Source organism: Beta vulgaris, chromosome 9, assembly GCF_026745355.1.
Source record: "Beta vulgaris subsp. vulgaris cultivar EL10 chromosome 9, EL10.2, whole genome shotgun sequence".
In the NCBI taxonomy this organism is placed as follows: Eukaryota; Viridiplantae; Streptophyta; class Magnoliopsida; order Caryophyllales; family Amaranthaceae; genus Beta; species Beta vulgaris.
Genome location: NC_079210.1, coordinates 21,826,270 through 21,965,461, shown reverse-complemented (window position 1 = coordinate 21,965,461; position 139,192 = coordinate 21,826,270). Strand labels below are relative to the sequence as shown.

Here is a 139,192-nt window from a genome sequence, read left to right as displayed (position 1 = left end):
CCAGTATCATGAGGTGAAAGCAAATGTGGTGGCTGATGCCTTAAGTAGAAAATAGAGTCATAGCTTGAGTACTTTGATAGTCCCTGAGGAGTTGTGTCGAGATATGCAAAGGTTGAGCCTAGAAATTTTAAATCTGGGGAAAGTGAGGCTAGACTTAGTACTCTTTCTTTGGGTGTGTCAGTTTTCGATGAGATTATTGAGGGTCAAGTTGGTGATGAGCACCTAGACAAGATCAAGGAGAAAATGAAGCAAGGAAAGGAAGTGACTTTAAGATTCATGATGTTGGGAGTCTAAGGTTTAAAGGGAGGTGGTGTGTACCACAGAAGTGCAATGACCTTAAGAGACGCCTTATGGATGAGGGGTATAATACTCCATATTCTGTGCACCCTGGGGGTGACAAATTGTATAAAGACCTTAAGGTTATCTATTGGTGGCCAAACATGAAGCGAGAGGTAGCTGAGTATGTATCTAAGTGTTTAACCTGTCAGAAGGTGAAGATAGACCATAAGAGACCCATGGAAAAGGTTTCATCGTTAAAGGTTCCTGGATGGAAGTGGGATTCTATTTCTATGGACTTTGTGATTGCCTTACCTAAGACAATAAGTGGAAATGACACCATTTGGGTTATTGTGATTAGATTGACTGAATTCGCCGTGTTTATACCTATTAAGGAGACATGGAAAAAGAAGCAACTCGCTAAGACTTATATTAAGCATGTGGTGAGACTTCATGGTGTTCCAAAGGACATTATATCTGACAGTGACTCTAGATTTCTATCGAAATTTTGGAAAAAGGTCCAATTGAATCTTGGGACAACATTGAAAATGAGTACAGCCTTTCACCCTGCAACTGATGGTCAGACTGAGAGGACTAATCAGACTGTGGAGGACATGTTGAGAGCATGTGCAAGTGATTTTCAAAGTAGTTGGGAGGACCAATTAGATTTGATTGAGTTTTCTTACAACAATAGTTATCATGCGAGCATAAAGATTGCACCTTTTGATGAGCGTCATGTCCTAGAGCTTGAATTAGTTCAGATCGACAGTAGCCTCACATACGAGGAAAGGCCTGTCAAGATTCTCGACAGGAAAGTGCGTAGTACACACAATAAAGATGTCCACATCGTGAAAGTTCTTTGGTCTAACCACGAGTCTGAAGAGGCGACGTGGGAAGCCGAAGATGATACGAGAAAGAAGTTTCCAGACCTATTCCTTGAGGTGAGTTACGAGGGCGTAACTCGTTTTCTTTAAGGGGGGTAGAATGCGATAAATTTCGCGCTTTTGTCTATTTTTATGAAATTTTCATTCATTTGTATGCCTATGTCGGGCAATTTGCACATGTTAGTGCAAAAGAAGTAGATTCTCCGCATAAGAAAAAGTTTTCATAAGTAACACAAGTGTTTTAAAACTGGGAAAAGTGCACAAGAGGCACTACCTTTCTTCAAAACTTTCGAAATGACGAGTTCAACTTTTGAAAGTATGGGGGTTTTGTGTCAAGTTTCGGGAAGAAACTTCTTTTAACGGGGGTAGACTGTAATCCCTCACAATTTTAAAGGATTTTATAAATATATTAAGTATTTATATATTTATATTTAGACTCAAATGAGTTTGGAAAATGATTTGACTATTTAAAAAGGGTTGATTATTTTAAAATTCAAATGAAATTATTTTTTATGGCTTAATAAAATTGAAAATATTTTAATTACTCAAGTTTTAATAAAGTTTTAAATATTAAAGTATATTGAAAAAGAAGTTTAATGGAATCGAAAATCCTAAAAGGATAAAAAGGAAAAGAGTCATGTTGATGATTAAGTCCTAAGTTGTTCATCTTATTAGTCATCAAATCTCATTAAACCTTATCTCTTTTCCTAAGCCCAAAAAGGGAAGCCTTTATATAAATATCCTAAAATCACGTCATTCACTTTCCCTCATTCCTTCGACTTTTCTCTCTCCTCTTCGTGCGTCGTTTCTTTCGGCCTTCTCTCTCAAATATCGTTTCTTCTTCTTCTTCAAGTAACGTTTCTTGTTCAACAAGAAACGTCATAAACCTTCTCAAAAACCAAAGCTTGCTGCCGCCGAGTTGCTGCTGCTGCTGTTGCTGGCCAGCGCTCCTTTCCTCCTTTGTTGTGGTTGTTTTCTTTTCCTTCCTAAGATTCCATTAAAAGACTAGGTTTTTATGTTATTTTATTATTATTAATCATGGTTACTAGTAAAATTACTGTTTTTTTTATATGTATATTTTCGGTTATCATAGTAATGTATTATAAGAAAATTCAGATTTATTATATTGAGTTTATTTTAGTTTGAATCATGAAAATAAGAGTTTTTAGGGTTTTTATTTGCTAGAAACTAAAGAAATATATTATGATAATAATTTGTTTAGTACGTAATTTTAAATACGTTGTATATTTTTAAGGAGGTTATTAGATTTTAAAATGTGTAATTCAGAAAAGAATTATTGTGGAGTTTTTAAGGATTTTTAATTGCTAGAATAGTAGTACTATACTAGGAATTAAAAATAACTTAAGTTTGACACTTGAAAACGATTTTAAAACGTGTTTTTAATGGGTTTTAATTATTTAAAGCTGCTGTAATTTTTTGGTTCAAGTTTTAATTTTAGTTACTTTATTTTCTGGCGGAGAATACGTTGTAGGAGACTTTTAACGATTTAAAAGTGGCCTAGAAGCTAGTATATACGAGGTACGTACATTATTTACGTGCTATGTGGCTTAGTAACATGTTTAAGGAAGGTTTAAATTTTTAGTATCATGTATAGGAACCCGATTTGTTCGTATATGTGATTTCTGGAATTATTTTACATGTTTTATGCCTGTGTGCAACATGTGACATAAGAATTGTTTATGAATATTGAATTATATGTTTGTATGGAATATTTGATGCAAGCATGTCAAGTTAGTTTATTTATTAATTCATATAAGAATTAGTATATGTTAAAGTGAATCATGTAATGCATGTATTCTTGAGAAGTATCATTTTATTATCTTATGAGGGCCGTGAACCTTATTTAGTAAGTTTACAAGTTATACTTATATAAAGGTAAAATTATTGTTGGCTAGGTCCAACAAGTATAGAAAGTTAAGAGTAAAAAGGAACTAAAGTAGTCTTAAATTATGAGTTGTGATCACGTGTTAAATCCAAAGATAAAATAAGTTCAGTTGCGAATGTGTGCTTATTTATGTATGTGTCGCTTATATGTGCGTGTCAATATAAGTAATAACATGTAAATAACGTAAAGTGTAACGAGAATAAGTAATAGACTTTAGACTGGTGCACGTCTAGAGTTGGACATTAAGGGTTGGAGTACCTGGTGGTAGCCCATGGCTTTTCTAGGAATGGATTGATCACCATCCCTCTTTTATTTCAAAGGTTCCTCGATATCGCAGGTCACTCTGAAATGCGGAGTCACGCCCGCATTTCACATTAGTAGTTAAGTCAACTCATCCAATAACTATTCCATTTAAGTATTAAAAGATGTTTGAGTTTAGTTCAGTAAAAGTTGCCTGCAGTTTGTTATATTTTTATTTATTGGTTATTCCTATACGTTATTGTTTAGTATTGTAACAGGCCGGTTTTTAAAAGTATTTATTAAATGTTAATGACAATTATTAACTTAATTACGCTTTGAATATTTTTAATTTATTTGGGCTAAGAATATGAATATTTTATTTTTTCGTGTTTGTAATATGTTTATTTATTTAATTTTATGAAGTTATTATTATTATTAAATTTAGTTTGGGTCTTATGTGCGACTAAATTGAGTGGTATTTGTCCAAACAAGAAAACAAAGATGGTTCGCGGTTTCCTTCTCGAACCATCCAACCCCTTTTGATATATTGTCGGCTTAATGAAACGCAAAACGAACCCCAATCAATTCCCTCTCTTCCCTTGTCTTCTAGAGTTTCAAAATCCCAAAACCCAAAAACCCCAACTCCTTTCCCTGATCTCGGTATTTCCTCGCCAAACCCCAATCCCTATGAAAAAAATCCCGAAACTCCAAACCTTCAGCCTGTTATTTTTCTCTCTCCTCTGTTCGCTTGGCTTTTCGCTGGAGCCCCTGCCTCGCCGGACCCGCGCTCTCTTTTCCCCTCCGTGTTTTCTCTTTACTCCATTGAAGCTCTATTTCTCCTCGTCGCGCGTTTGTTGTTCGCGGTTGTGCTGTCGCTCATAGCTGCTATTGGGCGGTGCTTCGCCACCACCGCACGTCGTTGTGCTGCTGGTGGTTGTGGTCGTGGTTGCCGCTGTAGCTCCGCCTGCCTTGCGCCGCCTCATCGCATCTACTGCTGCTCGTCGGTGCTCTGCCGTCGTGCCCTGAAGCCTCGAAACCCCTCCCCCTTGACTCCTCTGTCCCCTGTTCTTCGCTGCTCTTATGAGCAGAGGTACTAACCCTTTGATCCTTCCGTTTAATCTTGATTTCTTTCCTGGGAATCGTGAATGATTGTTGATAATTTGATGATTAATTGTGGTTGTTGATTATGTGGTGTTGATGGGGCTGAATTATTGTTTTTGGTGAATTTGTATATTGAATTGGATTGTGTTTATATTGATTGATTTTATAAATAGAGTATCATTATATTGTTGTAAATTGGTAGTGGGAAATGCATATTGGATATGGACCCATACTTGGTTGATAAATTACATTGATGATAATGTTAGTTTTGCGGAAGATTAGTAAATATAAGTTCTTGAACTAGTTTAATAAGACATGTTAGTTTAGCATGATTAATGGAAGTCATACTTTAGCTATGTTGGGTAGTAAGGAAATCTAATTGAATTATGTTTTCGATTAGAGGTTGTCATTTGAATAAGTAGAAGAGTTCATACTAAGAGAAACCAGAAATGATTTATGATATTACTTGATATCATTGAAGTGAAACCATGACCGAGTTATGGACTTGAAGAGTTATTCAAAAAGCGGTGATTATTCTTAGAAGTTTATTGGTATAGAATTGATTATGTTAGTTTTATTGTCTCCTAATCAAAGAGTTGTAATTTGACTCGTGAAGCATTTATATTTACGAAACTTGATTGAGTTAGTTTTATATAATTGAACTAGATGAGAAATACTTGGTTCTAATGATAATAGAAAGTTGTTAATCCTTAAATAATATTAATGTTATTAATTAGAATAGTACGTTGTTCGAGTTGTTCATTGTTAATTATGATATAGAAGTCTTGGTTTTGGCTTAAATGTTCTTTATTAGCGTTTGAAGGCGACTTGAGTAACAGATTGATATAGTAATGAAATTATGTTATTGATTTTGTTTATGCGATACATGAAAGTTGTTTCTACGTTGTTGATGGAAGTTCACTGAATTGTGGAAGGTGGCATACCTAATATATAATTAGAATTCTAATTGTACGTTATCATTTTGTTAAAGTATATACTATATTAGTAAGTTGATTGATGTGATAAGTGTGTGATAGTGTTCTACTTATAGCTATATGTTCTAGAATTGGTTGGGTGTAATTCTATAAATAAAAGATTAGTTATATGAAAATCTGACTAGAGTTATCAATGATACTATGGGGAAGAATAGTTTGAGTAGACTGTTTAAATGAGTCAACCTAATTGATAACGTCACATGAAGTCAAAGAAAGGATTAACTAATTACTATAATAATATGAAGAGTATGAAAGTTAGATTACTTAACTATGGAGTAGATCGGTGAAGATGTGTTTGATAAAGTATTTTAGTTGGATAGCTATAAATAGAATAATATAATAAAGTGATGTTAATTGATTAGAATTCGGAGGACTAAGTTGGTTTATATGATTACTTAAGTAAGTGCAAGTTTGTGCATTACTTTAAAGTAGTTTGAGTTACACAATGAAATGACTTCTAATTAGAAGGGAGGTTGACTCGTTATACTAAGTAAGAATATGATCCACTAATGGTTGTTATTGGAATCGAACTTACGAGAAAACATGACCCATAATTGATTAGGTCTAATCGACCTTTGTTTCATGAATCTCGAGTTGTAGAATCTACGCTAACTCTCCTTAGTTAATTCTAAGAGAGAGACTTATTGTAATTGTTGATGGTGTTTGATAACGGTTATTATCATTATTGAGATGAGTCTACATAGATATTGGTGAAGTGAAAAAGAATATGAACTATCTATATGCAAAAGTATGTGATGTGTGGAATTGGGTTAGTAACTCTCGCTAGTTAATTCTAGCTGAGAGACCTATTGTCACTATGGTTGGTATTTTACAGAATATGATTGGTTACTTGTGTGGTAAGTATGTTTTACAATTGTAATTGAGTTGAATCAAAATGCATAACTATATTAGCCTCGAGATACTTAAGCGATTATAACTCTCTAAGAAGAAGCCTTGCTTGTTGTTCAATGATTGTCAAGGGTTACTATAACTATGGAATAGTTCTAAGAATGACGATTGGGTTATGAACAATAATCGAAAGGAATATGAAAGGGAAAGTAGCCTCATCTGAGTCGACGGATGAGGTGACATGAACAGTGCCCCATGGACTGTGAACCTTGGGGGCCCCCACAGGGAAACCTGCCCATTGCTCTGTGGGGCGATAATTGGGCGTTATATCAGGTAATGTGAAACCTGTGGATGGCTGATGAATCAGCGGAAAAATGTACTCCGGACTTATCGCGGTTATTGGCCAAAAGTAAAGCGAATGGTTGGGTGACGACACCCACTGTCGGAGTGTAAGCTTTGTCTCCTCCGCCGCCTTCTCTTTCCACCTGTTTGAAAAGAATGTCATCGCAAAGTATGAAAGTTATATCAATGGATTCTCGATAAGGAATCGTATCGTGGTAAGTTGTTTTGATATTGAATTCCCGATAAGGAATCATATCAGGTAAGTAATGAATGTTTATTCAGTATATGAATATGAATATTGATAATGGTTTCCTGATAAGGAGGCATATCTTGGTAAGTGATACTAATGTTGGATTCCCGATAAGGAAACGTATCTTGTTATGTGGATTCCCGATAAGGAATTGTTATAGTGAAAGTTATAATATTTATTGCCCGACAAGAGGTTGTTTATAGAATATAAGAAAGTGATTGATAGAATATAAAAGCATAAGTGTGAGTTTCCATTAAGAAATCGACTAAAGGAAATGAAGATATTGTTGATATCAAAGTTGATGACCTCAAATTCTTACTATGAAATCGTGGTAAGTTGAAAGGTTGATTAAATGAGAATATAGAAACATGCCATTGTTGGGGGTCAACTTATGGTAGTTGTTACTATGTGATTAGTGATGTATTATGAAACGAGGAATGGGATAGACATATAATATGTATGTTCAACAAGAATATTGATGTTAAGCATGCTATGATTGGTATGATTGTTGAATTTATGTTAATTGCGTGAGAGTTGTTTTCAAGTAAAAGCCACCAAAGCATGTGTTAAGCTTATTTATGGGTTAGTACTCAGCTTTGCTGATGTGTACGTTGTTTTGTCATTTCTGTGGCCTGTCACTTGGTGGGTGGCAGTATCTTATATGTTTCAGGTTGAAGACGTGAGTTATTCTTTTGCAAGCTGAAGGGGATACGAGATGGTGCAGTATTATAGTTGTTATTGAAGTGAGGACGCTCCACTTGTAATAGTTAATTGTTTATCTTCTATAATCTATTTCTTCATTTAAGAATCGGTAGTTAGTGCTCAAGATTCTTTGTTGATTGTTGCTCCGCGAAAGCGTTGAGGTTGATGAGCTTTGGGATTCAGAAATAATTTATAAATTGAATTTGCAAACAAGTTTAAATCATTTCTCGCTTTAGCGTTGACCTATTTTCAAAGGAAACTCTTCCGGATTTTCTGTAGAAATTTATGAGAATAGAGTTTGAGAATCAGAGCATTATCGTAATAGTTAATCAATTTGAATAGAATTTGGGAAAATGAGTTCCACACTCTCCGATGTAGTTCGGTGAGTGTGATGGTAATAGTTCGGGTTATCTCGACCAGAGTCTCTTTCGCTGTGCTTAATCCTTTGTAAGCTGGTCGAGAGAATTCGGGTTGTTACATGTATCATGCTTAGAAATATTTATATTTGATATGTAGTACTCAACGTTGCTGATTACGTGCTTTATTTGTGTGTGTGATCATGGCTTTGCCTATTGATCATGTGATGATTCTTCTGGTGAGCAGAATCGATATTGCATTGACATTACAGGTTCGCAGATGTGCATCGCATTGGAATCTGGAGTGGAGAGACTGTATTTCTAGCATAGTTTAGTTTATGCTTTCGCAGGAACATTTTATTTTAGATGGTTGGTTATTTAAGTTGGTTGTTTAGATTCTCGACATTGTCTTTTATTTAGCGAGTTTTAATAAAGTTGATTTTAGTAAATTGTTTTCCGCTGCAAAATTTGAATAAGCCGATACATTAGCACACGGGCGATAATGCCTGGGTAATTCTCTAAGTTTATATTATAAAGTTATTTCTGAAAAGAGAGAATTATTGGGGTGTTAAAGACCAAGATTAATATTTTCACCCGTCGCCGATGCCGCCTTACACCCGTCGTCGTCGCCGTCGCTACCTTTCACCCGTCGTCGCCGCCTTTCACCCTTCGTGGATAGTCGAGGCTCGTCGTGGATGCTCGCTCCCCCCTGCCCATCGCCGCCTTTCATATCTTCACCGACGTCTAATGTGCGAAACTAGCCAGATCTGATTTTCGTCAATCACCGACTCATCATCTTCGTCACTTCCCTCGCATGGTGAAATTGCGTCAAAGTGATTTTCGATTTTTAGTTTTTTTTTTCTTAGATCTGGTTCTTCGATCTTAGTTTTTTTTTTTCTTAAATCTGATTTTTGTCATCTTTGTGTTTGTTTGTAAGTACCATGACATATTTTCTGAATTTTTTTCTTCTGATTTTAGATTCTTTAATTTTTGTTTTTCTGTTCACCGACATTAAGTTTCATTATTGTTATAATTTTTTAGATTTAGTTCAGCAATTGCAGGTACTGTTATAATTTGTTATAATATAGTTCCTCACCGACGACATTATAAATCTTTGTTTCTCTTAATTTGTCATTTTAGGTACTGTTATAATTTGTTTCTTTGTTTCTTAATGTCGTCGGTTAAACCTAATTGTGAATGAATGTGGTGTTATTTTCTCCTAAAACATTTGTTGCTCGTTTGTCATGTGAATTTGATGGATAGTGGATGGGTTATCTACGCGGTTTTAAATTTTCAAATTAAATGTCAAATTTTTTTTTGGTTTGCCTATACCATGACATATTGCTACGGTTTTGTGCAACAACCGTAGCAATATGTCTTTTTATTATTATTAAGTATAGCATATTGTTGCGGTTTTCACTAGAAACCGTAGCAATATGCTTTATGAATCAGATATAACATAAATATATTGTTGTGGTTTTGTCTAGAAACCGCAGCAATATGTTCAGATATTGTTGCGGTTTAAAACCGCAACAATATATTAATTACCTATTGTTACCCCCTTAATTGTTGCGCGACCAAAACCGCCGCAATAGGCCACTTAAAGACCGCAACAATAAGCATTTATTCTACTAGTGTTGGTCTCCTAAATCTTGGTACCATGTTAGTAGCATTGCTTTTAGAGCTTTTAGACTAGTGTGTTGCATGATTCTTCCTTCTCTTCTTTTTGCTCCCTTTTACTTTCATCTCTCTCATTCTTGGTTTACTTGAGGATAAGTAAAATGCTAAGCTTGGGGGAGTTTGATAAGTGCGCTTCTAACGCACTTTATTGGCTCCTTTTAGCTTGGTTTAATCCTCTTTCTCCTCTTTCTTCCCTTTTTCTTTTTTATTTCCTTCTCTATTTCATTCACTTGATCATTGTTCATCATAGTCACATTTTGCTAGATTTTGGGTCAAGTTTAACTGAATTTCTAGTATATTTGCTTTCAAAGTGTTTTCCCGTGCTTTGATTGCAGGTGTGACCTTTTACGAGGTCGAGAGTCGGGAGATACAATATAAGGCGGGAGTTTGAGAAGCTTGCATGCGTGAAGATAGAATAAATGAAGTTCTGAGCATAGACTTTTGTGCGGCCGCACAACTCTATAAGGGCTCACACCTGCCAATATGGTGCACCTGCACCATCCTATAATTTGTGAAGTTCAAGATTCGAGACTTTGGTACGCCCCCACCTCTCACAACGGTGCGCTCGCACCTCTCAGCGCCTGATGCTACTCTAAGATCAGAAGAAATAGTGTGATCACACCTGTTATTTTGGTGCGCCCACACCATTAATTCCGTCAAGAAAATTTTGTAAAGCTGCATGCTTATTAAACAATAGAAATGATTATTGTTCAACTTATGCTTTTATCCTATGGACTAGAGAGTGATTTTAGGGTTTATAGTTTGTCTTACATTCTGGATGGATAAATCGAAGTTTGTTGATTTATACAGATTGAAGGTGTCTTTTATCGATTAAATTGCAAAGTTTAAATTTTTGTTCTTCCTTTTCATTGTTATTCTTTTTTCTTCCATATTATTAGATCTCTTATATTGTAGTTCCATAATTGCTTATTGGTATTAGTTTAATCATCCCTTAATTATGTTTTACCTTAGATTAGTTATAAATTTTAGCTTTTTATTTTTAGATTCCATGATTAGTGAGTAGTCTCCTACCTAGGGTTAGGGTGAAAGTATGAATTAAGGTTTTCATGTATTGTTAATGTGATTGTGATGATCTCAAGACAGTTATGCATTGATCTTGGTGTTTTGAGGCATTAGGATAGATATTGATCACATTTATGCTTTGGTATTTCGATTTCAAATGTTCTTGATCGAATTTTGAACTCTTTTATTATCCCCATGAATTGACTTAATTTCTAGGCCCAGATATTGGGTAGAAAGTAAGGGGATCCTTGTATTAGGGGTTTTTAGTACTTATGGGATCCCTTATTCGATTAACTAAAGATCATTTGAGAAAGGACCATTTTAGGTAACAAAACCTTGCATAATTTGTCGTCGTTGAATCACAATTGCATTAATGATCATTGTCCATTCTCATTCATCCTAGTAGCCTTAACTCTAGTGTCTTCCTTATTGATATATTCACCTCGTATTATTTGCTAGCTAGTTTTCAAATAATCAATAGTTTTAGTTGTTACAAAAATCATTCAAAACCCCGAAAAATCTGTCAATTAGGTAATTTAGACTTGTTAAACTTGGATTAATCCCAATTTCCATTTGAATGGACCCTTGACTTGCCTTTACTACGTTCTTAGTAATTGCTTGTTAAGTGTTACAAATACTGTTTGAAAAGCAATTTTTGAAGCCTTATCGACACATTAAAAACCTCTTATCGAATATACTTATATTACATGCCATAAATCTATCAGATTTATGAATGACTGACAAATTATAAGGATTACTAGCATTGTTTTCCTATACCAACCAAATCCCACCAGTCATAGCAAAAGATGGAAGGAAATCAAAATGATGAAACCACAATGCCTAAAACTCCCCTCAATGGGAAGTGATTGCACCTTAGTTTCAGACAACATCATTATATGAATTTATTATGATTGCAAAAATCTTTGACCTCCTCCATAGCAAGATGCTTTCTACGCCCCTCTTATATTCCAAAAATTATTATTCATAATATATATGCAGAAGGAAAGCAAGACCGAGCTAAGTCTTTCCCCTCGACATACCTGAATTCGAGGGATAAGAAACCCTCCCATCTTTTGAATAATTCTTTCTTAATAGGAAGCAAATTAATAACAAACATTACAATGAGGAATTGAACCAAGAATATACGGAGCTTACTAAACACCATACTGCTCACGTAATATATAGAGTCCTCAAGAGATTGAACATCCTTTACCTTGTTGTGACATACCAAAAGGCAGATATAATAATATGATGATGTCCAATATTCAGCAGAGATCTATAAGAATTCATTAAGCATATTCTTTATAGAAATCTCACACAGATTGTAATTAACGCCTTTTATAGGCAGAAGATGAACAACACAACCTTGTCCATTCCAATAGCTTATGTGGCCTAAAATGGAGTAAATTAAGAAATTATGGGAAGCCACTTTTAGCATTTTGATTAAAAAAATTTTCAATTGGCCAATAGCTTCTGTAGCCTAAATGAAAGTTTTTATTAACAAGAAGATAGTTGTAAAACAACCAGCAACATCCAATCCAATAACTTCTGTTGTCTAGCTTGGATTTTGCCACTTTCGGAAAAAAGCGGATAACCACTCCAAAATATGAGTTCTGAAGCTTAACATGATTATAATTGATAAATAAGAAAAACATAAAATTTTCCCAAACACTTAGTCGATTCCAAAGAAGAGAACTCACAAAGAAAATATGTAGCAACAGTAATCAATTTTTATAACATTTTAAAGGAAACAAAATTCCTTTCTATCTTCCAAGAAAATTATATCATGTAACAGAAAAAGAGAACAACATACAAAAATGGACAAAACCCATACAAATTTACTATCAAAGAAAATGCGGTTGAAACACAATCTGACTAAGAGAAGTATTGCAGTAACGCCAAGTGATATTACCTTCTTACATTTAGAGCACAATCCTTATGGAGGTGATCATAAAAACATCTACAACTTGATTTTAATAGCAGCGATATCACAACTGCTATAATATTGCCTTTAAAGGGGAGCGACAAGCCACATGATGAAGATACATTGCCAGACAACCAAAGCCTGCTCGCATTATTCTTCCTCAAGAGTAGTCAAATAAAATAACAACACTATGATAAGGCGTCGAAACACCTTATTTGCATAGGTAGAGAAATCAAAATTCTCCAAACATACATATCAAAACATGAAATAAAGCTTGAATTTGCCTTATATAATACTGAGATAAGGATCTCTAATGGGGCACCGTCACCCTTTAAACATGACATTGGAAACAACTAGTAGCACAATAGGAGTATCAACCTTTATTTTTATACAAATGCACATAATAGGAGTTTTCAGTAGAAGATACTTTCTTAAGCAGATATAACTCAGAAAATTCAACATCCTCAACGGAATAATAAATACTATATGGAAAGCCTGCTTTAGGCACAATAAAGCTAAAAATGGCAATTCCTAACCAAACAACTAAACTTTCCATCAATTAGAATTTACTTGCTATTTGAAAGAAAAAAAAATAAAAAATTTCTCTCTCTGGGGACGCCTAGGGTTTGAGTCCTAGACTTGGGGGTTAAGTGTAAAGGGATAACGGGAACGTTGGGAATGGTAATGGGTGAATGAATGTTACTCCCTCTGTTTCAAATTATAAGGCATTTTAGCTAAAACAATTTGTTTCAAAATATAAGGCATTCTACAATACCAATGTAAGATTAAATGCAACTTTATATAATAAAAATAAGCTTATAGGTTATTTTGTATTATCAATACATTATTTAATGTTAATTCTTATTACCTATGTAAATCTAACTAAAATTAACTAAATTCTTAATCTATGTGCAAAAACCTTAAACGACTTATATTTTGAAACGGAGGGAGTATTCCTTAGCTGGACTCTACTCTCGATCTACGACCCAGCATCTTCCGCCGATTATGAGCCTGTTCAGCTAACCTTAGAGGTGTCTAGTCACCCGGAACAATATCAGTCTCGTTTTCTGGAGTTCGGTCCCCTATCTAGGGCTCTTGTTGATGGTTATGGCCGACAAACTGGTCTTGAGGTGTGGGAAGTTCAAAATAACAACGGAAGAGGAGGAAATCATTGATGTTGATACCTCGTTTCATACAGTAGCACATTCTGACCTTGAACTTTCTGTGTTGGGGCGAATCATGATCGAAAGACATTTCAATTTTGAAGCATTTAAAAGGACAATGAATATAATATGGAGCATATCAAAGGCTGCACTTTTTTTGACCCATTGAGAATTGTTTGTTCGTTGTACAATTTGCGAATCATAGGGATCGTACTAGGGTGTTGGATGGTCGCCCTTGGACCTTCGGTCAACACTTAATATTGATGAATGAAATAGATGGTTGTACGTAACCGTCAGCCATTACCCTAACTCAATCTCCCTTTTGGGTGCGTTTCTATAAACTCCCCTTGGATAATAGGAATGAGAACTATATCCATAGCATTGGAGGTACTGTAGGAAAGGTGCTGGAGGTGAACATTGTAGACATATAATTGTATTTCCTCATTTAAGGATCCGATGAAGAAACATACCGTGGTCTTAATTGGTTCGACACAAGGGGAGAGGTGTTTGAAAATCCATTTAAAACTATTCCGAAAAGTGTTAAAGTCCTATTTAAAAAGCCCAATTAATTATTCATGATAATTAATTATATTTTGAGCCGAATACTTTGAAAATCCCAATTAATTGTTTAATAATAAATAATTGATTTTTTTAATAAATAAAATATTTTCAAGCGCAGGACCTTGCGTCAAGCGCAGCTCTGTCCACCTATGCCAGGTGTACTAATATGCACCGGACACGTGGATTTCTATCTCATTCAAAGTCCTGCGTCTAGCGCAGCTTTCTGCGTGCATGCAAGACATGGAGTTTCTTTCTTATTTTTTTTCAAAACGCGTGCCATGTGTACGCTTTTTACTGGACATGTCACGTCATCCTCTTGACACGTCATCCTGTGCCAGATGCAGCTGGCGTGTGAGGCGCAATGTCGTTTTCCCTATAAATAGGCCTAATTTTCGTACATATTTCATACCAGATTTTTAACATAACACTCGACGAATACTTTATGAATACCTCTCTACGAACTACAAAACCTCGCTATAAAACTCATACTTTCAAGTCCAATCACATTCAATCTACATACTCTGATATATTCATATTTTTAGGCTTCACGATTGCTTGTCCGAAGGTTGTCATTCTCGCAGACCAAAGCCATAATATAATCATGAGGGTCCTTAAATAAATTAGTATTATTATAATGAAGTTATTAATAGTTTTCTTTCCAGATGCAGATCTTTAATATAAATCGTTCTACTGTATATTCTACACTTTTTTCTTCTTTTTAAATCTTTTCACACATTATTATGTTTACCTGATTATTTTATGTATATTATATGATTTTTCTGCTTTATTACTTTTTTCACCCATATGTTATTTTTTGTTAATCAATACCTAAAGAACTGTTTTAACATTATCAGATTGGTTTGGACAACTTGTTAGGTTCCTTGTAATATTGACCTCATAATAACATATCACTAAAATTAGTCTTTTATGTGTTACTGAACCAATCTAGACTAAATATTTTTAGGGTGTTTAAAATATTATATGATTATTCTTTGGCATGAAATCTGTAATGAATCGATATTTAGTAGAGGCCAGCAATGGGTAATGTGGTTCATTATGACCATATTTGTACCCTCACCCCTGAACTCAATCTTTGGTTCACTTTGACCAACTATGGAGTCATAACGGGGAAATCTACATTGGATAAGTCTCTAATTTGTCCTTACAGTTTTCCATATCCAATTAGGTTTATTATTCTTCCTAAGAAGAATTGTTGGCGACTTCTTTCAAAATAATTTTCAATAAAACTATTACACCGGGCTAGTCAAATCTGATACGCGCTCACACCGCCTAGGCAAAATAAAAACACGCCTATAAACATACGAGTGTTTCTTGGGACAAATCGACTCGGGTTAAGGTGTTGCTTGACATCACTAAGCCTTTGCGTAGAATTATCAAAATTCGCAACTCGAAAAAAAATATTGTGATTATGGAGGTGAAGTATGAACGGCTTATGTGTGATCTTTTCGTGCATATTGAACATGATTGTTGTATAGTTTCTAAGGATGATCGTGTAGTGGAGAAGTAGTGTGGAGCTTGGCTCCATGCCTCACCAGGTCGTGGCAGAATATTAATGGAGGAGTTAGTGAAGAGGTTTTTAAAGTGTTCAAGAGCTTTGGTCTTCAATGAAATTGATGAGGAGGAAGTTAGTAAAGTTGTGGAGAAGATAAGTAAGGAAGAGGTTGTAGAGGAGGGTGAGAAGGGTTTTGGTGAGAAGGAGTCAACACACTGTGGCTGCTCTTTGTCCCCAATCACTAGTGCTTCTACTTCCCCAATATGTACTCACAATCCTCTTTCTTTTATTATTGGGTGTGGCAGATCTTCCACTATTGGCAAAAAATTAGAAAACACAAAAAAGAGGTTGATAGGGGAAAAAGGGTGTTGTTAATATTGAAAATGTGACTCCTGGGATTACTAAAAGTGACAAAAGAAAGATGGGGGAAGACATGTGAATTGATGATGAAAAAGATGGGGGTCACAATGTCAATAAAAAAAAAAGTTATTTTCTTGTGCTGATGAGGTTGTGATGAGGAACAATAATTTGTTACTAATAAAGGTTAATAGAGTTAAGGCGGGAGATCCTTTTGATCTTCAAGTAGAGGAGGTTAGCTTAACCCAACCTCACGAACAACAATGAAACTTTTGAGCTGGAACTAAAATGGGATTGGCAATCCATTGTCAGTTAAAGTTCTCCAAGATTGGTGTTAGATAGATAGGCCATAGTTAGTTTTTGTTATGGACACTAATATTGATGCACATAGACTCGAGTTGATTAGAAATAGGTGTGGTTTTACTGATGGTGTGTGTTTTAGTAGTAATGAAAGATCGGGGGAATGTGTTTGTGGTGGCGTGAGGCTGGGGTCAATGTTTGCTCTTTTTCCAACCATCATATGGAGGTGGATGTTTGTGATGCTGACAATAATCCTGTGTGGAAAGTAGTGGGGTGTATGGTTGGCCTAAAGCAACTAATAAGAGGTTGACGTGGGAGTCGATGCGAAATACTAGAAATAGTTGTGTGTTACCTATGCTTATGTTTGGTGATTTTAATGAGATATTGGGGATGCATGAGAAGGATGGTGGAGCTACTCGTGGGGAGAGTTAGATTGATGCTTTTCGAGAGGCTATAGAGGACTGTGAATGTCAAAATTTGGAGTATAGAGGTAATATTTTTACTTGGCAGTGTGGAAATTCTCTTGATACTATTTTTCGAGAGATGTTGGACAGGTGCATAGCTGATAATAATTGGTGCAATATGTTCCCTTATGTAGAGGTGATTCACTTTCCTATTTGTCATTCGGATAATGGGGTTATGTTATTGAAATATGGTGAAAGGTCGGACAAAAGACATCAGGGAAGGTTGTTCAGGTTCGAAGCCATTTGGTTATTTAGTGATAATTGCAACAAGGTTGAATCAGATGCTTGGTTAGTAGGGGTGGTGTCCCTATTCACTCACGCATTGAGCACGTGGCACAATCTCTTTCTTCATGAGCTTCAAAGACATTTGGGGATGTTCGGAAGAGAAATAGAAATGCTAAACGACAACTGAAAGAAGCGTAAGGGAGGCAACTGGATGCCCATTTATTGTAATGTAGTTGTCATGAGATTAGTGAGGAATGATGTGATTTGTGCAAACTTCGGGAGAGCTAATGGCATGCGCGAGCGAGGGCAAACAAGCTTCAAGATGGTGATAAAACACGAGTTATTTTCACCATAAAGCGACTCAGCGAAAAAAAAAAATTCATCAAGGGGTTATATGATGAGAAAGCAGTTTGGCATGAGGAGAAAAAAGATATGGATGCAATGATTACAAATTATTTTTTGAAATTATTGGCTACTGAGCACCCGTGTGGAATAGAGGAGGCACTAGAGGGGATTGAAGAGTTGGTTTCTGAGGAGATGAATGCTACACTTGATTTAGAGTCAACGGGAGAAGAAACTCGAGAAGCTTTATTTTAGATGCATCCTATTACGCACCTGGACCTGACGGAATGTATATCTATTTTTTTAGAAGTTTTGGGGTACAGTTGGGAGTGATGTAATCTAGTTCATTCGAGTTTGGTGGCATGATGAGATTGACTTATCTGAGGTAAATAGCACATGTATTGTTTTGATTTCGAAAAATAATGATCCTAAGAGAATGACGGAGTCTCGACCTATAAGTTTGTGCAATGTCTTGTCCAAAACCATTTCTAAAACTCTTGCAAACAAATTGAATCCTACATTGGGCTGCATTATTTTCGAAAATCAGAGTGCTTTTGTGCCTAAGCGTCTCATTATAGATAATGCGTTGATAGTTTTCGAGATTTTTCATACTATGAAAGAAGGGGTTAGGGGAAAGATGGCACTGTGGTGTTAAAGTTGGATGTGAGTAAGGTGTATCATAGGGTGGAATGGAGTTTCTTAGAAAGAGTAGTCATAATTGGATACAACGTATTACGCATTGTATTTCGAGTGTGATGTTCTCTTTCAAGTATAACGATTGCATTTCAAATTCTCTATCTCCATCTCGGGGCCTCTGACAAGGGGACCCGATAGCGCCATATTTGTTTCTCATTTGTGCAGATGCTTTCTCTCGATTAATTTTGAAAGCAGCAAGTGAGAATACAATCCATGAGGCGCATGTCTGTAGGGGAGCTCTAAGAGTTTCTTTTCTTTTATCTGTTGACGACCACATGTTATTTGCTAGAGCTAATCTACAGGAATGCTCGAAAGTGGTTGATATAATCAGAACGTATGAAATAGCATCTAGTTAGAAGTTAATCTATGTAAGACACAAGTAGCTTTTAGCAAATGTGTGGATTCAGCAAGGAGGAAAGAAATTATGGAGACTTTGAGAACTAGGGAAGTTGAGAAACATGAGAAGCATCTAGGTTTGACTACTATCATCGGGAGATCCAAGAAGATGGTGTTCACGTATCGGAAAATGATTATGGAAGAAAATGCAATGTTGGAAGGAGAAGCTCCTATCTCGCCTTGGTAAGGAAATTCTTATCAAGGCTTTGCATAGGAAATTTCCACTTATATGGTGAGTATGTTTAAAATTCCATATGGGCTCATCAATGAAATTCACTCTGTTTTAGCAAAGTTTTGGTGGGGGTCTACTGCTTGTTCACGGAAAACTCACTAATACGATTGGGAGACTCTATGTCTTCCAAAAGCAATGGGTGGAATGGGCTTTCGGGATTTACAATGTTTCAAACAAGCCTTGTTAGCTAAATAAGGGTGGCGCCTAAACATGGATAATTCTACTCGATTATATGGGGTGTTAAAAGCTCGTTATTTGGCGTTTCTTGAGGCTTTGCATGGTTTTGACCCGAGCTATAGCTGGAGGAGTATTTAGGAGGATAAGTATTTGCTAATGGAGGGATTAAAAAGGTGTGTGGAAAATTGAACATCAATTAGAGTAAAGGAAGATGCTTAGCTTTCGGCGGAGGATGCTCATCCCGTACCTTCTCCTATCCCAAACAGTAATATTGATCTTCGAGTTGATGAGCTATTCGATGTTGAGAGGGGGTGTTGGAATGTGGATGTTGTGAATGAGACTATTGGAGTGGAGGAACGACAAATGGTTCTTGATATCCCCTTACCTTATAGTTGGCGTTGTGATTCAAAATACTGGTGTAATCCCCCGTAAATCTATAAACTTTATAAATGTATATTTATATATAATTTAGTATGTTTTAATATTTAAACGGTCTATTTCTTGAAAGGTTGACTATTTGAAAGCAAAGGAATTATTTTAATGATTTTAAATAATCAAATATTTTATTTAGTCATGCTTTGAAAAATTATTTTCTAACTAAACTAGTGGAGTTGAAGTAAAAGAATTTTAATATTGGGTTAGAGGAGCCCAAAACCTTATAGCTTTTCCTGTGATCTTCATTAAACTAATCCATCAAAGGCCAATTCAATTTTGGACCCCTAATAGGGAAACCTATAAATACCCTTTATTGCACAATTTAGTACGTTCTTAGTGATTGCTTGTTATGTTTTATCAATATTAATACTGTTTGGAAAGTGATTTTTGGTGTCTTAATGACACTAAAAATGTGCATGTATGATTGCAAAAGTTGAAGAAAATTGCGAAAAATAAAAGGCAAACACTAGTGGAAAAGTCCGAAGGGGATACAGTCAAATGTGAGCTTTCAGATTCGGTTTTGGTCCGCAACAGGTGGGCTCGCAGCAGGTGTGTAAATGAATTTGATGTGGTCGAAAACTGCATCATAAATGGATAATCTGATGCGGTTTTAAGGGAAAACCGCATCAGATTAGACTATAATCTGATGCGGTTTCCCCAAAAACCGCATCGGATTAGTCTTGGCGCCAAGGTTTTGGACCTCTAGGCGTACAATCTGATGCGGTTTTCTCCAGAACCGCATAAGGTTTTTAATATATAAATAATATATATATATACATATATATATATATACATATACATATATATATATATATATAATAATATATAATATATATATACATATATATATACATATACATATATATATATATACATATATATATATATATACATATATATATATGTTATATTTATATAAAGCATGTATCTAAACCTGCCTTAATTAAAAAACATCTCACGCACGCGTCGTATAAAGTACTCAAAATGGTATTATTATATACTTCCTCCGTTTCTAAATAAGTGCAACACTTCTTATTTTCACATTTGCCAATACATTATTTTAACCATTAATATCTTCAATTATCAGTAAGTAAAAATTATAAAAAGTTGATATTAAAAAAATTCACATTCAGACGAATCTAACAAGATCCCACATGACTATGTTTTTCCTAAAATGTAAATCACCAAAGCTAATTAAAGTTTAAACTGTGAATAGTAAACACTATGTTGCACTTATTTAGAAACGGAAGAAGTATAATATAATATTCATATTGTACTACAAATGAAGTTATAAATAAGTACTAAAATAAAAAATAAACATATCAAGTTAGTGTAGCTAGTAACATAATCCTAACAAAAAAGCACAAAGCCGCGACATCATCCTCATATGCAAATGTCGGTAAGGTAGCGTGCTAGCAAATCCCGAACCTCACTTATCTCGGAGGTGTGAAAGAATCCTTCCTTGGCTTGCCCTTGATGAACACCTTATAAAAACATTAATAACGAAACACACATATATAAGAAGTTAATAATGAGATTAAGTGCGGGAGGTTAAATAAATTAAAGTTGAGATAAGAAGTCAAATATCGGCCCCAAATGACCTTCATTTACCTAAATTGGGTTTCAAAGCATGATAAATGGTTTTTTTTGACTCTAATGGTTATATATGTAGCTATTAGTACTATATATGTCTTAACATGTGGCTAAATATGAGAATTTAAGGAAAATGAACATGAAAGTCTAAAATCGGCCCTAAATGACCTTCATTTACCCAAATTGGGTTTCAAAGCATGAGAAATGGTTTTTCTTGACTCTAATGGTTATATATGTAGCTATAAGTACTATATATGTCTTAACATGTGGCTAAATGTGAGAATTTAAGGAAAATGAACATGAAAGTCTAAAATCGACCCTAAATGACCTTCATTTACCCAAATTGGGTTTCAAAGCATGAGAAATGGTTTTCCTTGACTCTAATGGGGTGTGTGCAGTGGGGGGGGGGCCTTCTTTGTCTTCTTTCACCAATCAGAACCCAAATTGGGTTTTTCTTGTTGGGGACTGCATGATTCAATTACCCTAATTGATGCATAATTCTTCGAATAGACTGCATGAATGATTCAACCTCAGATACAACACCTTCCTCTTCAGATGAGAAAAGATCCATCGGTTTTCTGATAGTAGTAAATGCCACACTAGTAGAATCATCATTTGGTCCCCGATGTTGCTTCGGGGGCCGATTCATCCTACTTTTCCACTCACTAGAGTTCGAAGAGCCCCAGCCACGACCTCCTTCAGGGCGTTTTTTCTTCCAACCTGACCCGCGTGGTTGTCCCCATGGTGACTGTGACACTCTCATTTCCAGCATTAGCCTTTGGAGAGTCCCATCAGAACCCAAATTGGGTTTTTCTTATTGGGGACAGCCAAAACATAAGCAAGAAAGCGCTGGTGACTGGAATATGGACAATGCCTCTGAAGGTGACGTCGACAGTTGTGATTCAAAAAGATCAGAGGGAAAATCTCAAGCTTCCTGGGGACAGCCAATTGACTCAACCTTGAAGAAATCTGCACATAGTGCTGATGATCATGGGGGTCCTGACAAGTCAAATCAGCGAGGGGAAATCTAATGTTTCGGAATCCCAACTGCCGATTTTCCCTTTAGAGGCCTTGTCCATATTCCAGTCACCAGCGCTTTCTTGCTTATGCTTTGGCTGTCCCCAACAAGAAAAACCCAATTTGGGTTCTGATTGGGACTCTCCAAAGGCTAATGCTGGAAATGAGAGTGAGTCACAGTCACCATGGGGACAGCCAGGTGGGTCAGGCTGGAAGAAAAAACGCACTGAAGGAGGTTGTGGCTGGGGCTCTTCGAACTCTGGTGAGTGGAAAAGTAGGATGAATCGACCCCCGAAGCAACATGGAGGACCAAATGATGATTCTACTAGTGTGGCATTTACTGCTACCAGAAAACGGATGGATCTTTTCTCATCTGAAGAGCAAGGTGTTTAATCTGAGGTTGAATTTTTCATGCAGTCTATTCGAAAAATTATCCATCAATCAGGGTGTTGTATAATATGAGCACTATAAGAGGGGGGGTGAATTATAGTGAGAGAATAAGCTATACTTTTGGTGGAATTAAAAGTAAACTTGGGAAGCAACAATGGGAACACGAGAGATTTAGCGAGGAAAAACTTCCTAGGCCTAGTAGGAAGAAACAACCTCGACCATAAGGGATTTTAAACAACTTTCCACTATAATAGGCCAAAACAACTCTGATTACAACCTATTTCTTTTCTCTCGATTCTCAACTTTAGTCACTCAACTCTAGTTCCCACAACTGACGTTTCTCTCAAACTTCACTCGAAGTTCCTTTCTCTTTCTCTTTCTCTTTCTCTTGCTTCACTCAAAGCTTCTCACACTTACAAGAGTTCACTCAAACCCTTTTTCTAAAAATACACTTTGAAAACAATGGAAGAGTAATAAACTCGATTAATGTAAGTATGAATTCTCTTAAGGAAAAGGCACTGACACTTTTAGATAACTTAAGACAAATTACTAAGTCAGACACACTTTGGTTCAAATGAATTAGGCGCCTATTTATAGACAATTAAGACAAGACATGTTCTCCACTAATTAAACCATTATCACATGATCTCCATGATTTTAATTAATTAATTAAATAAATTAAATATTCCATGTCAAGTAAAACATCCCACTAATCAACTACTTCACTTCATAAGGAAGCAGTAACATATTACGTGGTTTTACAAAACTTGGAGAATAATTAAACTCATTTAATTAATTAAATACTTGGAGGATAATTAACTAAGCCACTAAATCCACTAACTACAAAAACGTGTAGCAGTATCTTTAGGCGTGTAATCAGTTTTAGGAAATAAATAAATTAATTTACTTTAGCTATTTTTAGGAAAAATATTTTTTAAAATATCTTTTATAAACAAAAAACATTTTATATATTTAAAAACCGAAACATTTTAAAAACCGGAAATATATATTTTGAAAACAAAATCTTTTAAATAAAATATAAAAGATAAAAGATAAAAAAGATAAGATTTGAAAATCGTTAATTAAAATCAGAAAATCTTTTTAAAATCTTTTCCTAACAAACTTAAACTAAATTCCTAAATATAGTGGATCTTAGTAAAACAACCCTAAAAACTCTAACAACATATTGGGCGCATATTTATTAGGCGCACAAATTAGAGACTCTTAGGAGTTCCTAAATCAGTTTTAAGTCTTGTTCCCTAACCTTGTTCCTATAGTGCCAGGTCTGTTCCTTTCATGGGAACAGAACCAAGTTCCTTTGAGAATTCACCACGAACTTAATTAAGCTTTTACTCAACCTTAACATGAAGATTAATAAATACCCTAATGTATTCTAATCTTCATTCCATGCTTGATTCTTCATCCTCGAACATCTTTACTTCGATCTTGATTAATTCTCCGTTTAATCTTCAATCAAGTATTCTCTTAGCTCGAGCATGAATTACCTTGCAACAACATAAATAAAATATACTATGTCTTTTGTGGTTAGGTCATCTTCAAAACTCAAGGGTCAACAATTTCCCCCTTTTTGAAGATGACAACAAAAGGCTATATAAAATTAATACACATAAGTCATATAAAACAATTTTAACAAAGTATGTAACCAAGTTAAATTAATATTATAGACTCTTAGACTCTTTATTTTATTTTGTAAAGAAGAAATTGAGAACATAATCATGAAAAAAAAAATTTACTCTGATTGCCTTTCTCTTTCCCCCTTTGGCATCTTCAAAAACATTAGTCCACGATTTCAAAAAGATGAATTTATCTACTAAACACATCACACCACCAAACTTGTGAGAAATAATTTGGTTAGTATAAGCAAATAAAGCATTCAACTCTCAAAAACCGCAATCCAAGAATATTAGCCATTCATTTAGACGCACACATGCAAAAAGATTAAACTAGAATTATCAAATTAACAAGTTCCATTGTAGCATGATTAAAGGAGAAAGATAGAAAAGACAAATATTAAAAAGTTCATGTTCCCACACACAAAAAAACTAAACTAGAAGAGGTTTATGGTTTAGGAGAGGGAGGTTGCTCGATTTCTTCCACCACATCATTAAGCTTAGCCATCACCTCCTTATGATTTTCGGCCAAAGTATGATCATTTTTTAGCGCACCATCTTCCAACTTCAATAGCCGAGAGTTCATCACTTGGATGGAGAAGGAAAGTTCACTAAGTCGTTCCATGATCACTAGTTGTCCTTCCAAAGCTTGTCAACTTTGTGCATTACCCCTTTCACTAACTCATTCAAATCTTGGCTTCCGTAGCAAACTCCATCATAGCTCTTCTGAATGACCCATACCCAAAGAGAACAAATAATCCAATCTTCTAGCATGAGCTAGGTATATGTAGAACCAATGGTAGGATTTTGAGAAGACGAGGGAGCATTCTGAGAAGGATTTGGTGCGGCTGTTTGTTCCTTAGGTTTGGGAACAGCAGGTTGTTCCTCTGGAATGGGAACAACATCTGTTTCCTTATCTTTGGGAACATAACATGAAGGCTTTGAGGTAGAGGGAGGGATAGGATCATTTTGTGGAGCAATGGTAGAAGGTGAAACAGATTTTGATGGAGATGGAGGAAAAGGAGGATTGGTTTCCATAGGAACAGGAGTCAATTCCCTAGAAGGAGGAAGGTTAGACTCATAGTATTCCTTAGCAATCACCCTAACTTCATCTTCCTCAAGAGTTTCATCTGTGTCAAGCAAAGGAAAATTTGCACTTTCATGTTTTGAACCCTTTGACTAGTTCTAGTGCTTTTTGTAACCGGTTTCACCACCTCTTCAACCACCTTCTTCCCTTTCTTCTTAGCTTCTTCTTTTTATTTTTCGATTTTCTTTTCTTTTTCTTTTTTCAATTTTTCTGTTTTCTTTTCTTCAATTTCTTTTTCTTCTTCTTCTTCCACATCATCATATACTTCATCATCCTCATCATCATCAAGGTTAGCCCTTCCCTTGATTACTTCCCATTCACAACACAAACATTCAAATTATTCAAGGCACGCACATTCAACATATTTCCCGTAGATACACCAATGGTTTGAGTTCCCGAAATTTTCACATTGAATTTAAGCAGGATTTCGGTTATTAGAGCCCCATAACCAACAACAAAACCATTTTCAATACAATGACTCATGTGTTAAGTAATTGAAGAGGGAAAGTTTATGTGTTTATGAGAGGCTAAACAATGAATATAAATCAAGTCCAACATGCTAACTTGAGCACGTTTAGAAAGACGAGGCAATAAGGCTTTCTTTAGGATGTGAAATCGAATTTTCTGGTAGGGAGAAAGAAGATTATGATCAAGAAATGTTTTTCCCTTTTGACCACCATATTTAACAATCAATTGATCAAAAGAGATATCCGAAAATGGATAGGATCCACGTTGCTTTTTAAAATAAACATCAGTTTCTCTCACAAGAACACCAAGCAATTTACCCAAAGTTTTAGCATTAAAATCAATTTGTGTTCCCTTACCAAAGTAGAACATGTCCCTTCTTCATTAATGGAAAAGTTTTCACAAAATTCGTCCATGAGTTTAGGAATTAAACTATTTCCATAACAATTCACAAAAAGATGCTCCCAACCTTGAAACTTGATCATATTGAGCAATTGACGAAAATTTACTCTTTTACACCAAGAAATATCAATGAAAAGACCATGAACATACCTAGATGGCGTGGAATTTTTTTGAGCAATTCTTGTTGTTCCTCTCTCAGGAACATCCAATTCCCCCTCCCTTGTTGGATGTTGATCTTCCACTTCCATTTCCACGGTCTCCTCAATTGTTTTATTTTTCTTAGGATTCTTGTTGATGAATTTGGAGAGATATCCATGGGAGTAGGTGATTCAATGTTAATGGAGGAAGGAGAGGGTTTTTCGGATTTGTGGGAGGAGATAGAGTGAGAAGAATTTTTGGTATTCATGTTTTGTGGAGGGGTTTTCGGGTTTTATGAGAAGTAAAACAAAGTAGTTAATTTTTTGGTTTAAGGAAAGCTAGGAAATAAAAGAAAATAAATTAAGAAACCGTGTTTAGTACACGTTTTTAGAAAAGAAAAAAATATTTTAGCTAATTAATAATCTTCTAACTAACTTGAGAAAATCAAATGTTTAGGAGAAAAAATCTAAACAGAATATTTTTGGATTTTCGAATTTTGAAAGAAAAAAAATCTAAACTTAACACGCTGGGAACAACGTTTGGGAACAATGAATGAAAACAAGGAAATTTTGCTACTTTGGAACACCATTAATTCTTTTAATCCTTTGTCACCACTTAAGCCATAGAATTGTCTATGAACAATAAGGGGAATATTATTGGACATTGGTGAGCAGTTTTCAGACATTTTTATTTATCACATGAAATAATCATATAAGGATTGTGATGTATTTAAGCAAATAAAAACATCGAATATGCACATCCAAACATAATGCCAAAGAATTAACACAAAGGGGAATATTGTAGCAATCATTTCAACTTGATTAAGCCAAGTTCAAGTCTCAATTTCTCAAACCTATCTCTATTTAAGGGCTTTGTCAAAAGTCTGCAATTTGACGTTCAGTCCAAAAATTCCATTTTAATAAGACCCTTTTCAACATTATCTTTCAGAAAGTGATGCCTAATATGGATGTGTTTGACTCTTGAATGATGCACGGGATCTTTAGAAATACTAATAGCACTAGTATTATCACAATAGATGGGAACACATTCAAAGTAATTCCATAGTCACGTAGTTGTTGTTTTATCCATAGCATTTGGGAACAACATGCTGCTGCTGCAACATATTCAGCCTCAGCTGTAGATAAAGCAACTGTGTTTTGCTTCTTGGTGCTCCAAGAAATCAATATCTAAGGACTGAACCATACCTGATGTACTCTTCCTATTGACCAGATCTCTCATAGTCAGCATCCGCAAATCCTTTAATTCAAAGGTATCACTTCTCGAATAGAATAGGCTTAAATCATTTGTTCCCTTGAGATATCTTAGGATTCTCTTCACATATGTGAGATGAAATTCCTTTGGATTGGCTTGAAACCTTGCACATAACCTTACACTGAAAGCAATATCAGGACGATTTGCAGTTAGATATATATGAGCCAATCATACCTCGATACTTTGGGTCCACACTGTTCCTATAGAATCTTCATCCAATCTGGTTGAATTCCCATAGGTGTATGATTACTTTGGATGCTTCCAAACCATACTTTTTCAATAGTTCCTTTATGTACTTTTGTTGATGATGTAGATTCCTTCTTCTGTTTGCTTGATTTGCAACCCCAAGAAGAAGTTAGCTCACCCATCATACTCATTTCAAATTCTTTACTCATGAGATTAGCAAAGTCCTTGCACAAAGATTCATTAGTGGCACCAAATATAATATCATCAACATATATTTGAACAACTAATAAATGTTTTCCTTTTGATTTTAAAAACAAGGTTCGATCCAATTTTCCTCTTTTAAACTCATTTTCAAGAAGGAACTTAGAAAGTCTTTCATACCATGCTCTTGGAGCTTGCTTTAACCCATAAAGAGCTTTGTCAAGCTTAAAGACATGATTAGGAAATTCTTTACTTTCAAAACCTGGAGGTTGTTCTACAAATACCTCCTCATTAAGATAACCATTTAGAAAAGCACATTTTACATCCATTTGATACAATTTAAAACCCATGAAGGCAGCAAATGCTATGAAAATTCTAATTGCTTCCAATCTTGCAACTGGAGCAAAAGTTTCTTCATAATCAATGCCTTCCTGTTGATTGTATCCTTTCACAACTAACCTGGCCTTGTTTCTTATATGTTCCGAACTCATCTAATTTGTTTCGAAACACCCACTTTAAACCAATAACCTTGTTATGTTTAGGTTAGGTTCAAGGTGCCAAACTTTGTTTCTTTCAAATTGATGAAGTTCATCCTGCATAGCTAATCCAATCAGCATCAGTGAGAGCTTCTTCATGATTCCAGGTTCCAACATAGAAAGAAAAGCATGAAAAGCACAAAATTTTTCAATTGAGATCTCGTTTGAGTTCCCTTTTTATGTCACTGATTATGAGTTCCACAGGATGGGAACGATGAGTTTTCCAAGGCTTTGGTTGGAAATCCTGGATGGAAACTTGGTTTCCTTGATCATCTTCATTTCCCTGTACTTGGGAACCAGGTTCAACAATGTGGATTCATTCACTGTGTATCATCACTAGTTCTTCTTCTTCCTCATTGGGAACAGGAACAGGATGTTGTTCCCTTGGCTTTGTTCCCATGACTTCGTCTTCCAAAGTCTCATCAATAAGACTTGATCTTTTGCAATCCTATTTCGAAGTCATCTTCAACCTGTGTGCTTGCATCAAATTTATCTGTTTCATCAAAAATAACATGCACACTTTCTTCTACACACATAGACCTTTTATTATAACTCTATAAGCTTTACTAGAAGATATCCTAAGAATACAGCTTCTTCACTTCTAGCATCAAATTTTCCAATATTTTGTTTCCCATTATTATGAACAAAACATTTACATCCAAATGTTCTGAAATATGTAATATTGGGCTTTTTACCAAAATACAGCTCATAGGTTTTATTTAATAAAGGTCTTACCATGGCGATTTATAATATGACAAGCAGTATTCACAGCTTCTGCCCAAAAGTTTTAGGAAGACCACTAGCTATCAACATAGTCCTAGCCATTTCTTCTAGTGTTCTATTCTTCCTTTCAACAACACCATTTTGTTGAGGTGTTCTAGGGGCGAGAAATTGTGATCTAACCATTGTCTCTGCTAAAGTCATCGAACTTAAATTTTCAAATTTTCCATGGTCGGATCTAAGGTGTAGATTTATGACCACTCAAATTTTGAACTTTCTTTGCAAAGACAAGGAACTCATCATAAGTCTCGTCCTTGCTAGAAAGAAAAATAACCCAAGTAAATCTAGAGAAGTCATCTACAATTACCAAAACATATTTCTTTCCACTCCTACTTTGTATCCTCATAGGTCCACATAAATCCATATGAATTAACTCTAAAGGTCTTGTGGTACTTACCACATTCTTGGACTTGAAAGAGGACCTAACATGCTTACCTTTTACGCATGCATCACAAACATGATCTAAATGAAACTTAGATGAGGGTAAACCTAAAACTAGTTCTTTAGAACGAGTTTGTCAAGCAAGGAAAAGCTAGCATGACCTAGACGCTTGTGCCATAAAATGAATCATCATCAATAACACTAAGGCAGTGAATTGTTTTTGGGAACAAGGTTGAGATCCACAACATATGTGTTCCCTTTCCTTGTTCCTTCCAAAATGATATCCTTTGTGCTATTGTTGACAATTAAACATTTTTCACTATTAAACTTCACACAGTTCCCTTATCACAGAATTGGGAAATACTTAACAAGTTATGCTTTAATCCATCAACTAGGAAAACATTATCTATGGAATGTGACGATGACTTACCAACTTTGCCCATGGCAACTATGTTACCTTTCTTGTTGTCACCAAAAGTCACACTTCCACCATTATAGGCTGAGAGTGAGAGAAATCTTGATTTATCTCCAGTCATATGCTTAGAACAACCACTGTCTAGGTACCATGTGTTGTTCCCCCTCACTCCAACCTGCAAGAAAACTAATTGTTAGAGTTAGGAACCCAATCTTTCTTGGGTTCCTTTCCTTCAGGAACAATAGATTTCTTTTTCCAAATTACTCTACTTGTTTCCAAGTTCTCATTAATGCGACCAAGTCTTTTAGGACAAGAGTTCCTAAAATGACCAGTGTTCCCACAAAACATACAAACTTTATCACTTGGTAAATCAACTCTCTTTTTAGGTTTTTCAAATTTCTTTTTGTGATTAAAACCAAGACCTTCGTTCGTTTTGTTTGAGGGTTCTTAATCCAGTTTGGAATAGGTAGCATTTTTTTTCATTTCTCATTTGGTGCAGTTCCCCTACAAGTTCATTATTTTCAATTTCCAAAAATGAAACATGATTTTTCAATTCGTTTATTTCAGATTTGAAACTTTGCAAGGGAACTGACTTAATGTCAAATGAACTTACTTCAGGAACAAACTCTTTTATTGTGATAACTCAAGGCTTAACAAGTAGTTCTCATTTTTAAGATTTTCGAAATCCTCTTTTAATTTAAGATTTTTGTCAAACAATCGAAAAATCTTTTCTCAATATCAATTCGAACACTTTTAAGCCAAGAGGTATGTTCCTTTGCAACTTAAAGCATGTTGACATTGTTTTAGTTTAATGTCCATCTTTGCAATCATTTACAGCGTCAACAATAAACTCAAATAATTTTCTTTACTTAAAGAATTAAGACGAGTTTTGATGGTGTCTAGACTTGCCTCAAGAGATTCAATCTCTTCATCAGATTCGGAATTGTCAAGAGCCATAAGACAGAAGTTTGCAGTCTCCTCATTTGGTTGAGGATCATCTTCTTCTTCGAGTCAGAGTCTCCCCATGCAGCAACCATAGCTTTCTTCATGTCAGATCGAGTATAGGATTTTGTATTCCTTGTTCCTATCTCTGCTTTGTTCCCTTCCTTTGCCTTTTTCTTGTTCCCATTGGGGACAATCCTTGATGAAGTGCTCAGAACTGCCACACTTATGACAAACAAGTTTGTTAGAATATTTCTTATTCTTACCTTTGTAATCTCCATTCTTCATGTTCCTAAACATTCTTTTGAATTTTCGGACCATGAGAGCGGATTCTTCTTCATCGTTTCTGAGTCTTCACTTTCATCAGCTTTTAAGGCAATCGATTTTGCTTGGACATGTCTCCATTCTCATTGTCCAATTGCAACTCATGAGTCATAGGGAACCAGCAAGTTGTTCCAATTGAACTTAGTAAAGTCCTTAGTTTCCTGTAAGGCAGTTACCTTAGCCATCCACGATCCCTAGGAAGGCTCCTTAGGACCTTTCGTACCTGTTCCTCAGATGTAATCACTTTCCAAGAGATGTTAGCTCATTAATAATATTAGTAAAGCGTGTAAACATGTCTTGGATAGACTCTTTTGATTTCATTTGAAAAAGTTCATATTGGTTCATCAAAAGATCTATTTTTGATCTCTTAACTTCACTCGTACCTTCATGAGTGACTTCAAGAAGATCCCAAATTTGTTTTGCGGTTTTCATCCCATGACACGATTGTGTTCATGAGGTCCAAGACCACAATGAAGCAGTTTTATAGCAAGAGCATTAATTTCCATCTTTTCGAAATCAGCTTTATCAAAATCAGATATAGATTTAGGAATTACCTCATTCTTGTCATTAGTGGTAGTGACTTCAAAATCACCTACCTCTATGACTCTCCATACCTGGTAATTGTCGGCTTTGATAAAGATCTCCATTCTGTTCTTCCAGTAAGTGTAAAATTACCATTGAACATTGGTGGCCTCTGCGTAGAGTACCCTTCTTCCAGTTTCTCTCTAGTATTCATATTTTTCAAGATCTTGAACTCAACAGGGTTTCCTGAATATTAGAGTTCCCGCTCTGATACCAATTGTTGTATAATATGAGCACTATAAGAGGGGGGTGAATTATAGTGAGAGAATAAGCTAACTTTTTGCGGAATTAAAAGTAAACTTGGGAACAAACAATGGGAACACGAGAGATTTTACGAGGAAAAACTTCCTAGGCCTAGTAGGAAGAAACAACCTCGACCACAAGGGATTTTAAACAACTTTCCACTATAATAGGCCAAAACAACTCTGATTACAACCTATTACTTTTCTCTCGATTCTCAACTTAAGTCACTCAACTCAAGTTCCCAAGCACTGACGTTTTCTCTCAAACTTCACTCGAAGTTTCCTTTCTCTTTCTCTCTCTTTCTCTTGCTTCACTCAAAGCTTTCTCACACTTACAAGAGTTCACTCAAACCCTTTTCTCAAAAATACACTTTGTAAAACAATGGAAGAGTAATAAACTCGATTAATGTAAGTATGAATTCTCTTAAGGAAAGGCACTGACACTTTAGATAACTTAAGACAAATTAACTAAGTCAGACACAATTTGTTCAAATGAATTAGGCGCCTATTTATAGACAATTAAGACAAGACATGTTCTCCACTAATTAACCATTATCACATGTCTCCATGATTTTAATTAATTAATTAAATTAAATTAATATTCCATGTCAGTAAACATCCACTAATCCACTACTTCACTTCATAGAAGCAGTAACAATATACGTGGTTTTCAAATTGGAGAATAATTAACTATTTAATTAATTAAATACTTGGAGGATAATTAACTAAGCCACTAAATCCACTAACTACAAAAACGTGTAGCAGTAATCTTTAGGCGTGTAATTAGTTTTAGGAATAAAATAAATAATTACTTTAGCTAGTTTTGGAAAATATTTTTTAAAATCTTTTATAAAACAAAAACATTTTATATTTAAAAACCGAAACATTTAAAAACCGAAAAATAATTTTTGAAAACAAATCTTTTAAATAAAATATAAAAGATAAAAATAAAAAGATAAGATTTGAAAATCAGTTAATTAAAATCAGAAAATCTTTTTAAAATCTTTTCCTAACAAACTTAAACTAATTCCTAAAATATGGATCTTAGTCAAAACACCCTAAAAACTCTAACAACTATATTGGGCACATATTATTAGGCGCACAAATTAGAACTTAGAGTTCCTAAATAGTTTTAAGTCTTGTTCCCTAACCTTGTTCCTATATGTCAGCAGGTCTGTTCCTTTCATGGGAACGAACCAAGTTCCTTTGAGAATTCACCACGAACTTAATTAAGCTTTTACTCAACCTTAACAGAAGATAATAAATACCCTAATGTATTCTAATCTTCATTCCATGCTTGATTCTTCACTCGAACATCTTTACTTCGATCTTGATTAATTCTCCGCTTTAATCTTCAATCAAGTATTCTCTTAGATCGAGCATGAATTACCTTGCAACAACATAAATAAAATATACTATGTCTTTTGTGGTTAGGTCATCTTCAAAACTTAAGGGTCAACACAGGGTAGTTCAATCATGCAGTCCCCAACTAGAAAGGGTTCTGATTCGTGAAAGAAGATAAAGAAACCCTCCCCCCCCCCACTGCCCTCCCCCTGCACCCCTGCACTACACCCCCCCCCCACTACACTGCCCCCTGCACACCCCTGCCCCCTGCACACCCCGCCCCCTGCATTGCCCCTGCCCCTACCCCTGCACTGCACACCCCCTGCCCCCTGCACTGCACACCCCCTACCCCTACACCCCCTACACTATCCCTGCCCCCTTGCACCCCTCACTGCAAACCCCCTGCCCTCCCTACACTGCCTCCGCCCCTACCCTTGCACTGCCTGATGCAGGAGCATCTAGCTTGAACCAAGGTCTTCTTATTCAAAATGATCACAAGGAGAAGATGGTGAAGGAAGTACAATTCATAAGCTTAACTAGCTCGATTTTCCCTAAAACTCTTCTTAAGCATCTTAATTAGGTTAATCTCTAATCTCCTTTTAAGCAAGATTAATTAGTACTAATGATACCTTAATCATCATTAAGTATTGATAATCAAGTTTAGTAGGTGATTAACTAGCCTAATTAGGTGTATTAGTTAAGCTAATCATGTTTAAAGCTAAGCTAGCTTAATCTTCTTGTATCCGATTTTGTTAAGACTTAAGGGGGTGTATTTTCTGAAATTCCAAGCCACCTCAAGCTTATTGATGATCTCATGGATGATTAGAAGAGCCATGTGAACTTCACATGGGCTAAGAAGCAACAACAAATGAAAGAAGAGAGCTTCATGGCAAGGAAAGCAAACTGCCAGCCTTCCAACGTCCCAGCAGCAGCCTTCCCTTTGAAGCTTTTGGGCAATTATCATTTCTTCTGCAAATGCTTTAAGCTTTTGAGGATATTTTGTTTAGGAAATGTGTTTTAATATCCCATTGGTTGTTTTTCTAAATATCAACTTCCAATAGGGTAGCTTAGCTATTTTGTAGGAGGTGTGCTGTAACAGTTGTAATATTTGTTTCTCTTAGTTTATTGTCCTAGTTGGCATAGAAAATAGCGTCCAAATGAGCTGATTTTTGGACATGTTGTAGTCATATATGTTAAATTTGTAATCCTTTTGGAATTAGACCATTCCAGTTGAAATTAAAACTTTTATGACAAATATACTAAGTTGTGTGCATAGTGTATCTTTAGGTCAGTTTTGACCAATTCTCAAACCTTTGCTATTTTGGTCATCTAAACGTTGATTTGGTGATTGAAACTCAATGTAGACTCAAACTAGAAGCTCATTGTTATAGTTTAGTCTTGATTGGTGGTACTTTGGCTTGTGGAAAGAGGTGGTTGTTCGAGTTAATCGAACCGGTTTGATACATTGTTCTTATCTTTGTTCTTTCTTAATTCGAATGCTCTTGTGTACTAAATCTTTATGCATCATTTGGTATCAGAGCCTAAGGTTGATTAAGAGCATTCAATTCATCCCATAAACCTCCTAAAAACACTCCTTAAACCCAAACACAATCCCCCCTAAAACCGAACCTATTCTAAGCCCAAACACACTTCTTTTCTTTCTTCCTAGCTTTAATTCATTGTGGTTGTATTAATCATGAGTGGAGGTGAAGAAAATCAGTTTAGGAGAGGTATGAACATGAATGAAGCAAGGTTGGTTGGGGTAGAAAATCAAATAGCTACCTTATCAGAACAAATGGCTAACATGATGACAGTTCTGAGAGATGTGGGGTTAAGAGGACAAATGAGGAGAGAAATGTGGAGGATGAAGGTGTGGCTTATGATAGTAGTGAGGAAGTTGTCTCTGAGACTTCCAAGACTAGGAGAAGGCCACGAAAAGTTGATGATTTTAGGGACATTAAGTTAGAAATTCCTGAGTTTGATGGAAACCTCAATCCAGATGTTTATTTGGAGTGGGTTTCAAGGTGTGATAGAATTTTTGAACTTAAGGAGTATGATGATGCTAAAGCTTTCAAGGTTGTTGTAGCTAAGCTAAAGGGGTATGCATCCCCTTGGTGGGAGAATGTTGTATTAGCTAGAACTGGGAAGCATAAGCCTATAATCAAGAGTTGGATAAAACTTAAGAAGAAGATGAAAGAGAAGTTTTTACCTTCCACTTATACTCTTGATTTGTATAACCAACTTTCTGATTTAGCTCAAGATCATAAAGGGGTTGAATATTATATTCATGAGTTTGAGAAATTGATGATCAAACTAGATGTTCAAGAGAGGGAGGAGCAAACTATGTCACGTTTCTTAGGAGGATTAGATAAAGACATTCGAATGAAGGTGGAATTGCAACCTTATTCTACCTTAGATGAACTCTTCAAGCTTGCCTTAAAAGTGGAGAAACATCTAAAGGAAAAGAAGAAGAAGACATTTGTGAGAGGAACTTCCTATACTAAGGGAGGTTCGAATGTGAAGCAACCATATACATCTCCTTACACTCCAAAAGGGGATAGTTCAAAGGTGTTAGATAAAGGGAAGAAAGTGGTTGAAACATCCTCAAAGAAATCTGATGTGAAGTGTTTTAAGTGTCATGGTTATGGTCATTATCAAGCTCAATGCCCAAACAAAAGGGTAATGACTCTACTTGACATTAAAAACATTGAAGAATCACTTGAACATGAAGGAGACAATGAAGATGAACTTGAAGAGGAGGCCGAAAATGAAGAAGAGTTAGAGGTTGGAGAAGTGACTCAAGGTGAACATTTAAGCCTTGTTTTAAGAAGAATTCTTCATACTAAAGAAGCTGAATTGATTCCATCACAAAGGGATCAAATTTTTCAAACAAAGTGCTTGATTGGAGGGAAGATATGCTCGATGATCATTGATGGAGGGAGCTGCACCAATGTCGCCTCATCTTCTATGGTGAACAAGCTCAATCATCCTACTTTCCAACATCCAAAACCTTATAAGCTTCATTGGCTTAATGATGGGAATTGTGAAGAGGTAACAAAGCAAGCTTTAATTAGCTTTTCTTTTGGTGATTCTTATAAGGATGAAGTTCTTTGTGATGTTTTACCTATGGATGCATGTCATGTACTATTAGGGAGACCTTGGCAATCTGATAAAGAAACTATGCATAATGGTAGGACTAATATTTACACTTTCATGCATAATAAGAAGAAAATTGTGCTTAGTCCTAGTAAGCCATGGCCGAATGTTTCTAAACCAAAAACAAAACCACCTAAAACACAAACAAAAAAAACCTTAATTCTTGTCAAAACCTCAATTAGATAAAGCTGTAGAGAAGGGGAAGGTTATGTATTTGTTGTTGTTATTGGATGAAAATGATGAAATCTTTAATGAAGTGCACGAAATGGTTAAGCCATTAGTGATGGAGTTTGGTGATGTATTTCCTAATGACCTTCCTTCTGGTTTACCCCCTAGTAGAGGAATTGAACACCAAATTGACTTGATTCCTGGAGCAACATTACCTAACAAGCCAGCTTATAGATGTAATCCTGAAGAAGCTAATGAGTTGCAAAAATAAGTTAGTGAATTGTTAGCTAAAGGATTCGTGCAAGAGAGTCTTAGTCCATGTGTTGTGCCTGTTATTTTGGTTCCAAAGAAGGATGGTTCAATGAGAATGTGTGTAGATTGCAGCGCCATTAACAACATTACAGTTAAGTATAGGTATCCAATACCTAGACTTGATGATTTTCTTAATGAATTACATATGGTTCCACTATATTTTCGAAGATAGACTTGAGAAGTGGTTATCATCAGATTAGAATCAAGGAGGGTGATGAATGGAAAACAGCTTTTAAAACTAAGAGTGGTTTGTATGAGTGGCGTGTGATGCCATTTGGTTTGACAAATGCTCCTAGTACTTTCATGAGACTTATGCACGAGGTACTCAGGCCCTTTATTGGTATCTTTGTTGTTGTTTATTTTGATGATGTTCTTGTGTATAGTCAAAGTGAACAGGAACATTTAGTGCATCTTAAGAAGGTTTTCCTTAAACTAAGGGAAAAGAAGCTTTATGCAAAGATGGAGAAGTGTGAGTTCTTCACTTCAAGCGTGACTTTTCTTGGATTCATAGTGTCATCAAATGGCATTTCTATGGATGAATCTAAAGTGGAAGCAATCAAGTCTTGGCCAGTTCCTAAAACTATCACTGAGGTTCGAAGTTTCCATGGTTTAGCTTCTTTTTACAAGAGATTTATCAAGAACTTTAGCACCATATTGGCGCCATTGACTGAATGCATCAAGAAAGGGTCCTTTATTTGGACTCCAGCAGCACAAGAAGCATTTGGGCAGTTGAAGAATATGCTTAGTAAGGCTCATGTTCTAGCCTTACCTGATTTCAAGAAAGTGTTTGAAGTTGAGTGTGATGCTAGTGGCGTGGGCATTGGAGCTGTTTTGCAACAAAGAGGGCGTCCCATAGCTTATTTCAGTGAGAAGCTCAATCAATCTAGGCTCAACTACAACACTTATGATAAGGAGTTTTATGCTATAGTTCGTGCTTTGACTCATTGGACTCATTATCTCAGACCAGCTCAATTTGTGCTTCACTCAGATCATCAAGCCTTGAAGTACATCAATGGACAACATAAGCTCAGTCCAAGACATGCAAAATGGGTGGAATTCCTTCAGTCCTTTGATTTTGTTTCAAAATATAAGACTGGAGTTTCTAACATTGTTGCAGATGCTTTATCAAGCAGGCATTCTATGCTTTCTCTAATGGAGGCTCGTGTACTTGGCTTTAGTCATCTTAAGGAGTTGTATTATGAAGATCCAGATTTCTCTCTATTGTTAGAAGCATGTAAAGATGGATCTCATGGAGCTTATACATTGCAAGATGGCTTTCTTTTTCGAAACAACAAGCTTTGCATCCCTAAATGTTCATTAAGGGACTTGCTTATCAAGAAGGTTCATGGAGGAGGACTAGCAGGACACTTTGTCATTAACAAAACTGTTGATGTATTGCAGGAACACTTCTATTGGCCGAAACTTGCAGGAGATGTTCACTCAGTTCTAGCTCGATGTTCTATATGTCAAAAGGCTAAAAGTTCTTTTCATCAAGGACTTTACACGCCCCTTCCTGTTCCAGTTCAACCATGGGAAGATGTGAGCATGGATTTCATAGTTGCTCTACCTAGAACTCAAAGGCAAAAAGATGCAATTATGGTGGTGGTAGATAGATTCTCTAAAATGGCTCATTTTATTCCTTGTAACAAAACTGATGATGCTATTCATGTTGCTGATTTGTTCTTTAAAGAAATAATTAGACTTCATGGAGTGCCAAAGTCTATTGTTTCTGATAAAGATGTAAAGTTTCTTAGCTATTTTTGGAAGACATTGTGGAAGCTATTAGGTACTAAGTTGCTGTTTAGTACTACTGCTCATCCTCAAACTGATGGCCAAACTGAGGTGACCAACAGGACCTTAACTATGCTGCTAAGGACATTGGTGAACAAGTCTCAAAGAGATTGGGATCTAAAGCTAGCTCATGCTGAGTTTGCTTACAATAGATCACCAACTTATGCTACTAAAGACTCACCATTCGAGGTAAATTATGTGATTAATCCTTTAAGTCCTATTGATTTACTTCCTTTTCCTATTGATGTACATGGTAGCAAGGAAGCTGAAGTAAAGGCAAAAGAAATGAAGCAACTTCATCAATAAATTCGAACCAGAATTGAGAAGGTGAATGAAGCATACAAAGTTCGAGCAAACAAGCATAGAAGAGAAGTTGTTTACAAGCCTGGTGATCTAGTGTGGTTACATCTAAGGAGGGAAAGATTTCCTACAAGGAGGAAGAACAAGCTAATGCCACGAAGTGATGGACCTTTCAAAGTGCTATAAAAGATCAACAACAATGCATACAAGATAGAATTGCCAGATGAAATGGGGAACATATCTGCAACATTCAATGTTGGTGATTTAGCTCCCTATATTGCAGATGAATCTGAGTTACAAGAAGACCTTTTCGAACCTGAGGAGAATGATGCAGGAGCATCTAGCTTGAACCAAGGTCTTCTTATTCAACATGATCACAAGGAGAAGATGGTAAAGGAAGTACAATTCATAAGCTTAACTAGCTCGGTTTTCCCTAAAACTCTTCTTAAGCATCTTAGTTAGGTTAATCTTTTGCTAATCTCCTTTTAAGCAAGATTAATTAGTACTAATGATACCTTAATCATCATTAAGTATTGATAATCAAGTTTAGTAGGTGATTAACTAGCCTGATTAGGTGTATTAGTTAAGCTAATCATGTTTAAAGCTAAGCTAGCTTAATCTTCTTGTAATCCGATTTTGTTAAGACTTAAGGGGGTGTATTTTCTGAAATTCCAAGCCACCTCAAGCTTATTGATGATCTCATGGATGATTAGAAGAGCCATGTGAACTTCACATGGGCTAAGAAGCAACAACAAATGAAAGAAGAGAGCTTCATGGCAAGGAAAGCAAACTGCCAGCCTTCCAGCGTCCCAGCAGCCTTCCCTTTGAAGCTTTTGGGCAATGATCATTTCTTCTGCAAATTATTTAAGCTTTTGAGGATATTTTGTTTAGGAAATGTGTTTTAATATCCCATTGGTTGTTTTTCTGAATATCAACTTCCAATAGGGTAGCTTAGCTATTTTGTAGGAGGTGTGCTGTAACAGTTGTAATATTTGTTTCTCTTAGTTTATTGTCCTAGTTGGCATAGAACATGGCGTCCAAATGAGCTGATTTTTGGACATGTTGTAATCATATATGTTAACTTTGTAATCCTTTTGGAATTAGACCCTTCCAGTTGAAATTGAAACGTTTATGACAAATATACTAAGTTGTGTGCATAGTGTATCTTTGGGTCAGTTTTGACCAATTCTCAAACCTTTGCTATTTTGATCATCTAAATGTTGATTTGGTGATTGAAACTCAAAGAAGACTCAAACTAGAAGCTCATTGTTATAGTTTAGTCTTGATTGGTGGTACTTTGGCTTGTGGAAAGAGGTGGTTGTTCGAGTTAATCGAACCGGTTTGATACATTGTTCTTATCTTTGTTGTTTCTTAATTCGAATGCTCTTGTGTACTAAAGCTTTATGCATCACTGCCCCCTGCACTGCCCTCCCCCACTTCCCCTTGCACACCCCCTGCACACCCACTACCCCCTGCACACCCACTGCGCCCTGCACAACCCCTGCACACCCACGGCCCCCTACACGCCCCCTGCACACCCACTGCCCCCTGCACACACCTCAGCACACCCTGCACTGCCCTCCCTGCACACCCCTGTACACCCCCTGCACTACCCTCCCCCACTGTCCCCCTACACACCCCCTTGCACAGTCCCCCACCCCCGCTCAAAACTACAAATAGGCCATAACGAGTTTCATGTACCCAAATCAATTTCTTACATATATAGTGATCCTAATAAGAACTAAGAATGCCATTACAGGCAGCTAAAAGGATAAAATAAAGAATTGGAAGATGAAAAGCCGAAATCGGCCCAAAATTACATCCACTTACCCAAAGTGGGTTTCAATACATGTGAAGCTAGTTTAGTTGATTGCAATACATAAAGTGATCCTAATAAGAACTAAACATGCCATTACATGCGGCTAAAAGTGAGAAAATAAATAATTGGAACATGAAAAGCAGAAATCGACCCAAAATGACATCCACTTACCCAAAATGGGTTTCAACACATGTGAAGCTAGTTTAGTTGATTACAATACATATATAGATACTAATAAGAACTAAACATGACATTACATGAAACTAAAAATGAGAAATTAAAGCGAGTTACCTTCAAAAGCCAAAATCCGGAATTTGAAATTGAGAAGTCGAGCCTTTTGCCAACTTCCTATGAAGTTTCAACCATTATCCCTTCCCCATTATCCGCACACATGTAATTTGTTGCTAACTCCACATCAGTGATATTGGCGTCTGGAATGGTGAAAGGCGAGTTGTCTCCCAAAGCGTCATACTCCTCCTCATCCTCAACACCACCAACTCCAAGTATACTTCTTTTTCCCGGGACAACAATTGACCACTTCTTATCAGAAGGCTCAGTGACATAGAATACTTGCTTAACTTGTAATGCAAGCACGAATGGCTCTTCACTTTCTCGTAACCGACCCACGTCTACAAGAGTAAATCCACAAGGGTCATATGTTCTTATGTAGCACCGGTTATAATCAACCCACTTGCATCGGAATAAGCAGACCGTGAAATTAGAGTAGTCAAGCTCCCAAATACCTTGAACCCGCCCATAATATATCAATGTAGCATCAATAGGAGACTTGTCTTTGGCACTTGCATATTGTGTAGATGATGCCTCTACTGAAACGCCACTATTATGCAAATATCTCAATTTTTCATCTTGGCGATCTGTCCAAAACGTATATCCATTAATATCATAACCCTCATAGGAGTGCACAGCTTCTCGAGGACCAAATGCTAGCCACTTAAGCGTTTCTGAAACACTGGAATATACTTTACGCATTAACTGGTTATGAAACCAATCAATAAACGTCTTATTATGCAATTGCATCAATGCTCTTGCCCCTTTTTCTGGATTCTGATCACGCAACTCCTCCATATGTTCATCCAAGTAGGGATGAACCTGTACCATATGCTGCAATACAAATAAGTGTTCTTGTATCCAAATTTCAACAGGAGGTACAATCATTTTGGAGCCAAGTGTACCTTTACCCTCGAGTCTGCCCTCGTGTCGAGATGTACGAAGTCCAATAGGATCAACATTACTTAAGAACTCGGCCACAAAATTACCGACCTCTTCACTCACAATCCCCTGAATAATACTTCCTTCTGGTTGCGCTGGATTCCTTACTTATCTTTCAAAGAGCTCATATGTCTCTCAAATGGATAACACCACCTCAAAAACACCGACCACATAGCTTAATCTCTCGAACTAGATGTACAACCAAATGGACCATAATGTCGAAGAAAGGAGGTGGGAAATACATCTCAAACTTGCACAAAGTCTCAATCATGCCAGCCTGGAGAGCATCAAGCTTCAACGGTTGTAACGTTTTGCTACATATAGTATTGAAAAAAGAACACAACTATGTTATGGTATGTCTCACATGTTTCGTCAATATCCCTCGAATTGCAATCGGTAAGAATACTTGCATCATTACATGACAATCGTGAGACTTCATACTCGATAGCTTCAACTCACCTCTAAGGTAAAAAAAAATCTTTTCATGTTCGATGAGTACCCTGATGGAGCCTTAATGTTGTACAGAGTCTCGCAAAAAAGCCGTTTCTCAGCTCTAGATAGAGTGTAGCAAGCCGGAGGCAAATAGTTCCTATCACCAGCCGACCCTTTTTGAATTTCCTCCTTTTTCCCTTTCCTTTTCCTTTGCCAGACACTTTCTCTTTTTTCTTTCTTTTCTTAGTGTCCCTCTTTTGAGCCCATAGCTCTGGTCGAAGCCCTCACTTTCCAGGTACAGTCGCACTCCTTTGCTATCCTTTGTCTTATGTGGAATATTCATAAGTGTTCCCAGAATTGCGTCACATACATTCTTCTCTATGTACATGACGTCGAGACAATGTCTAACCTCTAGATCCTTCCAATATGGAAGTTTCCACATAATAGACTCCTTTTTCCAAAGTCCCTTACCACCATCACCCGCTCCTTTGCCGAATATCGTTTCAATACCCTTGACCTGATCAAAAACCTCAACACCAGTCAGTGGCCTACGAGCAACCCCTTCCTCAACTGTTATCGAATGCCTTCTTCTTATTACGATAAGGATGGTCGCGTCAAAGGAACCTTCGGGTCCGCATATAAACTTCTTTGTGACAAGTGGAAATGTATTTAGATTATGTGTCGTCGATGCAAATCGGGCATGCTTTCTTCCCTTTGTTCTTGTACCCGGATAAGTTCCCATAAGCAGGAAAGTCATTAAGAGTGTATAAAAGTATGGCACGCAATGTGAAAACCTCATCAGCATGTGCATCATACACAGAAACTCCTTCATCCCACATTTTTGTGGTTTGAGGTAGACATTTATGTCGTTTCCAGGCTGTTTCGGCCCTGAAATAAGAATTGACAACATGATGTACTTGCGTTTCATGCACAACCAAGGAGGCAAGTTGTATATAACTAGAAGAACCGACCATGTATCCTCTGGTACTCCAAACCGAAGGGACACATCAGTTTCTTTACATAGTAGTTCGACTTGGGTAGTTCATGGTCGTCCGGCAACATATCACCAAAGGCTTGCAACAAGGAAGTGAAAGCTGAGTCACTTATACCGGCTTTCGTCTTGATGTTAAAGAGTGTTATCACGGCCCTCAGCTTGGTGTACCTCGTACAACCGGGATACAATGGTTTTCGAGATGCCTCGTCCATGCACTCAAAGATACGAGGTCGTTTCCCAGCATGATAATCGAGCCCCTCCATCATCTCCTCGATATGGTCCCCATCATCATCCTCAATATTCTCATATTCGTCCTCGAGGTTCTTGTCATTCTCAATGACAGCAAATTCACCTCTTTCATGCACATCGTTAACAACGACATTCCCACCACCATATATACCCTCCTCACCATGCCAAAGCCATACATAGTAGTCTTGCCTAAACCCACGACGAAAGATATGCTTCCTCAGCGACCCAATGTTACTAACCATCCCCCACATTGCCACAATCAACACAAGGACAATAAAACCCCTCAGTTCCCGTTGCAGCCTGATGACTTAATGCAGCATCACAAAATTCAAATACCCCATCCACGAATTCACTCGTGTCACGACTACCATACATCCATGTATGACTTATTTCAATCACACCTCTAATTACACACAAGCAACAAGTACCTCATGTCAATAACGAACTTAACTACATGATTATAGTTTAGATATGAACAATATACATTCAATGAAATTAGGCATGCTTTCCAAGGTTCCTTATCACTCCAACCTAACCCATCCTTAGATGTTTAATCTCACTAGTGAATGTATGTATTCTTTTCAATTCTACGGATAAATCCAGCAGCATTTCCCTACAGTTCTCCAAGTACACAATGTAGATATATAGTTACTTATATCTACATATGTATCCAGAGAACAAACGTAGGGAAACGACGAGCCAATATTTTCCTCTATAGAATCGAAATAAAGACATACATTCACCACCTAAGTGAGATTAAACATCTAAGAACAGTCCCAAATCGGGGACTATTCAAGACTTACTCCTAATGAGTAAGTCTCGAACGGGTATCTAGGCATATAATATGATGATGCATATATACATAGGTTTTTGAACAACAAAGCATTTTACATCTAATCTTAATTCAACGATACATATATACATATTTGCACATATAAACCAATTTACACATATAAACCAATTTACTAAGATGAAATTAAAGAAAGTTAAGTGTGAGAGATAACATACCAATATCAAGGTTGTAAATAGGGAAATGGAACTCAACACTCCGTCACTAGCTAGCTTCAATAATCAACAATAAAGTTTAAAGTTCAAATTAGTATAAATTACTAAACTAAACTAAACTAAACTAAACTAAACAAACTAAACTAAACTAAACTAAACTAAACTAAACTAAACTAACTAAAGGGCACTACAAAAATAACAATCATACTCATCCTACCACAAAGACCTAGTTTTTTAACCTCTAAATAAAACTAACTACTCCAATTAAAATTAAATTAGCTCAAATGAACAAAATTTCAACCCTTAAACTATTATACAACCTAATTTCACTAACAATTATTCATAAAATTACAATGAATTATAAATTTATGAGATTACAATAAAAGTTATGAAATTTTAGTTACCTAGCTAGGAAAACGTGGTAATGTAGTTGTTTAGGAAGGGGAGGTGGAGGAACAAAGCTAGGGAGCAGCAATGGTGGCGCCAAACTAGGGCAGAAGTGGTGGCGCGAAACTAGGGCAGTGGTGGCGCGAAGCTAGGGCGAAACTAGCCCAGGTTGTGGTGGCGAATGCACTCCTGAGATGTGGAGCTGGGGGGTTGGTGGTGGTGCGCAAAACTGAGATGTGGAGCTGGGACACTCGATGGCGAATGCAAGTTGTTCGAGACTTGAGTTTTTATGAGGGGAGAAATTTGTGTTTAGACTAAGGGCGGGTTTTTTGAGTGAAATGAATATAGCGCTTGATTTTCGGATGCGGTCCCCTGAACCACATCAGGTTCTTAAAAAACCCGCATCCGATATTTAATCTGATGCAGTTTTTTTTTGGACCGCATCCGCTTTTCTTTGCCAAGTTTCCCTCGCAATTTTTTTGTTCACATTCGGATGCGGTTTTAGAAAAACTGCATCTAGTACAAAGTGACATATACGGTTTTTTCCACTAGTGAAAGAAATGAAAGAAAGCTCTTATTGTTTCATTGGGATTTCTATTGAAAAGAAAAGAAAGATCGAGCAAATTGATGAGAAAATTGAAAATTTTCAAACAATGAAAATTTAAAGTGAAAATCAAGGTTATATGTGAGATTTTGATTTGAGATTGGTGTTAGGAGTAGCTTAGGGGAGTTTTTACCCCTAGTTTGTACTCCGCTTTACCCTTTTGGAACCACATTCCTAAATTATCATCCACACCTTTAACCTAGCCCCGTTACAACCCTAATAATGTCCCTTTTAACTTCTAGATTGGACATGGTCGATTTAATAGTGGCAGGTGAGATTTTGTGCAAGTCATGATGAGGGTCATCAAAATGTGGTAGAGGCGAGCTATTATGGTTGACCATCCCTAGGTAGGAGTCAAACACGGGACTTGGAAGTGGAGAGGAGTGAGAAATCACTCTTAAAAAGCCTATTTGTCAAGGAGATTCGGTTGATCGGGGGATTGGATCTCTTAAGTCAGTCTTGTGCTTCCTAATCATCTTCCCTCTTGTGTCTGGTTGGTCTCCTAAATCTTGTTATGAACTCATTTAGCTTCACTAGTAGAATAAATGCTATTTGTTGTGGTTAAAAAGTACCATATTGCTGCGGTTTTGGGCGCGCAGCAATGAAGGGGGCAGCAATAGATATTAATTATATTGTTGCGGTTTTAAACCGCAGAAATATCTCAACATATTGCTGCGATTTATAGCACAAATCCGTAGCAATATTATCATTTTATATCAGAAAAAATCCAGTATATAGCTGCGGTTTCTGGCCAAAACCGCAGCAATATGACCTGGTACAGAAATTATTATTATTTTTTTTTTTTCATTTGCCAATTAAAGTTGAAATATTAAAACCAAACAGTTAACATATTCACTATCCATTAAATTTGTAGACAAATTGAAGATAAAATGTTTATTAATATATAAAGATGAAAAATCTAATTACATCAATATTACAAAAGAATAAAATCTAAAATAGAAAAGCAAAATTAAAAAAACAATTCCCAGTAAATGACTAATAAGAACAGATAATACTAAAAAATAAAAAACTAAAAATAAAAAAGAGATCTAACTACAAACCAAACTTAAGAAACGAAAAAACAATGAAAATAAAAAAGAAAAAAAACAGAAAATTCTAAAACAAAAAAACGACGTTGACAGAAAACTAAAGTGAACAGATCTTGAAACAAAAGTGAAACTACAAACCAAACTTAATAAACGAAAAAACAATGAAAATAAAAACAAAAAAAAAATCTAAAACAAAAAACGACGTTGACAGAAGACTAAAGTGAATAGATCTTGAAACTAAAGTGAACGATGACTAAAGACGCGAAGAAGACGACCGCGAACGAGGACCGACGACCACGAACGACGACAGACGACCGACGGTTGGTGAATGACGCCGAAGACGACGTTGGTGAGAGAATGAAAGGTGGAGACGACAACGTTGTGAGAGCTTGGGTGGTGAACGATGACGACGTCGGTGGAAGGTGCACGACGACGATGTCGGTGGAAGGTGGACGACGACGTCGGTGGGAGGTGGACGACGACGACGTTGGTGTCGAACGAAGAGGGAAGATGTGAGAGGTGAGAGGATGAGAGGAGAGAGGAGATGTTTGAAAAATGGCTGAGGGTTTGTTAGCAGCGTGAGAGTATTATATATGTGAGGTTTCCACGCCTAATATCACGGCTAAGTATATAGCAGCCTAATATTGATGCAGTTTCCACGTAGGACCGCAGCAATATATTAAAAAAAAATTAATATATTGATGCGGTCCTACGTGGAAACCGCAGCCATATTAGCTGTTCAAGTCCCCACTTTATTTTAAAAAGTATTCGTTAGACAACATTGCTGCGGTTTTGGGCGGGTACCGCAGCAATATCGTCAATTTCTATTTTTTATTTTTTTTTTACGTATTATATTGCTGCGTACAGGTAAAACCGCATCAATATCACCGCAGCAAATAGTATTTATTCTACTAGTGCTTGCATGTCATGTTTGTAGCTTTTCACAAAGAGCATTTAGGGTAGTGTATTTCATTGTTTTTTCTTTTTCATCTTTTTCTCCTCTTATCTTTCTTCTTTTTCATTCTTGATTTACTTGAGGACAAGTAAAATGCTAACCTTGGGGGAGTTTGATAAGTGCGTTTTCAACACATTTTAAGGACTTCTTTTTGCTTATTTTGAGCCTCTTTCTCCCCTTTCTTCCATCTTTCTTCTCCATTTTCCCTTCTATTTCCTTCACTTGATCATTCTTGATCACACTGATATTTTGCTAGATTTTCAGTCATTTTTTACTGAATTACTAGTATATTTGCTTTCACCCTATTTTATATTCTTAATATAGGTGGAACTACCTAAGAAGGATATGAGTTATAGAGTTTGCAAAATGAAGCAATGCAAATAGAGCACGCGTTGAGAAATGGTGTGCTTGCACCATGCCCCATGTCTGCTCGAACAAAGGAGCACATAGAGCCTTAAAATCTTGTATGGGAAACTTCAAATGAACACCACTTTTAAACCACAAATCACATGAAGGTAATTCTAGTTGGAGGTAAAAGATCATTTCGATATCTTTCCAACGACTGGTGATAAGATTGATTTGGATATAAAATAAAGAAGTTATGCTCGTTTTAAGTTGAACTGCCCAACCAGATTAGAAGGTTCTGGTGCGCCCGCACCTTGTTTTAGTGTGCCCGCACCATTTGAACCCGTAAAAGAAAAAAAACTCGAGGCTGATTAAAAACAACAGTTTTGTTTTAGTTGAAGACTTATGCTTTATTCTAGACTTTAAAGATTATTTACTAGTGTTTATACTAGAGAGATAAACACTTTAGTTTTATCGAGATTTGTGATTAATTCATCATAGTTTGTGATTCTGATAACATTCAAGTTACTTTTCATTCAATTTAATTTGAAGTTTCAGCTTTTACTTCATTCTTTTCGTGGTTTTTCTTGTTCTTCCGTAATATTAGTTCTTCATTCTTATAGTCTCATAATTGTTGTTTCTATTAATTTAATTATCTCTTAATCATGTTTAGCCTTAGATAAGTCATAGATTTTATGTTTAATTGCTTAGAAACATGATTACTGAGTAGTTTCTTTCTAGGGTTAGGGTGAAAGTACGAACTAGGATTTTAAATGTTTTGTTGATGTGATTGTGATGTTTTCAAGAAGTTTATGCATTGATCTTGGTGTTTTGAGACCTTAAGATAGATATTGATCACATTTATACTTTGCTATTTTGAATTCAAATTTTCTTAGTTCAAAATTTGAACTCCTTTATCTTCCCCAAAAATCAACGTAATTTTTAGGCCAATATATTGGGTAGAAATTAAGGGGATCCTTTATTAGGGGTTTTACGAATTTATCGAATTTCTTAACGAATTGACTAAAGATCATTCGAGAGAGGATTTAATTGATTGATAAAGTAATTCTTCTTAAGGACCATTCGAGAGAGGGCTCGAGTATTTTAGAGGGAAACTAAACCTTGCATAATAATCTCCGTTACTTCACAATCGTATTAACATTCATTGTCCATTCTTATTCATACTAGTAACCTTAACACTAGTGCCTTCCTATTTGATATTTTAACTCGCTTTATTTGATAGTTCTTTGATATTAGCTAGTGGTTGTTACCAAATCATTTCAAACCCCCGAAATACCCTTTAATTAGGTAGTCTAGACTTGATAGACTTTAATTAGTCCATTTATCCCTGTGGATCGACCCGTGACTTGCCTTTACTATATTCTTAGTAACTGCTTGTTAGGTTTTACAAATATTGTTGGGAAAGTGATTTTTGATGTCTTAATGACACACTAAAAATGTGCATGTATGATTGCAAAAGTTGAAGAAAATTGTGGAAAAGAAAGCCAAAAGCAATGAAAGAAAGAAAGCTCTTATTGTTTCATTCGGATTTCTATTGACAAGAAGAGAAAGAAAGAGTAAATGATGAGAAAATTGAAAAAGTTCAAAAAGTAAAAAATTAAAAGTGAAAATCAAGGTTAAGTGTGAGATTTTGATTTGAGATTGGTGTTAGGACTAGCTTGAGGGACATTTTACCCTTAGTTTGTACTCTTCTTTACCCTTTTTGCACCACATTAATAAATTATCATTCACACCTTTAACCTACCCCCGTTACAACCTTAATAAAGTCCCTTCTGACTTCTAGATTGGACTTGGTCGATTTAGTAGTGGCGGGTGAGATTTTGTGCAAGTCATGATGTGGGTCATCAAAATATGGTAGAGGCTAGCTATTATGGTTGAGCATCCCTAGGGAGGAGTCAAACTCGGGACTTGGAAGTGGAGAGGATTGAGAAATCACTCTTAGAAAGCCTATTTTTCAAGGAGATTCGGTTGATCGGGGGATTGGATCTCTTAAGTCGGTCTTCTGCTTCCTAGTCATCTTCCCTCTTGTGTTTGGTTGGTCTCCTAAATCTTGTTATGAACTCATTTAGCTTGCAAGTCATGTTTGTAGCTTTTCACATAGAGCGGTTAGGCTAGTGTATTGCATGGTTTTTCCTTTTTAATCTTTTTCTCCTCTTCTCTTTCTTCTTTCTCATTCTTGATTTACTTGAGGACAAGTAAAATACTAAGTTCGGGGAGATTGATAAGTGTGTTTTTAACGCACTTTATGGACTTCTTTTAACTTATTTTGACCCTCTTTCTCCTCTTTCTCCCCTTTCTTCCATCTTTCTTCTCCATTTTCCCTTCTATTTCATTCACTTGATCATTCTTGATCATAGTGATATTTTGCTAGATTTTCAATCATTTTTGACCGATTTCTAGTACATTTGCTTTCACCATGTTTTATATTCTTAATATAGGTGGAACTACCTAAGATTGATATGAGTTATAGAGTTTGCAAAATGGAGCAATGAAAATAGACCATGCGTTGAGAAATGGTGTGCTTGCACCATGCCCATGTCCGCTCGCACAAAGGAACACATAGTTCCTTAAAATCTTATATGGAGAACTTTAAATAAACACAACTTTCAAACCACAAATCGGATGAACGGAATTCTAGTTGGAGGCGAAAGCTCGTTTCGATATCTTTCCAACGGCTGGACATAAGCTACATTTGGATTCGAAGAAGTTAAGCTCATTTTAAGTTGAACAGTCCGACCAGATCAGAAGGTTATGGTGCACCCGCACCTGGTTTGGATGTCCCCGCACCATTTGAATCCACAAAAGAAAAAAAAAATCGAGGCTACTTAAAAACGACAGTTTTGTTTTAGTTGAAGACTTATGCTTTATTCTAGAGTTTAGAGAGTATTTACTAGGGTTTATACTAGGGAGATAAACACTTTAGATTTATCGAGATTTGAGATTAATTAATCATAGTTTGTGATTCCGATAACATTCGAGGTACTTTTCATTCAATTGAATTTGAAGTTTCAGTTTTATTTCATTATTTTCGTTGTTGTTCTTATTTTTCCTTATTATTAGTTCTTCATTCTTATAGAATCATAATTCTTATTTCTAGTAATTTAATTATCTCTTAATCATGTTTAGCCTTAGATTATTCATAGATTTTATTTTTAATTGCTTAGAATCCATGATTAGTGAGTAGTTTCTTATCTAGGGTTACGGTGAAAGTATTGACAAGAGTTTTAAATTTTTTGTTTATGTGATTTTGATGTTTTAAAGAAGTTTATGCATTGATCTTGGTGTTTTAAGACCTTAGGATAGATATTGATCACATTTATACTTTGGTATTTTTAATTCAAATGTTCTTAAATCGAATTTTGAACTCTTTTATCATCCCAAAGAATCAAATTAATTTCTAGGCCAAGATATTGGGTACAAATTAAGGGGATCCTTTATTAGGGGTTTTTCGAATTTATAGAATCTCTTAATCAATTGATTAAAGACCATTCGGGAGAGGATTTAATTGATTGATTAAGTGATTATTCTTGAGGACCATTCGAGTGAGGACTCGAGTATTTTAGAGGAAAACTAAACCTTGCATAATCATCTCCGTTACTTCACAATCGCAAACATTCATTGTCCATTCTTATTCATACTAGTAACCTAAACTCTAGGCCTTCCTATTTGATATTTTAACTCGCTTTATTTGATAGTTCTTTGATATTAGCTAGTGGTTGTTACCAAATCATTTTAAACCCCCAGATACCCTTCAATTAGGTAGTCTAGACTTGATAGACTTTAATTAGTCCTTTTTCCCCTGTGGATCAATCCTTGACTTGCCTTTACTACGTTCTCAGTAATTGCTTGTTAGGTTTTATAAATATTGTTTGGAAAGTGATTTTTGGTGTCTTAACGACACACTAAAAATGTGCATGTATGATTGCAAATTTTGAAGAAAATTGCGAAAAAGAAAGGCAAAAGAAATGAAAGAAAGAAAGCTCTTATTGTTTCATTTGGATTTCTATTGAAAAGAAAAAAAAAAGAGGAGCAAATTGATGAGAAAATTGAAATAAAAAAGTGAAAAATTCAAAGTGAAAATCAAGGTGATGTGTGAGATTTTGATTTGAGATTGGTGTTAGGACTAGCTTGGGAGACTTTTTACCCTTAGTTTGCACTCCGCTTTACCCTTTTTGCACCACATTAATAAATTTTCATCCACACCTTTAACCTACCCTCGTTACAACCTTAATAAAGTCCATTTTGACTTCTAGATTGGACTTGGTCGATTTAGTAGTGGCGGGTGAGATTTTGTGCAAGTCATTATGAGGGTCATCAAAATATGGTAGAGGCGAGCTATTATGGGTAAGCATGCCTAGGGAGGAGTCAAACTCGGGACTTGGAAGTGGAGAGGATTGAGTGTAACACCCCGTATTTTATACTCGTTTGTATTAATTTATTTGCTGGAGATAATTTCAGATTTCTTTTATAAAAAAAAAATATTTTTTTTGACTAAATTTGACTTTACCTTTGAAGTGGTTAAAAAAAAAAACTGATTCCTAGATTTCCTAGGTTAAAACCTAGCTAACCTTATTTAAAAATAGAGTAAGAGAAGAAAACAAAAAAAAAAAAAAAGAGGAAAAAGGGTTGGGTGTTTCCCGTAGCCTTCCCTTACATTCATTCATTCTTCTACATTTTTTTTCTTCCTTCTTCCATTGTTTTTTTTTCTTCTTCAATACTCCATCAAAGCTACTACTTTTCTCTATCAATCATCATCAAACTTCAACTCTTGTTCGTCGGCTTCAATATCTCTTGGTTTTGTGGGTGTTTTGAAGAAGAAAATTTTTGGGTTATTGGACTTGCTGTTTTCGGATCAAGAGGTCGAGATTGTTGGGTCCCTTATAGTGTAATTTCACTTTTATTACTTCCCTTAATCAAGTAAGTTATAATCTTAAGTTTTATTTCGTATTTGGTGATTGATTTTCAGAATTTGGGGATTTGTTAAATTAGGGTTCTTAAATAAATTGAATTGGGGGAAATTTATGGTGTGGGAAATTTATATGAGAGATTCATGTTTGATGGTTAATTTGATTAAGTTATCATGATTTGGGGGTTTACTTTGCTAGTTGTTAGTTTCGAAATTTATTATGAAATTCTTATTATGTTGGTTTGGTGTGTATTAGTGTTGTAGTTGTGAGTAGCTATATATGGTCTTTTAACAAACAATTGGAAGTTCATTAAAATTTGCTGTTGTGAGCTATTTTAGTCTTCGGACTCTCACTGTTGATGGGTTGAATTTGTAAAAGGGTGTATGTTGTGGATTCATCACAAAACAGAGTAGTTTTTGTAACTTGATTCAATAATAGTGTGTAAATCATGGCGTGATAGTGTGCACTGTGTACTGTGCAAATCATGGCATGATTCATTGAGTTTGACTTACTTTTCATATAATTGAGCTTAATTATTGTTTTAAATTTTACTAACAATTATGCATACACATGTACAATGTGTTATTAGTTGAGGCATAATTACTAAAATTCTTGTTGATTACTAGTCTTTATTGCTGTAACTAGTTTGTCATTTATTTATTTACTTTGTCTAAGTTGCTCTTTTATAGTGTTGTGGTGTGCCATGGTTGTGCTAAAGTATCAGTGAGATAGTGTTGTGTTGTTATACTAGTTTGGGATTATGTCATTTATAGGTGAGTTAAGTGGAGTATAGTCAAGAGACTTATACTATATTATTATATTGTAGATTGCGGGTTCGTAGAGGAACCTTTTTGACTTGAGATTGAGATACATTGACTGTGTTTGCTACTAATGTAAGATTTCTTACTGTGCTTGTACAGATGAGTTGAGAAACTGTTTTATAATGTTTGGAAATTTATTTTTACAATGAGATTGTTTTATGAAGTTTATACGTTGAGATTTAAATGGTTTTCGATATTTATATTGAAAGAGTTTATGAGATTATTCCTGAGATTTATATTAAAAGGAGGAAGTTCCTCAATGTTACCAAGTTGAGATTTTGAAAGGAGGAAGTTCCTCACCCTTACGAGGGTTTATAGAGTTTTATTGTGGGGTTGCCGGTAAGCGGTTTTCTCCGAGTTTGGAAGTATGTTGAGTTAACAGTGTCTCAACAATCTATTTTAGTAGTTGGGAGTATGTTGATCAATACTCTTGCCACTTGTCTTCCTTCTTGGTACATTATCAAGTTAGGGGTATGCATACTAGGGACTTTGGTGTTTACCTTGTCTAGTGAGCCTAGTTAGCTCATTGGATTTTTATTACTTCCTACTTACAGATTACGAAAGGTTATATTTGAAAGTTTTACAGAATAGTTCAGAAAGAAAGAAAGATCGTATTTGAGGTTATTAGAAAGTTAATTTTATATATATGATCTGTACACCTTGTAAATGAATTTGTAAGATATTCCTATATATCTTACTTGCACATTGAATAGTTTTGTTTTATTTCAGTATTAAATCTTGCTCAGCCTTTGGCTGATATTACAGTGTTTAATGTGCAGGGACTTGGAGATAGTTAGCTCCAGTTGGGTTAAAGAGTGCGTTGGATCCCTTTTGATTTAATAGGACTTTAAAAAGACTTCCGCTGTTATTTATTTATTTATAAGATTTATGTTCTGGTTTGTAATAATTAATTTTACATTCTATTTAGTTGGTCTGTAATAATTAGTTAAAACTTATTGGTTATTGTTTTAGTTAGAACCATTAGCCTTGCAGTTATTATTAATAATTATCGCGGCGTAGCACCTTTGGATTTCCGAATTTATTATATTAAGTTGATTTTAGAAGTATTGGAAATTCAGGGTTGTTACATTGAGAAATCACTCTTAAAAAGCCTATTTTTCAAGGAGATTCGGTTGATCGGGGGATTGGATCTCTTAAGTCACTCTTGTGCTTCCTTGTCATCTTCCCTCTTGTGTTTGGTTGGTCTCCTAAATCTTGTTATGAACTCATTTAGCTTGCATGTCATGTTTGTAGCTTTTCACATAGAGCAGTTAGGCAAGTGTATTTCATGGTTTTTCCTTTTTCATCTTTTTCTCCTTTTCTCTTTTCTTCTTTCTAATTCTTGATTTACATGAGGACAAGTAAAATGCTAAGCTTGGGGGGGTTTGATAAGTGCGTTTTTAACGCACTTTATGGACTTCTTTTAGCTTATATTGACCCTCTTTCTCTCCTTTCTTCCATTTTTCTTCTCCATTTCCCCTTATATTTCATTCACTTGATTTTTCTTGATCATAGTGATATTTTGCTAGATTTTCAGTCATTTTTGACCGAATTTCTAGTACATTTGCTTTCACCCTGTTTTATATTCTTAATATAGGTGGAACTACCTAAGATGGATATGAGTTATAGAGTTTGCAAAATAAAGCAATGAAAATAGAGCACGCGTTCAGAAATGGTGTGCTTGCACCATGCCCCATGTCCGCTCGCACAAAGAAGCACATAGTGCCTTAAAATCTTGTATGGAGAACTTGAAGAACACCACTTTTAAACCACAAATCAGATAAAGGTAATTCTAGTTAGAGGTAAAAGCTCGTTTCGATATCTTTCCAACGACTGGTGATAAGCATGATTTGGATATAAAATGAAGAAGTTATGCTCGTTTTAAGTTGAACTATTCAACCAGATCAGAAGGTTCTGGTGCGCCCGCACCTTGTTGTAGTGTTCCCGCACCATTCGAATTCGCAAAAGAAAAAAAAAACTCGAGGCTGCTTAAAAACGACAGTTTTGTTTTAGTTGAAGACTTATGCTTTATTCTAGAGTTTACAAAGTACTAACTAGGGTTTATACTAGAGAGATAAACACTTTAGTTTTATCGAGATTTGAGATTAATTAATCATAGTTTGTGATTCCGATAACATTCAAGGTACTTTTCATTCAATTTAATTCGAAGTTTCAGTTTTTATTTCATTCTTTTCGTTGTTGTTCTTGTTCTTCCTTATTATTAGTTCTTCATTCTTATAGCCTCATAATTCTTATTTCTAGTAATTTAAGTATCTCTTAATCATATTTAGCCTTGGAATAGTCTTAGAATTTATGTTTAATTGCCTAGAATCCATGATTAGTGAGTAGTTTCTTATCTAGGGTTAGGGTGAAAGTATAGACTAGAGTTTTAAATGTTTTGTTTATGTAATTGTGATGTTTTAAAGAAGTTTATGCATTGATCTTGGTGTTTTGAGACCTTAGGATAGATATTGATCATATTTATACTTTGGCATTTTTAATTCAAATGTTCTTAAATCGAATTTTGAACTCTTTTATCATCCTAAAGAATCAAATTAATTTTTAGGCCAAGATATTGGGTACAAATTAAGGGGATCCTTTATTCGGGGTTTTTTGAATTTATAGAATCTCTTAATCAATTGACTAAAGACCATTCGAGAGAGGATTTAATTGATTGATTAAGTGATTATTCTTGAGGACCATTCGAGTGAGGACTCGGGTATTTTAGAGGAAAACTAAACCTTGCATACTGATTATCTCCGTTACTTCACAATCGCATTAACATTCATTGTCCATTCTTATTCATACTAGTAACCTTAACTCTAGTGCCTTCCTATTTGATATTTTAACGTGCTTTATTTGATAGTTCTTTGATATTAGCTAGTGGTTGTTACCAAGTCATTTTAAACCCCCAAATACCCTTCAATAAGGTAGTCTAGACTTGATAGACTTTAATTAGTCCCTTTTCCCCTGTGGATCTACCCTTGACTTGCCTTTACTACGTTCTTAGTAATTGCTTGTTAGATTTTATAAATATTGTTTGGAAAGTGATTTTTGGTGTCTTAACGACACACTAAAAACCTCTTATCATGTATATGTGTTGATCATGGTTATGCCTGTATTGATCCGGTGATGACCCATTTGGTGACCATTCTCTATGGATCAATAGTGCATCGTCCATTACAAGTTTGAAGATGATCCATCATGGGTTCGGGATTGGAGAGTTTGTGTTCACTATATACTTTATTTGACTTTCTAATTTTAATCTTTGACTTTGACTTTTGAGGTTTACTTTGACTTTCGTTGGTTTGACTTTTATAGCTGACTTTTTGGTTGACTATGTTTTATTTCTGAAGTTTATTTATTATGTATTTGCTTTAAAATTCTAAATAAGCTGATACATTATCACATGGGGGCGATAATACTTTGGTAATTCTCTAAGTTTATATTGAAAAGGCATTTTGGAAAATAGAGAATTGTCGAAGTGTTAAAAAGTGGTATCTTGGAGCTTTAGGTTTTTATTGGCATTTCGGGCCGAATTTAAATTTTTAGGCGCCTAGATTGATAGTGACTTGGAATGAATTCATAGAAATCGAACTCCTACTTATTCGTTTTCTTCAAATCACTTTTCGAAATATTTTTTTTTACTTCCTCCCTTTTTTTTTTATTGCAACAGTTTCCTAAAAGAGATATAATTAATTACTGCAACACTTTCTACTTTTGCTTTTCCTTTCTCTCTATCTCTCTGCAATCACATGGGGTCCTCTCATTTTTTTTTTCCTCTCTACCTCTCTCCTACCCGAATTTTGCATTGAAGTTGATGAAAAAAAAGTGTTACAAGTAAAATAAAAACAGAAGAAGTATTATAGATTTTGAACACTTATGTTTTTTGAATCATTTCCGAAATTTTTTTTTAGTTCGAAAATTCGAACTTGTTCAAAAAAAAAATTTATTTTCGTTATTTATATAAATTTGAAATATATTAATTACTTATTTAATTATTTATTTTAATACTTCTAGTTTATTTGGATTACTTTATTAATTTGTGAGAGATGGTTATTATATTGAAGGGCATATAGGATAAAAATATTATATGTCTGCATTAAGTAGTTAGTTCAGTATGATTACATTTTATTCCCTGCTAATTGTTTATGTTATTTACGTGCTTTATACGATTGTTATTCTTACTTATTGCTTATTGATGGGATTATACATTAAGTGAGAGTACCAACTGCCTATAGGAGTTATATTTATCTGTTATAGGATCTAGATATGTCTAGTAGTAGGATATTTTGGGTGGGGAGCTATGCCAACCTAATCGTATTGAGCAATGATGAGATGGATGGGGGATTTGATTCTAATGATGAGAGTTTTACTAGTATTGAGCTAGAGATGCGTAGGATGTTGAAGGTCGGCAGTCCAGACAGTGATGATGATATCATACAGGAGATTGATCGTGCTGGCAGTCAGACTCGGAGAGATATCTATGATGTTGTGATGAGGAGTGCGTTTGGGGAGCTGAGGTACCCTGTGCCAGATGAGTATGATGAAGATGATGTGTTTGATAATGTATCTCCCTAGATTATGTGCCTATTATTTATTCTTTCAGAATATATGTTGGATAATTAGTCCAACAATGGTTTAAATGTATTCTTAGTGCCTTTATTTTGTTTAGGAAAAGTACAGTATTATGGCCGGAAAAAGATTGCTACTAGCATCTTTTGAGGAATAAAAAGGAAATATTTAGTTATCCAAGTGAGCAAGAATTTATTTTGGCATGTGATTGGGAGCGAGTATATTGATTTATTTGTTATAATTGAATTTTTAATTGATCCTCACATGTGTTTATTCTTGATGAGAATTTTTCATGAATGATCATATGATTGATAATGAGTTACTATGTGGTAATATTATAACTTCGTGACAAATTCTATGTTGATGCATTCTGGTATGGTGAAATCAAATGTTGCCTTCATAGAGAATTACATGTAAGTTGTGTATCGAAATCTAAAGCAGAGTTATGTTAATTTTAGCTCGCGCAGTAGAATGGCTAACAACGGTAACGATTTAGCTTCTACTATTATCATATTCGCAGAGAAACTAACTCAAAAAAGAGATAAGCATCCCGATTATGCTTTGGACATGCTTAAAATACTAGCCAAAGTTAAGCCACCATACTTTAAGGGGTAAGCTGATCCTACCTTCTTAGATAGTTGGATAGGGAGTTTGAGAAGATTTTTAGGGTTGTGAATTGTCCTAAGGGTATGAAAGTTAGTCAAGTTGTATTGTATCTAAAAGATGAGGCTGGCTTATGGTGGAGAGAAAATGGGGATAGATTGGGTGTTGTTGAGGGATTTAATTAGGATTCCTTTATTACTACTTTAAGAGGGAAGTTTTACCATGAAGGCCCATAATTCATAAACCTTAGGATAGGGAGCATGACCATCTCTGAGTACTATAGTAAGTTCATAGCATTGTCGAGGTTTGCACCTGAGGTTGTTGCCATTGAGGACTTAAAGGCTCAAAGATTTGAGCAAGGTTTGACTGAGAAAATACATCTGGGGTTAGGTGGTGCAACTTTTTCATCTCTAGACATTGTGTACGGAAGAGCCGCCCATATTTATGGTCTTCAGTCGAGGCGTGACAAGAAGAATGTTGTAGTGGTTGAGGAGAGAAAGGATTTCAATGCTGGAGCGAGGAAATCAGGGGAATTACAATAAGAATAGGAATGGAATGGGAATTTCGAAGGGAGAAATGGTCATGTCTATAATAATAAGGGCCAATCCGAGAGGGTTTACCATTATAAGAAGTGCAGTAGGAACCATCCTCGTAGAGATTGTAAAGGAGACCTAGTAGCTTGTAACTACTGCCAGAAGAAGGGCTACAAGGAGTATGAGTGCTTCACCAAGCAAAAGAAAGAGCAAAATGGTGATGGGAATGGTAACTAGGTGAGGTATGGGTTCAACCAGTCAGGAAATCAAGGTTTGAAACATGTAGGGTCACGGAACAACCAAGGGATCTACAGTAAGCCTGCTAGTGAGAACAACAATCAGAGTATGGCTCCGAGTAAATTGTTTGTGATGAGTAGCAATGAAGCTGACGATTTGCCGATGTAGCCAGTCCTTTTTCTATTAACTTCGTTCTCGTTAAAGCGTTATTTGATTATGGGGCGACTTATTCATTTGTTTCGTCGTCTGTCATTAAGAGTTTGCGGTTGGTAGATTTTGATGTGATTGATTTGCCTATTAGTATACCTACTGGAGAAATCATAATGTCTACCAAGTAGTTTAAAGATTTGCCTTTGAAGACATGAGATTGTGTATTTCCTTCTAATTCGATAGAATTCAATTTGGGAGAACTAGATGTTATTTTTGGGATGAATTGGTTAGGTTGCTACAAGGCCAAAATAGACTGTGAAGCTCAAAAGGTAGTGTCGGGAAGCCCTTTGGGGAAGTTAACTTCATATCAACATTTTGGGAAGCGTAAGAACTTTGGGGTTTTATTTTTTGCAATGCAAGTGAAGAAGGGGTGTGAGCTATTTTTAATGTAGTGTGCAAGATGTGAGTAAAGAGGTCGGATTGAAGATCGAGGATGTTCCAATCGTGAATGAGTTTGTGGATGTGTTTCTGAGTGAGATTTCACGTATGCCACCTGCAAGAACTGTTGAGTTCGCCATGGACTTAGTTCCTGGAACTGCACCTATTTCTAAGGCACCTTATAGAATGGCACCTCTTGAGATGAGTGAGTTGAAGATGAAGTTGCAAGAGTTGCTAAATAAGGGTTATATTAGGCCTAGTGCGTCACCTTTAGGAGCTCCTGTGTTTTTTGTGAAGAAGAAAGATAGGAGTATGAGATTGTGAATCAACTATAAGGAGTTGAACAATGTAACCATCAAGAACAAGTATCCTTTGCCTAGGATAGAGGACCTGTTCGACCAATTGAATGGAGCAAGCATGTTCCCGAAGATTGATTTGCGTTCGGGGTATCACCAGTTGAGAGTAGCTGATAGGATATAACTAAGACTGTGTTTAGGACGCGTTATGGTCATTACAAGTTTATTGTGATGCCGTTTGGATTGACCAATGCTCTTGCCATATTTATGGATTTGATGAATAGGATATTCCATGAGTTCTTAGATAAGTTCGTTGTGGTATTCATTGATGATATTCAGATTTATTCAAAGAGTGAAGAAGAGCATGATGAGCATTTTAAGGATAATATTGGAGATGCTTATGAAGAATCAGTTATATGACAAGTTCTCTAATTTTGAGTTTTGTTTAAAGAAAGTAGCCTTTTGTGTCATTATGTGTCAAAAGAATGAGTCTTTGTAGATCTTGTTAAGATTCAACCTGTTAGTGAGTGGCCTACTCCAAAGAATATGTCAAATATCAGGATTTTTCTGGGTTTAGCTGGCTATTATATTAGATTTCTGAGAGAAATGACCAATTTGATGAAGAAAGAGTCAAAATTCGAGTGGAGTGAGAAGTGCGAGGAAGCTTTCCATATTTTGAAGGAGCGTTTGAGCTCTGGACCCGTTTTGACCCTGCCTTATGGAAATGAGGGATTTGAGGTGTATAGTGATGCTTCAAAGAATGGTTTAGTATATGTTCTGCAGCCGAACGGGAAGGTGATTGTGTCTGCATCATGTCAGTTGAAACCATATGAGGCTAATTACCCTACCCATGATTTAGAGTTAGCTGCAATCGTGTTTGCCTTGAAATTTTGGAGACATTACCTTTATGGGACAACCTGTAAGATCTTTACCATAAGCTCTTGAACTACATTTTCACCCAGAAAAGACCTCAGTATGAGACAGAGGAGATAGTTAGAGTTGATAAAGGATTATAACCTAGACATCCAGTATCATGAAGAGAAGGTGAATGTAGTTGTCGATGCTTTGAGTAGGAAGTCGAGCCGTAGCATGAATGCCTTGGTAGTTCCTGAGGAATTGTGTCGAGATATGAAAAGGCTAAGCCTAGAAATTTTAAATCCTGGGGAGATCGAGGTAGTGATATCTCGTTGAGGTTGTCAGTTTTCAACGAGATCAAAGAGGGTCAAGTTGGAGACGAGCACTTACATAAGAGTAAAGGAGAAGATGAAGCAAGGTAAGGAAGTCGATTTTAAGATTCATGATGATGTAAGTTTGAGGTTCAAAGGAAGGTGGTATGTACAACCAAAATGTAATGAGCTTAAGAGATGATTTATGGATGAGGGGCATAATAGTTCATATTCTGTGTACCCTGGGGGTGACAAGCTGTATACGGATCTTAAGGAGATATATTGGTGGCCAAATATGAAGAATGAGATAGCTAAATTCACGTCCAAGTGTCTAATCTGTTAGAAAGTGAAGATAGATCATAAGAGACCAATGGGGAAGGTTCAATCCTTAGAGGTTCTTGGATGGAAGCGAAATTCTATCTCAATGGATTTTGTGACTGATTTGCCGAAGACGAAAAACGGCAATGATACTATTGGGTTATTGTGGACCGTCTAACGAAGTTTGTCGTCTTCTTCCCAATTAAACAGACATGGAAGAAGAATCAACTTGCGAAGACGTATAATATTAAGCATGTAGTGAGATGACATGGCGTCCCAACAGATATTATTTCAGATCGTGATTCGAGATTCCTCTCGAAATCATAGAAAAAGGTCTAGTTGAATTTTGGGAGGACATTGAAAAGGAGCACTGCATTTCACCTTGCAACCAATGGTTAGACTGGGAGGACTCGCCAGACTATGGAAGATATGTTGAGAGCGTGCGCCATTAACTTCCAAGATAGTTGGGAAGAGCAATTAGACTTGACTGAATTTTCATGCAACACTAGTTATCATGCAAGCATCAAGATGACTCCTTTTGAGGCATTGTATGGAAGGAAGTGTAGAAGTCTCATTTGCTGGAATAATTTTAGTGAGAATATAGTATTGTGGATATAATTTATTGAGGAGACCGTTAAGAATGTGAAGTTGATTCAGGCTACAATTCAAGCTGCCCAAGATAGATAGAAGAGTTATGTGGACTTAAATCGCAGAGAAGATAAATTCGTAATGGGTGATAAAGTGTTTTTGAAAGTATCACCAACTAAGGGAGTAATGAGATTTGGGAAAAAGGGAAAATTGAGTGCTAAGTATGTTGGCACGTATGAGATTATGCAAAGAATTGGGAAGGTAGCTTATAAGTTGGATTTGCCAATGGAATTTGATAAAATGCACGACGAGTTTCATATTTCCCAACTCAAGAGATATATCCCTGATGAGAGTCATGTTTTGGAGCCTGAAAGAATCCAAATTGATAGTAGCCTCACATATGAGGAAAGGCCTGTGAGAATTCTTGATAAAAAGGTGTGTAGTACACGCAATAAGGATGTGAATATCGTGAAAGTGTTTCGGACTAACCACGAGTCTGAAGAAGCAACGTGGGAAGCCGAACACGAAATGAATAAGAAGTATCCTGAGTTATTTCTTGAGGTGAGTTATGAGGGCGTAACTCGTTCTCTTTAAGGGGGGAGGGGTAGAGTGCGATAGAATTTCGCGCTTTTTACCTTATTTTATGGTATTTTTATGCATGTTTTGGCGAGTGCACATGTTGGTGCAAAATTAATAGATTCTCAGTGTATAAAATGTGTTCATGAGTAACACAAGTGGTTTAAAGTTGGTAAAAGTGTACACATGTGTGACACAAGTATTTCTCAAATGGAAGTTACGTCAAAAACTTTTGAGAAGTGTGAGTTTTCATGCCAAGTTTCGGGATGAAACTTCTTTTAAGAGGTGTAGACTACAATCCCCAGTAAATTTATCAATTTTATAAATGTATTTTAATGTATATTTATATACAATTTAGTATGTTTTAATAATTAAACAATTTATTTCTTGAAAGGTTGACTATTTGAAAGTGAAAGGAATTATTTTAATGAATTTAAATAATAAAATATTTTATTTAGTCATGCTTTGAAAAATTACTTTATAGCTAAGCTAACAGAGTTTAAGTAAAAGAATTTTAATATTGGGTTAGAGGAGCCCAAACCTTATAGTTTTTCCTATGAACATCTTCATTAAACTAACCCATCATAGCCCGATTCATTGTTGGACCCCTAATGGGGGAACTTATAAATACCCTTTACTACATAATTCCCCACACATTACCACATTTTATTTTCTCTCTCTTCCTCCCCTTAATTTTTTCGGCCCCCTCCTTTTCTTTTCCTCTGTTTCTTTTCTTCTCCTCGCCTTCCTCCACCAATTTCTCTCGGTCCTCTCAGTTAACCGGCCGCCGCTATAGCCACCACTAGGCCGCTGTCAGCCACGCAGCCCAGCACTTTTCCTCCTTGCTCGGTTGTCGTGTTTCTCCCTCCTTCGTTGCTTGATTATTTTTCTTACTCCTCAAGTTTCATTTAATGCAAAGTTTATATTTTTACGGATGATATATATATATATATATATATATATATATATATATATATATATATATATATATATATATATATATATATATGCTTAAACTATAGTTTGGTAATTTAATTATGAATCTAAGATAATTAAATTTTAGATTTACTTATTATGTTTGAATTGGAATTTTAATTATCAAAGCATTGATTTTTAGGATTTTATGAGTTGGAAGATCATAGTGGAATATTATAGTTTATGAAATTGAGTATTCTTATAATTCTAAATATGTTTAAAAAGGGTTTTAGTATATTATATGTGCTGGAAATTTAAAAAGGATGTTGATGATGGAGTTTTTATGATTTAAATATGAGTTTTTAAGGGTTTTTAACAACTAGTGTAGTAGTACTATACTAGGAGGTTTTAATAATTAAGTTTTAATGATGGAAAAGGTTTTTAAACACTTTTAAGAAGGATTTAAAATATTTTATTATTGCTGGACATTTATAAAGTATTGATTGTGGATTATATTGGTTATTTTAGGTGGAGTATTCTCTTTAGGCGACTTTTAATATTGTGAAAGTGGCCTCTCGATTTGTCTACATAAGGTACGTACATACCTATGTATTGATTGGATTAGTACCATGTTCTAAGGATGAGAAATTATGTAGTATCATGTATATCGAAATATTTTTAGTTAATATGTGATTTCTATTAAATTGGATTTGCATGTTTTATGTCGTTGTGTTAACCATGTTGGTTATGATATTAATATTATTTTTGTATGGAATATTGATGCAAGCATATGGGATTTAGGAACTCTATTTTATTAATTTACATAAGGGATTAATATTTTAATTCCTAGTTTATTAAGAGTTTCATCTGCATTAGGACTTTAATTGCTTTAGGATTGTGTTTTATTCAGACTGGGCGTGTGGAAAGATGATAGAATTATTTGTTATTTTATGATCATCTTCTTTACCGTCTTAGTTCTAGTTGGTTTCTTGTTTGGCTTGTACTATTTATATTATTGTTGGCCATTAAAAGTCAGTTGAGTTTTGAGTTTTATTCCTTAGTGAATTATTGTTTTTGGAGAGAATCCAAACCGTTTCAAGAGTGAATCCACAACCCTATTTGAATCTTTGATGTGGATTCATCAGAGTTCATCATATCCTTGCTTATTTTCGGATTTTATTGCTGGTCATCATCAAAGAATTTGATCGCTCTTATTCACTTATACTCCCTCCATTTCCTAAAGATCTTCCCACTTACTGTTCCTACAGATACCAAGGAAAATCAAGTTGTGTGGGACATGGTGTGAGTAAAGTAGGAGAGAGAAAGGGGTTAGGATAAATAAACAAATAAAAAGGGGTTAAAGTAGGAGAGAGAAAGGGAGTAAAATTGAATTAATAATGTAATGGTGGACCATATGATAGTGACATGAGAGGGTAAATAGGGAAATTTGTTTTGCCAAATAAGGAATAAAGCAAAAGAGGGAAGATCTTTTGGAAACACCCTTAAACGGAAAGAGGGAAGATCTTTAGGAAACGGAGGGAGTATTCAAGATTGCACCTTTTAATTCAAGAAACTTATATAAAAACCTAAACTACATCCAAAGAGCCTTAAAAATGTGCATCTTGTTTCAAGATGATGTTATTATATTATTATTTATTCCTGCTTAATATTTATTAGTATCATTTAGAGTTGTTTATTTATTTATTATGTAGTATTGAGTTGTTGATTACATGCTTTGTGTGTATGTATTGATCATGGTTATGCCTTATTGATTCTGTGATGACCCATTTGGTGAGTAGTCCCTAGAGATCCATAATGCATCGTCCACTACAGGTTTGAAGACATGAATCAGGAAGGAGAGGCTTGTGTTGACTATATATTTATTTGACTTTATACTTTTCATCTTTGACTTTGACTTTGACTTTGATTTTTGAGATTGACTTTGACTTTTGTTGGTTTGACTTTTACCGTTTACTTATTGGTTGACTAAGTTTTATTTCTAAATTTTATTTATTATGTTTTCCACTGCAAAATTCTGAATAAGCCGATACGTTATCACACGAGTTGTAACACCCCCAAAATCCACACGCGTTTACCACTGCTACGTCCGCGATGGGCGTGCGCGTCGACCCGGGGGCTTACCCGCGATGGAACGCAAGGCATAATAAGAGTTAACGATAACTTAAAACATTATCTTGAAACTAAAATGTAGCGGAATTAAAATATAAATACAACTCGGGAATCATCAATGACCCTTTCCTTCAAACCAAAACCATTTATATAAGTCTTAGAAAAACCAATAATACTTATTTCAAAATGTTTTAATGTAAATACCAAAGCCTAGTCCCGTATGCTCGAATTATGCAGCAGCACCAGCACACCTAGTCTGCTCCCCATTGTAGCATCGATGGTTCATCGCAGTTCATCAAACACATAATAACACACAATCAGCTATGCTGAGTACGTAATGAATCATTGAATATATATAAGCATAAATGATGCACACATGAACAATCTTAAGCATGATGCTACACTATGTTACATCCTTTAACCTATAATCTTTAATCTTTATTTGGCATCGAACGGGCACCGTCATCTTACTAGAATCATACGGGCTATGAATCCTTAATAGACACTAGGTCTATTAGATGAAATGCAAATACGGTTTTGTTCCGTCTCCACACCCACACCTTAGTATGCATACCCCAAGATCGAACGGAACCTTCCGCCTACTTGAGTGTCAAAATATAAGGACACTACTGTCGTCACAGTAGGCCTGCGTAGGAGCGTAGGACGAGTCCCACACTCCCCCATTGTTCATCACTTGTAGGGAGTCCAGCTACAAGATATTGCCATAATTCATTTTAATATTAACCATTCATTTCATAACCACATATAGTCATTTACCTGTTCTCTTGATTACAATGCTCAAATCGTATCTCTTGTAACTGATGCAGGAGCATCTAGCTTAAACAATCAAGGTCTTCTTCTACATGATCAAAAGGAGAACATGGTAAAGGAGGTGCAATTTCTTAGCCTAACTAGCTCGGTTTATCCTAAAACCTTACTTAAGCAACTTGATTAGGCTAATCCTATGTTAATCTCTACTTAAACAAGATTAACTAATACTAATGACACCTTAATCATCATTATGTATTGGTAATTAAGTTTAGTAAGTGATTAGTAGCCTAATTACATACTTAAGTTATGTTAATCATGCTTTAAGAGCTAAGCTAGTTTAAGGTTAGTTAGTTCGGTTCTTTAAGCTTTCTTTAGGACTTGTTTTTGCTGCAATTTGGTGCCACCACCTACTGAATTGAAGACTTAGGGAAGAGGAGAAGCCCACATGAAGTTCACATGGGCAAAAGAAAGCATAGCAAATGAGCATAGGAGACTTCATGGCAAGGGAACCAAGCTGCCCAGTTCACACGTCCAGCCTTCCTTCACTTTGAAGCTTTTGGGCAACCATCATTTGAGCTGCAAATTGGACAAGCTTTTGAGGAGTAATAGTTTAATATGTTTACTTTAGTATTCCATTGGTAGTTCGTCTGTTTTGTAACTTCCAATAGGGAATTAAGCTAGTTTTTAGAAAGTGTGCTGAACAGTTTGTAATTTTTGTCTTCATGTATTTTATAGCTTAGTTGGCGTAGCTCTTGTGGTCCAAATCAGCTGATTTTTGGACACAAGGTAGATATATATGTTAGCTTTGTACTCCTTTTGGAATTAAGTCATTTGAATGAAAATTGAAGCTTTTATGCTTGAAACACTAAGCTGTGTGCTTATTGTATTTCCGGTCAGTTTAGACCATTCTCAAATCTTTGCTTAATTCTATCACTTAATCGTTGAATTAGTGATTGAAACTCAAAGTAGATGCAAGTTAGAAGCTTATTGTTATAACTTGATCTTAGATTGGTGGTATTTGGGTAGTGAAAGTGGTGGTTGTTCAACTTGTTTGAACCGGTTTGATACAAACTTTTATGTTCTCTTTCTTTGTTCTTGTTTCTTGCTTTGAATGCTCTTGTTATCTTAATCAATATGTATCATTTGGTATCAGAGCTGTAGGTTGATTAAGAGCATTCTAATTCATCCCTTAAACACATTAAACACACATACAAAACCCAAACACATTCCCCCCCTAAAACCGGACCTAATTCTAAGCCAAACACACTTCTTTTCTTTCTTTCTAGCCTATTCTTGTTGAGATTGAATCTAACATGAGTGGAGGTGAAGAAAATCAGTTTAAAAGAGGTATGAACTTGAGTGAAGCAAGGTTGGTAGGAGTGGAGAATCAAATAGCCACTTTAAGTGAACAAATGGCTAATTTGATGACTGTTGTTAGAGAAGGGTATAGAGGCCTTTAAGGAGGAAAATGTGGAGGATGAAGGTGTAGCTTATGATAGTAGTGAGGAGGTTCTTCTGAATCTTCAAGAACTAGGAGAAAACCACAAAAGAAAGATGATTTTAGAGACATTAAGTTAGAAGTTCCAGAGTTTGATGGAAACCTTAATCCAGATGTTTTTGGAGTGGGTTTCAAGGGTGAAAGGATCTTTGAACTTAAGGAGTATGATGATGTAAAATCTTTCAAAGTTGCTGTAGCTAAGCTAAAGGGTATGCATCTCTTTGGTGGGAGAATGTTATTTTAGCTAGGAGTAGAAAACAAATAGCCTAAATTAAGAGTTGTTAAAACTTAAGAAAAAATGAAGAGAAGTTTTTACCTTCCACTTATACACTTGATTTATATAACCAACTTTCTGATTTGTCTCAGGATCAAAGGAGTTGAACATTACATCCATGAATTTGAAAAATTAATGATGAAATTAGATGTTCAAGAGAGAGAAGAGCAAACAATGTCTAGATTTCTAGGAGGCTTAGAAAAAGACATTAAGAGAAAGGTGGAGTTACATCCTTATTCTACCTTAGATGAACTCTTTAAGTTAGCTCTTAAAGTTGAAAAACACATTAAGGAGAAGAAGAAGAAACCTTTTGTAAAGGGAACTACCTATCCTCAGGGAGTTTCTAATGTTAACACACCATACACATCTCCTTACACTCCTAAAATGATGGTTCGAAAGAGTTGATAAAGGGAAGAAAGTAGTGGATGAAACCTCAAAAAAATCAGATGTAAAATGCTTTAAGTGTCATGGTTATGGTCATTATCAAGCTCAATGTCCTAATAAAAGAGTAATGACTTTAATTGACATTAAAAACATTGAAGAATCACTTGAACAGGAGGAAAACCAAGAAGAGGAACTTGAAAAGGAGGCCGAATGTGAAGATGCTTTGGAGGTTGGAGAGGTGACTCAAGGTGATCATTTAAGCCTTGTTTTAAGAAGAGTTCTTCATGCCAAAGAAGCTGAATTGGTTCCTTCTCAAAGGGATCAAATCTTTCAAACAAAATGCTTGAGGAGGGAAGATGTTCGATGATCATTGATGGAGGAGCTGCACCAATGTTGCTTCATCTTCTATGGTGGACAAGCTCAATCATGCTACTTTCTCACATCCAAACCATATAAGCTTCATTGGCTTAATGATGGTAATTGTGTGGAGGTAACAAAACAAGCTTTAATTAGCTTTTCTTTTGGAGATTCTTATAAAGATGAAGTTTTATGTGATGTATTACCTATGGATGCATGTCATGTACTCTTAGGTAGACCTTGGCAATCTGATAAAGAAGCCTTACATAATGGTAGGACTAATACATACACTTTCATGCATAATAAGAGAAAAATTGTGCTTAGTCCTAGTCCATGGCCGAATACTTTAAAACCAAAAACAACACCACCTAAAACACAAAACAAAAAAACCTTAATCCTTTCTAAACCACAACTTGACAAAACTGTAGAAAAGGGGAAGGTTATGGATGAAAATGATGAGAATTTTGATGGAGTGCACGAAATGGTTAAGTTCTAGTGAAGGAGTTTGGTGATGTCTTTCCAATTGATCTTCCATGTGGTTTGACAAGTACTTTCATGAGACTTATGCACGAGGTACTCAGGCTCTTCATTGGTATCTTTGTTGTTGTTTATTTTGGTGATATTCTTGTGTATAGTCAAAGTGAACAGGAACATCTAGTGTGGTTACATCTAAGAAAGAAGAACAAGCTAATGCCACGAAGTGATGAACCTTTCAAAGTGCTAGAGAAGATCAACAGCAATGCATACAATGTTTGTGATTTAGCTCCATATCTTGCTGAAGATTTTGAATTACAAGAAGACCTTTTCGAACCTGAGGAGAATGATGCAGGAGCATCTAGCTTAAACAATCAAGGTCTTCTTCTACATGATCAAAAGGAGAACATGGTAAAGGAGGTCAATTTCTTAGCCTAACTAGCTCGGTTTATCCTAAAACCTTACTTAAGCAACTTGATTAGGCTAATCCTATGTTAATCTCTACTTAAACAAGATTAACTAATACTAATGACACCTTAATCATCATTATGTATTGGTAATTAAGTTTAGTAAGTGATTAGTAGCCTAATTACATACTTAAGTTATGTTAATCATGCTTTAAGAGCTAAGCTAGTTTAAGGTTAGTTAGTTCGGTTCTTTAAGCTTTCTTTAGGACTTGTTTTTGCTGCAATTTGGTGCCACCACCTACTGAATTGAAGACTTAGGGAAGAGGAGAAGCCCACATGAAGTTCACATGGGCAAAAGAAAGCATAGCAAATGAGCATAGGAGACTTCATGGCAAGGGAACCAAGCTGCCCAGTTCACACGTCCAGCCTTCCTTCACTTTGAAGCTTTTGGGCAACCATCATTTGAGCTGCAAATTGGACAAGCTTTTGAGGAGTAATAGTTTAATATGTTTACTTTAGTATTCCATTGGTATTCGTCTGTTTTGTAACTTCCAATAGGGAATTAAGCTAGTTTTTAGAAAGTGTGCTGAACAGTTTGTAATTTTTGTTTCATGTATTTTATTGGCTTAGTTGGCGTAGCTCTTGTGGTCCAAATCAGCTGATTTTTGGACACAAGGTAGATATATATGTTAGCTTTGTACTCCTTTTGGAATTAAGTCATTTGAATGAAAATTGAAGCTTTTATGCTTGAAACACTAAGCTGTGTGCTTATTGTATTTCCGGTCAGTTTAGACCATTCTCAAATCTTTGCTTAATTCTATCACTTAATCGTTGAATTAGTGATTGAAACTCAAAGTAGATGCAAGTTAGAAGCTTATTGTTATAACTTGATCTTAGATTGGTGGTATTTGGGTAGTGAAAGTGGTGGTTGTTCAACTTGTTTGAACCGGTTTGATACAAACTTTTATGTTCTCTTTCTTTGTTCTTGTTTCTTGCTTTGAATGCTCTTGTTATCTTAATCAATATGTATCAGTAACACTCTTGTTACACTATGGATACATAGAATCATTTACCTGTTCTCTTAAATACAATGCTCAAATCGTATCTCTTGTAACACTCTTGTTACACTATGGATACATAGAATCATTTACCTGTCCTCTTAGTTACAATGCTCGAATCATATCTCTTGTAACAACCTTGTTACACTATGGATAAGATTAAAACTGCTCATGTTTATACTACGATAGAATTACGCATTCCAATGCAACATATCAATTTCAATTACAAATGTCTAACCAGACAATCTCAATCAATCAAACGTTCCCTATCATGCTTCTAGGTTCCAATAACATAGTTTGCAACCTAATCATGATACTAAACTTGGGATTAAACTGGTACGCGTACGTACCTTGTAACGGAGAATTTTCGTTGTCTTAATCGAACGTTCCGCTTATGAAATTAGGACCTAAATCGTTAAATAAAAGCTTTAGTGCTACGTCGTTGGTAACGTTAACAACTACTACGTAATTAAGATTATACGGTTTAATAATTCGACGTAAACGATAACTAAACCCCTTGTTTGTGAATCTTCGTTACTTTTCTATTATAAAGTGTTTAACGTCTTTTAGAAATTAAGGCTAATTAGCATACTAATATTAGTTAGTGTCATTAGTCCATTAACTTTACCAAACCAATTTAAATTATAAGTCCAACCATGTTTTATGTCCAAAATCTTATGTCCAAAAGTCTTAGGTCCGATCCAGTATTATGTCCAAAAGTTATATTCGCAAATATAGTCAGAATAATAAAATGAACTCATTAACTTGAATTATTAATTAACTAATTATAATTTAACATAATTATGAAAACATAAATTATAATTAAACTTAATATAATATATTCAATATATAAATTGTTTTATACTGTTAAGCTCGCCGGAAATCAAGTTCCGGCGACCGATTTCCGGCAACGGCACACAACACTCGCGTACTACCACCTGGTTCGCACCACCACGCTCGAACGCACCGCAGCACTCGCGCAACCCACGCAGCACCTTGTCGCTCGTCGCTCAGCACTCGAACCAGCCTTCGAGCCTTGCTCCAGCCTTCGTCGTCGCACAGCCCCACTTCGCACAAACCCGCGTCGTCGCACAGCAGCAACTAGCCTCGCACAGCACCCTCTCGCATCCTCGTCCTCTCGCACACCCGACACGCTCGCCCCACTTCCCGTCGCCACTCACTCGCACCGCCTACGTTCGACGCACAGCTCGCTCGCGCGCTCGCAGCACCTCGTCGCACACCTCGACGATGATCCGAGAAGGAGCATAGCGAGGGAGACGAGAAAAGCGAAGGTTAGCGAGAGAGAAGAGGAAGAATCGGCGAGGGAGAAGAGGAGAGCAGCGAGAGAGGAGAGAGAAATTGAGAGAGGAGAAGAAAGGTAGGGTGACGGCCGAGGAAGGAGAGGAAGAGATTTAGGGTTTCTGAAATTTTTCTTCTCTTCTTTTCCTTTTTATAACCTTCTAAAAGTGGTAACTCTAGATCGGGTAAACTCAGCTTAACTTTTATAAATCCGAAATTAACACAATCGACTCATATTAATATTATTATATTCTTATTATTCTGTAAATAATATTAAAATACCTTTTTATTATTTTCTTGGTATTTCTTAATTATTACGAATTAATTCCAAAAATACGGAGTATTACACGAGCGATGATACTTTGGTAATTCACTAAGTTCTATATTGAAAAGGTATTTTAGAAAATAGAGAATTGTCGGGGTGTTACAATTGGTAGCCGACCTTGGATGACAACTATACAGTACGCTCTAGGTATTAGTTGGGAAGATTGGGTCATGCACTAACTTGGGATCTATACTTTGGGCAAAGAGAACGAGATCTATGGCAAACTATGTGGAATGTTGAAGGACCCCCTAAGCTGCGACGTTTCATCTAGAAAGCGTGCAAGGGAAGCCTGGGTATGATGGACGTGTTGCACAAACGTCATATTCGAGATAACATTACATGTCCTGTGTGGGTGTGAGGAAGAGACCATAATTCACTCATTGTTTTGTAAGTTTACTTGAGAAATATGGGTGCACAGTAAGTTCATGGGTTTATTGATGGACGCTCCACACTCGTTGTTTGCTAAGCGTTTTGTGTGGATTACTGGCCACATCGAAAAAGTGGATATACCTGAGTTTGGATCACTCACATAGGTTGCACATTTCTGCAGGAACCGGGTGGTATTTGAAGGCGTCGCTGAGATGGATGTTGTAACCATCGCTGCTAGTTTTGTGAAGTTCAAAGTGGAACATGTGAAGTACAATGATAAGATCGGTATGCATACTTCTCCTTCTAGACTTGCTGGTTTATCCTCATGGAGACCACCACCTCCTTCCTTTGTTAAAGTCAATGTTGATGCACATATAACTCAAGGGCTGTGAGTTTGGGCCTGATAATTCGTGATGAGCACATAACTATCAAAGCTGCTGGTGTAAGAAGATTGGCTACTAATTAGGCTCCGGAGATGGTTGAAGTAGGGGTTGCAAGGTTGGGTGTTGAAGTGGCTCAAAGGTTGGGGTTTTATCGTGTGATGTTGGAATGTAATGCCATGAATGTTGTGTGTATTATCCGTGAAAGAAAATAAGGAGCAGCTCCTATTTTTCTCCTGTTTGATGATGTTGCTGAACTTAATTCATCTTTTCATTGTTTGTATGTGTGCATGTTAAGACAGTTGGAAACGCATTTGCTCATTTTGTAGCTACATGGCAAGCTGTTGTTGATTCTAAAACTATTTGTATGACTTTGTTTCCCCAAAGCTTTCAAACTTTGATGGAATTAGACTTAATATAATTTTCCGTCTCAGTTTTCCCCTTAAAATAAAAAGGCCAAAAATGGCAATAATAAGAGAAGACTTGGTTAAAAAAATTCTCCAATCCAAGCTTCTATAGCCTACATCAGAGCTTTTATTATAGTGAAAAATCTTCCAAAACAACCAACAAAATCCACTCCAATAACTTTTGTAGTCTAGCTTGGATTCTACTAAGTTGGGCAAAAAATGGATAACCACTCCAGAATCATAGTTTGCCAGCCTAACATGACTATAATTTAGATCTAGAACAATCTTATACATAGAGCATAAATAGAATCACTTCCAAAGAAGTGGACTCACAGCACATGAAAGAAACCAAGAATATTCAATTATAATGTCCTCCTGAAGGAATCGAAATTCCTATATAGCTTCCAAATTTATAAATATATCACAAGAGATAGAAAATTTTGTAATTAGGCACATGATCGCAGAAATCAAAACTGAAGAAAGAGATTAAAATCTCACCAACGTGTGTAGTGAATTTTTCTATTGAGAAATTTCTGAAAGAGGGGAAAAACCACACTTACATCATGAGATTTAGGTCCCGTTGAAATCGATCAATATAACATTTAATATTGTGTCTATATCATAGTCTCTAAAGCACCGTAATAACGATGCAGCTAAAGCAGTCACTTGCAAAAGCAGGGGCGAACCACGATACTTGAAAACTTCCTGAACAATTGAACCACAATGACAAGACCCCCACAACAACAACAAGGAAGAAAGGCACAACTAAATTTCCCAAATAAATTTAGAAGTTTGAAATCTAGAACGAAGAGGAAGGCATCAGCAGAGATCTTCCCACGGACAAAGAAACCGCACTAATCAAAGAAGAGGATGAAGCTGAACGGTGCATCGATCAACACCTAGAAGCACTAGCAAAATAAAGATGGAGAGCTACACTCTAAGAGCACGCACAACCGATAATTGTGCTTAACCAGAGCATGGAACTGATAACCAAATCAAACCACCAACCAAATTGAAATCATGAAACCTATAAACCCTAGTCAAGAAAACTAGTTTGAACTTGAAGGGAAGAAAAATGAAACCTTTGATCCACTTTAAATACTGGATTGGAATTCTTACCAAAGAAATCGATGAAATAAACTGAGAAAATAATGATTGATTTTGAGAAATTGAGAAATGGTTTCTCGAAAGTTCGAACCCAATTTGGGGGAAAATCTTGTGCTGAATTAAGGACAAATTTAACAACTGGATTCCAATAACTAGACCGATGATAAAGCTAATCAGCAAGAACGCAGCAAGCTAGGATGCAAGATGATGCACGGAATTGAATCGAGACAATTTCGGTTGGCTAAGGTTTCTATTTTGAGATAAATTGGGTATTTTTTCTCTTGGCTTCTCTCTTTCTCTCTCGAACTCATTCTCTCTCAACTGAGCTATCTCTATTATATAAGCCAAGGGAGGAGGTGTGGTGTCCTCTTTTGAAGTGACTAAAATACCCTTAATGATCTAATTAATGGAATGAAAAAAATTACAAAAGCGAATCATTTAAAAATCCTCATTCCAACTTGCCATTTAAAACAAGTTTAAAATGGTATATGCATCAAATACTTCAATTAAAAATTAAATGGCCAAAATATTTATACCTTATTAAAAAAGATGGCATACATAACGTGCACATGAAAAGTCTGAACGTTCACTACCTTTGATACTCTTTAATTCAGTAAAACCAACTCATTATTCTGCTAGTCTCACAGTCTCACTCAGTAATCTCCACTCTAGTCCCCTTCTCTCTCTGAGTTAGGGCTGCAACCCAGTGTATCTGGCTGTTGTCGCCGCCCCTCTGCGGCCGGTTTTGGGTGGCGATGGCAGATGATCTAGTAGAAAAGTGTGCACAATTATCTATTCTTGAAGAGGAAAATCATATTATTGACCTTGGTGGCGTAGAGTCGTCGAACTTGACTGCGAAAACCTCATCAATGCTGGTGGGGAAAGTTTTGTCTGAGCGAGCCATAAATCTTGACGCCCTAAAAAGGACGATGACACAAATTTGGGCTCTTCATCGCACTATGGTGGTAAGGGCAATCGATTCTAACACTTTTGTTTTCCAGTTCTTTCACTGGAAAGATAAGGAGAAAATATTGATGGGAAGACCATGGAGTTTTGATCAAAACTTACTGGTTTTGGATGAAATTAAAGGCGACGAACAACCCTCTCAGGTTCGTTTGGATGACTCACCGTTTTGGGTTCGCATCTACAACCTTCCCTTTAACTGTCGATCAGAATCGGAGGTGAAGGCGATTGCTTCATGCTTAGGACCTGTGCTGGAGGTTGATCTTGATGACTTAGGTCTTGAACGTTTTTGTAGGGTTAAAGTGTTGCTGAATATTTTCAAGCCCCTGAGACGAAAGCAACGTATCAAACGTAAGGATGGGCAGTTGACTATGATAGAATATAAGTACGAACGCCTTCCTCATTTTTGTTTCAGATGTGGTGTGCTAGGACATAGTGATAAGGATTGTAATGTGGAGCTACCGGAGGAATGCGATACTGAGTTAGGGTGGGGGGCGTGGTTGAAGGCTTCCCCGCATAAGGGGAGGGCTCGAAACAAGGAAGAAGTTGCGGAAATTAAAGCAAGAGGAAGGGTTTTGTTTGTGACGAAGGAGGCTGATGCAGGGGCTCTTCATGGTATTTATGGTAAAAGAAAGGAGAGCGTTGGGGATGTAAGCATTAGGGAGGACAGTGAGAGTGGTAACATGCGGGCAGCCAACAAGTCTGTTGTAGTTGAGGGAGACCTTGGTAGGAGGGAAACTCAGGTGCCTCACTTGCGTGAGGAGTTGGAGGGAATTGGTGCTGAGGTATCTGCCGACAAGGATGCGACTAGTGCTGAATTTAATAAAGTGAAAAGCAAGGTAGTTTTGGGATTGGCAGATTGTAGTCAACAAGGGGGCACTTTTGATCTGTTGCACCGTAAAGTGTATGTTCCCCACTCACCTTCTTCATTTAATACAATTGATAATAATGTTGTTGTTATTGATGGCTCTAAGGAGCTGCCTGGCCCCACCATGTTGACTGAATTTGTTTTTAACTCTGATATTCCATCTCCTACTCCCAAAATCTGTCATAACAGTACTGTTAAAAAATACCCAAAAAAAACCCGTGATAATAAATGGAAGCGTGTTGCTCGTGCTGAATTAATTGACAAAGGTGATATTACTCTCATGGAAACAGATGAACAAGTTAGAATTAATAAAAGAATGTATGTTTATGAAATAGTGGATGATGAAAGTATGGCAGGTGCTGCGAAGCGTTCCAAGCTGAGCCCTGAACATGTTTTATCTGACATAGCTTCGGCGGAGGTTGGCATGGACCAACCCCGCCTCTCATTATGAGTTCTTTGTGCTGGAACTGCCGAGGGATGGGCAACCCTTGGTCAGTTCGTCAACTCCGGAGATGGAGTGTTACCTATGCCCCTGACATCATCTTTCTTTCGGAGACTATGATCTGTAAAAGTGAGGCGGAAGCTATAAAAAATAAAATTGGCTATCACAATGCTTTTGGAGTCTCAAGTAATGGTAGAGCTGGGGGTCTGTGTATTTACCGGAAGGAGGATGTTGTTTTTTCGCTTGTCTCCTTTTCTAGTCATCATATATGTGGAGATGTTGGTGTTGGGAGTGATACTTGGAGATTTGTAGGGATTTATGGGTGGTCCAAAGAAGAGGAGAAATATAAGACTTGGGAGTTGTTACGGCAGTTGTGTGTGAATAATTCCTCACCGTTACTCATTGGTGGTGATTTTAATGAGATTCTCAGTTATCAGGAGAAAGCAGGAGGAGCCGATAGACATAGGCGTGAGATAGATGCGTTTAGAGATGTGCTTAATGATTGCTGTTTGCGTGACTTGGGTTATGTTGGATCATGGTATACTTGGGAGAGGGGGCTCTCTACTACAACTCGTATTCGGGAAAGACTTGATAGGTTTGTTGGTAACATGGCATGGTCGACTCTCTTTCCGAATTTTGGTGTGGAAAATCTTCTCCGTTACAAATCCGATCACTCTCCCATTATGACTCGGCCTAATCCGCGCCCTAATAATCGAAGGAAAAGGCGCGGGTTCTGTTTTGAGACGTGTTGGTTACTTGATGCTGGGTGTGAAGCTGAAGTTAAGATGGCGTGGGAAGAGTCTGCTGAGGAGGAGGTTACTAGGAGACTTGCAAGGGTGGGTCATAAACTGGTTGCTTGGAGTTCTAATCACTACCGCAAGCTTGGGGATCAAATAAAGAAGATGGAAAAGGCTCTGGCATTGGCGCAGCAACGAGAGGTTACGGAAGCTAGTTGTAAAGAATGTGCTGAAATTGAGAAAAAGCTTGATGATTTACATGAAAAACATGAAGCCTACTGGTATTTGAGATCTCGAGTAGCGGAAATTAAGGATGGGGATAAAAATACTCAATACTTTCATCATAAAGCTTCCCAGAGGAAAAAACGAAATTATGTTAAAGGGCTTCAAAATGCTGATGGTACCTGGTGCTCAGAAGACGAGGACATTGAAAATATTTTCACTAATTATTTTAGTAACATTTTTCATTCTTGTAGTCCGTCTGATATGAATTTACAGAATGTTTTACAGTACATTGACCCTGTTATTTCTGATGTCTGTAATCATGCTTTACTGAGACCATATACCAAAGATGAGATTTTTGCAGCTTTATCTCAGATGCATCCGTGCAAGGCACCAGGGCCTGACGGCATGCACGCAATCTTTTATCAGCGCTTTTGGCCTATCATTGGAGACGCAGTGTCGGATTATGTCTGCAACATTCTTCATGGTTATCATTTTCCTGCTGAGCTAAACTGCACCAATATAGCTCTCATTCCGAAGGTTAAGGAGCCGACAACTGCTGCTGAATTCAGACCCATCGCTCTCTGTAATGTGTTATACAAGTTGGTTTCCAAGGTTATTGTTATGCGCCTTAAAGATTTTCTTCCCTCTATTGTCACTGAGAACCAGAGTGCCTTTGTGCCGGGCCGTTTGATCACTGATAACGCTTTTATACTCAATGAAGCACCGAAATCGGAGTCGTAAGGGAACTATGGCTCTAAAACTGGATATGAGTAAAGCCTACGATAGAGTTGAATGGGGTTTCCTCAGAAAGATGCTTCTCACTATGGGTTTTGATGGTCGTTGGGTGAACTTAGTGATGTGTTGTGTGTCGTCGGTCTCTTATTCCTTCATTATTAATGGAGGTGTATGTGGTGCTATGGTCCCTACAAGAGGACTCCGGCAAGGTGATCCCCTCTCTCCTTATCTTTTTATTCTGGTTGCTGATGTGTTTTCTAAGATGATTCAGAAAATAGCTCAGATGAAGTTGATCCATGGTGCTAAAGCTAGCCGTAGCGGTCCGGAAATTTCCCATCTCCTCTTTGCAGATGACAGTTTACTCTTTACAAGAGCCACCCGACAGGAATGCTCAGAAATAGTTGATATTCTCAACAAGTATGAATTGGCATCCGGGCAGAAAATTAATTATGAAAAGTCGGAGGTCTCTTTCAGTAAAGGGGTTGATGTTGCGCAGAGAGATGCTCTTATGGGATTTTGGGGGATGCGGCAGGTAGATAAGCATGAGAAATATCTTGGTATCCCTTCTATTACAGGAAGATCAAAGAAAGTCCTTTTTGACTCTCTCCTTGATAGAATTTGGAAGAAACTCCAAGGTTGGAAGGAGAAACTACTATCGAGAGCAGGTAAGGAGGTGTTACTGAAAGCTGTTATCCAAGCCATCCCTACATACCTTATGGGAGTCTATAAATTTCCGATGACGATTATCCAGAAAATACAAGCTGCAATGGCGAGATTTTGGTGGGGAAGTTCGGATGCAAAACGGAAGATACATTGGAAAAATTGGGAGGCAATGTGTACTCTGAAATGTCTTGGAGGTATAGGATTTAAGGATCTCGCGGTCTTTAATGATGCTCTTCTTGGACGACAGGCCTGGCGCCTTATTAATGTCCCTCACTCTCTCTTGAGTCGGGTCATGAAGGCCAAGTATTTCCCCTCTTGTGATTTCCTTGATGCTTCTATTGGCTATTCTGGTAGTTATTCTTGGCGTAGCATTTGGAGTGCAAAAGCTTTGGTTAAAGAAGGGTTGATCTGGAGAGTCGGCAATGGAATGAAAATTAACATTCGGGAGGCCCCATGGTTGTGTGACGAGCAAGGCAAATATGTTACCTCTCCTCGGAGGCATGACATTACAATGGTTAGTCAACTTATCGATTCTCAAAGCAAGGAATGGCGCCTTGATGTACTTGATGAAGTTTTTAATGCACGTGATAAGCAATGTATCCTTGCAATCCCCTTAATCCCTTCTTCTCCCAGTGATGTTTTATCGTGGAGTTTAACAAAAGATGGGGTTTATTCTGTTAAAACTGCCTATATGCTTGGTAAGGGATGTAATTTGGAGAATTTTCATAACGCCTGGGTCGAAATATGGAGCCTTGATGTGAGTCCCAAAGTTCGCCACTTCCTGTGGAAATTGTGCACGGATATCCTGCCGACTCGTGCTCTACTGTTTCACCGCCACCTCCTTGAAATGGAGGACTGTCCGTGGGGCTGTGGTGAACGTGAGTCAGCCCACCATGCCATTTTTCACTGCCCATGTTTCGACGAAGTATGGAGGGAGAGTGGATGTTCCATTATGCGCGATGACAGTGGCTGTGCTACCATGTGTGAGCTGGTTGAAAAATGGAAGACGTTGGATAAGAAGATGCGGATTAAAGGTGGTTTTCTCATGTGGTGTATCTGGGGAGAACGGAACAATAAAATTTTCAATGACAAAACCACTCCTAACCAGCTGCTGCTTGATCGTGTTTCGAGATTGGTTGAAGAATATGGCAAATATTCGAAGCATATTTACCACCGAGGAAGAGTCGTAGAGCCTAGTGCCCGTGTTTGGAGGCCTCCGCCAGCTCCCAGTCTAAAGATCAACGTGGATGCCTCTCTATCAGTTGAAGGATGGGTTGGTCTTGGTGTAATTGCTCGGGACCATTTAAGTGTTGTTCGGTTTGCAGCTACGCGACGAGTTCGAGCCTACTGGACACCTGAAATCGCAGAAGCAAAGGCAATTGAGATGGGGGTGCGGCTTGGACAACGGTTTGAGCTGGAGAATGTGGTAGTTGAATCTGATTGCCAGATTGTCATCAATCGACTTCAGAAGACCTCCTTTTTTCTTTCAGATTTAGATAATATTCTGTCGAGTATTCTCTCGTCTAGCCTTTGTTTTAACTCTTTAGTCTGGTCTCATGTAAAACGAGATGGCAACTTTGTCGCTCATCATTTAGCTAAGCTAGTTCCTTTTGGTGTGGAGCAAATTTGGGAGAACCACTTTCCCCGTGAAGTGGCTCCTTATATTCTCATGGACAATTTGTCCCTTGATTAATCTAGCTTATGCTTTTCCCCTCAAAAAAAAAAAAAAAAACTCATTATTTTTGTTCTTTCTGTTTAATATTCATTCACAAAAAATTAATGTTAACAATCACTCATAACCTTTTTATTTTTTTACAGTAGCGAATTAATGTATCTAAATTCATCTAACTGTTGAATTTTTCACATTTAAGTTTAATCATAAATAAAGTACGAATGGATTATCTAATATAATAACAAATTTTAAAATTAACGCACGAACCGCGTGCATATGAAGGCTAGTTTTTAAAACTACATGCGCCAAAGACAATCTCTATCTCATGTAGGTTTCTATCTTATGTGACTTGTTTTTATCTATAGTTAATTATACGTTGTCGTTTCCAGAATCACGGGTAAAAAGAGACTTAACATCCTTATTTATGTTAAGGAACATGTTGTTTATACAACCACAATCAATGTCATGTATAAGAAAATATGTCAGAACGTATAGTTTGTAATAAATTACATTATTATACTAAGTTGCTAAACGCACTAAAATTTCTTACTAATGCTATAATTATGTATTTTTATACTGTATTTTTATGCTGTATTTGTATATCTTATTTCTATGCATTTCCTCACTTCCCTTTCCCCTTTTATGTTCCATCACCACAATGAATTGCACCATTAAAGGCACCATCACCACCAATTCTTCGGTGAGCGTGATTCCTCTGGCGACACATCATGTCCTCCGGCGAGCATGACATTATCGTGTGACAACCCAAATATTGACTTTTTTCAAAAAATTGTGGTGAGGTTGTAGGCGTGGATTTTTCAATTCCTTTGATGCCTACACGCGGTGTAAGGACGTTTATTTGACTATCTTGTTGTTAAGGTTATATTAAAATTATGTTTTTGAAGTCGCTAACAATTCTTTAAAGGAAGAATCATAAATTTAATTGGATATTGGGAAACCGTAGGGACAAATTAGGGACTTATCCAATGTAGATTTCCCCGTCATGACTCCATAGATGGTCAGGAACCAAAAATTGAGTTCGGGGATGAGAGTACAATATTGTCAGGAATTATATTGCCCATTGTTGGTCTCTACTAAATACTGATTCATTACAAATTTTATGCAAAAGAATAATCATATAAGGTTTTAAGCACCCTAAAAATAATTAGTCTAGGTTGGTTCAAGAAACGCATAAAAGACTAGTTTTGAGTGACATGTGATTTAACAATCATATTACTAGGTTCCTAGTAGGTTGTCCATATTATCGGATTTAGTTAGAATATTTATTTAGGTCTTGATTAACAAAGTGATAAATATTGCAATCAGGCATAAAAAAAATATGTTAAAAATAAATAGAAATAAGAAAATAAAATATTGCACAAAAATATATTAAAAACTTATATCATGAATAGAATGTTTCTAACTTTAAGAAAATAATAAAAATAATTAAAAGAAATAAAAATAGCGTTAGTTTATTTAGTGACCTTCAAAAATTATACTACTATCGGGTCGGGGTTGTTGATTTGTATGGATCTTGGAAAATTTAACGTTGATGGATGCTTTAAAAAAGATTGTGTTTTGCGTTTGTTTTGCAATATGGTGCGTGGGTGCAGTATAGCGTGAAGATATGCGAGATTAGGGAGGGGGTATTAGGCATGGAGAATTAATGTTGTAAGGTGATTTATTATATTTGATGGATGATGTTGGTGGCGTTTAATGCATGGCAGTAGGAGGGTGATGAATTGTGGTTCATGATGATTGGCGTGGGATGATGGAATGATGTTTAAGGGTCTGTTCTCTTCGGCATAAAACAGTTGAATTGAACTGAACTGATTGGAGCTGAACTGAATTGAACTGAACTGAATTAAATTGAATCGAATTAAATTAAATTTAATTGAATTTAATAAATATATAAATAATATTTAAACAATAATAATAATAATGAATAATAATAGTATTTTGGATATTTCTAAATGATAGTTATAAATATATAATATTAATAATCATAAATTAATAATAATAATAATAATAATAATAATAATTAATGATAATAATGATAATTAATACTAATTATTTTATATTATTTGTATTAATATATTAATACTTGATGATGATGATATAACAATAATAATATCTAAGAAGTAAATTAGTATTACTATTTTAATAATTAGATTTAATAATGTAATAATATTTAGTAATAAAAATAATGATTGGATTAGACCGCGAAAATTACATCATAAATCGTCTTGACGCGATATGATTGGTTTATAGGCTAAAAAACGTGGGTTTATTTGTACTTTGACCTAAACCATGTTCCTCCTAATAATAATATTAAATAATGAGTAAAGCAATAATAAACAATAATAATATATAGAAACAAAATAATAATAATACTTAATAGTAATGATATCACAATAAATAATAATAATAATAAGAGTAATTAGTAAAATAAATTATACCAACATAATAATAATATTTCACAAAATGGTTATAAAAGAATGGAGCTGAACTAAACTGAACTGAACTGAATTGAACTGAACTGAACTGATTGGAGCTGAACTGAACTGAACTGATTGGAGCTATAATAATTGGAGCTGAACTGAACTGAACTGAAAATAAGTTGGGAAAAACATACCCTAAGATGATGAATTGAGGTAGGGGTTGACTTTGATGTTGTGAGGAGATGTAGATGCTTGTATTGTATAGTATTAGACGTAGGTAAGGTGCATAGTGTAGTATGATGAATGCTGGAGATGGAGTTTGTTTTCGTCTTGCAATGGATTGTTGTTGTCGGTGTGTTAGTTTGTGAGTAGAGATGGCAATGGATAGGATCTGGACAGGGTCCTCTCGGATCCAGATTCAGATCCATTTTTTTTAAGGATGATCCATATCCTACCCATATTCACTGGATAATAAAAATAAGGATCCAGATCCAGATTCGTATGGATCCTATGGATCCGGGTCCTAAATGGATTCAAAACGGATCCTTGCATATTGTCTTCAAACTAACATAATTTTCACAATAGTTAAAGATTTTAAATGATAAAGTTATCTAATGTCAACCAAAAAATATATTTAATTTTTGAAAAATAACCATTGCATCTACTTACAAGTATTCAATTATCAAACTGTAGATTAGTTATCAACCCAATTTTCGAACCTCATTATCCTGTAAATTCGCATAAAAATCACACATTAATTAAAATACTAATCCGAAATTCAAGCGAAAATCCGTTTTACATGTACTAACTAATATTATAATATTATCAAAATATAATATTAAATTATAATAATATTATAAAAATGGATAAACGGATCTGGATATGGGTAATAATTTAGGACCCGGTCCTGATCCCTCTTTTTTAAGGAGGATCCAGATCCTACCCGGATCCATAGGGTCCAAAATTTGAGGATCCAGATCTGTCAAAAATGGATCTGGATCCAGGGATTCGGGTAGGGTCCATTACCCACTGTCATCTCTATTTGTGAGTATGAGTCGTGTAAATTAGTTATTGAAGATTGTTAAGTGAGGAAGTATATATAGGTTTAAGTAGTTGAGTTGCAATAGGTTTTTGAAAGTTAGTAGGTTTCTAAAAGATTTTATAAAAGAGTTAGATAAAAGATATCTAAAAACACTTTGGAAAAAGATTATTCTTATAAAAGATATTTTTATTAATAAAATTAATCAATATAATTAATTAATTTTATTAATTAAATTGGGCTAGAAGAGAGGTTCTATAAATTAAAATTGGGTTTTCATAAAACATGGGTTTTTATAAGATTATTTTGAAACGTTTTAGAAAATGGGCTCTTATAAAATTATTTATAAAAAAGGTATTCGGAAATGGGTTAATAAAAATATACAAAATTGTTTGGGCTTAAAACATTTTATTTTAAACTTGTTCTTTATTCTTCCCTCGATCCGGACCAATTGGAGCAGGGTATTAGTCATCATAGGTTACTAAATGGGGAGACACGATCATGTGTCGACAGAAGCTCCCACTTTGACTAAGGTTTGTAAACTTGAAAGTCAAAGTATACGTGTCGGGACGGAGAATGATTTCAGATACTCTGCAATCCAAAATCACTCTTTTGCGTCTGTCCTGCAAAACAAGCAAAAGCTTTAGAAAACAGACATGTGTAAAACATATTTGCGAAATAATTGTAAATTTGCAAAAATGAAATGATATAGGTTAAAAAGAATCATGAGCTATTATGGTCCGGCTCATGTCGGAGTAGAGTTGCATCCCGCTCCAGGGTTGTGCTTATCATGATGTAAAGTTGCATTCCGCTCCAGGATTGTGCTTATCATGATGTAGAGTTGCATCCCGCTCCAGGATTGTGCTTATGTAGAGCTGCGTCCTGCTCAAGGGTTATGCTTATGTAGAGTTACATCCCGCTCTAGCGTTGTGCTTATGTAGAGCTGCATCTCGCTCCAGGGTTGTGTTGTTGTAGAGCTGCATCCGGCTCCAAGGTTGTGCTGTTGTAGAGGTGCATCCCGCTCCAAGGTTGTGCTGTTGTAGAGCTACATCCTGCTCCAAGGTTGTGATGTTATCCTGCTCTAGGATTGTGCTTATGTAAAGTTGCATCCCGCTCCAGGGTTGTGCTGTTATAGAGCTACATCCTGCTCTAGGGTTATGTTGTTGTAGAGTTGCATCCCGCTACAGGGTTGTGCTTATGTGGAGTTGCATCCCGCTCTAAGGTTGTGCTTATGTAGAGCTGTATCTCGCTCCAATGTTGTGCTTATGTAGAGTTGCATCCCTTTCTAAGATTGTGCTTATGTAGAGCTGCATCCCACTCCTGGGTTGTCCTGTTGTAGAGCTACATCCCGCTCCAGGGTTGTGTTGTTGTAGCTGAAGGCTAGCGCTTGTTTTCCGCAGTTTTTGTATTCAAGAACACAAACCATATTAGTGTTTTGGTTTTCCCCTTTCTTAGCTCGTGATGGTCCACAGACCTAAAAATTTGTGTTCCTTTACTGTTTTTTTTATGACTATTCATTGTTTCGTGAATGATAGACGTTGAGAATTTGTAGGATTGCAAAATCGTATTTTTTGCAGACTTTTGAAAGATCGTTGAATTATCGCACGTAATGTCCTAACGAACATTTGAAATTATTTGGAATTAAGAGTGTGGGCTCCACTTGTCTAAGAAACCCCCAAGCGCGATGTACGGGGTTGTGCGCCATACGTACAGGCATGCGCTTGGCGCATCATGTTGTGATGGACGCAATTTGCTGCATGTGGCACGGCGTTGTTGGTGCGTTGGACGCACCATGTATATAGCGTTTGTCTTATGCTGTTAAATTGTAATGGTCCACATACCTTAGCGAAATATAACTCGTATAGAGTCGTTTAATGTTGGGTACCTGTGAAAACAAATAACACACAGATATACAAACAAACAACTAGGGGACATGCATGTGTCCCGTGATGTAGGTGCTAGTGTATGGATAGGAGAGACTTGACATATAAAGAGTGACCTCTAATTCTCTAGATTTACAGGTGCTATCGTGTGTGTGACTCGATGATTGACGCTAGAATCCTATGGCTAAGGACGAAGGATACAATGCTTGACACAATGTTTGGACCATGCAGATATGTAATGCAAATGCAGAGATGTGACACTAATGCAAAGATATGACACTAATGCAGATGACTCCATGGTTGTGCTTATGTAGAGTTGCATCCCTTTCTAAGGTTGTGCTTATGTAGAGCTACATCCCGCTCCAAGGTTGTGATTATGTAGAGTTGCATCTCGCTCTAGGGTTGTGCTGTTGTAGAGATGCATCCCGCTCCAGGGTTGTGCTGTTGTAGCTGAAGGCTAGAGCTTGTTTTCTGTAATTTTTAACCTAAATTTGAGATTATTCATATATAAGATGTGTGTTAAGAAACAATGTATAAATTTGTTTAGTTTATATATATGTGTATGCTTGATAAACGGGTCGAATAACCTGTTTATTATACGGGTTGAGTTACGTTTGAATATTATTAGCTCGTTTAATGTGGTTTAAGCATATTAGTGATAATAAAATCTGTCGGTGAAGGTCAATATCGTTGGTTTATGAAGAAAAAACTCTAGAGAGAGAATAGGAAGAGAGAGAGGCTCTCAAGATGGGGTTTACAAACCCCCGACCGCCGGAACCACCCAACACATCTAACTCTCCTCTGATTTCCTCACGTGCTCAATCACCCATGACTACCAACTAGGGGTGTTCGCGGTTTGGGTTGGTGCGGTTTGGGATGTAACCCAACCCAAACCGCAAATATACGGTTTGAAAATTTTCCAACCCAAACCGCACCGCAATTTTTCCCAAACCAACCTAACCCAAACCGCGCAAAACGGTTTGGTGCGGTTTGGGTTGCGGTTTAACCATTTTTTCCTCCGCGACATTACTTTTGTAATCTAAGATAAAAAAAAAATTGTTAATAAGAGTCCAAATAGATACGAAGTTGAATTCATAATTAAACATATATAATGATTTATCAAAAGTGTTAAAGTTTTTTACCTCAAACTTCTTTTTTCAACTTTATACTTGTATGTCACCTTCATAAGTGTATTTAATTTTATTTTATTTTTAAATATGTAACATTGCGGTTTGCGGTGCGGTTTTGGTTTACAAAAATTAAAACCCAACCCAAACCGCAAACCGCGGTTTGCTTGAAATAATAACCCAAACTGCAATTTTAAAACCGCAAACCAACCCAAATCGCGAAAAAACGGTTTGGGTTGCGGTTTGGTGCGGTCCAGACCGCACTTTGAACAACCCTACTACCAACGCTCCGACCTCACTCTGCGCCGCTGTATTTCGCAAACCTCAAGTGAAGAAGAAGATGATTCAACTTCTTCAGGCACCTACCCAGCACAAACGCTGTAGCCGACACCTTCGAATTCCCCACCACCGACACCGTAATTGGTGTTCAATCCAGGTAAGTATTCTATCTCCTTTACTCAATTCATTAATCTTGATTAAGTATAATTTTGCACCAAGTTCTCTGAATTACAAAGAAATCAGGGCTAAAATTCAATTGCTCTCTAATATGATCAATTCCTTTTGGGGGTCGTCTGTTTTCAATATATATGTCAGTGTATTCGATCAAGGTTCATGGAATTCGCCTCAGGCTAGCAGCCACATATGGTGGTTTTGTCAAATTTATTCATTGGCCATGTATTTTTATGGAATTCAATTTGACAGTATTGTAATAGTTGTATTTCAGTCCTGCTATACTAAGTCCTTTAGCATTCTTTACAATTGCATCTATCGGTTCACATCACAAGAATTAGTGGCTTATAAACCTGTTGTTATAATCGTATGTCGTGTACCCCACGACAAATATGTTTTACATTGGTCGGAATGTATTTTCTTAGAGTGGGTTACTACAATGAAAAAACATATCCGGTTTTTCTATCTGGAAACATCGGCACAATTAAGCCCAAAGAAGAATTCAGACCAAATTTCAAATTGCTATATATTATGATCAAAACTCCTTATGGGTCTTCTGTTTTTCGTAGGTATGTCAGCTTAAACGACCGAATTTCATGGAATTCCCTTCAGTATGGTAGCCACCTATGGAGGTTTTGTCAAATTTATCAATTGGCCTTGTGTTCGTATGGAATTCAATTTGACATTGTTGTACTAGTTGTCTTTCAGTCCTGCAATACTAAGTATCGTTACATTCTTTATAATTTCCTTTATCTGTTCACCTCACAAGGTTTAATGGCTTATATTCCTGTTGATATAATCTTATGTCATGCACCACACGAACAAGCAGTTTTAAATTGGTCGCAATGTATATTCATGGAGTGGGTTAATATACTGAAAATATATGTTGTCAGTTTCTTCTATCTGGAAACATTAACACAATTACACCATGATACTACTGTTTATATGCACATTAGATGCAACACCATCGTTTATATGTACGCCTCCCAGTCGGGAAAATTAATGAAGGCTATAATTACATGGTACGTGACATTGTTATATTTTTCTATGTGCCATATCACCACTTGCCACGACACCTCAATATGGGTGTGCTCTTGGATAAATATATTGTCATTGTTAAGCAATATAACACATACTGAAATGGTCTATGCTATTAGATTATCGCTCTATGAGTATCTAACCAGTGATTGGATAACTGACATAATTGGCTTGCAATTACTAATATGTATGATTTATCTCATGCCAAAGCCACGACAATGTAGAAAGATTGTTCTCTCTTTGCGATTGTATAAGCATAATTGTGATTGTGTTAATTGCCGCAACTCTGTGAGTAAATGTCAATTTACCACTATTGTGCCCGACTTTTGGGACTAGCGGATAGCCTTGCCCAGCATCATTCGATGCCTGTCTAGACACTTGTTGTCTTTGAAACGTTATATGCTCAATCATTATGAAAACTACTGTGGGAGGCAATGCAAAGACCTTGGAAAGCTCATACATTATCACACTATACGACTGATATATGTATTCAAAGTGAAACATAATTTTATTGTAACTCTATTATGGTTTTGGATTGGAACTCTCTATTATCCTTGCAATAACTCTACGCGATTGGTTTTTGACCTAGCTCAAAACTCTGTGATGCCTACTGCAGGCATACGACGTTTGTCGACAATCGAATAGTATGGTAAATATATGTCTTCCATGAAAATTATTAGTTGGAATATTCAAGGTGCTAAAAAACAGAATGCATTTAGTGAGATTCTTTTTCTCACTCGAAAATACAAACCTGATATTGTAATTATACTTGAAACCATGAGCTCAAAAGTAAATCGGCAGAAGATTCTTTCTACCCTGGGTTTTGATGATATACTCATTATAGATCCGATTGGACATAGTGGTGGAATATGGGTACTATGGAAAAAATGACGCTATTCTATTACACCGAAACATCATCGCCTCGTTTGGCTCACTTTATAGTTCAAGAAAAATGCTCATCTTTTACTTTTTGGCTTACTGGTATTTATGCTCCTGCCCAAAACATTGATAAAGCTCCATTTTGGAACAATGTAACTGAATTTTTCTCCAGTCTTCACCTTCCATGGTGCCTTATTGGAGATTTTAATGAACTCTTGCACATCAGTGACAAAAAAGGGGGAATTATGCCACCCCTTACGTTGTCAAATTCTTTCGGACTTCCTTTTCTCTTGTCAGGCCCAAGATGTTTGCAGCCATTCGAATGTATTCTCTTGGAGAAAAAAACATAACGACCAGTATATATATGAAAAACTTGACCGTTGTTTAGTCTCTCCCAATGGGCTTCAAAGTATCGAAACTCATTTCTTCAATATGATGCTTATACTTGCTCTGATCATGCACCTATAATATTAACTACAACTCAAGTAAGACAATATAAGCCAGCCAGATTTCGGTTCCAAAATGCATGGACTAATGACCCTACTACAAGAAAAATTGTTAGCAAATATTGGCACCGACAACATTCACGTTCGCATTTTTATAATATAACCCGAAAACTTCAGTTTATTAAACAAGAACTGAAATATGGGCAAGGAAAAAATTTGGACATGTCCAACAAAAACTGGAACAAAATCATACTAGATTAGAAAATGTCCAACAACAATTACTCCAGTTTCCTAGCAATCCTCATATTGAGCAGCACTTAGGACGACTAGTTCGCCAACGAGAACGACTATTAACTTTCACCCAAAAGTTTTGGGGAAAATATTCTCGAAAACAATGGTTGACAAAAGGAGATCGTAACTCTGCATTTTTTCATTCCAAAATTACTGCTAAATTCAAACGTCAACGCATTTTGTGTATTAAAAATCATTTGAATCAATGGGTCGATTCCCCGAATGAAATACACTATGCTTTTTTATCAGAATTTCAAGAACGCTTTCATTCTGCCCACCAGTGTCATCGGCATGTCTCCACACCTTGCATCTCACCTATTGTCTCCGATACAGATAATTCACATTTAGTAGCTTCTGTTTCGGACAAAGAAATTAGAGACGCAATCTTTAGCATTGATCCCACAAAATCCCCAGGATCAGATGGTTATGGGTCTAAATTCTTCCAACAATATTGGGATATTGTAGGTCCTGACATCTGCAAAGCCATACATGATTTCTTCAATCATGGTCATCTATTGCGTAGTGTTAATCATACATTAATCACTTTGATACCGAAAACAGCTACTCCTGAAAAGCCGAATCAATTCAGACCTATCAGCTTATGCACCACATTATACAAAATTATATCAAAAATTTTGGTAGAACGTCTTCGGCCAATTCTTGTTAAAATTATCAGCCCATTTCAAAATGCATTTACTCCTGGAAGACTTATACATGATAATGTACTTATTGTTCAAGAAATCCTGAATATCTTTAATAAATCAAAAAGTAAAACGGGATGGTTTGCACTGAAATTAGATATGGAAAAAGCCTATGATCGTATCGAATGGGATTTTTTAGCCCATGCTCTTAAAAGTTATGGTTTTCACCAACAATGGATCAAATGGATCATGCAATGCATCTCAACTGTCTCCTACTCACTCATCATCAATCAAGACACAACCTCTGTCTTCCACCCTTCTCGAGGACTTCGCCAAGGTGACCCTTTATCACCTTATCTTTTCATTTTATGTATGGATGTCCTCTGTCGACAACTGGATTGTGCAGCAAAAAATTCAAAATCAGGAATTGGAATCAAACTTGCCCCACATTCGCAGATAATTCCAGGACTATTCTTTGCTGACGACGGCTTACTATTTTGTAAAGCTAACTTAGAGTCTGCCCATCGACTAAAAATATTCTAGACTTTTTTTCCTTAATTCAGGACAGTTAGTGAATTTTCATAAATCACGATCATGTTTTCAAAACAAGTTCCGAATTCTAGACGTAGATCGATTGCTGTATTTTTAATATGACCCTAAAGGGATTTTTGGGAAGGTATTTGGGCGTTATATTCTCCAATTATAAGCCAATGCCTAGTGATTTCCACAACTTAGTTCAAAAAATTGACAGCAAAATTAATTCTTGGCACAATCATTTTATCTCGAAAGCTGGAAAATCAGTTCTTATTCAGAGTCATCTAGAATCATCCCCAGCTTATCTTATGGCAACAACTCAGCTTCCCAAGAAAATATGCTCTACAATAGATAATATCAACCGAAAGTTTTTCTGGCATCCTCAACGAACTCTTCCGGACTACCCCTAATTGCATGGTCAAAAATTTGTCGTCCTAAAAAATATGGTGGGTTGAATTTTCGAAAAACGGCCCATGTAAATGAAGCATACTTAGCTAAAATGGGATGGCGAATCCTTTCTGACCAACACTCTCTCTGGCCAACTCTTATGCGCCAAAAATATCTTCGGAATACTTCTTTCTTTGAATACAAAACTAAGTCACGAGATTCTCATATTTGGAAAGTCCATTCTCCGATCTCGAGAGCTATTAAGGAAAGGAATACGTTGGAAAATTGGATCTGGAACAAATATTTATTTTTGGATTGACAACTGGTGTCTAATCAAAGCCTTATTGAAATGCTAAATCTTCAAAACACGGCTATTGATAATCTGCAACTTACTGTTAGTAGTGTCATTCTTCCATCTAGGCAATGGAATGTTTCTCTCCTTAATGAATTAGTTCCATCCCACATCATCCACCTAATTTTGGGGATTCCTATCCCCAGTTATCCCACCGCAGATGTTCCTTGTTGGGGGCTTACTAGCTCTGGTGAATTTACTGTAAAAACAGCCACCTGGCTCGCTCATGGAATTACTCCTCACAGTATTCCTTGGTTTTTTAACTGGATATGGAAGATTAATATAGCCCCTAAACTACAAATTTTTCTATGGCAATGTCTACAAAATGGCTTGCCATTAAAATTCAATTAGCCAACCGTCAAATCACTAATGACGCTCTTTGTCCTCTTTGTAAATCTGATACTGAGACTCTTGACCATTTATTTTTCATATGTCCTCTAATTAGCAATATTGGAACTCAAACTATATACGACCAAAAATCCGTTATATAGTGCCTCAAGATCTTATACAATGCCTAACGTGTCTTCGTCCCTACCCTAAGGCCTTACAAGTGTTTTGTTCAACTTGTGGAGTATTTGGAAGGAACGAAATTCAATTATCTTCGACGAAATTATGCTTAATTTAAATCGTATTTATTACAGAGCGTGGCATTTGTATTTGGAATGGACTACTCGAACTACGATGGATATTTCTTTTACTATCTCTTCAATTCCTTGTTGCAGGTCCCCTACTCCCATCGTAATTAGCTGGCAGCCTCCCCCCTCCAGTTGCTTCAAGCTCAACTTTGATGGTTCAGTTATTGACTCATCAGCCGCTGCCGGTGTTGCCATTCGCAACTCTGAGGGTCTTCTTGTGGCCGCTCAAGTTTATCGATTTGGCCAAACCTTAGCGCTCATTGCTGAAGCCTGGGGCTTAAGAAATGGACTGATACTTGCCATCCAACAGCATATTCAAGATCTATATATTGAAGGAGATAATCAAGTAGTTATAAGAGTGCTGCAAGGGCATTATAATTGCCCCTGGACTATCCAAACCCTAATTGATGACATTCGACAATCGCTTCGTCATTTTAGATTCTACACCATCAAGCATATTTTTCGAGAAGCTAATAGGGTAGCAGATCTTCTATCAAAAAAAGGTCACACTAGTTCTGCTGCCTCGGTCGACGTGAATATCTTTACGGATCATTTGTTAAACAAATTAGTTCTTCTAGATTCGTTAGGAGTCTCCCTTGAGAGAAGGGTGTCCTAACTTTCATTATGTACCAAAAAAAAAAAATAAATAGCTCGTTTAATAAACTGATCAAGTTAACCCATTTATCGATTGGCTTGACAAGAATTTGACATGATCCGTTTACTAGCTCTATTTCCCACCTGCCACCATATGATAATCTGAGTTGGATGGTCGGAAATTAGAGATAGTGGGGGAAAAAAGGGAAAGAAAAAAGAGTGGCAGAAAAAATAAGGGAAATTTGGAATAATCAACTTTCTTTGTTTCTCCGCAAAGTAGAGAACGTCTCTTTTCTCCGCCTCAGCTTCCTTCTTCCGCGCTCCTCTCTCTCTCTCTCTCTATCTTGGACGCGTGAGATTACAATCTGGCTAAACACAGGTATCATCTTTGCTCTTATTTCTCCTTTCATTTGTTCAAGTGATTCGCGATTGTATATTATTTTATATTTAATAAATTGTTTTTCTTCTTCTTGTAATTAGATTGGGTTATATGATTATGTTTGGAGGATTAATTTATGTCGCGACTTCTATGGGATTTTAATTTGTTATATAATATTTAAATTGTTATGTTCTCGTTTGATTTGAATTGGATTTTATGGTATTTTTGACAGCTAAATATTTGGTCTCATTTGTTTATCTGGAATTTTAATTTCTATATCATTGCTAAAAAATGTTAGTTGTTGGAAAATTTGTCACCTTGAATCCCAAATTTTGATTGTTTATGAATAATCCCGATTTTGTTTTTACCATCTCATATAGGCCATATTGGTCCCAATTTAAATTTGATCAATATAATGAGAAGAAGGGGAAGATTATGAAGTTTTGACCAATATAGGCAAAATTAATTGATGTTTAATTTTTATTTGGAGACTAAGAAGTTTGTGAAGTTTCTTTTTATGAGCTGTGCTGTTAAAATACTATTTATAAGCGTTTCCAAAGTTGCACGATTATGGTTTTAACTCGATAGAGTTTAGGTTAATATGAAGACCTCTATGATAGAGAATTAGAGATACATCTGTATCCAAAACTGAGCAATAGGAGCATAAAAGAGCCCTTGGTGTGTTTTGTTGGCAGACATGACAACTTTGCTCAAAATTGGTGATATCTTTCTTCATACCTCTCCAAAACACCCAGAGGCAATTAGTGGTACTTCCTCATAAGGGTAGAGGGCAAGGCGAGTGCCTAGGAATGACCAAACGCCCCTTGTATTTCAGGATCCTATGTTCCACCGTCAACCCTTTCAATGGGGAATTACCTGCTGCTACTGCAGAATTAGGTGTTGTACCTCAGTATCACTGTCAATGGCATGCTGGAACTCAGTCGAGTGTGGGTTGTGAGTTGTTACCAAAGCCCCAAATTCACCGTACCACCTTGCTTCTTTGAGAGAGTGTCCGCCACTCTATTGCTTGCCCCTACTTGTATTTAATCTCAAAATCAAATCTAAACAATTTGCCCACCCGTTTTTGATACTCCGGAGCAAGTTCCCTCCGTTGCAATAAATGCTTAAGACTTTGTTGATCTGAGTGAATAACAAAACGCCGAACCACGATATAATGTCTCCACTTTTGAATAGATAGAACCACAACCATCAATTCTTTTTCATAGATGGACTTCGACTGAGCCCGAACTCCCAAAGTCTTGCTATAATATGCTATCGAATGGTCTTGCTGAAGGAGGACAACTCCTAACCCGAATCCATATGTGTCGGCTTCGATCACAAAGGGAAGAGTGAAGTCTGGCATCCGTAACGTTATAGTGAGAGCTTTTTGTAAATTCTAGCAAGCAACAGTAGCCTCTGGTGACCACAGAAAAGCATCCTTCTTGAGTTGTTGCGTAAGAGGATGTGCTATGTTGGCATATCTCTTGATGAATCTCCAATATTACCCCGCTAGCCGAAGGAACCCTCAAAGCTCCCACAAGTTCTTAGGAAGAGGCCAATCCAGCATAGCCTTCACTTTAGACTCATCAATTGCTACGCCCTTAAGAGAGATCACATGGCCTAAATAAGCCACTTGAGTTCCACCAAACTCACATTTTTTCTATCTGTAAAAAGCTGATTGGCAACAAGCAAACCTAGCACCATATCCAAATGTTTCACATGTTGTTCCAAATCGCGCCTAGATCAAAATGTCATCGAAAAACATCAGCACAAACTTTCTTAAATACGGGAGGAAAACTTTGTTCATGAGGGCTTGAAACATTGCCGGCACGTTTGTGAGTCCAAACGACATGAAAGGAACTCATAGTGCCCCTCCTGAGTGCGGAAAAGTTTTATGCACATTTTATGGTTTCATCCGTATCTGATGTAACCGGATTTAGGTACAGTTTAGAGAATCTGGAGGACTCATGTAACTCATCTAAGAGTTCATCAATGACAGGGATGAGGTATTTATCTGGAACGGAAACATTGTTCAATGCCCTGGAATCAACACAAAAGCGCCAAGAGGCATCTTTCTTTTTCTCCAACAAAATAGGACTAGAAAATGCACTATGTGATGCTTGAATTATACCAACCCCTAACATGTCATGAATTAATTTTTCGATTTCATCTATTTGCGGGTACCTATATGCCTTTACACTAACTGGATTAGTGCCATGTTTGAGGGTTATAGAGTGTTCATGTCCCCGACTAGGCGGCTAGGTGGGAGGCCCTAGGGTAAAGGAAATACCTGTAGGCACTTTGGAACTTGAACCTGGATTTCCAGTGCTCCTTTGAGATGGTTTAATTCAACCTAATATCCACCACCTTCTTGCTTCAATGTTCTTAACATGGCTTTGAAAGATATGCCAAACCTACACCTACACAAAGCTAAACCATCGTGTAAAGTCATAATAACCTCCCCAAGTTGGAATTGGAGTGTTTGGGTCTTCCAATTTGTAACCATGTTGCCAGTTTTTCTAGCCGCTGGATACCAAGTATTAGATTCGAGTGGCCCAAAGGTAAAGGTAAATAATCTTCCAAGACTTCAACTCTTGAATCATCAAGGGCACCTCCTTACACTCACCCTCTCCAAAAACCTCGTGCCCAACGAAGCCCCAAACGTTTTAGAGTTGGATATTGGTAGACGTAGCCTTTGCACCGTTTTAGTATAAATAAAGTTGTGGGTGGCCCCCGAGTCCACCATCACAATCACGGTTTGCCCATTAATAGTACCCGCCATCTTCAATGTTTTCGGGCTTGAAAGCCGCATAACCAAGTTTAGCGAAATCTCTTATTGTGGTGGTTCTGAGCTTAGGCTAATGGGTGAGATAAATCCTCCAGCGAACCATATTCAACATCCCCATCCTCGTGACCCACCAAGATGCTAAGTTCCGTCTTCCAACATTTATGGCCGACCGCCCACTTCTCATCACAACGAAAACATAGCTCTCATTTTTACTGGAGCTCCTGCGCACTCACCCTTCGTATCTCACCAATAGGTTTGGCCACTGGAATGCGGGTTATGGGTTTGAAAGAAGAGGTGGAGGAGTGTTGGTATTTTGTGGATGACGCATGGAGAAACTGGTTAGGTGGGTTAGGTAGGGGTAAGAATAGTGGGATTTAGTTGAGTAAGTTGAGGGGTGTAAAGTGTAAACTGTTGATTAGCCCATAATAAGTAGATTGGCTTCTAGACTCCCACTTCTGTTTAGGCCCAAAATTCAATTTTGCCTCAATCTGGACAGCCGACTTTATGGCGTGATCAAGGACTTGGGCCCAATCAACCGCATCTCATTCTTGATCTCTTCTTTAACTTTAGGCTTTGGCCATTGAAAACAATGAAGCGTCGACTGTATTCTTCTACTCCTTCGGTCTGTTGGTGGCTTAGCCACTATTCATGCAACTACCCCATAGCGGTGTCGCGAAACTGCAGGAGAAGCATCGCCTTCATCTTCGACCACCTCAGAATAGGCCGACGACGATCTTCCTACCGGTGCCATAGCAACGCATCACCATCAAAGGAGACCACCACTGCCTCCACCTGTTCCTCATGGCTAAGGTGGTAGAAGGTGAAGAATCGCTTGCAGGATCCACCCGTTTGGATCACGACCCGTGAAGATAGGTAGGTCTAGTTTCTTTGCCCTCCAACACTACAAAACCCTATTTCCTTCTCGTCCTCCGAAGCATCTCCAAAATTCCAACCCCGGTTTCCTCGCCAACCCTAACCTCCTCTTTCCTCCGAGCCGGACCAACGCCCCTCTTCCTCCACCTGTATCACCACAACCTTCCCCTGATCTTCCATCTCCTCCTCGAGTTGGTGGGTGGCCTTCTCGAAGTTGGTGGCGATTTGAGTGGACAACGTTTTCTGTAACGTTCCCACTGCTGTGCCCCTGCCACAGCTGAAGCCACCTCCTCCGTCATGGACGCACACAGCTCCGTAATACTCTGCTCCAGTTGTTCAATACGTTGAGTGTTGCTTGTCACCATGATTTCACTTGCCAAAATCTTTTGCTCTGTACCAATTGCTAGGTACCCAGGTAACCTAGCTAACACATAACAAAGAAATACAAGAGAAATAGGCACACAAGCAGGATAGTAATTGCATTAATGAGTAACCCAGCAAATCTCACAATACAATCCTTACAATTCGAGAAGGGATCTCCCGACCTTTCCTTTTTGTCACTCAATTTCTAGATGATTCTCTATTGAGCTCAAGCTCCTATATATTACAAGACTCCATATTACTTTCTCTCTCCCTACTGACAACTAGGCATTCCTCCACTATCCAATTCTGTTAGAGCTGCAGAATATTCTTCTACTCCTTCAATACCAAGCTGCCACCTGTACTAGCTTGATTAATGACTTCATTACCCTTAGTCCCTTTATAATTCTTCCTCCTTGAATATGTGTACATAATGGGGTGCTGATGTGAGGGCTTAGCACATGTTTGACAAGTTAAAGGACAATAAATACACATCAGGGATTGAAACATATTTGCTTTTAGATTATATATGTGCATGTATTTGCATTATTTGTTCTTTTCTGCTGTGTTTTTTTCTGAGATGACATGAATCTGAAGAAATAAATTGAATTATTGGTGGTACTTGCATATGGGCAGTGCAATTGGTAGAATCATTCATCTGCTTAGAGATTAATTTTGGTTTTTCTATTATGTCATTGACTCATTTTGTAGTAGATGCTGTCTTCATAGAAGGGCAGTGCAGATGCCACTTTGAAAATGAAAGGCTGAAATAACTAGTGGCATCATTCATTGAATCTTCTATTATTGTTCAAACGTAGGCTGATATATTAATGCATAGAAGTTAAGTGTTTGCTTCGATCTTCTTACTTAGGCTTTTTCTCATCTACAATCTGCCAGGTTTGTCTCTATTGTACCTGCGTAGGATTCAGCTTTCTAGCTTGGCCAAGATTTTCAATCACTCTGGCAGCGGCAACCCAGTCAAAGTTTTCTCGCACCTCCGAGCGGGTGTGGGGTACTAGTGACCGGGTGATATTACTGAGTGTTCTGCGAAGGTCAAGATCATCTCATGTTTGGAGATTATGCCGTATTTCTGAGGGTTTATCTGTTGATTATGGCTAAGGTTACCCATTTGCTATGTCCATGAATTGTACTAGTGGGCTCTTGGAGTAAAGTTGAATTCGACTATGTAAATTGTTAATTATCCATAGTTCTCTGTGAAAATTTGATAGCTTGTTCAGTATAGATATTCTTTGTGCTGCTAGCTCATTAGTGTTCTCTAATGGGTCGTTTCTCATGCTTCTATGGTCAAGTTCACAGTCACAAGCAAAAGGTTAGTATAGATTTCATCTAGGACCTCTTAGTATTGAAGTTAAAGTCATTAAAAAACCTATATGGCGTTCTTGTAACTGTCCATATATATTTTGGTGTTTCACAGAAATCAGCCCACCTGTCGTTTGAGACAATGGTCAAGATGCTGCAACCTGGCTCTCAGAATCATGCATCAGTGAATTCCGTCATTCCCTTAGCTATGCATGAACTCGATATGGTGAAAAATGAAGCTAATAACTTGGGAAATGGGACTGAGCATCATACTTTGGCCTCACGTAGTTGGAAATCTGGAGAAATTAAATGTGAATATGATGGTGAGAGCAATGCAGACTCTGCGCACTTTGATATAGGAAATTTCAGAAGAAGTCTCTCAGTTGGTTGTGAATTGGATCAGAAGGTAAGAACTTCCGGTGGCAGTAATGATGACGACTGCCTTGATCAGGAATTCTCTTATGATGGTTCAAATGATTGTGTTGAGACTTTTGAAGTGTTACCTACAAATGACGCCAAGAGTCCAGGAACCTCCTTGCCTGATCAGGATCGAAAAGCTCAGCATTCTGTGTGTCCCCATTTAAGTTCTGAACCTGTGAACCATGAGTTGGTCTCTGTTGCTGATAACTCACATTATTTGAAGAAGGAAGGCCATGCGGATTTTCATCTTTCATTGTATACCGAGGGTCCTGATGGTTCTGGTTGTAATACACCTACTCAATCCTGCATTTCTAAATCCTACTCATTGCCCAATTTCGGGTCCATGTCTCCAACTTCTCCTGGTTTTTCTGCCCATGCCATATTGACTCCTCGCAACAGATCTTTTGAGGATCTGAATGTGCTCTCTGTCCAAAAGGAAAATTCATCAGCACATGCTGTAGAAACTGCTGGACCAAATAAGATTGACAGCTTTGACCATCATGAAAAATTTGATGGGGAAATTGCTGTATTGGATAATTATGATTCTTATAATTACGGTTGTTCAAGCAAAGACTGGATAGTGCCAACGCCAGATGAGATTGGTATCATGAGACATGGCCAGGGGAACTTCCAATGTGACCGTTGGGATGACTTTGCTAATAAGGATTTCAAAATCAAACTGATTGAGGATTGGGTTATTGATCTTCAGCACTGCAACCCTGTGGAAGAGATCCATGAAGTAGCTGATCCTGGTAATGAGGTGAAGGGAGGTTCTGCACTTTTGGATGGTCCGGGAAAGGTGGAGATGAGAGTAAACCCAGGCATGGAGGCAGCAAAAAGATACATATCTTCTTTAAATGCCAATGCTACCTCTGCGCAGCTGGCAAATCATGGTTTGGTTGCAATTCCACTTCTCAGTGCATTTGTTAGCTTGAAGGTCCTAAATTTATCTGGGAATTCTATAGGTTTGTTTAGCAAAACTGTATCTACTTTTATCTTCATTGTCATTTTACCAGTTGTAGATTTTACTCCGTAGAATGTATTTCTCCATTGCTTTCTTACTTTGATATTTTCTTCTAGCTTCAATCATTTCATGCTATGCTTCTTTATTGATCATTGATGGCATGTGTTACAGTGAGAATAACTGCTGGTGCTCTTCCTCGAGGACTACATATGTTGAACTTATCCAAAAACAAGATATCGACCATTGAAGGCTTAAGAGAGCTCACAAGACTTCGCTTATTAGACCTGAGCTACAACAAAATTGCCAGAATTGGGCATGGTAAGTGTAGTTTGACCTTTTCCTGCATACATATATTTTATTCATCTTTCTGCATAAGACAATGAATCGCTGTACACATTTACGGAATTGTTGTACACATGATTGGTTGTTGAAATGCAAGGGGAGGCAATATTGAGGGGGGAATCGTGGATCCATGGTTTGTTCAGATTTCTAGTATGAAAAGTCTGTATGTATAGTGTTCCGAGGTGGGAGCATTAATCCAATCTTTTATTATGGATTTTTTTATTTTTACCACATTATAGTAGGCTGTTTTACACTTTACCACCTTTTTTTTTTTTTTTCTTTCTTTTCAATTTTACCACCTTAAACTTTCCAACTCACTAAAAACTACCATTAACTCGTATTCCGGCCAAAACATCCGGAGAGGGAGGGCCCACTTTCGAATTAAAAATCTTTCCCCCTGTTTTACTCTCTCTTTCCCAATTTCATTCTCTTTCTTCCTTCACCATTCCATTTCCTTAAACAAATCATATTCTTATCTTCAATTCCCTATCAACGTTGTCTCTGTGAAAATCATCAACTCCTGTTTGATACTTAGAGTGATTCTTTTACTCTCTCTCCTCCACTTCACCCAAAAATCCAGAATATCAAACTTTTCTCTCTTCTCCTTTATTCGAGTTTTGCAGCAAGAGGAGTTCCATAGTTGCACTTTTGGTTGTGTTGAGAAGATTATTGAGACATTATGGGCCTATATATAATAATGAAGATGAATGAAAATCAAAGCAAGCATTATGCTAAAGAACACCATAGATTTCCTAATTTAGGCCCCAATTTACCAAAAAAATTAATGAGCAAGAAATGCCCAAAATCGAGGAAGAACCCTAACCTATTAAAATGGATGGAGAAGTCATAACTTTAACAGTAGCGGAATCTCCCATTCCTTCTTTATTGAGGTCGAATTTATCAAAAAATGGTAAGCCCTAACTTGATTTAGGTTTTCATCAAAGAAATTTGGTTTTTAGCGGGATTGAAAGACAAAATTGGGGTCTTAAAAATGGAGGGAAACAAACATAAAACAGTTATTTGGGACCTCCCTCGCCGGATTCCTTGTCGGATCTGAGTCAAGGTGGTGATTTTTAACGAGTTGGAAACCTTAAGGTGGTAAAATTGAAAAGAAAAAAAAAACAAAAGGTGGTAAAGTGTAAAATAGGTTATTTGTAAGGTGGTAAAAATAAAAAAAATCTTTTTATTAGCTCAAACTATGAATCCCTTTTCCATGGTTGATAGGTGTGATGTGAATATGTCTATAGGTGGTATCTGTAGAACTCGCTCGTCGGATTGATTGTATTTATCCTCTGATTCAGCCAAAAAAAACAATTTCAAAGGGAAGAAGAACCATATAAGAGCAGAAGAACGCGCGGGGGGGGGGGGGATTTGGGAAATTCTAATAAGATAAGTAGAGGAACTTAAGATAGAGGAACTAGAAAAAGTACGGTCTAGATTCTTATTCCTAAGAGAGAAGATTATGAGAAGGAGCATTTCCATCCACCATTTCTTATTCCTACGGATACCATATCTTCTGTCCTCTCTTTTCTCTCCTCCTATCAACTCCTTTGAATCATAATCTTTTTTCTTTATATATTTTTAATCAATTAATTACTAGTACCGTAGATGAAGATAATGATGAAGAAAGTGGTGGTGATCATAAGTAATTGAACAAGGACAAATTAAGAGAAGGGCAAGAGAGAGAATTTCAGGAAGTTAAGAAGAACAATTTGTTTGCTTGCAAATGGTGTAATAGTGGGAGCTTTTGTGCTCTTACTTCCTTGTAAACACTTTGTTGCTGCAAACTCTGTGAATCTCCTACATTGGCATGTGAAATTTCTTGTTCACTGTCAAAGTCACTTTAAACAAGTAGTCATAATCATCATTTAAGAAAAAGAAATTAATATTTCGAATTTATGCAGTGGATCTAGATAAAATAGAAAGAGAAATTAGAACTAAGGGGAAGAAGAAGAAAAGGGGAATAGTAATTTTGCCTCATGTACTAACAAGAGTTGGCTCAAGCGGTAAGCAACTTAATGTCGCTTAAGGGAGGTCTCAAGTTCGAGCCTCACAGTATGCAAAAACTCTTGTTGGGAGACTCACCCACCAAGCCAGGTGTGCGACCTGGGTCAGGCTCGGATGTATTTCATACCCTCCCACCCACTTCCCCTTTTGTGCTGAAATGTTTGTGTCATCCTGTTTGACTTTGAGCCAAGGAAGTATCCTTTTTTTGTGCCATATTATCATTTCTGGGATAAATGAATTTAATTCCATAAATGATGCATATTTGTGTATTTAGAAGAGATTGAGTCATGTCAAATTCATCTGATTGCATGATGTCCTATCATATTTCTTTTCTTGTAATTCTAAGATTCTGAATATTAGTATTAACTGTTGCTGCCCAAATCTTTTATTGTGCTTACTCATGTGGATACTGGTGTGCTCTTGTTCTGAAGGTCTTGCATCATGTTCCACTTTGAAGGAACTATACTTGGCTGGAAATAAAATCAGTGAAGTGGAAGGTCTACACAGGCTTTTAAAGTTAACCGTTCTTGATTTGCGTTTCAACAAAATCGCTACTTCCAAATGTCTAGGCCAGCTTGCTGCCAACTATAATTCCATGCAAGCAATCAGTTTGGAAGGAAACCCAGCCCAGAAAAATGTTGGGGATGAGCAACTGAAGAAATATTTACTGGGTCTACTTCCTCATTTGGCTTATTACAACCGGCAGCATACAAAAACCAGCACCCTGAAAGACTCCTCAGATAGGTCTGTTCGACTGGGTATTTCAGATAGGGGGCTTAGATCTGATCACAAGTCCTCTTCACGTCGGGGAAGTGGTGCTCCCAAGCGATCGTCACATTCTTCTACACATGGGCAGAAGGGTCAAACATCAGACTCTATAAAGCAATCTAAAGGGAAACATTTGCTTGTACCACCACGTGGGGCAAAAACGAGCCACCGCCATCATCACTTTGATATTGGAAACAAGCTCCAGAGCTTAAGATCTGGTCCCCTTCACAAAAGTCGAAGTGAGGGCACTCTAGCATTACTTTAAGCTCCCTGTTCTGCTCTTCGGACTTCTAGGAGTGAGGTCATTTTTTGTTGTGTTTATGAGACATTTGTTGTGATTTCGCTGGGTTATGTGTTCTCTTGAGAATGCTGATATTTCCGGTAATACATGTACAAGAGAATAAAATGCCGTAGCTACTTTGCCTCGAGGTTTTAAGTTTGTTTCACTGCATTAAGAGTTGCTTTTTATCTATATTCTGCACTAATCTGGCCTTCATGTTGTATCATGTATGAATGAGGCTACAAAGGATATTTATGATGTTTTGAGCAAAAGTGCTCTAAGGGAACGCCTTCCTGTGCAAAGTAGGTTGAGGGTCATCAAAGGCCTTCTTTGGTACATTTGAGACAGCAAAGTGAAGCAAAGCAATGTTATGTAAGGAGGAATTTTGAGAGAAATATGAGAGTGGGTGAACCGACCTCACCAAAGTACATGCTTTGAGAATGTGCCTGGATCTTGATGTGATTTTTGTGGTTGTTTCGAACTCTTTTTATGGTTTTGTGCTTTATTAACGAACTAGCTATGAATTAAAGGGATATAATTCTTAAGTCGCGGTTAAGAGCATAGACAAACAAGTCTCAATTGTTTGTTTTGGTTTACTACTCGGGAACCAATTTGTTAGCTTACGCTCAATATATGCAGTTATGCACTTTCTTTTTACTAAAAAAAAACTGATTTTATTAATGAAGCGAGTGCCTATAAATACACGCTTGAAACAAGTCCTAACACACACTAACAACTAAGAGGATAATAAAGACTCCTAGTTAAACTAATTAAGTATCACACGCCTAACAAGATAACTATGCATAATCTTATCTTCTAAGCATGCTTATCTTCACACGTTTATTCTAGGATAGAAAATAAATACTCCTAAGCACACTCAAATACTAAGACTTAGGAAATTAGACTCCTAAACCTAATAGGAACCCTTTATTATGCAAACACCTAAATTAAAGAGTTATTAAGCAAATAAAATACATAGTTTCCTAACTGAACTAGGAAGTTACATAAAAATCCTAACAGAACTAGAATTTATAGAAAATGGCCATATCCCATATGTATCATCCTCTCCTTTTTGAAAACAATCCTTGTCCTCAAGGGTCTTCCAAGCACGGCACAAGATCAGCACTCCCAAGTGTTGCGCACACCCCCTTGCCCAACAAGACTTTGTACGTTGCATAGCCAAGTTTCTTCACAATCTTGAAGGGTCCCTCATCCATAGGTTCATCGTTCTTGTGATCTAAATGCAGTTTTTGAGCACTAAGTGACAGCCACACCTAATCTCCCTTGCCTATATGTGGACCTTGACGAAGGTGCAACAACTTAGCTCGTCGTTCCTTTTTGGTGCTTGCGGCATCTAGCTCCTCTTCCCGCTACACGAACTTATGCATACATGCTCGACACTCTAATCTGCCTTGGACACCATTCAGCAGCCATAACTTGTTGTGATGCGACGTCAACAACTCTAGGCACCATCTTACGCTTAGGAGGTAAAGGCTTGAGACCAAAACGTTCCCCATCTTTCACCACCGAATAGATATTATCTCGACCATGGTGTATCACTTGGCGATCTGATTGACATGGACGCCCAAGCAATAAATCACAAGCACTCATAGGGACAACAACAAACCACAATTGATCCATGTATGTTTCTACCCTAAAGCCTATTAACGCCCGCTTACTAACCAACACACCACTATCATCATTCAACCAACTCAACTTGTAAGGCCTAGGGTGAATTTGCGTAGGTATTTTTAATGAACTCACAACAGATTGAGCCACATCATCAGTGCAAGAACCCAAATAAATAATAAAATTGTACGTCTTACCATTGATCAAGCACCTCGATTGAAATAAGTTTTGACGTTGCTCGTGCTCATCATCTTCGATAGATTGCACCACTTAAGGATCATGCTCCTCCTCTCTCCCCTCTCCTCTTTTGGATGTGCCAAATTGGTACTAAACAAGGCAACCTCCATCTCCTCAAAATCAATAGAAGCCTTGTTACGAGCCAACAACCTTGTTTCCTCCTCTTGCTACTCCATTAAAAGTGCATGATGCTCCTCCAACGAAATAAGAACCATGTTCGGACATTGCCGAGCTATGTGTCCATGTCCTTGGCACTTAAAACACTGCTTACCCTTCATATCACCTACCCCGGAGTCAAAGGTCCTTGCTTTGGCTTCAAATTCCCCACCACCACTGCATCTATAGCCTTACCTTTATCTAAAGCCTCGCACTTTGAGGAAGAAAATGTTACTTCAGATTTAGGAGCAAACGAAAATCGAGTACTCTTACCCTTAGTCTCCTTTTATTGGCACTCGACCTTGCTGGCTAATGAAGCTCGTCAAAAGAATGATATACATGAAGTTCTACGAGATTTGCAATAGGGTATTGAGTCCAATCAGAAACATGGCACTCTTTTGCTCATCTTCATCCTTACAGTCGCAAGCCATTGAAAGCCTCTCAAATTCTTGTACATATTGTGCCACAGTTAACTGATTTTGTTGCAAAAAATTAAACTTTACAAACAAATCTTGCTTATAAGTACGTGGAACAAAACGTTTCTTTAGTTTAAGCTTCAAATCTGACCACGTAGAGATGAATTCCTTCCCTTCTATTTTCTCGCCTCACTTGCATGTTTTTAAACCATAAAGAAGCGTACTTTGTGAATTTAAGAGTAGCATAAGAAAAACTCTTCGCACCACTAACCTTTTTGTGATCAAAGATTTGCTGCATACGCCTCTCCCAATCCAAATAAACACCGGGCTCTAAAGTACCATCAAATTCCGGAAGTTCACTTAGTTTCATCTCCTCCTCCTTGCGTGGTTGTCGATCATAGGAGTTGTAGGAATGCTCATCAGCTTTGTTTCTCAACCCCAATAGCTCCGCTTGCATCTCCTTCATGGCATCAACCACTGAATTTAGGCTACCATCCAACTGCAACATCTTATTCCCTAGGAGATCAACATCGTCCTCCAACTTCTTGGAAGATTCACGAACCATCTTCGCGCAAAAGACAGGATGTTTGCGTCAAAAGTTTGATATTGCTGTGACTTCGTTACTGATCGGCTTGGGCTGAAATTTTGACACGATGTATCCCTATATGTTAGCCTTCCACCTAACCAAAACAATCATGATTTGGCCATCGCACGGGTCCGCACGCGCCATCGCAATGATCCCTGCTCTGATACCACTTGATGTAATTTTTTTGTGGTTGTTTCGAACTCTTTTTATGGTTTTGTACTTTATTAACGAACTAACTATGAAACTAAAGGGATAGTACTCTTAAGTCGCGGTTAAGAGCATAGAAAAACAAGTCTCGGTTGTTTTTTTGGTTTACTACTCGGAAACCAATTTGTTAGCTTACGCTTAACATATGCAATTACGCACTTTCTTTTTACTAAAAAAAACTGATTTTATTAATGAAGCTCGTGCCTATAACTACACGCTCGAAATAAATCGTAACACACACTAACAACTAAGAAGATAAATAATAAAGACTCCTAGTTAAAGTAATTAAGTATCACACGCCTAACAAGATAACTATCCATAATCTTACCTTACAATCATGCTTATCTTCACACGCCTATTCTAGGATAGAAAATAAATACTCCTAAGCACACTCAAACACTAAGACTTAGGGAATTAGACTCCTAAACATAATAGGATCCCTTTATTATGCAAACACCTTAATTAAAGAGTTATTAAGCAAATAAAATACATAGGTTCCTAACAGAACTAGGAAGCTACATAATAATCCTTATAGAACTAGGATTTATAGAAAATGACCAGATCACATATGTATCAATAGGATGGAATAAGAGGGTAATAACTAATGAAGTATATATTCTGATTTTTTTTTCAGTTTCGATTTGGTTAATCAGTGAAGGATTGCTATGGTCAATGTCTAATTATAAGACCCAGTTAGTAATAATGCATCAATGTTTTCTAAAACGAATTAATATCTAATATTAATACTCCAATAATTCGTTAATTTCGAGCCTTATTTTCATATGAAATCAAGATTTGTTATATAGAGGTTAACTCTAGTAGTGAGACCCTGTCGTTGGTTTGTCATTAATAAAATAATTAAGTTTTTGGGTCACATTCAGATTAGATACATTAGAAAAAATTTAATGCTTATAATTGCCATGGCACGACTAATTATGTTCGTACACAATTAGTGGAATTACGAGGACGATAAGTAAACTAAACAATATATATATATATATATATATATATATATATATACACAAACACACACACACACACACACATGGTCTAGTTAGAAGGAAAATTTAAACCGCGTGTGTTTGTTATATTATTTTGACTTTTACTATCTATGTTTTTTTAGTTGACCTTTTTTTTGGTCACACATGCCAATGCATGCACTTTTTAAATCTTTATATTTTCTAGTTATCAATAAGCAAAAATTACAAAAAATTGATATTATGAAAATATACATTGAAACGAATCTAACAAGATCTCTCCTAAAACTTGCCCTTAATGCTTTCAACCACCGTTCCTCTTACTCCTTCGTCTTCCATGGAACACTGTTCACCCCTTTCCCCTCTCTCTCTCTCTCCCTCTCTCTCTTTGCCATTTTCTCTCATTCTCTAGCAAGTGAAGTACATTCAACAACCAACAAATTACGAATTACAAGTATGCACATCTTCATTTATTGCTATACTAAAAACATTTATTTTTGGAAGTAAAAATTTGATCTTTATTTCGCAATTTTAGGAAATTATTGACTGAACTTGAAAATGTGAAACCCTAATAATGACAATGTTTTGTAATTGTGCAATTGCCAGCTGGTGTAATTTCAACCTAAAAATTTGAACCTTGATGATGTTAAGCCTAAAAATTTGAACCTAAAGGTGTCGAATTTGAACTTGTAAATAATGTAGTGCATAAATTTGTTGGAATCTGAATCTGAACTTATTTTTGCTTATGAGTTATGCAATGACATGTAACTAATTGTGGTTTTTCAATTCATTGTTTTTAGGTTAAAAAATGGATGATGTTACTTTGAGTTTCTGGCATGGTGGGTGTTTTATGAAAGATTAAAATGAGTTTTTAGTGTATATGGGAGGAATGGGTAGGATTCCCCATTGATCCAAATGAAATATGTATTTGATCTAATTGAGTTGGCTAGAAAATGTGGTAATTACGCTGAGTAAGTTAGATTATTCTACCTATTAGTTCCTAGTATGACATTAACAACTGGATTGAGAAAGGTTTTTGAAGATGATGAGGTTATGGAGATGACTAAACTTGTTGTGCAGAATAAGTTTATAGAGTTGTGTGTCTTGTATGGTGAGAGTGATGACTCACTTAGTACAAACATCTCCATGAACACTTATGACACAGTACACCAAACCCACCCTTTCCACATCAGCCTAAAGCAAAGAAATTAACCCTTAGAAGGGGCCCACAAAAGCCAAATCTTGCCAAAGATATGGATCCCCAAGAAAAAGAAGATCCTACAACATCATCCAAACCCATTCAACCCACTACTGCTAGTTAAATATATTTTCTCAACACCTCTCACCCTTACCCATACATGTATAACTAGTAACCCAAAACAAACCCACACCCTTATAGTTTCAGCTTTCACAAGCAACTCAGAAAAAAACCCAACCTTCCCATAAAACTCTCACCAAAACCATAAAAATCCCCCACCCAACATAAAAAAACCCAACTAAAGGCAAAACTTCCCAGCTACAACAAAAGGAAGCTGAACCTCAACTTGAACCTGAAGCTGAGCCTCAAACTGAACCTGAAGCTCAACCTCAACCTGAACCTGAGCCTCAAACTGAACCTAAAGCTCAACCTGAACCTGAACCTGAAGCTCAACCTGAGTATGATTTCTTTGATAATAGACCACAAGTGCCCCTCACATTAAGAGAACTTATAGGTGAGAGTTCTAGTGAGGATGAGCTTGATCAAAAGTATGTGGATGATGGTGTAAGTGATGATGAGTTTGATTCAGAAGATCTTGATTTAGATCAAGATGATGATGTGATAGTGAGTGAAGAAGATGATGACATTCTCGAGGTCTTTGCACATGAGTTTTTAGGTGATGAATCTGATATTAGTGATGCTGAGTATAGGACTGCAAGGGATAGATTAAAAAAGTGCAACAGTAGGCTGCTTAGCATAGCTTAACAACTTCAAAAAGATGTTGCAGAGTGTAAACTTGGTGCACAACAGAGACCAAGTAGGGAAGCTGAGCAAGTGCATCATGATGGTGGATTTGTGAGTGAATATGAATAGAGTGATGAGGAAATACACACTGCACCTAACAGTGAAGAAGAAGAAGATGTGATTGGTGCAAGGAGGACTAATAGAGCTCTTTTAGTGAGTAGTGACACTGATTTCTCAACCTTCACTTAGAAGGTAGGACCGAGGTTGAACAATAGGATAGAGTTTAAGAGAGTTGTTGCTAAGTATGGCATATTTCAAGGGAAGAATGTGAGTGTTACCATCAGCAATATAAAGGGGGGGGGGGGTAAAGGATAGGAGTTAGATGTGTTGAAGGCTCCCCATTCTACTTATATTCATCTTGTGATTCAAGGAGAGCCACTTTTGTGGTCAAGACAGTGAAAGGTGCCCATAAGTACCATAGGAATATGAAGAATAACGAGCAGTTCAAGAGTAAATGGGTAGTTGAGCACTTCTTGGAGGTTTTTAAGGCTAGACCACATTGGCCTACAAAAGAGGTACACTAGTACAGAAAAGGCGACTTGCGTCGGATCTGAGGCGCCTATTTGCGTCGGACATGGGTCCGATGCCAAAGGCCTCGACGCAGATAGCCCAGACATGATCTGCGTCGTATGCTAAACGACGCAGATATATTAGCTATTTGCGTCGCACCGTGTATACGGTGCGACGCAAATTGTTTATTCCAGCCCATACAAACTACAGGCGGGTTATAAAGGGGTATAAGTGGAATTTGCGTCGCACATAGCAGGGGGTGCGACGCAAATCAGTCATCTGCGTCGCACCTTGTGCCATGTGCGACGCAAATGGCATTATGTGAAAAATAAAAAAACGCAGTACCAAAGCATGAATGCTTTAGTACTGCGTAGGAGGAAAAAGAAACGAGCCAAATCTCATCAAAAAACCAGATCTAACATACAACAAATGATGATGATTAAATAAGACAAATCTCATATCAAAAAACCAGATCTAACATACAACAAATGATGATAATCGCCAAAAATTAAACGAAAAAATCTAAACGAAATTAAGTTCTTCTAATCGCCAAAAATTAAACGAAAAAATCTAAACAAATATCAAAAATTAAAAAATCAGATCTAACATACAACAAAACACGAAATTAAAAAACTAAACCTACAAAAAAAAAAAAAACAGATCTAACATAGAGAAATTTCACTAAATATATTTTTTAAAAAATACAAATCGCCAAAAACCTCGTTCTTCTTCAATCAAATCTCGTTCTTCAATCTCTTTCTTCAAATCTTATTCTTCAATCTCTTTCTTCAAATCTCGTTCTTCAAATAGCCAAAAATAAAAATAAATATGGCAAAACAAAGAAATTCTGAATAAAATGAGACCTAAAAATATCTGCGAATCGAGAAATCTGAGCATGAACATCGTGCTCTGAGAATGAACACCGTGCTCTGAGAATGAATCGCAGAGAATGAATCGTGCTCTGAGAATGAATCGTGCTATGAGAATGAATCATAGAGAATGAACATCGTGCTCTGAATCGAGAACTAAAAATTCCTGATCATGAACATCGTGCTCTGAGAATGAATCGGAGAAATCAAAACGAAAAAGAGAGAGAGAAGAGTTGGAGAGAGAGAGAGGAAACCTTGGAAAGAGAGGAGACAAAAACCTTGAAGAGAGAGAGAGAGGAAACCGAAAACTTGGAGAGAGAGAGAGGAGAATAGCAGCGGCTGACAGTTAGTATAAGAAATTAGGTTTGACATAGAGGGGATATAAAACACGGGTTGGGTTGGGCTTGTAATCTGCGTCGCACCATTGGCTTCATGCGACGCAGATTACTTTGTTATGTGCGTAGCACCATGGGCTTCATGCGACGCACATAGATGATTTGGAGAGCTTATAAGCAAATGATCACAAGAGATCTGACGTATAAAGTGAAATTCTATGCAAACAGGATGTTGCATGGTTGAGTGCAAGGCCACTACAAGAAGCTCCTACCCTACATTAAAGCTATTGAAGCAGCACACCCTAGGACTAAGTTGGAGTTAGTCATTGATAAACTCACAATATCGCCTACAGTCTTCCAAATGTTATTAACCTGCTACGAGGGTCTTCAGAGGGGTTGGTTAGAAGGTTGTAGGAGAGTAATATGTGTAGAAGCATGTTTCTTGAAAACTTTCTTGGGAGGTCAATTACTATCTACTGTTGGAAGACATAATACTGACCAAATGTATCCCATCGCTTGGCCAGTAGCTGAAGGGGAGAATAACAACAATTAGGAGTGGTTTTTCACCAACCTTCAATAATGCCTTCAGCTTGGGAGTGGAACTGGTTTGACAATAATCTCAGATGAGCATCAGGTATTTTGCAAATTAACATTTATTATTATGTTAGATTAGTGCTTGATATGTGCTTCTTTAGTGCTTTTTTTCGTTACTGGTGCTGCTAGTATGGTTTAGTGTTGCTAGCAATTCACTAAGTTTCTATTTTAGTGCTAGTTCTTTAGGTGTTCAGTACATGTTTTGTTGCTAGATGAGTGATGGTTTAGTGCTGCTAGATTAGTGATGTTTTGCTGATGTTTCAAAATAATATGTTGCTATTTTAGTGTTTAATAGTGTTGCTTCAGTAATTAGTAATTCACTAACTTCATTGCATATATATGTTGTTGTAATTAGCGTTGGTTTGTGCTGGTATTGATGTTGTATGTTGTTGTAATTAGTGATGGTATAATTAATTAGTGTTGGTATAGTGTCATAACATGTTTAGTCATCTATTTGGTTTACGTCTCTATTTGTTTAGTGTATAATTAGTGTTGGTTTTTGTTTTTGGAAGCCCATCTTGAATGCAGTTGCATGTGTACATTCAGATGCATATCATAGACATATGCAAGGCAGATCTTTGTTATGTGCCACAAGTCCTTTAGAAGGGATGAGATGAAACTATTATTTTGGAAAATAGCTAAGGCTTATAAAGTTGTTGCCTATAATGATGCACTTGAGGAACTGGTTGAGTTAAACCCAGATGCAGCTACTGTATTCAAGGCATACAAACCTAACTACTTCTGTAGGGCTTTCTTAGATGCGTGTGAAGACAGATGCGATAACTAGTAATATGGCTGAGACTTTTAATGGTTACATCATAAATGCTAGGACAAATTAAAGCATCTCATATATATGTTAGAGGATATATTAATGCAAAGATTAGTCTCAGTCAGTGCTTTGCCCTAGGATCCAAGCCAAGTTAGATTTGGAGAAAATGAAGGCTAATGATTGTGATGTGTTGCCATCAACAGATACTTTGTTGAATGTGCAATACTATATTGATAAGTTGAATGTGGATTTGGAATCCAAGACTTGCACATACAAAAAATGGAATATGTTAGGCATCCCTTGCAGGCATGCCATAGCTTGCATCTACTTTGTTCACAAAGAAGCTGAGTACTTCCTACATGACTGTTACAAGAGGGAGGTCTATTTAAGGGCATATGATGGTTCTATACCTCCTGTGGAAGGTTATAAACACTAGCCTAGGATAAAAAGCAATATCAGCCAATCTCTAATTAAAATTGGACTTGGCAAGCCCAGGTTGAACAAGAGAAAGGACCCATTTGATGACCCTAAAAATCTTGGTAAGCTTATTAGGCATGGTATAGATATGACATGCAGTCTCCGCCATACCAAGGACCATAACAAATGAAGATGCCCCAATAGAGACACTGCTTCAGTTGTTGGGCCTCCACCAAAAAAGTCTACCAGAAGACTAAGGATTGATGGACCAAGCATTGCTTCAACATCATATGCACCTGCACATCCACATTTTGCATTCTATAGCACATCCATCAAGATTAGGAAGAGGTGGGAGAATGATTCGAGTTGGCAGATGTTCTAGAGGGGGTGGGAGAGGAAGAGGAAGAGGAAGAGGGAAAATTGGAGGAAATCCTCAAGATGCAGGTAGGGCAAGTAATGGAGGAAGAGAGCCAGAGGAGGAAGGCAGGGAGGTGATGGAGGCAGGGGAGGTGTTCCTCATCCTAGGACTGCATCAATCAACAATGTGAGTCACACTTATTTTCACTTTGTGTTCGTGTCAATTTGTGTATTATGTATTATTTGCAGTGCACTTAAACTAACTGTTGTATTATGTGTTTTTGAAGCTATCTCAACCTCTACCTATATGCAATCATGCTTCCACAGTTGACAAGCTATATAGTAGCATAAAAGGACCTCAAGGAAGCATCACAAATATGGAGAAGTAAAATCATGCGTTCATATCATTTTTTGCTAAGCTAAATTAGTCTTATAATGTTGTTGATTTTTTAATGACAACTTACATTCGTTGTTCAGATCATTTTTTGCCAAGTTCAATTAATATTGCTGTTTTTGTAATGACAAGTAAAATGTCGTTGTTTTTTAATGATACAATGAATTGTGATGGTTCTATTTGATACCCAATTTGGGGTTGAACAATGAATGTCTTTTTGGGACAATTTTTTTCCATTAGCACAATACTTAACACCTTCCACTTCATTAACACACTTACAAAAAGTGGATGCATCACTTTTACCCAAACCCTTCATTTGTATTCTAACCCAACCATTATTTTGTATCACTTCTAGCCTATTGATACATAACTACTTCAAATAACACATCAAAATGAAAAATAAAACCCAAGAATACACCAAAGCCACAGAGAAGTTCTTCTCATTCCTAGAGCACCATTAGCACCTCCAAACACAATTCACTAAGTTCATTTTTCATCTCTTGCACATCTTCTTCCAGGCTTTCCTTCTTCATCTGCAATTTTTTTATTTTTATTTTTTTTATCAAGTAACATCTTGTGGTACTCCAAGTTAGCAATGTTCGTATCCCTATCCAAAATTTGAAATTAGAGGTCCCCAATATCATTCTTTTCATCCATACCCGACTCAGTCACCCACCTGAAAAAATCACAACATTGCTCAGGCCACTTAGGGCATCGAAGGAACTGCCTCCGACAATTTGACCTTTTCTTCGTAATTCGCACAACTACAGTAACCCCACATTTTCACTCCACCCTCTCACTCCTTGAGTTTGTTGAAGAACGCACCTAACTGATTTCCCCCTTTCATGGTGCAATTTTTTTTTTTTTGAAGAAAAGGTGAGAAGAAGACAGAACAATGGGGAATGATGAAATAAGACCGTTTTGGAAGAAAATATAAAGTAAAAAGAACTAAAAGAGAAATAAAATACGACTGTTATTTACCTACTAAGAAGGAATGGTAACCTGTTTCAAGTCATAATTTAATGAGGTTCAATAAAAGGAGATGGGACAAGTTTGACTTATTGAAAAGAAATGAAATAGTTGGACTGTTTTAAGAAGACTGGTTAAAGGTTGGATTATTAAAATTTAATTTTCCTTAACATTATTGGATTGTTGTCGTTGTTTAAGGTTTTCTCCTAACTAATATACATATATAATGCATTGTAGTCTTAACCTAGATAGACTTATACATGGAAAAATAATATTTATAAATATAAAATAGGAAAAATTGTCAACAATAAGTCAACCTTTGCGTTGACTGCTTTTAATAAGTCAACCTTCATTTATTCCAGTAGCAAGTAAAGCTTGTACATGAATTAGCTTTTAACGAGTTTTTTTACTTATGACCTGAACAACCCCTACAATTTTGTTCAGTTTTAAGTTTCTCACGGAACTTTTATCAAATTCAAGCAGTGCAAATATGTTCTAGAGAACAATTTAATGAGTTCTATAATACACACCTGTTAAAACTGAACAAAATTGTAGGGGTTGTTCAGGTCATAAGTAAAAAAACTTGTTAAAAGCTAATTCATGTACAAGGTTTACTTGCTACTGGAGTAAATGAAGGTTGACTTGTTAAAAGCGGTCAACGCAAAGGTTGACTTATTCTTGACAATTTTTCCTATAAAATATTACTTAACATGATAAGAAAATCTTTACCTAAGCTCTAGCACTATAAATTTCACGGTATTAAAGTAAATTTGAATTTAATTCAACACTAAATTTTAAAAATAACTTATTTGAATATTAAACTTATTTGTATGTATCAAGAATAAAAAATGATTTATCTATGATACATATGCGCTGTTAAAGGAATCACAATTTAAGAAGTTGAAAGCTACATATCTTTAGGTTGAATGGAGTAAAATGATTTTCTCAAAAAAGATGTATATAAGGACATACATCATCTATAATATAATAGCATGTGAAAAGGTAGATCATGCGAGAGAAAAGGTTTTCCTTTTTAAAAAATTATTTTACCTTTAAACAACATAACCTAATCTAATGATATATAATTTCAACCTAGTCTATGCGTACGTCTTGCAACTATATAGTATCATGATTTCGATTACATCTAATGAAGCATGCATGAAATAAGTGTCTTATGGTGTATTATCATCATCTTAAAAAAGTAAGTTTTAAAGCTGATAAACTATAAGCAACACTGATCAGGTCCAATAAGGTATAATAATAATGTAAAATGAAGGTTGATCAAGTTCAACCAGACATAATAAGTTGAGTTCACACATGTTAGGTGTAGGAAATGTATATTTAATGGAGTGAAAAGAGATGGTGATAGCAAAGCTACACTTTTATTTGTTTGTGTGATAGTATGTAACTCATGAAGTAAAATTAGTAATTCAATTTTTCCTACTTGTTAGAGACTAAAAGAAATTTCATCGTCCCTTTTAAGAACTCAACTAGACTTTATATTATTGTGATTTACTAAATGATGTATTTTCTCTTTTATTATTTTTATCAATATTGCTACCGGTACTAAGTTTGTGTGTGACCTGCTCCATCTTTCTTAAATAATTTCAATTGGTCTTTGTCTATTTTCGCATCAATCATAATATTTGATTTAAAGTAAGAGAATCATTTATTTTGGATTTAAATAAAATCAGCAAAAACCTAGTTGGTTACGAATGCAAAACAAAAAGATTCCACGTGCATCATGAGCTATTGTCGACAGATTACCAAAAAGAAGTGGCACTAGCGAGGCTGCGCTGACACATAGGTACGTGTGTCGCGCGCGTCATACGGATCTCATTTTTGCCCATAACAGATCTTTGAGAACCCATATTTCTCCAATACTCTATAAATGGGATTTATTTTACTCTATTTTTTCGGTTTCCCTTAGTATCTCCAAGCACTATATTCTCTTGCACCCAAAAACACTTCAAAACACATTACTTCCTTGAATCTCTTCATAAGCTTCAAAGATTACTCCTTAAGAAAGTCGTTACTCCTTAACACTAAAGCACCATAGGTATATTTCTGGGGATCCTTTGATTTCTTCCATAGATCTTTATTTATTTTAAGTTACTTATGTGTATTTCATGTGTATATATCCTCAAAACTCATTTTTGTATATTTTCAATATCTTTTTAATTCTTTGTTTGTTATATATATTTTTGTATGTCTGCATATTTTTATTTATTTTCCATCATCTTTAATATGTTTATTATTTTCTCATTATGAGACCAAAATCATTTTTCTTATTCTAATAAGAAAATTTTGAAAAATGGTTTAGGATCCCATAATTAATTTGATAGTTTAATGAACATACCATAATGTTAGTCGTCCTTTTGTATTTAACAAAACCGACTAAGATTAATAGAACATTCACCAGGTGCCCCCAAATTTTTTGAAATACACATGATGTCCTTGCAGTCTCGAAAATGCATAAGGTACCCCTGAGGTTTTACAAAAATATATGACTTGATCCTTTTGTCAAATTTCCGTTGACTCTATTAGTCATGAAGTACAAACTTTTGGCCTTTCGCTCGCAATAATAAAAACTTCTGATTATTATGTAATCTAACAAAGTTTAAATCAAAATTCTACCATTCAACTTTCAACCTTTTTTCTTCACTTTCTCCTCCTTACACACTCTCTCTTCATCACTTCCAATTGCTGAAAAATTCCAACCTTCAAAGCTGCGACAACAATGGCGGATAAAGAGAAAGCGTCGATAAGAATAAGTGATTAGAGATCAATTATACGGAGCTTTTCAGCACCGATGATGACGAACCAACGGCGAAGATTGCTATTGTGCCGACTAATCAACGACGTTGACCCCCCTATAAAGAGGAGGAAGAGAGGGAAATGGGTGTGGGAGGCTGGACAAGGCCATGATAGAGTGGGTTAGGGTAAGGAAAAAGAGAGTGAAGGGGAGAAGGAGAAAAAACCAAAAGAAAGAAACAATGTTTTTTTCCCTCTATTTTTCAAATTTAAATAATAAAATAAAAACACCAACCATTAAAATAGCAACGAGTGTTATAGTGAGCATCAAGTTAGGTTGGTTACCTCTTTCAACAAGTTAACAACTAATATCGACCTACTAGGGGAAATTTTAAAAAAAGTTTGATACATTACATAATAATTGAAAGTTTGTACAATTACGGCGAAACGCTCAAACTTTCCATTATTATAGTTGAATAACTTTTATTTAATGCTAATTAAATTTTAATTTACTCTAGTTAAACCCTAATTAGCACTAATTAATCAAATCCCCACCCACTTCCCATGCACCCGTTCGAGACCCCACCTACCTACCAGCCCAACCAGGGGCCCCATCCCCAACCGTTGCCTTAGTACCCACCATCCGAAAACAACCTCATTCCCCGTCCCACCCCTAAACAACACCCCATCTTATTCCACACCTTTGAAAACTAGCCCCCTTTCCTTCCGCACCGTGGAAAATTACCCATAGCTCCGAACCCCACTGCTGGAAACCAATCCTTACCATCTCCCCACCCCGGAAACTAACCCATCCCCTTCCTCATCCCTTAAAACTAACCCACGCCATTGAACCACCCTAGAACCACCGCTTCCCCTTCCCCACCCTCAAAAGTCAAAACCATCTACTCCCTTTTCTCACTCCCGGAAACCACACCTTTTCTCCGAACCTTACAGCTGAAAACCAATTCTCATCGTCGAACCACCCTCAAAACCACCCCTCCCCTTCCCTACCCCCTAAAACTAACCTTTTCCTTTGCACCACCCCATAAACCAGCTATCCCTTTCACCACCCCTTCCTTTTCCCTACAAGCGAAGGCGCCCTAGTCTTGAACCTCGTCGCTGAAAACCAAGTCTATTGTCTAGCCCCGAAAATTATCCCTATCCCTTTCATGAAAACAACTCACCAAAAAAATCTACCCCGCCTATTTGAAACCCTCACCCGCTCACCTATTTAAAAATTTATATGGATCATGTTCAATGTTATATAAAACGTTTTCAAATATTTCGTTTTTAGTATTCCTATATTTATATTTTTTTTCAAAACCCACACAAAGCTTATTTTCTTAAACTCAAACGTTTAATGAGGGTGTTAATAATAAATAAAACTTAAAGGGAAAAATGATAAAATAAAATATTATTCAGACCCTCATTGCAGAATATATGTACTGGTAATTGTAGTTTTTATTTCCTGTGTGGATTGAGGGTGTATTTGACTATCTTATTGTAAAGGTTTTTGTTTTAGAAAGTTATGAACTAAAGAAGTCACCAACAAGTTCTTTAAGAAGGCTCATAAACCTAATTGGATTTTTGGAAACTATAGAGACTTATCCAATGTAGATTTTCCCATCATGACTTCATAATTGGTCAATGAACCCAAATGAGTTCGGGGGTGAGGGTATGAATATGATTAATAATCAAATTCTCCCCATGTTGGCTTCTAGTTAACACGATTCGTAGATCTAGGTTTATGAAAATAAATAACCACACAATATGTTTATGCATTATAAGAATTAGTCTACGTTGGTTCGTTAAACACTAAAAGCATATCAGCATACCAAGGAGTTTCGACATGATACACTGGAAGAAGTTGTTCACCAGGAAAGAATTCACTCATTAAAGGTCAATCATCTCTAGAAACAATTCAACTAAGGTGGTCAGCAACTTGATTTTCAACACCCTTCTTATCTCTAATTTCTAAGTAAAATTCTTGTAACAAAAGCATCCACCTAAGCAAGCGAGGTTTGGATTCTTTCTTTTTCAAGAGATATTTTATTGTAGAATGGTCAGTATAAACAATAACTAGTAAATAAGATCTAAACTTTTCCAAAGCAAAAATCATAGCATACATCTCTTTTTCAGTTACAGTATAATTGCATTGAGTAGAATCAAGTGATTTAGAAGCATAATGGATCACATAGGATTCTTTATCTTTCTTTTAACCTAAAACGACATCGATAGTCTTATCACTAGCGTCACACATAATTTCAAAGGGTAAGGTCCAATCAGGTGGTCGAATCATGGGTGCACTAGCCAATCTTTCTTTCAACTCATCAAAAGCCTTTTTACATTCCTCATTAAAATCAAAAAAGGCATCTTTAGCAAGCAAAACACACAAGGGACATGCAATTTTTGAGAAATTCTTAATAAAACGTCTATAGAAGCCAACATGCCCTAAAAATGATCTAACTTCACTAACACATATAGGATATGGCAATGAACTAATGACATCTATTTTGGCTTTATCAACTTCTTTAGCACTTACCAATTGTCCAAGTAGTACACCTTATTCTACCATAAAATGACATTTTTCAAAATTCAGCACAAGGTGAGTTTCAACACTGAAACTCACATCTTTTCAAAACACGAAATAAACCCTCGAGGCATCTATCAAGTAAAATTGTCCATAAACACTTCCATATCTTGTTCAATCAAATAAGAGAAAATACTCATCATACAACGCTGAAAAGTTCCAGGGGCATTGCATAATCCGAAAGGCATCCTCCTTAAGAAAAATGTACCAAAAGGGCAGGTAAATGTGGTTTTATCGTGATCTTTCAGGGCGATGGGTACTTTAGTATAACCAGAATAGCCATCAAGAAAGCTGAAGATTGACCAGCAAGTTTTTCTAGCATTGACAATAAAGGGCAAAGGAAAATGATCTTTTCTAGTAGCTTGATGAAGCTTCTTATAGTAAATGCATACCCTCCATCCATTTGACACTTTAGTTGGAACAAGCTCTCCTTTAGTATTCTCAACAACATTATTCACTCTTTTTAGGGACACATAAAGGACTACCCATGAAATCGAAATAGGATAAATCACGTCGGCATCTAACCACTTAAGGATTTCCTTTTTAACAACCTCCATCATGGAGAGGTTTAAGCTACATTGAGTTTCTCTAGTGGGCTTAGCATCTTTTTCAAGAAAAATTCTATTCAGCTAAGGTCCATCCTATAGCCTCCTTGTGGTCTTTTAGCACATTTACCAATTTATCTTCTTGAGATTGATTTAGAGCATTGGAGATAATCACAGGTAGAGTTTCATTTTCACCTAAATAAACATATTTTAGATGTGAGGGTAGTGTTTCAACTCTAATTGAGGTGCTTTAACAATAGAAGGGATTAGTTTAGGTACGGACACTGGCAAAGAAAGATCAAAATTATCTTTTTTATCATTTTGCGAATCAAGACTTGCTACCTCAAACATATCTACTAAAGAAACAAGCATTTCAGTGTCCTTGCTATCAGTAAAATATCATCTCAAACAATTTTTCACACCACGATCAAAAATTTCTTGAGCCATCCAGTCAAAAGCATCAAAGGAATAATAGAACTAACATTATTGATCATTTGGGTATCTCATAGCATCGAATATATTGAACTTAATTATTTCACCATCAAATTCCATCGTCAAATTACCCTGATGAACATCAATTTTAGTCTTAGAAGTTTTCAAGAAAGGTTTCCCAACAATAAAGGAACATTATCGTTCTATCACCCATATCAAGAACATAAAAATGCCGGAAAAACTAATTCATTTATTGAACCAGTACATCTTCTAACACTCCAATGGGAAATGCATTTGACCTATCAGCTCACTAAATAACCACATCAATTTTAGACAAATATCCCACATTAAAGTATCATAGACAGATTTGGGCATCACATTAATTGAAGCTCCTAAATCTAGCATGCATTTATTAAATTTCGAATTACCAATTTTGCAGGGAATAGAAAACATGCCATGATCTTTACATTTAGGTGGAATCTTCTTTTTAATTACAGCTGAAATATTATCCCCCATACTTACCTTTTCAGAAGGGCAAAATTTTCTTTTGTTGGTACAAAGTTCCTTAAAAAACTTTGCATAACGGGGAACATGTTTAATAGCATCAAGTAAAGGAATATTGACTTCAGCTTTCCTAAAAGTCTCAAGAATTTCATTGTCAAGAGCATATTTCTTAGGTTTAGCAAATCTGGAAGGGAAAGGGGGAACATCATTAAAACGAGAAACATCAATTTCATAATTAAGCTTTTTCTTTCCTTCATGATCTTTTCTACTCTCTGTCTCTTCATTTCCCCCTATATTAAGTTCATCTTCGGGTTAACCTCTATCTCTTTTTCAGTCTCGCGATTCTTTACCTTAGGTTCACGCAACTCTTTCCCACTCCTAAGGGTCACAACTTTGGCATTTTCTTTTGGGTTAGGAAGTGCTTAAGATGGTAGTTTACCTGAAAGTTTAATTTCTAGATTACTTAGAGAAGTACAAATTTGTCCTATTTGAGTATCTATGTGTGAAGGTGATTATCATTTTCTTTTGATACTCGATCCATGTTGTAACTTGACCTATTTGAGTAGTTAATTGCTTCACTAATCTTCTAATGATGGGCCAGAAGATTGGGGTGGAGGGTTTTGTACACCAAATTGCCTAGGTTGATATTTTAAAATGTGGTCTAGTTCCATACCTAAGATTTGGGTGATCTTTCCAACCTTCATTATAAGTTGTGAATGAAGGATCATATTTTCTTTGATTGAAAAGCCTCCTATAGCATTTACATCTTCAGTTTTTAAAGTAGGACAAGCATTAGTTGCATGAGAAAACTCAGAACATATACCACATACTCTAGCTTTAATCTCATTATTAACAACAATTTTAGACACTAAAGTGGTCAAAAAAAACAATTTGTTGAGCATTTTCTTGCAATTGAGATTTAAAACCACTTAAGTAAATTTCATTTACTCTTTTAACATCACTTCTAGTGCTATGTTGTTGAGTGTTTTGGGCCATGTTAGCAATTAAATTCCTAGCCTGAGTTGGTGTCTTGTCTACTAATCGCCACCACTAGCAGCATCAATCATACCCCTATCTTAGGCAACAATCCTTCATAAAAATATTAATATAACAGTTGATCAGTTATTTGAGTTGTGGACATGAAGCACATAATTTTTAAAACGTTCCCAATATTCTAAAGTGTTTCTGAATTATGTTGTCTAATTCCACATATTTCCTTTCTTATGGATCCAATACGACTTGCGGGAAAGAATTTTTCCAGAAAAGCTTTTTGTAAGGCGTCCCAAGTCGTAATGGAACCAGAATATATATACAACCAATCTTTAGCTAAATCATGTAGGAAAATGGGAAAGCATGCAATCTTACTTGATTTTGTTCAATTCCTTCAGGTTTCATGGTTGAACAAACAACTATAAATTCTTTTAAATGTCTATGAGGATCCTCACCTGCGTTCCCATAAAATTTGGGAAGGAGATTAAGAAAACCTGAGTTCAGCTTCAAAGGTTTCTCCAAGGTTGGAAAAACAATGCAAAGAGGTTCATCATCTAGCTTCGGAGCTCCTAAAGCTAAGGTTCTTTCATCACCCATCTTGAGTCTTCAAGTGGTCTATCTTGAAAGATGTAAAGTAATTTCTCTGGGCTAGCTTCGTTTAGAGTTTCAATGAACTGGTTTATCCGCTGAAGTTTGGTTATAGTATCCAAACTCATGCACCTGAAATAGTATACTATATTAATATACCAAATAAATAAATAAACACGCTTGACAACTTGCACTAATTAATCACCCGTATAGAATATAATCCAAACATGAAATTCATGAAGTAAACTTACTGTCTACAGCAAAACCGTATGTACTTAGAGCAGACTCTAACTTTGGTTGCTCAAATATATTGAAATTCTAAATATATGTAAGTATGAGTCTCAATGTGATGAAGTTGTAACACGACTATTAGTACTGCTCAATGGAACTTCAGATTGGTTCATATAAGAACTTGTTCTGAACAACAAACTTAAGTAAGGTTAATCATTCTATTCACATTTTTATACCAAGTAAGCCAATCTTTTTATGTATACTTGAATATCCAGCAAGTGTAGCAAGTTAATAACTCAAATTTCATTGATTTCAGAACAACACAAGTATATTTCTTGTAGAAACTTTTACGTAATCGTGTCATATAATTAGTTGCTTATATTGTTCACTAGTTAGAATACATCATTTAAAATTATAGCTGGCAAAGAATATGACCATGAAACAAGCAATATCATCAATATAACTAGTCTGACTCAAGTAGATTCATAAGTTGCTTAAGCGACTCAACTGAGTCACTCCAGTAATCAGTTCTCTTAGACTTGGTTAAGATTCATCCCAAGAATTTTAGGAGGCGAGCTTACTTCAAAAGAAAATGAATTATGGGTGAGAAAGATGTTTAAGTTTAAATACAAATTGCTAGATAGATTAATAATCCTATTCATTTAAGCCCATTGCTAACTTCTATTTCTACTATATGATATTCAGGTTTTTCAAGAGCAAGACAATACATATTTAACTAAACTACATTGGTCTTGTATAATACCTCTTCTCGATGCTATAAAACAAGTGTCTAGGTATGCTAAATTCAAATTTTGATGTGCTCTCTATTTTTCTTACAGGAAATTCTTTTGCTAAGTACTTAAACCAACTAAGAGACCATAAACTAGTGGACTTAACAGTAGATATTTCAGCACACCAATGAAACACAATCGAGCATGTTCATCAGTCATCACAACTTAACAACTTAAGCATGTTTTCGAAATTCCGAACTCAGCATTCTTGTTTATAGTTTTGGCTACTATTTCAAAGACTTAGTATAAATCTTTCATAAAGCAGCAAACAAAATCACAATATTAGAGTAGTTAGTAGAAAAAACCTCAAATGCTACATTACAAATGCTTTGGTTGTTTAAACAACCCGAACATTTGTTAACCTTCCAAAAAAATGAAAATTTAAAATTCAGAAATGCTTGGGTTTGTTAAAACAACCCGAGCATTTGACTACTTTACCTAAAACTTTTTTCTCTATCCTCTTTGGTCTTTCCCATATATGTTCATTAGAATTAGAGGTGTCAATTCAGTTACTCGAGTCGGGTTCAGGTCGGGTCATCTCAGGTTTCAGGTTATGTTCGGTCAGGTCGTGTCAGGTCATTAAATCAAACAGGTCGGGTGCAGGTCGGGAACGGTCGTAATTCGGTCAGGTTTGTCTCGGCTCATTTCTTCTTTCAGGTTTGGTCGGGTTTTGCGCTGTCAATTTCGGGACTGGTCATCTTTCGTGATCATATGGTGTCGGGCCGGGTTTATTGCAGGTTGTATCAGGTGCTTTCAAGTTCAGGTCATGCGTGGGTCGGATACTTATCAGGTCAGGACAATAGCGGTTTGGGTCAGTTTCGAGTCGGGTTCAGGTTGGTAGTTATCAGGTTGTACCATACTTGATTTCAGGTTACTTTTGGGTCACTTTGAGCACGGAACATGTCATGAATTTTGTATGGCGTTACTTCAAATTTGTATCATTATTTAAGATTTCATTGAAAAGCAATGCTTGAATACTTCATCTAGTTATATACCTCTTTATAGTAGTATTATATGATTTATGTTACTATGTGGTGAAATAATGGACAAGTCGAGTTATCAGCAATCACAAGTCGGGTAAAATTGGGTAACATGTAGCAACAAGTCAGGTAAAGTAATGTACCAGGTCGCAACAGGTTTAGTAAAATCAGGTAACGGGTCGCAACAGGTCGGGTTAATAACAAGTTATGTCGAGTTATAATCAGTTTCAGGTCCTAATCAGGTCAGGTGTCGAATCGGGTTCAGATCATTGTCAGGTCAGATCATTTCAGTTATCGGCCTTTTTTGGACGGGTATCGGTTCATGTTCAGGTCATAGAGTATCGGGTCAGGAGCAAGTATCGGTTATTATCAGGTCGGGTACAGGTGACCTGTTTTGCCAAATTTTCAGGTGCAAGTCAGTTACGGGTCGTTACAGGTTCAGGTCGGGTTATCAGATCAGGTCATTTTTTGACAGCTCTAATTACTAACCCCTCTTTCGCTCTCCTCTTTTACGTCTCTTCTCACTCAACCTCCCTCCTCCCTCCTCAAATGTCTTCCAACTCTCTCACCTCTTCCTCGTCGAGCATGCCGACAGCACCAATACAACCCCCATTTCGACTCAATCTCCTTATCTCTCCTTGTCCTTCTCCTTATCATCACCATTGTTTTCATGCTAAAACCTCAAATTCGTTCGCAGAAGCTCTGATTTCGACTCATTCTCCCATTTCGAGGGTTTTCAGTCCCATATTCACTCGCATTTTACCCCAATCTTCACTAATACAAGTAAGCGACTCGAATTTTTATTTTCTTTTCGATTTTTGATTGATTTTGTTCGAACTATGGAACCCTATAAACCTAATTATGGCTTGTCGATTTTGCCTCTTTTTGTTTGATATTTTTTATGGTGATGGCTATCTGTGCTGCGATTGATTGTTAGAATATCGCTATTTTCTTCGATTTTTCATCTTTTTCGATCTGTTCGCAAAATTCATATAAGATTTGATGGTTTATATTATTTTGTTGTATTTTGAATATGAGGTCTTTTTTATTTCTCCAGATTTCGACCATTGCCAATAGATCTGTCATCTATTGAACAATGATTATGAGGTACTCTTTATTTCTCTTTCTTTTTGACGGTTTATATAATTAGTTGAAAATTGGATGTGTGCATTTTGATGGTTTAGTTGAATATTTGGATCTGTAAAATTTGGATTTGAATTTTGATGGTTTAAGTGAAAATTGGGTGTGTGAGTTTTGATGGTTTAAGTGAAGGTGATCTACTTTGAAAGCTGCCTCATCGTTTTGGTGGCGTGATTTTTATTCTCACTTCTTTTTTGGGTATCTCAATCTTCATTTTCCAGTTGGAATATAAAGTGAATTATGAGTAACGCTCTCTTTTTTCTTTAGCAAATGGAGTAAATAGTATTAAGGTTTGTGTTGTTGCAACAGAGTTAAATGGCGAGGTTGGCGCTGCTCAGGGTAAGTTAATATTGGCTTGTATGCGTGTCATACATTTTTTTCGTGTGGTTTCCTTCATTTTTATTACATTTTTTCCATGAGCTAACATCATCTATTAATTATTTTATCTGTGTTCTCTTTATGTGTCTCTTTATATCTTCCATTGTGTATTATCTGCTTGATTTCAGTCAAGGGAGAAAGTTTTCAAGAGGGACATGATGTTGCTGTAGAAAGCCTTGAAAAGGTCGCTCCTGGTAAGAGTATGATCCATGAACCTACCACGTTTCTCTCATATTTGGAAGTTCTTGTATTTCATTGAAATTGATCTGTAAAGTTATTGATATTTGGATTGTTACTGTCTACAGATGAGGAAACCGATTCTCTTGCTGTACTTAAGGTAGATGCTGACTGCTCATCAGAGATTGTTAGTCGTCTTTGTGTAAGTTGTATGTGTTTACCAAGATTGCTCTATTTTTTGGGAAGCTGAGAGCTCTGTGTGATCGTAACTCATTATTTTCAGGTTCAAAGCAATGGTCCTTCTGCGACAACAATCTCTGCATCTAAAGTTGACCCCTATGTGTCCGGAAACACACCCGATGACATCCCAAACTCCGACTTTGTAGATTTGGATTATGATGATGAGCAGGTAAGTAAATTCTTTGATGCAGCTGGCTTGTATCCTCCTAAATCCTTTGGAGCTTGATGGGTCACAAACTATCAACTATCATTAGTTGATCTTGTTAATTTTTCTAATCTTGTCGGTTTGCCAGTGTTCTTTATATGTCCATAAAGTCATGTAGCATGTTTTAACTTTTCATCCAAGGGAAGCTATTGACATTATTATTGCGCTTATTGTTCAATTCAGTTGCAGAGGCTGGATGAGTTTGCAATGGTTTAGGGGGAAGAGTATTAACCAATAGGCATGTAGAAATGGAGCATATAATATAACAATGAGTCTCTCCCAAATTCTACAAGAAGAGATTTAATGCCAATACTGTTTAGGTTCTAAATTTTTCTTGCCTGATTGGGAAAATATGTCATGCAAATGTTCTGCCCCACTGCTTGATCCCCCTCCTAGTTAAGATAGAGTCTTAGGATGTCTAAACTTATGCAGTCTTGCCCCTATGATGTAATCAGTCATGAAATTAAGATTTGGGGTCTAAATACAAATTTTGTGCATTTTCTGGGTGAGTTCAGAGTGTTTCCGCTGTTTTTCATATTTTGATGTAGACTTGTAGTTTAAATCATGCATCAATGTTTGTGTTCTATATCTTTTGCTGCTTTCTTTTACCTTATCTGCTTTTGCTCATGAAGCTTTGCTGACGTGTTCTGCGCTGTCCAGGCAGATGATGAGTTTGTCAATGCCCCAGGCGAGGAGAAGGTACAGGGTCATAACACTTTGCTTCATGTTTTGTTGTACTTCTGATATTAACACTGTTTATTTGCGATATTAAAATGTTGTAAGTTGGTCATGACATATTTTTTCGCTTTGCCGCATTTTTCTTTGCTGAATGAAGGATGTGTTTTTTTACGCATTCTTTTTTATTGGAAACTGTACAATTAAACATGGACTAGCAACTGTAGCCTTACTATGCAACTAAAGTTTTTTTCGCAACTAGATTGGAGTCCTATGCTAATGGTTCATTGCTTTTGCACGACTTTGTGGATCAAGAAACACATCCATTTTTTCCTGTAGTCTGAGGATTTGTGTATGATAAAATCTAGAGTGATATTTGGTTATCCGCTGTTAAGTTCCTTTTTAACCACTAATAAAAGGTGGTTCCTTTCCTGATAATTCTTTTCACTTAAATTTTTATTTATCTCTTAAGACTTTTGTTTAAACTGTTGGTTACTTTAACAATAGAACATACCTTCAGTTGCCATTGTGTTTGCGTTAAGAGGGCCAAGTTCAGAAAAGCAGCATGACATGAATTATTGCATTGTGGTTGTGAATTTTTTTTAAGCAGCTAAGTTAATCAATAATATGATAAGTGAATTAACTCAAAGATCTAAACTCAATTTACCGTAGACCTTTTGTTATATAGTTTTGACCACATCTGCGCATAGATCACAAGTAGATGGAGGATCTATGGAACTATTTACAGGTAAGTGGCTTACTGTGCTTGTTTGACTTGCCAAGAAGAAGTGTGCCTTTAATATATTGGCTATGATTCATTTTCTACAGAGGCTAATTCAGACACAGAGATGAAACAAGACACAACGGAAGCTGATGATGATTATGATGTAACATCTGAGGATGAAGTAGTGAGTTACTTCTATTTCTCTTTTTTGTACTTTCCATTCCTTTGGCGAACTTGGCATTAATTTTAAGGTGCTGAGAATTAAGGAAATTTATATGCTTTTAGTGATGATAATTGGTTATTTCATGTTCCTGTAGAGAGTGTCATCATAAGTAATAATAGGTATTTATGCAAATGCCTAATTAGAGTGCAAACTTGATGATGACCTGGAATAGTGATTTCTATCGTTGTAGATCGTTAATAGGTTTTTCTGCAAAGGCTGGCAGTAGCTAGCTGAATTTTTTTTATTATTCAAAAGTTACAAATGCTCTGGTTGTTTAGGAAAACCGTAGCATTTGTAGCATCAAATGCTCCGGTTTTACTTAATAACCGGAGCATTTGTTGATTTTTACCCATGTAAAAAAGCTCAAATGCTCAGGTTTTACTCACAACCGGAGCATTTAAGAAACTAAATGCTCCGGTTTACAACCGAAGCATTTGTAAAATGCTCAAATGCTCGTATGACGTTTGCTACGCGTCAAATACGGAGCATTTGTGGGCTTTTTAACCGGAGCATTTGATGATTTTTCCACTAGTATAAGCATTGAATTTCTTTTAGATACCAATATTTACTACCTAACTGTATCTCAACTGGTTGCACTTCATTGATCAAAGTGAATAAGACAACGTATGAAAATAGAAATTACAGAAGCATACTAGTACATATAATTCTTGTTGTTTTCGACTCACGGTCACAAGTTAAGTACTAATTAATGACACTGGCTATCTAGACATAAATACATTATACTCCAACTTACTTTTTTCTTTTTAAATCAATGATGTTCAGCTTAAGAATGTTAACTAAACAAGTAGATATGTTAATATCTTTAAACAAACTACTCACAGTACAAGTACCAATAGGAAATTAACTAAGCAATAATATGAAACAAAATTAATGAAAACTACTAGTGAGCATGTTAGAGGTCATCCATGACACTTTGATCAATCCAAATAAGAGTCAACAAGAAATAAATAACCAAGCACATAGTATACAAAATGAGGTTATGAAATTATACTACACACTAAGAAATTTCAACTTGGACAAACTTTCTTTAAACAACCCAAGTTCTAGTTGGACATGTTTAGGTTGTTGATCGCCATAAATGTTGCCCCTCTTACATTCGTAAGTGACCGTTTGTTGGGTCTTACAAAAGTGATATAGGAAGTGTTTCCTAACTCCACACATTTGATATATTGATGACATATCAATTTGGATGTGGAGGCTAGAGTGAGTACTCTCATGCACGAGGAGGATGCAAATCCAAGATTCGTGTATCCTATCATTAACTCGAAATCTAAGGAGGTATAAAGTCGTTGTTGACAACATGAAATATATTTACAACAGATCGCCTAAAGTCGTCAATTGCGGGGAAATAACTTGGCTTGGGTACAAAGAAAATCTTATTTCACATGGACGAACAATGTTTTTCATCTTGGGAACATGTTCAACAACCGAGTTAAAGTTCTGAAGGCTTGGGTTTGTACTAGCACAGGTGCATCCAACACCCTATTTTATGTTATTCATAGTGAGATAGAGAATCAGTTGAAAAAGTCTTGAATGACCTTGAGAAAAGTTGGGCATCGAGACGAAAACATGAATAAGAGTATGGATGTGTATAAGTTAAATGGTCAAGTCTCGTATCTGAGGCAGCACATGATTTTGAAAGACGAGGATCAAAGTAGTGATGTTGCCACACTACGGGGCACTACTCGTGTTTTAGAGGAACATTTGTGTCATCATGGTGATTCAACTTTTGAGCCCAATGTCGTCAAAAAACCCCGAGGGAGACCCCAAAAAAATCATCCAAGTGCATAGCAAGACAAGAGTAGTTTTGAGTACACACCCCATCTAAAGGTGCTTTTATAAATAGAAGGCGATATGTATCTTTAATTATGAGTATGTCAACTTCTTTAGTTAATATATATGTATATATATACACATACATATATATATATACATATATATACACATACATATATATATACATACATATATACATATATACATATATATGTATATATATATATACATATATACATATATATATACATATATACATACATATATACATATATACATATATACATACATATATACATATATACATACATATATACATATATACATACATATATACATACATATATACATATATACATACATATATACATACATATATACATACATATATACATATATACATACATATATACATACATATATACATACATATATACATACATATATACATACATATATACATATATACATACATATACACATACATATATATATATATATATATACATATATACATACATATACACATACATATATATATATATATACATATATACATACATATATACATACATATATACATACATATATATATATATATACATACATATATATATACATATATACATACATATATACATACATATATACATACATATATATATATATATACATACATATATATATACATACATATATATATACATATATATATACATATATACATATATATATACATAGATACATATATATATACATATATACATATATATATATATACATATATATATACATAGATACATATATATATACATATATACATATATATATATATATACATATATACATACATATATACATATATACATACATATATACATATATACATATATACATACATATATACATATATACATATATATATACATATATACATATATATATGCATATATATATACATATATACATATATACATATATATATACATATATACATATATATATGCATATATATATACATATATATATACATATATATATACATATATATATATACATATACATATATATCATAGTACAGAAAAGGCAATTTGCGTCGGATGTGAGGCGCCTATTTGCGTCGGACTATGGTGCGACGCCAAAGCCCTCGACGCAAATGACTCAGAAACGATTTGCGTCGTATGCGGAAACGACGCAGATGGTTCAGCTATTTGCGTCGCACCTTTATACGGTACGACGCAAGTGGATCTTGCCAGCCCCCCAATTCCATCCCCAGCAGCCAAGGGAAATGTGCGTCGCACATCGCCTAGGGTGCGACGCAGATGAGTGATTTGCGTTGCACCTTGGGCTACGTGCGACGCAATTTGCAATTCTTTTTTTAAAAAAAATTTGGAATGAGGTGCAAGCTTGCAAACTACAAGAATCTGCGTAGAATAACAAAATACACTAACAAAATGAAATGAAAATATTAAACAAGCTTACTGCATTCCATAAACCACCAAAATTCGAACTATATTGCATTCGAACAGAAGAAGAAGGCATTCGAACACAACAGAATAAACAAACATAATTCCATAATATCATAATATCATAATTTAGAACTCGAATACAAAACAATAAACCACCAAAATTCCATATTTTACAACTCCTACACAAAACGAAACTGATTATGGAAGACAAAAGCACCAAAAACTTCAATTTCCGATGAAGAAGACTTCCAGAAAAACCAAAAACAGATCTGGAAATGAAAATAAGAAAGAAAAAGTCAATAAAAAATCAGATATAAAAAGTAAAAAAAACAGAAATTGTAGATCTGAAAAAAAAATTAGATCTAAACAATGAAAAATGAAAAAACGAAATTGTAGATCTGAAAAAAGAAAATTGTAGACTTGGAAATTATAAAATCAGATTGAAAATTTGAAAAAAAAACGAACCTGTCAATGTTCGTTCATATCAAACTCGAAGTCGCCGGAGAGAGAGAGTTTCATCCATAAAAAACCAAGTCGCCGGAGAGAGAGACGTTTGTTCGTTGTTCTGTTGTACGCCATCGACGTAGTTGATTATACGCCGTCGACGAAGAGTGTTTGTTCGTTGTTCGTTCGGCGGATGGAGAGAGAGTTTGAGGGTGAGAAAGAGAGAGTTTGAGGGTGAGAGAGAGAGACGCGAGAGGGTGAGAGAGAGTGGCTGGAGTTTTTTTAGGGTTTGAGGGTGAGAGAGAGAGAGACGCAAATCAACGAGTGAAAGAGAGAGAAAGAGAGAGAGAGAGAGAGGAAGACGTTAGACGCGGTTGGGAGGAATTTTTAGGTTAAGAGTATTTTTAGGGTTTGGGAAAATTAAAAGGAGAGGGAGAGGCTCTATAATTGAGTTGGGTGGGCTGATGTGCGTCAGATGGGCCAAGGGGTCCGACGCACATTAGCCTTTTGCAACGCACCTTTATATTGTGCGACGCACATTGGGAACCAATCTCTCCAACTGTTGCATGGAATATGCGTCGCACATACGCAACAAGCGACGCACATTGTTAATTTGCATCGCATGTGAGGATGGTGCGACGCATATTCCGCGCACCTGCTGGAGAGATTTTTGTGATTTGCATCCCACAACTCCCTACATGCGACGCACATCTTAACTGTGCGTCGTTTCCGTGTCTGTGCGACGCAAATCAGGGGACGCAAATCGTCCTTTTTCTACTAGTGTGTGTATATATATATACACACACATATATATATGTATATATATATGTATATGTATATGTATATATGTGTATATATTACTTATGGTTTGTCATGCATGAGGATAGTGTTGATGGACGAGATCTGTATGTTATGCGATGAAATTTATGGGACAATTTACTTGATAGTTAATATACAATATTTTGTAACTTGGTAGTTGTAAATATTTATATATCATAGGAAAAATTGATTTAATCAATCCCATCTTTTGGCATCCTGACAAAAACAGTCTCAACATTCATTTTTTATTGTTCAGTCGCAACTTTTGGGGATACTTTACACGCATGGACCTAGCAGGTTACCAACTTACTAATGCAAGTAAACACTAGTCACGTGCCTCCACGTGACTTTTTTTAGATAACAAAACCCCAGGATTCACCCAACACATTCTCCTTCTACATACCTTATGTGTAAACCCCTAAAAACTTCGACTTTGCAATTCTCCTACCATGGCAGCACGTTTCTTCTTGTAATCCTTCGATGAGGTGGAACGCAAAAGGGGATTCGAAGGCTTTGGGATGAAAGGATGTGAGGAGGCTATGCAAAGAGATGGGGGTGAGGTGGGGGAGTGATGTTGCGAAGAGGCGAGGGAGGGGTGTGAGTGGTGGGAGACGAGCAGCGAAGGAGATTGGAGAGAAGAGGTTGTTGGCAGTGGTTTGATGGTGTCGTTGGAGCTTGTCGGTTGTGGCCGAAATGTGGGGCAATGGTGGTTATTTGGTGCTTGATATAGTTTTTTGGTTTTGGGTGTCGAAGAAAAACAGAAAATGGTTCTTCACTAGGGGAAAAAAAAGGAAGGGCTGCGGAGGAAGGGTTGCGCTTTTTCTAAAAGCACAGCCCTACACAACAGAAGGGCTGCGCTTTTAGAAAAAGCGCAGCCCTTCTTACTTCAGAAGGGATGCGCTTTTTCTAAAAGCGCAGCCCTACTAAGTGAAGGGCTGCGCTTTTATAAAAGGCGCATCCCTTCTGACTAAGTAGGGTTGCGCTTTTGAATAAAAGCGCAGCCCTTCTTGAAAAAATTTGAAAAATTCATCTTCGCGGGCTTCAAATATTAAGCGGGATTCGTCAAATATATTATCCCTCATTCTCTCTCCTCTCTCACGTCCCTCATTATTCCTTTCCTCCTTCTCTCTCATCCTCTCTTCTCTCTCATCCTCTTTTCTCTCTCAAAAACTCCCATAAGCGTTTGGGACAAAAACCATGAAATGATTTGCACTAAACATGCCGACGGAGTCCGATTGCCTATTGTGATACCTTTTCGGAAGCGGAACGGGCCAATGAGTCAAACTCACCGCTACGCCGTGACGTTTAGGCTTTTTAAGCCATCCGGCGAGTTCGTTTAAGCCTCCAAATAGGCATTTTAAGTTTTTCCGAATTTTTTTTCCCTTAAATTATGTATTAGGGTTTTGTTTTATGTATTTAAACATTATTAGGTTAATGTTTGGAGGTAATTCTTGTATTTTCAGATCTATAATGTTCTTGTATACTTCTCTTTGTTTATTTTGATTAATGTTCTTGTATACTTCTCTTTGTTTTGATTAATGTTCTTGTATACTTCTCTTTGTTTTGATTAATGTTCTTGTATTTTCATCTTTGTTTTGATTAATGTTCTTGTTTTTCCAGATCTATAATTTCTTCTCTTCTGTATATTAGTTTTTGTTCCTTTTTTTCATTTTCGTTTCATTCTTTTTTTTTTTTTTTTTTTTTGGGCTTAGTATTTTCGTTTCGTTTCTCTTCTCTTCTGTTTAATTTCAAAAAATGTGAGATTATGAGTAAAAGAATGTCAAAAAAAAAAAAATTTTTTTATTTTTTTTTTTTGGGTAGGAAGTGCTGCGCTAGTTAGGAAAAAGCGCAGCCCTTCTGACTCAGAAGGGCTGCGCTTTTTCCTAACTAGCGCAGCCCTTCTAAGCTAGAAGGGCTGCGCTTTTTCCTAACTAGCGCAACCCTTCTAGCTTAAGGGCTGCACTTTTCTAGCGCAACCCTACTTAAAAAGTGAAGGGATGCTACTTAAAGGGCTGCTGTCAAAAAGCGCAGCCCTACAGGCCTTTTTCAGCGCAGCCCTTCTTCATTTTTCCACTAGTGCTTGTGTTTGTGAGAAATAAGAAACCTTTATCAAGAATCAAGGCCTTCATCTTCAATCTTGAACATCAAATTCCACAGTCCACACATAAACATTTGAAGCAATTCAGTTGCGCATCCAAATAAGATTTAATAGGTTCACCTCAACAACGAAAATCTAAAAACTTCACATTTCCAGATTTTGACTAACTTTGATCCACTCCACCCTCCAAAAAAAATTTCAAAAACCCATTTTACAACTCCTAAAAATCTAGAATCCAGCATCAAATAAGAGCTAAATGAGAATTTAGAGGAATTAAATCCTTAATCACACACCAAATACGATCCAACAATTTCTCTAACCATTATTAGTCAATCACGCTGAAAGATTAAATTCTTTATTAAAACCCATAATATCAAAGGAGATGTGTGGCAGGGAGGGGAGGTGGGCGAGGACGGGGTTATGGAGTGGCAGGGGTGGGGAGATGTGGCAGTGAGCGAAGGTGGGCGGGGAGGGGTGGCAGGAGAGGGGATGGATGGCAGGGGAGGTAGGAAGGTGGAGAGAGAAAGAAGAAAAAAAAGATAAGAAACTAAAATAGCTAAAAAAAGGTAAAAAGTTTTTTTAAAATGGTTTACCTATTATACAGGTGACTAGTTAACCTGGACCACTATTGTAAAACACCTTCTAAAGTTGGGACAAAACAATAAAAAAGTCATAGTTGGGACGAATTAAATCAATTTTTCCTATAACAAATGATTACTAAATATTATGGAGCTAATATTAACAAAAAAAGTTTGCTAAATTATTATGTTGGACATTATAATGTCGAATAATATCATTTATAATTCTAACTAGTTGGATACTATAATGTTAGCTAATAACATTTATGGATTCAATTATTTAGATATCATGATGCAAACTTAAATAATTTCATCACTAAACATAGTACTTAACAACAACCAAAGTTATAGTTAACCATACCCACTGATATCATGATGCCTACCGATTGACTTCCTAGTGGTCGACATCCCCTTACCCTACAATATAATAATAGGGCGACCCACTCTAAACAAAACAAAGGTTGCCATCTCCACCTACCAACTTCTTATGCAGTTCGTAACTGATGATGGTAAGGTAGGGAAGATCCAGGGAGATCAGCAAGCAGGAAGAGAGTACTACATAAATAGTTTGAAGAAGAATAAATCCGATGTCGACGTCCAAGAGGACTCGAAAAAGAGAAAAAGGGAGGATGGCCCGTTAGAGAGCCTTGGGGTATACATCACAGAGAACCCCAACCAATACGAATGGCCTCAGCCAGCTGAGGAAAATGAAGAAGTGGCGATCGGTGATGAACCCGGTCGGACAGTGAGGGTGGGCAAAGTTGTGGACCCGCAAACAAAAGCCGAAGTTGTCCAAGTCCTCAAGGAGTTCCAGGACGTGTTTGCCTATGAAGCTTCAGAAATGCCTTGACTTTACCCCAAGATCATGTGCCACGAGCATAAAATCAAAGAGGGGTTCAAGCCGGTCAAGAAAAAGCTGAGGCATCAGGGTCCTGTAAGAAGTAAAGCTCCAGCAGCTGAAGTCAAGAAACTACTTGAAGCGGGATTCATTGAAGAATGCCAGTACTCGGAATGGTTGGCCAATGTTGTGCTAGTCAAGAAAGCAAGTGGAGCGTGGCGCATGTGTGTGGATTTTACATACCTGAACAAGGCCTGCCTAAAAGACAATCACTCTCTGCCCAAAATCGATAGGTTAGTCGATTCTACAGCTGGTCACGCCCTCCTAAGCTTTATGGATGCAAACGCTGGGTATCACCAGATACCTATGGCCGAACATGAGCGAGTACACACCGCCTTTGTCACACCTCAAGGGGTTTATTGTTACAAAATGATGTCATTCGGCTTAAAAAATGGAGGAGCTACTTATCAGCGGACAGTCAGTAAAATCTCAAGTGGTCGATTGGGTTGGAACATCGA

At 36.5% G+C, this 139,192-nt stretch overlaps 2 protein-coding genes and 2 long non-coding RNA genes across 4 annotated transcripts; all 4 read left to right on the top strand.

Annotated features, from left to right (window-relative positions):
• The first annotated feature begins 3,858 nt into the window (after nt 1-3,858).
• LOC109136113 (uncharacterized) lies at nt 3,859-7,758 on the top strand. The gene is made up of 2 exons (XR_002040940.3): nt 3,859-4,396; nt 7,497-7,758. It is a non-coding gene; the product is annotated as an uncharacterized LOC109136113 (long non-coding RNA).
• A 27,255-nt stretch (nt 7,759-35,013) lies between these two features.
• Nucleotides 35,014-36,912, top strand: LOC130590177 (uncharacterized). The gene is made up of 4 exons (XM_057392201.1): nt 35,014-35,069; nt 35,132-35,318; nt 35,367-36,453; nt 36,731-36,912. Exons 1-4 carry the CDS (start codon nt 35,014-35,016, stop codon nt 36,910-36,912), a joined length of 1,512 nt encoding a protein of 503 aa, XP_057248184.1.
• A 14,899-nt stretch (nt 36,913-51,811) lies between these two features.
• On the top strand, nt 51,812-54,896 carry LOC130590012 (uncharacterized). The gene is made up of 2 exons (XR_008967592.1): nt 51,812-53,051; nt 54,642-54,896. It is a non-coding gene; the product is annotated as an uncharacterized LOC130590012 (long non-coding RNA).
• Nucleotides 54,897-94,723: 39,827 nt separating this feature from the next.
• LOC104903056 (hypothetical protein) lies at nt 94,724-105,232 on the top strand. Its single transcript, XM_010691030.4, has 5 exons — nt 94,724-94,918; nt 99,837-100,269; nt 100,375-101,644; nt 101,815-101,961; nt 104,424-105,232. Exons 2-5 carry the CDS (start codon nt 100,219-100,221, stop codon nt 105,023-105,025), a joined length of 2,070 nt encoding a protein of 689 aa, XP_010689332.1. The 5' UTR covers nt 94,724-94,918; nt 99,837-100,218; the 3' UTR covers nt 105,026-105,232.
• Nucleotides 105,233-139,192: the final 33,960 nt, after the last annotated feature.

Bases quoted from the DNA above. Each gene is read 5' to 3' on its own strand.
- LOC130590177 (XM_057392201.1), top strand. From the start codon at position 35,014: ATGAGTGGAGGTGAAGAAAATCAGTTTAGGAGAGGTATGAACATGAAT. The intron at 35,070-35,131 runs GTTGGTTGGGGT...ACATGATGACAG, and splicing joins ATGAACATGAATGAAGCAAG to TTCTGAGAGATGTGGGGTTA. The intron at 36,454-36,730 runs GTCATGTACTAT...TCTTTAATGAAG, and splicing joins TGTTTTACCTATGGATGCAT to TGCACGAAATGGTTAAGCCA.
- LOC104903056 (XM_010691030.4), top strand. From the start codon at position 100,219: ATGGGTCGTTTCTCATGCTTCTATGGTCAAGTTCACAGTCACAAGCAA. The intron at 100,270-100,374 runs GTTAGTATAGAT...GGTGTTTCACAG, and splicing joins TTCACAGTCACAAGCAAAAG to AAATCAGCCCACCTGTCGTT. The intron at 101,962-104,423 runs GTAAGTGTAGTT...CTTGTTCTGAAG, and splicing joins AATTGCCAGAATTGGGCATG to GTCTTGCATCATGTTCCACT.